This window comes from Polyodon spathula, chromosome 10 (genome assembly GCF_017654505.1).
Source record: "Polyodon spathula isolate WHYD16114869_AA chromosome 10, ASM1765450v1, whole genome shotgun sequence".
Taxonomy (NCBI): domain Eukaryota; kingdom Metazoa; phylum Chordata; class Actinopteri; order Acipenseriformes; family Polyodontidae; genus Polyodon; species Polyodon spathula.
This window is the reverse complement of record NC_054543.1, coordinates 18,590,947-18,735,125: the sequence shown is the minus strand read 5'-3', so window position 1 is coordinate 18,735,125 and position 144,179 is coordinate 18,590,947. Positions and strand designations below refer to the sequence as shown.

Here is a 144,179-nt window from a genome sequence, read left to right as displayed (position 1 = left end):
TCTGGAGTTGTATGACGGACCCAACAGCAAGTCTCCAATCCTCGGTCGATTCTGCGGGAGCAAGAAACCGGATCCGGTCATCACTTCGGGAAACAAAATGTTCCTCCGATTTTACTCTGATGCCTCGGTCCAAAGAAAAGGGTTCCAAGCAAAGCACAGCACAGGTATGTCTCTGTAACTGACCCCAGGGAAACTGTTTGTGGTATAGTGTACCTGTACACCAGGTGTTATGCCCGAACAAAAAATGCATCAACTCAAAACTTTTAAATCTGTTTCCTTTCAGAGTGTGGGGGTCGATTGAAGGCCGAGATTAGGACGAAGGACCTCTACTCTCATGCCCAGTTTGGGGATAACTTCTACCCAGGACAGTCCAACTGTGACTGGGTGATCGTGGCAGAAGATGGATATGGAGTGGAGCTGATTTTCCAGACTTTTGAAATTGAAGAGGAATCTGATTGCGGGTATGACTACATGGAAATCTATGATGGCTACGATAGCACAGCACCCAGGCTTGGCAGATTCTGTGGCTCAGGGGTAAGATTTTTCTATCTTGTATCAGTTATCATCGTGATTCAACAACAAGACTGCCCCTTGTGAGTCTTGATTCTTAAAGAACCAATCAGAAGACCACCCCTCGCACTGCTGGGTGTAGTTCTGCTAGTCCCATGAAGCCACACCAGACAAGTGCAATGCACTTCACTTAGTTCAATGCTCATACCCAATGTGAGTCCCATATTGTGTTCTGTCATAGCCAGTAGCATAGGAAAACTAATAGGGGGTAGTGAGTGGTGTGAATTAAAACGTTACTGAAGAGTTTACAACAAAGCATGTTGCTGTATATATCAATATAATATATTTTTCAACATGATCAACATAATTATGATGTTTACAGGTCGTTGGTAAGTGTTGGCCACTTATCTCTGTATGATGTTTGGTATAAAAATGACTCTTGTTATCTAATCATCACTAAATCTATAGGATCATCCAGCCTTTAATCAGAAACATTTGTAACTGTGATATTTGTATGCGATATCCTAAATTATGCAACTTTTTTTTAACATAAATATTATTTTGAGGGGTCCCTGAGTGGCTCACCTGATAAAAGCATGGTGAGTCATACAGCACAGGTCCAGGTGCAAACTCTGAAAAGCACATTGTATGTTTCAAATGATTTCTTTATAATGAAAATGGAAATTTGACCTCTTAAGAGACAAGTATCACAGAATTAAACATTATTTTAAGCTAAGATTCTTGGCTTAGACCATGGTCCCATTACACTAATAGTGCAGTTAATTTAAATGTATGACTACCTTAACCAAGTTGCACCCTTTATATCTGATTGTCCTACTGTAATTCAGCCCTTCCTGTTTCTGTCCTATAATCCAGCCTCTTTGGAACTCTATTTTAGATTTGTTATTTCTGAAACTTGATATACTCTTCATCCTGAATATTTACTTTTAGGTTTATGCACTAAATTACTGACAGTCCCCAAAGAGAAGTATGTTATAATGTCATACCTCACAAAAGAAGGGTTATTACTGGGGTTAAAAAGCATTGGCAGCCTTTGATGGATTAATTTTCATAACTATTGATAGTAATACACCAGTGTCCGTGGTAAAAAGTTTGAGGTCCATGGTAATTTATTTTAAAAAAGTATGATTTACAATCTCTGTTGTAAAAAGACACGATTTGTCTATGTACATATTGCAATTGCAATGCGAACAGGCTAGATTTGGCCTCTGCTTCTCCCCATAAACTGAAGCCATGTTATACAATCCGATTAAGCTTTAGTTATGTTCACGTTGTGCACTGTTTTCTTTTTCTTAACATTGAAAAAAACATGGCGTCGAAATTTTTTAAAAAATCGTTCAACCTAGCTTGGGAAAGAGAATATTTCATTTTTGAAAGACCCATAGATTATTTTATGGTGTGCGCAAGATGTGGCCAAGTAGTGAAACAACTCAAGTCAAGAGTAGCTCGTGACCATGCTAAAAAAATGGCGCAAAAAATATCTAAGACTTCAAACATGTCGAGTGTAGAGAAGGATAGATTCATCAAGGAGGCCAAAGCCAACAGAGGAAGCCAGGTAAAGTCAATGACCGACTTTGTTAACCGCAATCTCAAAGATGCACAGAATGATCTTTGCCTTGCCTACAAAAGCCAAACTGCCATTTACAGCAGGCGTCATTTTCAAAGAAATGCTGCTGAAAATGTATATATATATATATATATATATATATATATATATATATATATATATATATATATATATATATATATTGTATAATAAAGATTCTGCATAGTTCAGTAATTACAGGCATAACGATCACCACACGTGTGTTAATGGCCACCTTCAGTTGTGTCATAAAAGTGATCAGATATCCTCCTCGGTTCTTTTGTTCATTACCCCCCACATTTTTCATTTGAAATTTCCTGCTCTACCTCCAGCCAGAGAGCTCTCAGCTACATAAACTGTACCATTCAGAAAGCTTGTTATGTTTGCGCACATTGCAATGTTCATTTAAACATGAAGAATGTAGTCCTGATTTTCCTTTTCTCTTGCAGCCTCCAGAAGAAATCTACTCGGCGGGAGACTCTGTAATGATTCGCTTTCACTCAGATGACACAATCAATAAAAAAGGATTCAACGCCCGTTACACCAGTACCAAATTCCAGGATGCCTTGCATATGTGAAGAGCCAGTGAATTATCTCAGCCTTCATGGTAAAATGTAAGACTATTTAAAAAAGAATAAGACAAAAACATGTAAGATATTTTACTGTCAGTCTTTGGGAGTTGAACTTTAATCAAGAGTATTTTTCTGCAAATAAAAATTAAATATGCTATTCAAGCATGCCAGTATTCTAAGGACCAAATATTTTAGTAATTTACTATATCAAGCCATAGGACAGTAAAAGGTAGTTTAGCAGGGTTTCAGAACAAAGTGGATAGCTGAAAATGAAGCATCTTCTTTCATATCGTTCCAAGTGATAGGGGGTTCCTGTTAGAGGGCACATCCTGCAAACTGTGAGTTTTTAGGACACGTCGCTACTGAGTTTTTTTTATCAACTTTCAGAAATGCTACTAAATACAGGTAACTAATTTATGTAACTGCATACATGAACAAGCTACAGTGCACTGTAACTTCTGTGTAGTTTGAAGTGTAGCTCCATTTTCTGGCAAACCTTAGTCAGTTAAAATGTGAATCTTAAACATTATATATATATATATACACACACACAGACATACACAGGCATCTTGTGCAATAGCAATTGTAAAGTGCAGGACTCCTGCAATGTACTGTCTCATTATCAGATGGCATATTCATAGGTACTGTATAGATCTTTGTGATCTGTGACATTGCCAGTGTTATAGTCTGATTGTGCAGCAGCAGCCGCAGCAGTCTGTTGATGCAGTGACTACCACAGCACTGTGTTATTAGACAAGAAGTTTTCTGTTGAGGTTTCTTTTCCTTTGTTGGATAGTGAAGGGTTTCTTTGCTATGCTTTTGTAATGTGTGTGTTTTGTCTTAACCAAGAGAATCTGAAAATAGAAATGCAATTATTTTAGTGGGCCAGCTGTGACTTGTAACTACTGTATTTTCTATTTTAGCAATCATTGGAGTTCAGGCATGCTGTGTAAAAAAAAAAAAAAAAAAAACACTGTGACATACTGTTCAGAATCAGATGAGCTGCAGAGGGGTTCAACCTTCAAGAATAAGTGTCTTGGGTTGATTTGTAATACAATAACTGAGGCACCCCCAATAGTAATGGCATACCCTACACAAACGTTATACTGCCTGCACTTTGAACACTGTCATCAGTATTGGTTACCACACTAGAAAAAGGACATTGAGGATACAATTTGGTGTACAGTTTTTATTAGCTGAGCTATAGTGTATGTTTAGCTATACTGAGTGAAAAAAAAACAGACTGTACAGTATTTAGATTTATCAGATTTTTAAATGCGTAGGCTACAGTGGTATATTTTGAGTGACTATTATTTGACAATAAACTAGTAAAAATATTTCACAAACATTTTGACTAGAATCTACAAATCACTCAATAAGGTAAGTTTGTTTCCTAGTAGAAAATACTTTTTTTTTTTTTTCATAAGTACTGGTAAAAGTAGTTTTAAGTGAAACTTAACCCTTTCAGTCCTGAATTATTATTGTCATGCTGAACAATAAACTCCTTTATTAAGTATTCATAAGAACAGGACAAAAACATGTTCTTGCATATATTTAAACACTACCTCAGACTGGGACCTAGGAGTCCTGTGAGGTTCCAACGTGATTTTCATTGGCATATGTTAATATACGGCTCTAAGGCGGGACCTTGAAGTCCTGCCAGGGCTGAAAGGGTTAATATTAAATACTGCAAGTCTTTTTTGAATGGCCAAATTTCTGAAAATTTCAATTTCTGAAAAGTCTAAGTCGGCTGTTTGAAATTTCATGGTTTCTCTGTATATTTCCCTCACAAGTACATAATACTGTTTGGAACACCCAACACTCAATGAGACACCCAGTTACTGTTATTGTGGAAACTGTAGCTGGTACAGTACATGACCAGAAAACAACAACATTTGGTCTGCTTAGGACCAGGTTTGACCTGTGTGTCACTGTTTTTTAGTGCCTGAAAATAAACAAACTTGGAATTGGTCATCACCCCTGGTTCTCGATGTCATGGAGAACATCCCTCAATCAACTTCATTGAATGTTGTTTATGGCGCCATTCAGTATATCCATGTAGTGCATTCTAATATGATTTATTTTAAGAAAGAAACTAATGCTAAAGGTTAATAGTTTTACTTCCAGTTTTATTGAGTGCATGGTACACTTACTACATACATATATCCACAAAAATGCAACTTGAAATAAAATGTGTTGAGCATTATCTGAAGCTAGTTCCAGGTTAGTATTGCACCTCATGCAGAAGGTGCCGCTGTACTTGACATGACTGTACTGTTTCACAACCACTGTTGCTTGTCAAGAGTTTAACGTGACCAGGGTCTGGGTCAGAATTATTTTAATTGAAGTAACATAACTGATATAGTTTATTCCACAAACAATAACCAATCAAAGATACATGGGATTCCCAAATGTATACAAAGTAATCTTTGAATTCTACATGCATGTTGTTATAAACCTTTCCTTTCCATAAAATAACAGAAAATCTCACACACACACACAGACACACACACACATATATATGTGTGTGTGTGTGTGTGTGTGTGTGTGTGTATGCATGCACGGATATGATAAGTGCTAAAGCCTGAATACTTAGAATATGCATTTAGTTTAATATTATTGGCTGTCAGATACATTTGTTCACTGCTAGTTTTTATTCATTTTATTTGTTAATCATATTTACTCTTGTTTATTACTATAATTGTATGCTTTGTGGTTTTTTGGCTTTTTTTGTATGATTTGACTGCAAAACTCAGACCTCATACCGATTTTAGTTTTTATGTTATGCTACATTCTGGAGTTTTTATTAAACATTAAGACTGTAAAACCTCTGTACTCATTGCAGTGACTTGCAATGTTTTGGTCAAAATATGCTACATATGTTAGCATTAATATAATTTGTTTGGTTTTTTTTTTCTATTCCAGTATAACCCTATATATAGTACTAAACACAGGAAGCAAAACTAGAAAACAGGAGTATTAGAGCTGATATGGGTATTGGATGTTTTTCACTTTTTGTCATGTTTGATGGAAATGTTTTGTGGCAATAAATGAATAATCAAATAAAGTTTTAAAAAAACATGTTATTGTATAGTTCTTAATGTGTAGGGTTGTGGTTTATTTAATAACACGCCTTCCATGATTTTAGACAACAGACAGTTAATGCAAATATCTCTTTAGACAAAAAATAATAGTTAGACTATACGATAAAAACGTTAGACTGATCAGATCTATCTAAATACTGGGACCTTTCTTTCAGGGCAGGGTTGGAGGTCCTCTTTGTGAGCTGTATTCCCCGACTCGCCCTTCTGTATGAGGATACCTTGCAATTTGTATGCCTCTGTACAACCAACTTCACCGTCATAACCTGATACCTTATATGCATTCTCCTATAATTAGATACAGCTGTTGCTATTCTCTCATTGTTATAAATCTATCATTGTGATACATGTATCTCTGTTATCCTATAGCTTAGGTGTTTGGCTGTGCCCCAATGTACAATAACACTGAACCCTGTGTTCTATGACAAAGAACATGAACTTTTGATAATCCAGATTAATTACAGTCTTGGCAATATGGTAGTAGTCATTTTCTTTCAAGACGGAGATTGACTAGAGATTCAAGACTAATTTGTTACATGAAAAGAGTAGTAGTGAGTAGTAGTGTTTTCATAATTTGTCTGTTTTCAAACACAGGCAGTAAGGTCAGTTCAGTTTATGGGCAGATACGTTCCTTGCAGGAGGTAGAACCTAGGTTTATATCCACCACTTTATACATTCCCGTTCAGTGTACTGCAGGAGGTTCACACACTTAGACAACGCCTTAGATCCCAACTCACCTCACCGTCACACAGGGCCAGCACCAAGGAGGGGTCTTAGAGGGCCGTGCCCTGCCCCCAAGTTCAGATCCCACGTTGAGATAAAAAATCTATGACAAATTATTCATAAAAGTAGTTAAACTCAAAGTATAATATGTTTTATCTCTGGAAAATTTTCAAAGTTGTATATTTTTACAAATTAGTACCAGTCATACCCCCGACCCCTCAGCAACCTTTGTAGTGAACTTTGGTGACATTTTCCATAATGTGCCCACCCCCCAAAAAAACAACTTGGTGCCCCCCCGTAACACAAAACCCTGCCACCTGACCTTCCACCACATTACATTACCTATCTAACTAAATATCTGTGACAGAATAGATCCTGGGACCCCTCCTGTTTTCTCTCTACACCTCATCTCCTCCCATGGCTTTTTGTATCACTTCTATGATGATGATACCCAGTTCTTCCTCTCCTTTCCCACCACTGAATCAGACATTTCCTCCTGGATGCACTTGCATTATCTCAGACTCAACCTCTCCAAATCAGACCTTTTCTTCCCCCCTTGTCCTCCCCACTGCTGATCTCTATTCCACTTGAATCCACCACCCTATCTCCCTCCTCATTCACCAAGAACCTTGGTGTAACCCTTGACCCCTCCCTCTCCTCATCTTAGCATATCTCGACTGGCACGCTCCTGTCACTTCTTCCTCTGAAACATACGCAATATTTGCCACTTCCTCACCGATTACTCCACGCAGCTCCTAGTTCAGGCCCTAGTACTTTCTTACCTCAACTACTGCAACTCCTTCCTGGCCGGCCTTCCTGCCTCTGCTACCCGTCAACTTCAGCTCATCCAGTACTCTGCTGCTCGCCTTATCTTTTCCCTTCCTCGTTTCTCCCACGCTAAACCTCTGCTCCGCTCTCTGCACTGGCTCCCTATTGCTGCTCGCATCCAATTCAGTACTCTTGTACTCGCCTATCGCTGTCTTGACCTTTCTGCTCCTTTCTATCTCCAGAATATCATTTCTTCCTACACCTCTCTCGCTCCCTCTACCTCTGGTAGACTAGCTGTACCTCGTCTCCAGAGCCCTCTCCTTCTCCACCCTTGCCCATCAGTGGTGGAACTCCTTACCCATGAATATCAGGACTGCTCAGTCCCTCACCACCTTCCAGCTCCTCCTCAAGACACTCCTATTCAGTCAGCATTTATAAACCTCAACTCTTAACTATAATGGGCTATATGGCACAAAATTGTACTAGTTATTGCATCAGAGTGTACTTGTACTGAACTGCTCCATACCGTGTCGCATTCAACTACTGTGATAATTATCTTGTATCTGATTTTACTCTTATAGGTAACAGTACTCATGTTTTTTGTAGTTGCTCTTATTGGGAACTCATTCTCATCCATGAATCATATTACAAGCTCTTACTGGACTTCACTCATATAAGCAAATATTTACGATAGTTGTAACTGTTCTTAGTCAAACTTGCTCTTACTTAAATCTGATCTTATTGTACTTTCATAATTGCTCTTATCTGTATTATAATATTCTGTAATGTGATATTTTATAATGTGATAACTTGTAATGTGACATTTTGTAACAATTGTTAAGTCGCCCTGGATAAGGGTGTGTCTTAAGAAATAAATAAATAAATAAATAAATAATATATTGGTTAGAACACATGCATGGCTTTGGAAATGTATTCAAAATACAAGGGTGACAGTAAAATACTACTAATTCTAATACAGGCTAGGAGAATGAGTTTAAAAATACACCTTAAATGCAAATAACGACCTGCGCCAGTTATTTTGTTTTCCTTCTACCTGATTTCTGCTTGTGAACATAAACATCATTGCTGAACCTGTAACTTTGATAAGATACATTGATCTAGTTACCCTGGCAAAGGATCAGTGCTAGTTTCTGAAAGGGAGGAGTGTGTTTCAGACTCTCAGTTACTGGTAAAATACATTTTATATGCTCCTTTATAACTTCCTCATTTGTTTAATCAGTGTTATTAGTAAATACTATTGAAAACTAAAAAAAACAGTCTGTAAAGACCAGAGTTGCTTATCACTAATTCTGTTCAGTGTGATCCAAAAATAAAAATGGTGCATCCTGATCTCTTTTAAAACATAATGTATGCAATGAATAGTTTTAAGAACAGAAAGGTAAATTGTTCACAATAATATGAAGTGTTTGTTTACCTGGTAATTAATACAAGACTTGCTTAAGCCTGATTAATAACAAACAAAATGGCAGATTTTTGAAAAACCTTCAATTTCTGTATAAAATTATGTATTTGTATGTTATTCATACAAAATATGAGTTACATAATATGTTCATTGTATTATTGGACTTTTCATTTTATTTAACAAAGTAAAAGGCTAGTTTCACAAACCCTGATTCGCTCTAATCTAGTGTTAATTTGGATAAGTTGGTTCAAAATTAGTCGTAATCGGGATCTGTGAAACCGGCTGTAAATATTTTAAGGAACTGATAAAATTTCATTCTTGATGAAGAATGTATAATGTAATACAATGTTACCTGAAATATGCTAGCACAAGATTAAAAGAACTTGACACAATGCAGACAAATTTCTGTGCAACTCAATTAGCAAGCATTGTATTGTACACAGTGATCACATCCATAGGGGAATTACCTAGAAAACATTCCTGAAAATGGAACTCCCAGCATACAGTAAAATAAAAATGCTGCAAAATGAAACATCTATAAGGAAATGGTAGATTTATTTTTCTTTAAATGAGCACAACACATATTTGTATAAATATTTAGATGATTATGTAAGAAAATGCAAAAGTACTGGTAGAAATCATAATCTTTTAAAGATCATCAATAATTCCCACATTTCTTCATCAGAAATTGAACGTTAACCTTGCATTACCAAGTTAAATTACTGGAGTTATTTTTTCATAAGGGCTTCAATTAGAGACTGAACTTGAAAACATTGTGTTATTACATTGATAACAGATAAGATCTATACAATGTGTTAGTAGTCTGTACAAAATGAAAAACTAGCTAACTGGAGTGGAGTTTTGACTTAAACTTTCAGAACGAATGGCAAATATTTCACTACATATAAGTATAAAAATGTATATGGTTTTAACATATTCAATTACAGTTGCACATTATGTGCACAGACAAAGTGTATATACAATTCATGGAGGCACACTTGCAGTATGTTGTTGTTTTGATCCAATTATATATATATATATATATATATATATATATATATATATATATATATACACATATACACACACACACACCACACACCCCCCCCCCCCCCCCCCCCCCCAAGTTTCTACCAGCCTCTTTGCCGGAGAAACGGCCGTCGCAGTCAGTCCTGGATCCTGCCAGCAATGATGCACCACCTTGCCCTAGTTGAGTTTTGACACTGGAAACAGTTATAGAAAATAAACCCCAAGTCCAAATGTATAGGTGTACGTAGAAATAAGGATAATGGCCAACTTAAACTAATGTGCAATGAGAGTCATATTTCTCCCTACCAATAATAACACAAGTTTCTAGTACTGTGACAAAGTGATTGATAGTGTGCAGGTGCAGGTGATTAAAGAACAGACAAACAATTGTAATCCAGGTGAAATGGTTTGTTTTATTTATTTTTAAGTCCAGTGCCTTATGACAAAATAAACAGTAAATAACAATGGTTATAAGTAATACAGCAGCATGTATTATTTACATTTATAATCCCCCAAGCTGGTCCTGAAATAATAGTCCTGTTTGTATCCCCACATTAAACACAAAACACATACACAAGTCCGGTTAGGGTGTGAATTACTGGCCTCTGGCGACAACTTCGGAACATGTTAGCCATCTAGTGAATACACTCAAAAGTAGACAGTAAAAAAAACAACCACTTACTATTTATTTCACCAACAGTACAGGTCCTTCCAGGTCAAAATGACACAACCAAAATGAAGGAATAGATAACATTGCTTTGACCCCTATTTATACTGTCACTCATGACCCCTTGGTAAACAATTGCAGCTGCTTTTTATGATCTGCAGCTGCCACGTAATTTGCCCCCAGGTCAATGAGTTAGTGTACCGTCTCTTTTCCACATGACCAACTTCCTTTTAACCCTTGGAACAAAGTGGCAGGTCAAGTAGTCAGAGTATTCTGTTCCTGTTACTTAGCCCTCCCAGGTTGAGAGGGAGATTTAATCACCAAGAATCGCTGTCTTTCTGTCACAGGCATGTTTTGAGGTTTTGTTGTCCTTCCCTCAGATTTCAAGCTACCTTGCCTCATTAAACCACAATGCAATGCTCACTACAACTAGGGCTGCCAACTAGACCCCATAATTCTGGGAGACTTCAAGACAAGTCCCCTCCCCTCTTTAACCGCAAATGAATTGATTTTATTGAACGCGTGTGACTGTGAATTCCATGAACTGTCGCTAAAGGAAATGAATAGTTTTGCTAACGAACTACTAAAAGCACACAACTGGGGGAGGGAATGACTATCTCATGAGGATCATCTCCATCAGTCAGACCTCTGCAGCTCGCTGATTTGCTGGATTTGTTTGATTGGGGCGGGACTGTATGATATGAAATATGAAATAAATATAAGCTTAACCACAAAGTTAAACGAGAAAGAATACGGGAGAGTGTATCATTTTCTATGACAACAGAATTGCATTATTTGATATATATTGTTACCCTATAAAATTTCAAGCAATACAATTTTAATACAACCTGCATTTTTCTAGATAGAATTAACGCCACAATTAAACAATTCAACACATTTATTGAAGCTGCTCATGCAATTCACACCCACTTTACTTTAAAATTGATTCATTTGTGGTTTAGAGGTGAGTTTAAAAATCTGACCTGTCAAGTATCCTGTAACTATGGGGCCAGTTAGCAACCCTAACTACAACAGAGGTAAGGACAGGATATAACATCATGTTTGAGAATTTGTGTTGGAATAAACTACCTGCAATGTTTACTATAAATTTTAGCCATTTTGCACTCCCATTAAAAAAAAAAACACATGTTATAGCACACATGCACGTTCATTTTAAAACATGATTTCTGGTACTACTGTACTTAGGTTAGAAACACTCATTAGCATAGCCAAGGTGTGGCTTAGTGTGGCAGTTGCCCCGGTCGCCCAGTCAGGATTGGGTCATGCAATTGTTTCATTTTTGTTTTTGCCAGGTGGCTATTCTTATTGGCTGGATATAGGCTACCAACCCACCAAGCAGTTACCGTAAAATAAGAAAATACTGGTAACAGAATGAGCAGACTTCACAGCTATATTTGGACAACCCCCTACAAGACTGTGCTTTAACCTTGAAATGAACATATTGAAGTCACCTGGGCATCTCTGTTTTCAGAAGCCGTAGCAGCATGACACACCTAGACCAAGGATTATCCATTTTCGGTCACTTGGAAAATGTAGCTCTATCTGCTGCTGTGAGTTGAGCAGCCAAAATGTCTGATATACATATATAGAAAACACTGTCACTGATAGAGACTGATTTTATTGTTTTATCTGTATTTAGATTTGCCATTTACCTGTATAGGCCATTGTGGCAAAGCGGCTAGTGGAGGGGAACAGGTGTAGCAGTGATGCGATGCAGGAGTGACAGGCAGACAACAGTTTCCAATGAAAAGGTGCTTTTATTTATAATCCAGGTCTGGTGACCGTAAAATAATAAATCCCCGGCTATACACAACAATGTGTAAAGCGCGGGGATAGCAAAGCAGGGCACAGTCCCGAACAAAACGAACACACGGTCACCAGTCCTGGGTGAGTGCAGACGTGCTTGTGGTGGGTGAAGACACTGTATTTTGTGACGGTTCCGTGCAGTGGTGATCCGGATTGTGCTGACCCTGGTCGACAGCTCCGGATAGGTGAGTTAACTGTCTGGTGGTGCAAAACGCAGACAATTACAAAACAAACACAACACGCAATTCTCTGTAACAACGAGAGCTCCTCTCTTGCTCCTTCTCTCTCCGAACGTTTAAACAAACGAAGGAAAAGATCAGCGTTACCCTGGCCCGTATATGTAATCCCACATGATATCTAGGTAAACGGTTGCAGCTGCCTCTCGTTTACCTTTCAAATCAATACGGTCTTACAACTCTCACTTCCATCCAGGCTGACCCACTTCCCTGACCCGGAAACAAACTGTCAGGCCAGCCCTTCCAGATACTTCTCCTCTCGTTCTTTAGCGCCCTCACAGGTCGGGAGGAAGATTCATCATCAGAACTCATATTTCTGTCACAGCCATAAACAGTTTTTTAAAAATCCATTGGCATCCCTTTATGAATTGTCAATATTTTTAGCAGCCATTTTTGCAACCACTGTTTTTATTCTTACTTACGTTGTTCAGCATTGTCACGCGCCTCTAGTCTAATAAATAAAACTTAAGCATTATTTAAACCCATGATTATTATTTCCAATGTCAATGTTTTGAGAAAAAAAGTAGAGGATACAGTTTAGTTAAATAATAATCTATATTCACAACCAAGAAGAGATGCTACATGCATTTTGTTTTATAAACATTTAAAATTTAGGCATTGATATCTAGGCAGCACATAAAAGCTTGTCCAGAAATAGTGTTTGCATTATTAAAGACCTGAAACTGTTACAAGGTCATGTCATTTGAGATGCAATAATCTCGAATTTAATATCTAAACATTATAGTAAAGGAAATGTTTCATACAATTAAATAGAGACATGTGTGCACAACTGAAACATAAAAATAAGAAGACTATTAATAAAGTCCAAATATGTTGTGCACATGGCAATGCATTTGTTGAAAATAGTAAAGCATGCATTGAACAACCTCAATGAAACTACACTTACACAGCACTGTATAAAAAAAGTTTTTTTTTGTCAGTATTAATATTTTTGCCCCAGTGGCAAAAAAAATCTGGCTATGCCAGTGGAGACACTAGAATACAGTACAACACTCCATAATTAATACAATACAAAATAATTTGCACAAAATACTTTAAATCAGTACATAATTTCTCCACGTAGGGTACAAGAAAAAAGTGTCTGGTGAGAAACAAATACCCTGGAAGTACTTGACATTTTTCCATTTTCCACAATAGTTGAATAGACTACAACTAGCATTTTTCTAGACAAATAAGTACAGAATGAAATTCTGTGATATAAACTGACATTTTGAAGAAAAAATGTATAGAGCACAAAAACAAATGCAGAGGCCAAAGAAACTAATTTAATAACAATGATAACAATAATAAAAAACTTTATTTTGTATAGCACCCTTAAAAGCACTCATCTCAGAGCTTTTCACAATTAATAGTACAGCAATAAACAAACAGATTATGCATAAAAAGCACCAGGAAATTAAACAATCATAAAAACGCCTTTCTAAAAAAGTAAATCTTTAATTTTAAATACATTCAAAGAAGCTGAGTCCCTGATCTCTAGTAAAATAGAGTTCCATAATTTGGGGGCATAGCAACAGAAGACCCTGTTGCCCATAGAGCGCAGGTGAGCAGACGGGACACACAGCAGTCTGAGATCAGCAGAGCGGAGGTTGCAAGTGGGAGTGTAAAAAGATAACAGATGTGACAGATAAGTCGGAGCTAGCCCATGAAGAGCCTTATACGTCAGCATTAAAATTTTAAAATCAATTCTAAACCTGACAGTGCAAGGCCTCCAAGACAGGAGTGATGTGATCTCCTGAGTGGGACAGAGACAAAATTCTGTCTGCATAATCTTGAACAAATGTAATTTTAGTGAGGATGTATTAGACACCTCAGCAAGCAGGGCATTACAGTAATCGAAAAAAAAGCAACCTTGACTGTATTCAACACATGCGATTCAAAAGTTAACCCAGGATCGAAAATCACACCCAAATTTTTCATCTTAGATCTGAACTCAAGCATGGTTCCATCAACAGACAGGTTTATAGTACTGGTTTTACTTAGCTGGTGGGGAGTAACAAAAAAATTGTGACAATTCCAATTTCTGCAGGATGAGCAGAACCAGGACTTACTTAGCAACAGCACATCTGCCACTCCTTCAGATGCTTCTACTAATGCGTGGGTAAGTGTACTGTCTATCTTTATAACATGTCTGTCTGTGGTGGCATCCAGTACACAGTGAAGGAATCCCACAAGCAGGGTGTCCCAACACATACCAGCTGCATGCTGATCGAAGGGGAGAATTCTAGTGTGTGTTTGTTTGATCATTGGAATACCACAGTAAACACTTACATATCTTGGATTAAAGGTACAGAACCCATTAAATCAAAATGGCCGTTATTTTTTTTACATGACTACAAATATACAAGGTTCAATCCTAGAGTATCCTACTCATACAAAGACTATGAGAAAAAAACAGTGACAGAAATTGATTAAACAAATCTGTTAATTCTGTACAACAGCTAATCATAGCAAATTAATAAACTGAACGTCTCAGGCCCGCCCTCAGTAACCAAAATTGATTTGCAATGAGAGTCATATCTGTCCTCGAAAATAATGATACAGGTTCGCATATTCTGAGGTTTGGTGGTCTTTCTCTTTAGACTTCCAGCTACTCTACCAGATTATGCAACTACAAATGAGGTAAGAAAAAAAAAAAAAAAAAAAAAATATATATATATATATATATATATATATATATATATATATATATATATATATATATATATATATATAATAAAATAATGTCTCTCCATAGGTCTAAAAACAGAGAGGACTTACCATCCAGGTTTCAGTTTTTGTGGTGGAACAAATTACTTGCAGTTTTCACCATATTTTACGTATCAAATAGGCAAATATTGCTTTGTTTTGGGTGTAATAGTATAAACTGTAGATCAAGTGCATTGTATTTTCCAGGCACATCTAAAAAAAATGTGTTAAGTACAGTAAATAAAAGGTCAGCTTCCTGGTTGCTTTCTTAGTTGGTTCTAGTAGATGTTTTATAATTAGAAATTGATTTATTTTTCATTCTTTGTGTTTGAGTCTATCCTTAATGTCATCACTCTGAAAAACATTAAATTTGTTAGTAACAAAAATCCCTCATCACAACAGTAAATTCCAAATTAGTGCCAGGTCACCAACCTACATCGATTAAATGTAGATCTGTAAAAATGTGACATATCATGCTTTAAAATATCTTGGTATTCCAGACCTTCAAAACATACAAGCAATTTCACAACAGTCATCTACCCAAAATGGGTTTCTGAATTGGCTACTACCAAGATTTGTATTGTTTAGTTTGTTCACCTTTGCGTGAAATGGCTGCATATCCCCCATATCCTCCCCCCCCCCCTTGTGCAAAGCACACATGCCCCCAACAGCCACCTCCCCCCTCAGTCTCAAAGTCCCGGAAGAGGGGTCTGGAATAATCCATGGGGGTGGCCATGGTGGGAGGTCCTCCGCCTCCGCCTCCCCCCCCCTCCCCCCCCCCCAGTCGGCCCGAAGGACGCCAGGCGTCCTGATCTTCCTTAGGCTGTCGCCGACAGCCGCCCCAGGCGGCACAAGCCCAGCAGCAGCCTTCGTCTCGAAGCAGAGCCCTCGCGACCCGTTCGCGAAGCAGAGGAGAGACAGTTGCAACCCCAGCGAAGCGGAACCCTCGGCAGCCCTCGGGGATATAAAACCAAAACAGGCAGCCGCAGGTGATCGTTGAGCAACAAGAAGGCATCCTTGGCGGACCCTCGGGAGGTGACGGCGGCAGTGCAGGACCCTCGGTAGGCAACTGCAGGAGGAGACCCAGGAAACACACGGAGTTCCGCCGTCATATATACCAAAACACACGGCGTTCCGTCATATATATATATATATATATATATATAAATATATATAAATAAATAAATAAATCATAATACATAAATAACACGGGGCGGAGGGGGAGACCCCCTTCTAAAAATAAACAAACAATACATTTAAGCAGGGCTTAAACCACCATGCTACAGTCATATTAATCTACCTTTACATATTGCTGATAGCCCTAATATTGTATCTCTATTTCAGTCATCACATTGAGGTGAATTCTTAAAGTTCAGATGTTAAAAGTACCCCTGTTGGTTCTTTTGAGTTCTCAAGCATTTCTCTCCAAGTACAGCTGTTCCAGTGTGTAACCATTAACCTATCCCCACTACAACACTTGAATGTAGCTGCTCACTTTAGTGCCGCAACTTGATTATTTTTTCACATTGGGACAGCATACTGTGACAAGGTACACTCCGCCCCTGTGCATATTATGTTTTGTATTATTTAGTATTTGTATTATTATTTAAATTGTCATCCACCATTGTTTGTTATTGTTTTATGTTTTAGTGAATCTTGTGAGATTGCATGACTGTCGGCTAGTAATTATTTAATTTGCTGACAGATTTATTAAACTTATGCAAACTATGGACGAGGGGTAATAAGATCATTAATAGGCAGTTAATCTGTCAAGGCTGTAGTATAAAAGACCTACAGCTTCGGCTGCACAGAGAGTGTGTTCAGAAAGAAAGAAAGAAAGAAAGAAATGCTATTCGTGCTAGAAGCACTAGCACGATACTTGTTTGGGTCAGTGTTTTGTTTGTCTGTTTCTTTTGGCCATCGAGCGGTTCATTTTGAGTGTTGTGTTTTTGTTTAAATTTTTTTTTAATAAAAGAAGAGCGCATTTGGGTCTTGTCCCGTAGTACTTGCCTGTGTTGTGGTTTCGTTTCCTGGCCTGATGTCACCACCCAAGCTATCCTGTCACACACTCTTAAATGAGCATTAACCCGCAAGTGTTGTTAGTGAATATGACTCTCTGCCACTGGATATTGCAGATGTAGTTGTTTCTGGTGTTTCAGCTGTACTTAAAGAGGGGGTACTTTAAACTTCTGAGCTGGAAATGATGACTAACACAAAATACTTAAAGTGAGTCTAAATCAGAACAATATATAAAGGTATCTATGATGTCCTATCTGTACCAATAACTTGCTCAACAGCTTTCACCCATTAAAACTAACCTTGGCACATTAGGAAATAGTCTGCAATTTTCAGTCTTGCCTTAAATACAGGACAACTTGTCTCTTCTTTTCACAGGATGATGCATTAGTGATCGCTCTTTCAGTTGTTATACCAAGTTTTGTAGTTCTTCTCATCATAGCTATAGTGGTGTCGGTAACTCTATTGAAAAAGAGAAAAAGGGTAAGTAGTTTGCTTAGTCTTTTTGGGAAGTAGCACTACCCACACCTCACAATGGCCCAGGTTTTTGTTTCAACCAGTTGTTCAGTCTGATAATGAACATAGACTTTATCGCAATCACTGCAGTACACACAAAAACCTGGACAAGGCAGGGGGTAATTAGACATTCCTCTTGGGGGCTAGGCAGTGCCATAAATGCTCTGAGTGGCCTGGGTTTGAATCACTAGAAAGATTTGTGTAGTAAATTTAACATGAACAGAAGCCCACACCCTAAAGCAACAACAATGTCATATGTTGGGCTTCGTAGCCAGTTTTCACTATGGATCTATGTCAAAGATCTTCATATAGTTTATTAAAGAGAATTGATTTATTTCTATTAGTACATGAGTCATTTAAACTTCCTTTTTTGTTATGTAACCCAAATATTCATACTTTTTCTTATAGGGAAGAAGAGCTACCACACAAAGCAAGGTATAGATATAAGGTATAGAATAAACAAGAGACCACTTCTGAATTAGAATGCTGCCGTACACCAGATCATTTATAGACGCTGTTGGTGGTTCCTGAAGAAAGTGAAAATACATTGATTTGTTTTATGCTTCTTTAAAACAAAAATTAAAATGTCTCTCTCACACCCACACAAAATACAGTAAAAACTATCTATTCTAGTCCTTCTACAAACCGATACAACTTGATAGAGAAAGAGAAGATGTCATACCTTTTATTGGACTAACTAAACAATAATTAATCACATTTCATCTAGCAATGTATAATTTGACAAATTTTGTGGTTCAACCAAGTGTCTGTTGAAACCAATGGTGTCATACCCCCTACAATGTGGAATCTGTCTATTCGGGAATCCCACATGATTTGTAAGTCTGTCTAAAACCAACATAAATCTGACTGTGCAGTCCACTACAAAGTCAAGACATTTATAGTATTAATGCAAATATACTGCTGGCATGGTACAGTAAAATCCCTGTTAACCTAAATTAAGGTTTTACTGTAAAGACAAAGTATTGCTGAATAGTAGTCCATCACAATACATGAAGAATACTATTGTGTGATTACTCAGGTTATGGTACACACCAGTAATACCAAAACATTTTATTCTGTTACAGCCTGAAGTCAGCATTCATTCAAAAATTGTGGTAAGCTGCTAACTTTCAAAATCCAATGTACTGTACATCAAATTTCCATTAGATATTAAAAAGCTTAGATAGATAGATAGATAGATAGATAGATAGATAGATAGTCTGGTTAAGTAGCAGTATAACAATTCACCAGTATAGACTCTATCTAAAGGTTCGGTTAAATCAATGTAATATCAGCCCAATCAGTGCAAAACGACATAAGAATACAAGGTAATTAAAAAAAGTAAGATATAGAGTTTATTGAGAAATAAACCACGACAGGAGCTAGATGTTTTTTACGGCCTGTTTTTAAAGGGGCAGATATCGCTTACGTCACTGAAGAGCGCTCATTGTAATTAAAAGTCCCATTGCAACCTATTATTCTAAACGTCTAATTACATTAATATCAAGTTTTACCTGTTTGCTTAAATTTGATGATTTCTAATGTGTTTAGACGTGTAAGTTGGCTACTGCTAATCAAGTTGAGAATTTACTTTCTCTTACACTCCCTTCACAGTAACAAAGTGTTGATGATTATTACTGATACACAACAGGGTGTTCAACTAAGGTCCAATATCTGCACCCTTGGCGGTATTGTTTGACATGAGGCAAAGCCCAGTGCTTGTTAAACAGCCTACATGTGTGGTAGCGCACCATATTTGAAATCCCTGGAGTGTGTTATTGTGCTTATAAAATGTCCACCTTTACTAAAGTGAATTGGTTGCCAAGTTCCAAGTGGTTCTAAGAGCTCAAAGCAGTTCTGGTATAGTGATATTTTCACAGGTTGGAACACTTGTTAGCCAATTAGATTGGTCCTCTGTTTTTGCCATATTATAATCTACATTATTGTATTTAAATGTTCATTAGTTTCTCAATTCCATTTATCCTTCTCAGGAAACTGCACAGTTGATAAAGGATGATTAAGCGATAGATCCCATCGATGCGAGGCTCTACCGTGCGGTAGATGACCACAACTGGAGTTATGCGTCCCGAGCCGAAGGCGAGGGCGCTAACGAAAGTCAAGCTCATCTACCACACGGTAGAGCCCACATTGAGAGGGCTCTGTTGCTATTAGAAAACTATTTATTTCTTTATTTTCTCTTTAAAAAAAACTTTAAAACCTATATTTACTTTGAACTTCTGAATAGTCCCTAACATAATTAGAATAGAAAAACGACACACATAGAGAAATTATTATTAAAAATATTATTATTGCTAACATTTATTTATTGGGGTCATACTCTTTCTTATTATAATTTATCTGGACATGTACAATTGTTGAATAGTTCCTGTAGCATAGAGTCAGACTCGAAACTCGTTGTTGGAGGCGGGGCGTCATTCAAGCAGGCAGGGAGTGGATTGTCTGTTGCGGAAAGAACTGAAACAGGTTTGGCAGTTTGACTGGCTGGTTTTGAGGGAGGGTGTTTTTTGGATCCAGCCGATGACAGAAGTGTGGACCAGTCATGTCTTCCCTGTTCATTTGTGATGTTCAGTACCTGCGAATTGAGCCTACATTATGGTGTCCTGTCACAGACATGATTTTGCTTGTCTCTAGACAAACGTCAGAAAGTATGTTTCAGTAGCTTTTTATGTTATCAAATTAGAATGTTAAGGGGAAAAGCCGGTATGTGTGTGCGGATTGATTTAAAATATTTAATTCACAGTTAAGCACTTCACCTATTCTTATTTAAACCTGTCTCGCCAATTGAATTCAGTGTTGCCCTGAATGTGTGTCCCCTGAAAAAATTGCAATTAGTCTACCTTAAATGGGGAAAGGCAAAGATTTATCATCAATCAAATGAAGCATAGCACGTGCACGCTGAGCAGGTGCCTCAGTAGTGAGGACCATATGTTAGTATGCTGCTCCAAGACATCTGGAAAGATATCTGCTCCAAGGCATTGTGCCTCTTTTCCACTGTACAGTCGAGCCGCGTTGGGGCCGTACCGAGCCCTGACGGTGCGGTTAAGGGGAGCCTGGATTGCTTTTTACTGCAGTGCCGAGCCGTGCTACTGATGTCAAACGTAATGAAAGACAGTTGTTATTAATTATTATTAATTAACTCTGTTTGCCAAAAGATATGCAAACAAATGGTGTTAAAAAATAAATAGACCAACAGTATAGCTGTATCTTGTATCACTATATTTTGTAAATATATTTAAGAATTTCTTTATAATCCACACATTTTACTGATTATATTGACTTAATACAGTTCATTTTGTTCAATTGAAAGGGAAAAAAGAACGTTTTAAAAATATGATTTGCCAAAAATATCCCATTTAAGGATAGTTGTTTCTAGAGTTGTTTTTTGCTTAGGTGTTTAAAAAAAGAAGCTGCACTGGCGCAACGAGACCCCTAGTTGTATGGTACAGTTGTATTTTGTTTTACTATAATTTTGTAAATAGGTTTAGAATTGTTTTATTTTCTGCATTGTTTTTTCTTTATATTAATATAATAAAGGTCAAGGATGAGAAATTTGGCAGCCGATTTAGTTTGTCCTTTTGAGGACGAAGTTCACAACAGTTTGTTCTCTCCTCAGCTCGCAACCTCTGGTGCTAGTTCGGGAGGCCTGACTACCCAGAACCACCTCGTTGGCAGTGAGGATTCTTGCAATGGATAGACTATTGCAGTTAGATACCATTGTGAAGATCATTCATCTCAGGTAGAAACAAAATTGGGTCTCGGATTGGTTGGCAGCCAACCCAATATTAGGCACATACCCTTATAAAGTGGCCAGGTGGTGTATTTGCTAAGTTTACTCCAGTCTTTAATGAACTCCTTTTATGAAAGATAATTCCATGTAAATTTTACAAACTTGAGAAATAAATAACAAGTAATAAGTGCTCCAACTTAACGTCGTCTTTTAAGTCAGGAATTTTCAATAAAACTTGATGTGTAAATCTTTCATCATCTAGTCTATAACAAAATGTTTTTAATATGTTGAAGTAAACTATGTGATTCAATACGTATTATTATAGCAGACTCTGAGTATATACTACAACAGTGTTCATCCAGTTCTCAAATTTTTCCACCCATTCAGTCAGAGCAACCAGTAAGTCCATTCATGGTAAGCACTCTGATCTCTCATGAAGTAGATAGCAGCTTGTGCCGTACAGCAATCTATACAATATTCTGAAACATGAATTTTGGACTATGTATATGTAAACTGAATTCTGAACTATAAGGTTTTACCCAGTTTGTTCCATGAAGGCGTCATATCAGTCTTATTTTTGTTGTTTTTGTTTGGTTTGTATCGCACAGAACTGTGTGAAGGATAAGTAAATACTGGAAAAGAGGGAGATGCCCAGCTTTCACAGAATGGAAACATCTAATGCTAAATTTGTTACAGCTGATGCGGCTCTACCAGACAGATAAAGGACATTTAAATAGCTTCCTTAAAATGTGGGTCCGATTTTTAAATGAACTGTGATGGGGTGCCCGCCCGCCTACTATAATTTGTGTTGATATTATTTTTTACTGTTTTCATTATGATTTTCATTATGTTTCTTGTTTATTTTGGATTGGCAGGGAGGGGGTTAAATTCCTCCCTGCCAATAAATAAAGGTGAAATGTGGCTGGAGCCTTAAACCGGGCTAATTGTTAATTATTGATTAATGGGGCTCCAGCCACAGAATATAAAAGCCAGTAGGAATCTTTGTTTGGGTGGTCAGTTTTGGTTTTGGAGAGACAGTGAGTGTTGCTTGAACAAAAGATGTGTATATAGAGACAAAAGTACTTGTTTAATGTGATTTTATTTTTGTTCCAGTGTTTGTTTTGAGACTTTTGTGGTTTGTACCCTTTTGTTTTGGCCCTTGTTTTATTTTTGGTGTTTTTGGTTAATTAAAGAAATTTTTGTTTCGCTGCATTTTCCTGACTCTGAGGTCTTCCCTTGCGGCTATCCGTCACAAACTCAGATATAACAAATTGTAGCGAACCCGCTACCAATTAATTTGAATGTTATACAAGCGTCGTGAAGCAATTATGCAGTTCCCAACAGCAGTTCTTTTATTAGGTGCATTTCAGGATCACACACAACAACTGGACAGGCTTTTCTCAGCACTTCTCTATACACCAACAGTACACTCCTCATACACCTCCACCCAGAGTAAATCTGGCAGGCTCTCCTTAAATAACCCCCCAGTGCATAGGATCCTTTGTGCTGTACATGAGCATAGTCACGGGACAGTCCAAAGAGATTTCGTGGACTAGGTTACAAGCCCCTAGCACCTTCAGTTCCGCGCTGCATGCTGAGTACACTTTTTTGAACAGTCCTCTAACGCAATGCAGACACAGCACAGCGTTCCATGTGTGCCCGCCATTAGAATATATATATTACTGTCGGCTTACAACAGAGACTTTTAAAGAATGAAATGTATGGGTTGTTGGGTTTAGATTTATACATGTTTTGACTGTTAAGTTATATATTTTAGAATCCTTTGTATAATAAAAAGATTGTATGTAGTGTTATTTAAAAAGGTAATAAAATATTGAAATAAATTTGAAACCCCCAAACCACTGGAAAGACCTTTTGCTTTTGTTACACTGGGTGCTTGGGCACACTGTACAATTAATTTACTGGTTTGACCAAAACTCTGGTTAAGCATGCTGCTCCATATTGTTTTTTGTTTCCGTGGACTTTTAACATTAAATCATAACAGTTTTTTTTAAAGCTACAAAGATCCAATCAAATTTTTACAACTGATAAAGCAAGCTTGCTTTTATGCAACAGATTACCAAAACGTCAAGTCATTTTTCACCATGTAGCTAATAACTGCAAAGAGAATCAGTAGTGTGCAGTCACACTGGGTTCAGGTATAAACACACTCGTACACCAACTATACATCTGAGGAAAGAAAGGCAAAAGCAAAAAGGAATTCACAGCAAAAATGAAAGAAGCCTGTGCTTACAATATTACCAGGAATAGAGGCAGAGGGTTTAAAACAGCAGAGTGGCTGGAAAGGAAGTTAACGCAGAGTGTAACAAGGTAACTGTGTTTACAAGAGGAACCGGCAATAGCAGCCAAGTTATACAAATCAGCAGCTGTAATGTAAAGGAGGTAACGAAAAGGGTTATGGCAGTGTAGATTATGAGGTCCACTTTTCTGAGGAAAAAAAATATATATTGTGAGGGAGTATACATTCCAGATCAAACTTTGGCAGCTTTTGGGCACAGGTGTAAAGAATGCACACTACACCTGGGTAAAGGCCTGTGTGAATGTTTATTTGAGGAAATGTTTAAAATAAAAATAAAAACAAAGTAATAAAATGAGAAAGACAACATAAACCAACTGGAAACAAAGTGTGGATATAATGTAAAATGTTTGTAAGTAAAATCCAACGAGAGTTAACAAATGAACATAAAATGGTTATCGTGTTGATTAAGGATTACTCCAGTGTAGATTAATGGTTTGATATATTAACTTGACTTAATTGCTTAACTATGTAATTGTCTGAAAGTTAAAAGAGTTGTGAGGGTGAGAAGGTACGAAGGGGAACGTGAGGAGGAATTGTTGAGAGCGGGAGAGGAGTTCGCTGATTACAGAGAAAAAGAAAACTAAATAAAACTGCGTGTGTGGTGGAAAAACAGGAGTAGTCTGTTCCCGTTTTAGACAGGTTCGCTATCCAGTTTAGATAAACCCAAGAAAGGGGTTAGGCTTTTTTTGTTTTTGGTTCACATACACAGTGCATTTGTCTTGATTTCAAATAAAGCCACGCCATGGTGTGTTTTTTCTTCAAGTCCCGAAAAGTACTGTTTCCTTGGAATTATTGTTACGTACCACACACTACAAGGTCTTTATCCTGACAAGAATAAATATATATAGATATATATATATATATATTACTTAAAAAATGCAGTTCCCCAAATGTCCTAACAAAGGGCACAGTTTTTATCAATAAATTATTGCATTTAAACAATTTAAAGCATTGCATATTCTGTATTTTTAAGCATTGCATGTTCTGAAAATAGGTGATTCAGCAAACCCTGATTATGTAATGCAGTATGCTCATACTAAATAGAAAAGTGGTGTAAAGAAGGGTTGGGGGATAGACAATTGTGTGGAATTTAGGTCAGACATGAGGTGCCTGTTTCATATTTTCTATTTGACCTCTTTTTACTGTGGAAATGGAGGAAGTATCAGCTGCTGTGATGGACAGCACCAGCACTAGTGCTGAGAGAGAGAGAGCAGGATGCTCAAAGTTTTCTGTGTAGAATTGGGAATAGATCTTAAGATGGAATCGATGTGCAGTTGCTCACGAATGGGGCCATAGTTGAAAATTGTTCAATTTGCAAAAACAGAAAGATTGCTCTTGTTAGAACCCACAACTACTAGTTTTGAACCAAAAACCCTGAAAATAAAAGAGAATCTGCTTGTTTAAAATGTGTAACCTCACTGCTTGAAGCTGTAAACAGTGAGAAGAAGGAGGTTGGTGAGTTTGTCTGCACGATGTAGGTGTAGTCCCCTCCCAATTTGTGGTTATTGTTATTTTAATTATAAACGTTCCTTGGTCCCCTGAAAATAGACAGGACCAGCACGTGTTTGTGTGCTAGCTGCTTGCAAAAATGAGGGCTCAACTGCTTGCAGTTCTTGGGCATTTATATACACTTGCTGCCAAGTCCCTTCCACTGACCTTGTATTCCCCTCCCATTCCCAGACCGCTCCCCAGCACAGGCTGGAGCATCTGTAGTGACCATTTTTCCCTTCTGTGAGGAAGCAGAGGAAGATCCGAGGCGCAGATTGCCGGGGCAATCTTCCGGCATTGTCTGGACACTCGCATCACAGCCGTGTCGATCGCGGACCGGGTGCACCCTTGAGCGGCTTGAAGCGGGCGCATTCTCAGCAGCCCTAGTGAATGGATTCTCGAGGCTTGCTCGCCATCAGCCCCAACACCTTTGAAACACTCTGACCTTAGTAAGAACATCCTCTCTGTATTGGGGAGTGGTGGCTTTCCAACGACCAAATCCTGTCTTTCCGACAGTGAGGCAAGCATGCTTACAGATTCTGTAGTGACTTGAACTGTCTTTGGTATACAGTTTATGTCTAAGAACCCAAAAGACATTCCATAATACATATGAATTAGTCCTCTACAGCGCACTGTCTAAGAACAGACAATTGTTAATAACTGAGACATTCCATAATAGTACCTAATTTATCACTTCGGTGATAATCACTGTATTTACAGTATAATCGTAAATCTTGAAAAACTACTCACTTCTAAATCTTTTGTAGTCATTTTTGTATTACTTTAGTATAAATACATGTTAATTTGGATTCATATGTTGTTTTTTACTGACTTTATGTGAACGAAAAGACACACATTTGCCCGTTTTCCCATTGGAAATAGTGATATTTTGAAATATCACTGTCCTGGTCACAAAAGCAAAGTTTGTGGGGAATAATAGCCATTTTCTATACTTTTGAGGCATAAGCAATTAGGAAATAACACTTACTACCCAGGAACAAAAATTGTGTTACATAGTGTAATTAATTCATCTTCCCATTCAGAACGGAATCCAACATTCCAGTACCTAATTTAGCAAATTAGTTTTACCGTGTTAACTTAGTTTAGACGTGATGTACCAAACTAATAATATGTTATCAACCTCAGTTCAGCGAGTGGAAGCGACAGCGAGTGGAAGAAGTACAGGCGTGGAAAAGTACAGAGCAGTTTAGAAGCAGAAAGGAGAAATTGCATCTTGAATTGCTTTAATCAGAAAACAGAGGACATTGGGGAAACACAGCAGCAGCTCAAAGTCAAACAGCCGCGTGTGTTTTTCTGATAACAAACAAGCTGAAACTCAGCGTCTGATAACAACACAGCTGCCGTTCTGAGACACAGGGCGAGGGGAGGAGCCAACAGCACAGCAGAACCGCGCAGTTAAACGAGGCAGTCTTCCCAGCGACAGCGAGTGGAAGCGACAACGAGTGGGAGAAGTACAGGCGTGGAAAAGTACAGAGCAGTTTAGAAGCAGTTGGAAAGCAGGTTGACAGCTGCAGAAGAAACTAAACTCAAAAAAAAACCCTCAACATGGTCTTCAAGCCAAGTAATCTGTGACACCTGCTTGATGTGGGAAATCCGAGAAAACCCAGCGGAGCTAACCAGTTTTAAATAAACTTTAGCATAACTGAGGCAGAAGTGTTAAAGGGACTAGGAGCTCTTAAAATAAACAAATCCCCTGGGCCGGATGAGATCCTCCCAGTAGTACTCAAAGAAATGAAAGAAGTAATTTACAAACCGCTAACCAAGATCATGCAGCAGTCTCTTGACACAGGGGTGGTACCGACAGACTGGAAAATTGCAAACGTAATACCGATCCACAAAAAGGGAAACAAAACTGAACCAGGTAACTACAGACCAATAAGCCTGACTTCTATTATATGCAAACTTATGGAAACTATAATAAGATCCAAAATGGAAAATTACCTATATGGTAACAGGGTCCTGGGAGACAGTCAATATGGTTTTAGGAAAGGGAGATCGTGTCTAACTAACTTGCTTGATTTTTTTGAGGATGCAACATCGATAATGGATAATTGCAAAGCATATGACATGGTTTATTTAGATTTCCAGAAAGCTTTTGACAAAGTCCCGCACAAAAGATTAATTCTCAAACTGAACGCAGTTGGGATTCAAGGAAACACATGTACATGGATTAGGGAGTGGTTAACATGTAGAAAACAGAAAGTACTGATTAGAGGAAAAACCTCAGAATGGAGTGTGGTAACCAGCGGTGTACCACAGGGATCAGTATTAGGTCCTCTGCTATTCCTAATCTACATTAATGATTTAGATTCTGGTATAGTAAGCAAACTTGTTAAATTTGCAGACGACACAAAAGTAGGAGGAGTGGCAAACACTGTTGCAGCAGCAAAGGTCATTCAAAATGATCTAGACAAGATTCAGAACTGGGCAGACACATGGCAAATGACATTTAATAGAGAAAAGTGTAAGGTACTGCATGCAGGAAATAAAAATGTACATTATAAATATCATATGGGAGATACTGAAATTGGAGAAGGAATCTATGAAAAAGACCTAGGAGTTTTTGTTGACTCAGAAATGTCTTCATCTAGACAATGTGGGGAAGCTATAAAAAAGGCTAACAAGATGCTTGGATACATTGTGAAAAGTGTTGAATTTAAATCAAGGGAAGTAATGTTAAAACTGTACAATGCACTAGTAAGAATTGTGAATATTGTGTGCAGTTCTGGTCACCTCGCTATAAAAAAGATATTGCTGCTCTAGAAAGAGTGCAAAGAAGAGCGACCAGAATTATTCCGGGCTTAAAAGGCATGTCATATGCAGACAGGCTAAAAGAATTGAATCTGTTCAGTCTTGAACAAAGAAGACTACGTGGCGACCTAATTCAAGCATTCAAAATTCTAAAAGGTATTGACAGTGTCGACCCAAGGGACTTTTTCAGCCTGAAAAAAGAAACAAGGACCAGGGGTCACAAATGGAGATTAGACAAAGGGGCATTCAGAACAGAAAATAGGAGGCACTTTTTTACACAGAGAATTGTTAGGGTCTGGAATCAACTCCCCAGTAATGTTGTTGAAGCTGACACCCTGGGATCCTTCAAGAAGCTGCTTGATGAGATTTTGGGATCAATAAGCTACTAACAACCAAACAAGCAAGATGGGCCGAATGGCCTCCTCTCGTTTGTAAACTTTCTTATGTTCTTATATATGCAAATTAACACAGAAATGGGGCAATGATGAAATTCTATGCATTTACGAGGCAACTTCTTTTGAGTTGCACATTTCAAACAAACATAATACATTTCTTACACATTCTAAAACAGGAAGTTATATTCTATTTCTAGAACAGTTTCCACTTGATAGCATTTGCTTCAGTTACTTTCTCGAGTCATAAAGTATTTAATATTAGACGTTGAATATTTATCGATTTCCATATACAGACGTCAATCTGTGTCGCTGAATACTGCAGCTTTCCTGATCCGCAGTTCCAATGTAGATGGTACTCTGCCGTACACATTGTATTGCGTAGGCTCGCAATAACCAATAGTTCCTTTTCAAACAGAGATCAGCTTGTCGATCTTCAAGGCTTGCAACATTATCTTTGTTGTTGGCAGTTTTCCCACTGGGAATAGTCCCGTTGATCAGACGTAACTCAGTTCAGCTAATGCGTTGCAATTGAAAAGTTATATAGTTTGTAAGTGCTCTTGTGGCGATTCTCTCAGAATCTTCCAAAAATATAACTGACGGATTTGCTTCAGTTCGTTTCGTGCAGATACGTGGAAACAAAACCTGCTTTCCAATTAATGCAGTATCCCGCTTACTGATCCAGTCTCTCGTACGACAGACGGCAGGGCCCTTCCTCAGAAGATGATTCTAGCCATTATTCAGAACATTGGTTCTTCCTTGCCTTCTGTGAAATCGAGCACGTATGCTCCCATGACTCTGCAACTTTGTTCAGAGCAGTGTAGCATCCACTTCGTTCCTCCGAACTCCAAGCCAACTCCTTTGTGTCAGCGCATTTGGTCAGCACACATGCATGCGCCACAGCAGAACTCACACTTCGAAAGTCAGCGGGTTTCGTGATTCTCACTTCAACCCTGTGATTGGTTAGTCTGGTTATGTGAAGTGTCTTTCATTGGTTGTTCTCGTACCGACGCATCCCCTTGTGCTCCATTGGTCCGCTATTTCGCCCCCTTTAGGCTGGATTTACGACAAGGACTGTTTCTCGTCTTGGTGTCAAGGTACTCAGAATTGTCTGGAAGTTGCCCTCAGCAAAACACTACTGGCGCAGAAATGACTCATTCAGTGATACATAGAGATAAAACTATTGTCCAGCAGTTTATGACTAAAAACATTCTTTGTCAGTGGGGGAGTTGGAGACCAGAAACCAAGAAGACACAGAGAATGGTTTAAGACTCCCCGCTGTATATTCCAGGTCTGCTATTTTCATGCACAGTATAATATGATGACTCCCCTTCTGACGCTACAGTTCAATTTGATCCGCAGGAACACTGTGGACTGAGATGGTACGAAGTTGCTTTTCTGTTGATGTATGGAGAGCCCGAACTTCATCACATGATCTATGACCTGTTTGGTGTGCACCTCGGCGCATGCTTTGGAATGTGTGCAAACTAGCCAATTGTCCAGATAGTTCAAAATCCGAACACCCCGCAGCCTGAGTGGAACCAGTGTTTCATCCATACACTTGGATAATGTGCAGGGCACCAGCGAGAGGCCAAATGGCAGCATGCAGAATTCGTATGCGTTGCCTTGAAAGGCGAAGCGTAGATATTTTCTGTGCGCGGGACAAATCGGGACATGGAAGTAGGCGTCTTGCAGGTCGATCGATGTGAACCAGTCGCCTGGCTGGACGGACTGGAGGATGCGCTGTGCACTCAATATGTTGAACTCCCTTTGTGTGAGGAACATGTTGAGGATTCTGAAGACCAGAATAGGTCGGAAACCGGCATCCCCCTTGGGCACCAGGAAGTACCTGAAGTTTGGCCTTGTTTGGCCTGTGGTGGAGGGCAGCCTTCAGGCTCAGCTGCCCCGGCAGGCTGGGAAGGCCACCTAGGGTGCTGGCAATAGGCAGGAAGATGCAGAAACTTTGAAGCGACCTCTGTGGCCTTGTGGGACCACTCAAGGCTCACATCCACAGTCGCTACGAATGTCCGTCCCAGTGTTATGGGGGCATCCAGCAACGCAGCCTTCTCTATCTCCACATCTCCACCGCCTTGGTTTGGGTCAGCCAAAAATGTCAGCAAGTGACCATCAGGTCAGTCATCGCTCCAGTCACTGCATGAAGCTCCACCGCGTCTGTCTCCGTTGCCTGCTCCTGCAGTCTTGCTGCTAGCTGTGACTAGTAGAGCACCAAGATGGACATGGCATTTGCCACTCTCACCGACAACGCCGCTGAAGCATATGCTTTCTTTAGCATTGTATCGTTCGTCCTGCATGGCTTGGATGGGCAAGTAGGGTCTTTTTCCCCTCTGGTGAAGGTGGACCCTTGCATCAGAACAGTGACCGTGTCCCCGATGGGAGGGAACGTGCCCAGGCCAGCTTCTTGGGCTCCGGCAGTGTGCAGCAGGGACTCCACTGTTCTGGAGCCAGAGGGAGCTGACGCCATGTGGTTCCATGAAGAGCGAACCAGCTCCAAAAAGTCCCCATAAAGAGGAAGGTTATGTTGTGGGTGCCCTTTTTGTTTTAAAAACCAATTCCCCTTTCCCTCCTGTTCCGCAGGCCAGGGAACATCTGTGGCAGCAGCTGCGCACTGCATCAGGGCCCGGAACTGCTCCCTCTAAGATGTATGCGGGAGGGACGGTATGGAGCCCCCCACTGTGGCCTGCCCGACGGAAATGGCGGTCAGACATGTCCAGTCTTGAAGCCTTGAATGATAGCTTGCCAGTGCATGGGGGTCTAGGTGGAACCGGAGACGGAGAACGGGAGTGGTGAAGCTGGAGCTGCCCAGTAGCAGGGGGCAGTCTCCACTGAGCCTGTAACAAGGTCTCCAGCATGGTCTGCTGGGCACACGGCCTGAGCCAGCTCTTCAAAGCACTGCTCCGCAGAGCTCTGGCGTTTCTCCAGACGATGCAGAAGGGGAGTGCCTGCGTCTATGAGGGGAAGGGAAGCGGTACCTCCACGGCGATCGTCTACCTCCTGGTTAGCACCCTCTCAAGCATTGCCGCCTCTGCGGTGTCCACTGCGATTCCGCAGAGAGGCGCCTAAGCCTCCACAATAGTGTTGGTGTAGGGGAGAGTGAACCAGTGGTATGGGGAAGCTCCCAAGCCACTATAGTAGGTGGGGTTCCAGAGGCCCTTTGAGAAGGACCCTGAACCACAGATCGCATCCTTCCCTGCCTGAGGAATGGGAATCCGCTGAGGAGAGGGCTGTTCTTCTGCGCTTGGTTCTTCTAGAGAACTGTTGACAGGGGGCGCGTCCAAGTCTCCTACCAGCACCCTGTCTGGACCTAGACAAGGAAGAAGGAGGTTCTTCCCCCGCCTCAAGGACGTCATTGGCCACGGAGATAGGAGGAGCGCGAGTGCGCGTCAAGGAGGAGGCAGTATCACCATCGGACACGGCTGCCCTGCAGCAGAATGTCAACAAGGGGGTTTATTACAGCCGTCTGCGGTACAATGGTAAGGCCGATTGGCGAGACTTTGTAAAGCAGTTTGAAAAAGATCACGGGAGAGAGAATATGCGGTGTGGGGGGAACATGTTGCCAGGGGCGAGCCGGCAGTCAGTGAAAGCAGGCCGCTATGATGGTAGATCGCTGTGGGAGGCGTACCACGTCAAATTCAGGATGGCAGCGCTTACTAATGACTGGGGGCTTATGGAGAAAGCAGGACAGTTGGCGGCTGCATTAGAGGGAGAAGCGCTGCAGGTTCTGCTGGACTTGGGCCCAGACGAGGTGGCCCAATACGAGGTGCTAACCGCAGCTCTCGAGCGCCGTTTTGGGAGAGTGGAGCCCGCAGTCGGGTTGCGCCTGCAGCTGGCCAACCGCACTAGAGCGCCCGGAGAGAAACTGGGTGTACTGGCTGCTGATGTCCAGTACCTGGCCCGGAGGGGGTACCCAGCGTTCCCGCCTGCCACCCAGGATGACCTGGCTGTCGAGGCCTTAGTTCGCGGACTGACCCTGACCGCTCTACGTCAGCAGGTCCGGTTTGCTGCCCCAACCTCCCTAGAGCTAACCGTGGCTCATGCCGAACGAGTTGAGGCAATGCTCGAGGAGGGGGAGCGGGACCATGCCCCTGGGAGCGAGAGTGGTCAGCAGAAGAGGCGGCCTGACCACACACCACCTCGAGCTCGCATGGCCCAACAGAAGAAGAGGAGGCCCCATACCGCACCATTGACCCCACCTGGCCCCCGGAGCTTACCACCCTCATCAGGGCGGCGATCACCCAGCCGGCTCGGACTCCTGAGAGTTGTGCTGGGGCTGTGGACAGCCTGGCCACTTATGGCGCCACTGCCCAGCAGCAGCTGATGCACCACCACGCCTGACACAGTAACCGCAGGGAAACGCCAAGGGGCCCGCATAGACGGGACGACGCATGCCCCTAGTCCAGTCCCCTTAATCGCGGACCACCCAGCTGCAGCAGCCGCCACCAGTACTAACCCGTGTAGCTGACAGAGCAGGGCGTCACCCCCCATGGAAACAGGCGACCACAGACAGTGCCAGCCAGCTATAGAGGTAGGAAGGACCACTGCCGGGGACTTCTGCCATGTCCCCGTCTGCATTGAGGGGGTCCCGTGCACTGCTCTCGTGGACACTGGCTCCATGGTGACTCTCATCCGGCCGATGTTCTCCCTGCAGGAGTCCGGCTGGAGCCCACCACCGTGCAGTTGCGCACTGTGACTGGAGAGCTAGCCCCCATGCAAGGAAAGGGCAACCTTGCTATTGAAGTGGCTGGACGAACCGTGCACCACCCCGTCTGGGTAGCAGCTGTACAGGACTCCTGCGTACTGGGCCTGGACTTCCTGCACTACACCGGCAGACAGCTAAACCTCCGGACCGGGACACTGCCCATACAGGGGAGCCCGGCTTTAGCTTTAGCCTCACCCCTTGGACCGCTGGGTCGGAGTCGGGACCCCTTCGCACAACAGTTTCGGGATCTGCCGAGGACACAACGGACCGCTGCAGTTAGACGGGAGACCTCAGCACACCCCCAGGCTCCATCATACGCCAGTCTCATCGAGGACAATACAGCGTCTCGACGCCCACCCTCAGGCCGCAACGCTCGCCAGCGTGTACAGCCGCCCTCCTGCAGTTCTGCCGTAGCCCAGGGGAATGCAGCCCTCCCCCAGGCAACCCCGCCACCCTGCCTGGCGCCGCCAACCGCTACCCAAGGGCTGCAGGAGGATACCGCCATGCCATGCCCTACTGTCAGGAGTAATTCAGCGTAGCAATCTCCCCTCCGCCACCAGTCTCCACTGAAGACCCAGCTCTCAGCGCAGTGCACGCAGTCTGGCTCAGGAGCTGCGAAGGGCTTTGCGCGGAAGAGCGTCGCCAGCTGTGGGAACTGGTGTACGAGTGTCGCCACAGTTTCGCTACCGCCTCGGATGACGTGTGGCGGACACACCTGGTGCAGCACTGGATCGAGACGGGAGCCGCCCGCCCAATTAAGCAGCGCCCTCGTCGCCAACCACTCGCCCTCCAGGAAGCCACAGAGCAGGTACTGGAGGAGATGAAGGCGGCGGGGATCATTGAGCCGTCCAACAGCCCCTGGACCTCACCGGTAGTCATGGTGCGGAAGAAGGATGGCAAGTGGCATTTCTGTGTCGATTACCGGCGAGTGAACGATGTGACAGAGAAGGACTCCTGCCCCCTTCCCCGCATCGACGAGTCCCTTGACTTGGTGGCCGGCTCTAGATGGTTCTCTTCGCTGGACCTCCGCAACAGTTACTGGCAGGTTGCGCTGGATCCCTCTGCACGGCCGAAGACTGCTTTCTCCACTGGACGGGGTTTGTGGCAGTTTACTGTGATGCCGTTCGGACTTTGCAACGCCCCCGCAACGTTTGAACGGCTCATGGAAAAGGTGCTGGCCGGAGTACCCCCATCGGAGTGCCTGGTCTACCTGGATGACCTGCTGGTCCACGGAGGGACCTTCCAGGACGCCCTGGCCTCCCTGCGTGAGGTGATCCGGCGAGTGAGGAGAGTGGGGCTAAAACTGCACTCTGAAAAGTGCCAGCTGATGCGCTAGGAGGTCTCATTCCTCGGGCACCGAGTGGGAGCAGAGGGGATCCAGACAGAGGTGGACAAGATCACTGCAGTGAGGGACTGGCCTATTCCCATCAACCCCCGGCAGGTTAGAAGCTTCTAGGGCTTGCATCCTACTACCGCAGATTTGTGCAGGGCTTTGCCATCATCGCTGCCCCCCTGCACCGCCTCCTGAGGAAAGACGAGCCTTTTGAGTGGAACCCGGCATGCCAGGAGGCGTTCGCCTCCCTGCAACATGCGCTGTGCCAGTCCCCGGTGCTGGCTCCCCCGGATGTCCGTTCTCCCTTCCTGCTGGAGACAGATGCAAGCAACGAGGGGATCGGGGCTGTCTTATCCCAGCCGGGTCCGGAAGGGAAGCATGTGGTGACGTATTTTAGCCGGTCGCTCAGCAAGGCGGAGCGCTGGTATTGCGTCACCCAACGGGAGCTGTTTGCGGTGGTGGAGGGGGTCCGCCACTTCCGCCACTATCTCTGCGGGCTCCCTTTCACCATTCGCACGGACCACGCTGCCCTGCAGTGGCTACTGACGTTCCGGGAGCCGGAGAGACAGGTCGCCCGTTGGATCGAGCAGCTCCAGGCTTTTCAGTACCGGATCCAACACCGGGCTGGTGAGAAGCACGCCAATGCGGACGCACTGTCCCATCGTCCCTGTGCCCGGGAGGGATGCGCCCATTGCAGCAGAAAGGAGGAGCGGGAAGCAGAGCTGTCCCACCGGGGGGAAGAGCAATGCTGGATGGCAGTATCGGCTGAGAGGGTGGATTGGAGAGCCCATCAGGACAGAGACCTGGACCTCCGCCCCATACTACAATGGCTAGAGGAGCAGCGAAGGCCCCCTTGGGAAGAGGTGGCCCCTTTTTCCACAGCCACTCGGGGGCTGTGGGCTCAGTGGAGCGGGTTGGCCTTGCGTGACAGAGTCCTTCAGCGGCAGTGGAAGGTGCCCGCCACGGGAGAGGTGAGGTGGCAGGTGGTTATCCCCGGGGCGATGCGTCAGGAGGTGCTAGAGGCCCATCATGGGACCCCAAGCACTGGTCATTTTGGAGTGACAAAGACCCTGCGACGGCTCCGCCAGTCATTCTACTGGGGGCAGTGCAGGCGAGACGTGGAGGACCACTGCCGGCGCTGTGACATCTGCACTGCCCGGAAAGGACCCCAGGGCCGGTCACACGCCCCACTCCAGCAGTACCAGGTCGGGGGTCCTATGGAGAGGGTTGCCGTAGACGTACTAGGCCCCTTTCCACGCTCTGAGAGGGGGAAACGGTTCGTTCGGGCCTCGATTACTTCACTAAGTGGCCAGAGGCGTATGCTTTGCCAGACCAGGAGGCGGAGACGGTCGCTGAAGCACTGCTGGAGGGGTTCTTCAGCCAGTTTGGGGTCCCTCAAGAGTTACATTCCGACCAAGGGCGCAACTTTGAGTCCCGGGTCTTTGCCGGGATGTGCCAGCGCCTGGGCATCAAGAAGATGCGGACCACCCCTCTGCACCCTCAGAGCGACGGACTGGTGGAGAGGTTCAACCGCACGCTGGCTGTGCAGCTGGCTGTCACCACCGCCACCCACAAGCGGGACTGGGACACCCACCTGCCTGTTGTGCTGTTGGCCTGACGCTCTGCTGTCCAGGATTCCACCGCATGCACCCCTGCCCTGCTGATGCTGGGGAGTGAGCTGCGCACTCCTGCAGAGCTAGCTTTTGGTCATCCCCCAGATGCGTAACGACCCTGGCGATGGCAGCATCCTGGAAGTTGTGTTTGTCTTGTTTGTTACGTCCTGTTAAGGTTTTATGTATTGTGAGGGTACGGCACGCCGTTAGTGTGTGTCTGCGTGAGTGTGTGTGTGTGCGCGTTCTGTGTAACACAGGGGCCATTGTTTAACCTTGAAAACAATTAAATTATTTTTAAAATATTTACTTGGGGGGGAGGAGGGGGGGCTAAGAATGAAAAATGTCAAAGAACAAAAATGCCATTTAATATGAAAATTGTCAAAATAAAGGGGCAGCCAGAAGGTAAGAATTTACCAGGTAATGTGGTTTCATCTGCAGCGGTTTTCAAACTAGGGTACGCTAGAAAAAAATTGAAATGTCGGACAACGCATGTTATTTAGTGCCAGTTTCCAATCTATTACAAACTTCTGTCATGTAATCAACGTTTAATCGCTAACCCCAGACAGGTGCTGTGACAGCTTTCAGTAAACACGTGGCTAATTTACATATTAAATAAGTACGTTTGAAATAAGGCCTGTTTAGATGTCATATAAACAGTTGAGCGGTTACTGCAGTCTGTCTTTGGGATAAAAAAAAAATACATATTTAAAAAAAAAAAAAAAACTGAAAGCCAAGTCTTTATTCCATTTTATTTCCTGTGTGCGTTCGTGCCTGCAAATCGATATATATTTTTTCAATGACCCGATTAAAGTTTAATATTATGTTAAGTACTTTTGGTTAATTTCAAAATACAGATTGTATTGCCAATCAGAAACCGAAGTATTGCCATGCGGACTAATTTTAAAAGCCGTTACGTCTGGTGTGACTATAAGAGTTTTTAGCTTTCAAACTAGTGAAAAAAATATGGATTATTGGCACAATACTAGTATATTACTAGCGACCAAGACGAAATACCGTCAGATTGAAAACGCCAAAAATGCCTTGCGACTGAAGCTCTCTTAAATTCCCCTGCCATCATCAGTGATTTGTCTGGTAACAGGGACATCCATCCCACTGATACTAGGTAAGCGTTTTATTATTTTTTGCATGAGTACTGTAGATTTCAGTCACCAAGAATTTAAAAATGCCAGTAATATTTTTGTAATGAGGTCAGCAGTAGAGCTGCGTTAACTTTTCTTTGCCTGCATTTCTGTAATTTTATTCTCAATTAAAATACATGATTACCATTTGCTATCACGGAATAGTCCGTCATTTCATAGTGATAGAGGCTAGCACGGAGGCTTCGTTGATTTGAATTAGTAATTACAATAAAATGATGTTTCCAACAACAAGAAACCTGTTTTGAGGGACTATTTTTATCCAAAAGTAAATATAATATATTTTTTCGTTAATACTGTAACGTTTATAATTGTCTCCATCGCACACTCCAAGGCTTGTGAGTTTAATTGTATCATGTTATTGTACAGACCTTTTTTTTGTTTTCATTTTATTATGACTATCTCGGGTGGGGGAGATGGGGTGGACTACATTTTTTGGAAAGGGGTGTGCAGCTTAAAAAGACTGAAAACCCCTATTCTAAAATTATTTGGTACAATGAATATTCTGTACTCAGTGACGCACCAGCATCACTGTGACACATTTCCCAATATTCTCCCCAAAGTGATAGTGAGTATTGTAGAGACACCGTGGTTGTATCTCTAGCTTTACAGTTTTTTATTTTTTGTTTTTCAGAAACAAAAGGTCAGTAAACTTTGTTGGCTTATTTAAAACAAACAAAAATAAGAAATCTTGGTTGGTTCTGATTCAAACATAATGACCCCCTCACTGAAGAAAATGTCCCTATGTTACTATTGCACTGCTGAGTTCTTAAAAATGAGTTTCCTGGAGAGCATTCCTGGGCATTCAGGTAGTTGTGCACAGTCTAGTCTTTCCAGGTGGAGGCACAGCGCTATTATGAACAATTGAAGATTAAACCAAATAGGATAAATAACCAGGTGGACCGCAAGACCTGCTACCACTGAACTCAGGAAACATATTGAACACACAAGACCTGCTACCAGTCAACTCGGGGAAACATCTTCTAGAACCCCTGGTATATTCAGGGTTCTCCCTAGGAACTCTGTACAGCCGGGCAGCAGAACATTATCACCGGGAGCACTTTTAACGGGAAAAATAAACTTGCTTTACCTTAAATCTATAATATGACAAATAATTTGAATAATGTGTTGTCTTTCTTTGACTATCTGGTTGCGCTTTATTATGTTCTACCTTTTTCTTTTTCATTACTGGTTTTTTTTATTATGGTAAATTACCGTGCTTATTTAGGCACTTTACATTTTGGCTGAGGAAAGATAACGTGGGGTTATTGGAGTTTAAAAAAAAAAAAAGGGTAACCTTTTCACTTTCCATTATTGAGCTTATTGCTTAATTTAAATTGTTTTCAGGACATGTTGTTAATGCATGTCTATTTTAGTTTTACGCTGTTCTACATTATTTGAATGCAACTGTTCATTTTAACCTTTTTTTTTAACACGGCAGTACTGGCACACATTTGGTCAACATCATAACTGTTGCATGAAACCGGAGTGTAATAATCCAGCATCTCTGCACTTAAGCATTTGTATGTCAGCTAACAAGTGTTCAGCTGATATCCCATTATGCCTTTCTTCTTAAAGGCATACAGTCTCTGTATATGATCCCCCAATGTCTCTCACAAGCACCTGGGTACATATTGTTACGATATCACAACAAAATAAATACATATTTTTATTTTGGTGCACATGTATAGTTATTATCTACTATATGTCACCAAATTGACAATAATAATACCTGAAAAAATCTTTAATATTTTTTTAATAAAGTATCTGGCGCAAATATAATATTAGGCGGTGGATTGTGCCAATCGATGAATTATTTTGACCCCCTGCGTTCATTATCACTATTTTTGATTTGAAAATAATTGGTTTATTTTTTTAGCAGTCATTTTTAATGTTTTAGCTTAACACAAAACCCGCCCCTTCAACTCTCTGATTGATTAAATGTTGTGTGAAGATGTAACACAGCTGTCATGTGGTTCCAAGATTTTGTGTTTTTTTTTTTTTTCACACTGCAACGGTCTGCTAGAAGTGAAATCAATCCTTATTGTTAAAGGCACAGTAGCATCTGCAAGATGGGCAGATTGGTTTTTTTCAGCCAGACGGCCTGCCCGGCTTGACAAGACGTGGGGCGATCCCTGATATTCAGTGGTTGTGCTGAAGAACATGTTCAATTGAATAGCTCGGGTGGGGGTTACATAAGGTTTTAGAAGACCAAAAACAAACCTTGTCAGGGAAAAGAAAAATAAAAATGGATCAGAACATAAGTTCAAAGCTGAAATTAAGAAATGCAGTAAGTAAAGCACAGATGCATAGGAAAAACAAATGTTAGAAATTTAAATAAAATGCAAAGGTGTAGAGACCCAAAAATTGTGGTGTTTGCAAAAAAGCCAAAGGAAACAGAGTATGGTCTATGAGAAAGAGGAACAAAAAAAGCAAATGGAATATGAGAGAGACTTGAGCAAAATGTTAATTTTCAAGAACGGATAAAAAAAATGTTTATGCATCGAGGGAAACTTATGAAAGTAAACTACTACAAGAGGAAGCTTTCAGAGGATTGAGACAAAAATCTCAAGTTGGCAGAAGTGCGTGCAAGTTTGGCAGCACAATTATAAGGAAGTGAAGGTAGAGTTGGATAATTTATTACTGAGAATTAACAGCATTCCAACACAATAAGTACTGATGCATTGAGAGAAGTGTATATGGATTTAGTGCCCAACATGGGTGTCGGTGCATGTAAGGCATCTTAGGTAGTCAGGACAGTGACACAAAAGTACAGACTCCCTGGTGAAACCTTTATTAAATATATGCCTTTAGCAGCAATGCAGGTGTCATTACTACATGCACAGGAAACCATGTTAAAATAAAATGATGTCGCCCTTTGTACAAGTGGTACAACTAAATTTGGACAGAAATATGGAACTGCAGGGGTCTTTTAAAAAGACGGAACCCGTATGCATTTACGACTCGGAGCACAAGCTTCAGGCAAAGCAGAATGCACATTTAACACAATCTGAAAAATGGTGCAAGACAGTTCCGAGCCAAGAAGTTGATTTAGACCAGGGGTTCCCAATCCTGGTCCTGGAGGGCAGGTGTCCCTCCTGGCGCTTGTTCCAACTGTACTCTAAATGACTTAATTGGACCAATCAAGTACTTACTAGAAGCTTAATTGTTCCATTTAAGCAATTTAGTATACAGTTGGAACAAAAATTAGGAGGAACAGTGGCCCTCCAGGAACATTGGGAGAGATATTTTCATTAAGCTGGGTCCACACCTGAGCTTTCAGTTGCGCAACACAATCGCAAAATCGCGCAACTCAGTTTTGTGCAATTACTGTGTCCACATTCAGATGTCAACAAGTTTAATTGTTTTTGATACCGGTGGAGACGGCTTTTTGTCTTTTGTTCTGTATCTACATATTGAATTGGTGTGTGTTTTTTTTTTTGTTGTTTTTTGGGGGGGGGGTTGCAACTGGGGTAATGCTGGGTTTTCTTTGGTTCCGTGTATCAAGTTTCAATTTATTTATTTATTTATTTATTTATTTATTTATTTTTTAAACAACTTTTTTCTTAACTGTTGTAATGGGTTCAGTTATTACCGAGGAAAAGCTGACTTATTTTCACAACTGTTTTTATTTTCAGTTACATATTCCCTAACAAAAAAGCAAAGCCTAAAAGCTGTACAAAACCGTGGTTGAGACGTTGCCAGAAAAATGGGGCATATCAAGCCCTTGCACAGGAGATGAGACTTGAAGACGAATTCAACCTATTACTGAACTTGGCCTCCTTTAAAAGAAGATACCTTCTTCAGAGCTGCCTTACCGGCAGAAGAGAGACCACGACAGGTGACACCTACACAAGTTTAGGATATCTGTACAGAATCTCAAAACAAGCCCTGTTATTATCCCCGGTGTGTGTGTGTTGCAATATACCATGTGCTGAAGGACAACTACTTGCAGGTAAGCACAAAAAACTTTTGTTGTTATTATTTGATCATTATATTGTGTAAAAAAACACTAAAATAACTTGTATAAACTTTGTAATCAACAAACACTCTATAATGTTATTGATTGTATTGAATAAACCTTCCAGACAGATTTATGAAAAAGTAATTTCTAGTCTGACACAAACCTCTTCTTTCAACGCAACAGCATAGAAATAGCTGTAATGTCAACTAAAGATTCGTTACACGGCTCAAGTCACCCCATTTTTCTCACGCACCCCAACTATTTACAGAAGGACACAATTTTTTTTTTTAATACTATTGCGCTACAAATAAAATTCTAAATACTGGAGTTAAACATTAACAAAACAGTAATAAATGTTGACTAGTGAGTCATATAGGCTATATAAACTAGCAACCCACCAAGTCATTGAGCCACCCATCTACTAGTTTGATAATGGTGAATTTGTAGTGACACGTACGTGTCATTTGTACTGGGTGATATAGGGTGGAAATATTAAGGCTGGAAACCTACAGGTGTTTGAGGACCAACAAATTGCGCCTCATATAAAACACTTTGTATTTTATATTTTGCCCGTTTTCTCATATGTTCTGTAGGTAGGCTACGAAGCTCCCCTGCAACACTGGGCATCCAATTGCAAGGTTTACTAAGTCGGCAGTATCTCTCTTCTCGACTATTTGCTTGGGTTTCTTGGGTGGCGAGATGGTTGGTACCATAACGTCTTCCCCTTCGCAATGCTGTGAAACATCACCAGTGTAGTGATCCTAAAAAAATGTAAACATACATCAACACCAGTAAATTTTGTTGCCAAGTATGTAGTAGTATATGTATGTAAACTTAGGATTTTCAGTACACTTACAGTTTTGCGTTTCTGGAGGTTTTGCTAATATTTATAACATTTTAAAAGCATATTTTTTTGTTTCTTGTGTTCACAGACACCGAACTCTAAAGAGAAATGGATGGATGTCAAACAATTTGAGGATAGGAGGAATTTTCCTCGATGCATCGGAGCAATGGGTGGCAAGCACATTGTTCTTCAGGCTCCCATGAGATCAGGGTCCACATACGACAAATACAAGCATACCTATAGCATCGTGCTACTCGCTGTTGTAGAATCATGCTACAGATTTCTGTACATAGATCATCACAAAAGCAGCATGGGCCCGACATAATTCAACCAAGAGATGCAGTCTATCCAGTTGTACATGCCAAAACAATCTGTGGATACAGGACACTGATTCAATGACTGTCACCCCAGCACCTTGGGGAAAGGAGGAAATCACAGGCATGACCACTGCTACAGCAAGGAAGCAACATGTCAACAATCAACGCTTGTGAAATTCTGGATGAACTTATGGATTATTTTACTTCTGAGGGGGCTGTTTCTTGGCAGTAGAGAATGATATAAAAACCCTAGGCCAACATGTATTCAGGCACAGATTCATTATTTTCGTATCAATTTCTTCTAAGCAGTTTCCCAACCCTGGTCCTGGGGATCGCAGTATGTGTCTCCTGGTTTTCGATCCAACTCAGATCTCAATTATTTAATTGAACTACTATATATATATATATATATATATATATATATATATATATACATATATACACCGTGAAAAAGTATTTGCCCCCTGTCTGATTTTCTGTATTTTTGCATATTTTTTTACACTGAATGTTATCAGATCTTCAACCAAAATCTAATATTAGATAAAAGGGCCCCTAGTGAACAAATAACACAAAATTGATACTTATTTAATTTATTTTTTAAAGAAAGTTATGCAACACCCAATGCCCCTGTGTGAAAAAGTAATCTCCCCCTTAGACTTAATAACTGGTTATGCCACCTTTATCAGCAATAACTGCAACCAAACGCTTCCTGTAGTTATTGATCAGTCTCTCGCAGCGCTGTGGAGGAATTTTGGTTTACTCCTTCATGCAGAACTGCTTCAACTCAGTGACATTTGTTTGTTTTCAAGCATAAACTGCAAGTTTCTGGTCCTGCCACAACATCTCAATGGGGTTTAGGTCTGGACTGACTAGGCCATTCCAAAACTTTAAATTCCTTGTTCTTCAATCATGCTGATGTAGACTTGCTTATGTGTTTTGGATCATTGTTTTGCTGCATGACCGAGCTGCGCTTAAGCTTCAGCTCACGGACGGATGTCCTGACAGTCTCCTGCATCATGACATTCATGGTTCCTTCAATGATGACAAGTCGTCCATGTCTTGATGCAGCAAAGCATCCCCAAATCATGACACTACCACCACCATGCTTGACCGTTGGTATGAGGTTCTTACTGTGGAATGTAATGTTTGGTTTTCGCCAGACATAACGGGGCCCATGTTGGCCAAAAAGTTCTACTTTTGACTCCTCTGTCCATAGAACATTGTTCCAGAACTCTTGAGGTTCATCCAGATGCTTTTTGGCAAACTTGAGATGAGCATTCATGTTCTTCTTAGTGAGCAGTGGTTTCCACCTTGCTACTCTGCCATGAATCCCATTTTTGCCCAGTGTCTATATGATATTAATTACTCGTAAGCATTTATCATTTAATGCTCTTATTTGCTCCTGTTGTCTTTAACCTTTTTATGAATGAACTATTGTTAATTACTGTCTAAGCGTTAATCGTTTATTGTTTTTAAATTGTTTTTATTTGTGATTCTTGCATTAATACTGCGTTTGAACAGCTGTTTGTGTTTTTTGTGAGCCTTCTACTGGCCTAGTTTAATTTTTAAAAAAGGGCATTGCAGCAATGAATAAATCTAATTGAAATTTAAACAATGTTTCCACCAACATCGTTATTAAACCCGCTACTTTGTAAATAGGCTTATAGCAGTAGTTTAGTGATGGAGTGACAATATCAAATATTTAGTTTAATACGTATCTGTAGATCAAATTTAGAACAATTTAGTAACACATTTTTGTGTATTTGTGCCGTCTTTGTGTAGAAAGGATAGTTACCAAAAGCACGGTTTTCATGCAGGCAAGTGCTGTTTGATTGATTGCTGCTTGAGAACGCTTCTGACTCCCAAATCAGTTAAGTGGCTGTTGTTATTCTCTCATATCTGGCATGTAATGATAACAATTTGTTATATAGACTTAAATAAAATAAGAAATCGGGTTATACAGTACGAACATATTTCATTTGAAATGGGTGAGTATTTGGGGGGTGAATATGTCAAACAGGTGGTGGGCAGTGCGTGAATGAGCCCCACAGCATTGGAAGTTCACACAGAATAATACTCACCAGGTTGGAGTCTGTTCTTTTGCAAGAGATCGAATCACGAAACATACAGTTTTTAAACCTCTGGGGAAGCGCCGCTTCTGGTTTCCTCGATTTTCTTTGCTTCCCTTGTGTAAACAGTGCGGAGAGAATGCAGCTTTACATGTTCAGCAGTCACACATGGCTCAATTAAACTGGGTTGCTCCACTATCTCCTGCACTGGTGTCCCGTAAAGGTATTTTGCAATATGATTTGTCACTAATTTTCCATAAACCTCTCTCTCTTGTAATAACTCTGCCAAATGCTTAAGGACCTCCTCTCCCCAGTTTAATTTTATTGCTGACATTTTTTATTGTCCTGCTTTTTATGGTGGTGGCATCAGGATTATAACAGCCAATCGGAGTTCGCAGATTGCTGTGTGATCGCCCAAGTCGCTCACAGTTGCTTGGAAAGTAGAGCACTGTGCTACTTCAAGCAATTGGTTGCAGGGACATCCACATATAAGTGATTAGTTTGCATGCAACTGATTGCTTAGGTGTGAACCCGTCTTTAAAATGAACAATCTTTTCGTCGATCGAGCTAGCATGGAAAAGAAGTTCAATTTATTTCTCAATACAGATCAAAGATTCTGCCTGACATTGTAGATGGCTTTACTGAGTATAGTGAAACTGAGTAGGCAAAACATTCCTTTGTGAATTAGTTTTTCTGTGGTTTGCATCTGATAGATGGTTTGGCTCACCAAGCAAATGTGACATTGTCTGTATGGGAGGAAATGAATTTTAGAGAAGACAAGGTTGGCTGTCATTCTTTGCCAAGTATACACAAAGACAAAGGTGAGAGTGGTAAGGTTAGATTAATTAGGACAGTGTGCAAAGCTGTGCAGGAAAGAGGATGTGAAAAATTTGGGAAGCCTGTTCATTTTAGGACATTTTTGGTTGGCATGTATTTCACAATGCAGCTGGGGTTTACTTTTTGTACTCTGATCTATTGGAATCTTCTGAACTTCAACAGGAAAATAAAATGATTGCTGAAGTCTTTGCAGGCTTTTTGGCTGGGTGTAGGGCCAGAGATTGTATCAAAATGTATCACTGAGCCTCTGGAGAATTAGATCCAAGAAATAATGCCTTGAAAATGAATGAAAGGTACCAAAACATTATTTCTAAGTTGGGGGAGTGGAAAAATTATGGCACACATGGCAAGGCCTGCTTACTTGAAGATGTAGAAGTGCATTGTGGACCAGTATTTGAGAAGCTAATTGAAAAGTCACGTGCTGATATTAATGAACTCACTGTGGAACTAATCCTTACCTGTCTTGTAAAGGTGTGCTGTAGAATGCTAGCTGGCCATTTAGTGCATGGTAGGTATGACCAGAAGTTAGGGGAGTTGTTGAAAAATTGGAGTCTGTTCCTAAAACCAATGTAAGCTGTGAAAGATTTCGGAGTGTTTGAAAAGTTACTCGGAGCAAAGACAAGAGCAACAGGCATTGCACTTGAAGGGATGGTGATGTTCAAAGAGAATCGGTTCTGGAAGTGGATAGCTGATTTGGATTCTCAAATGAAATCTGAGGTGTTAATAGTGACTAGAACATCTGAAAATTAGAGAGCTGTATTCTGTAATAGGATGAAGTGTGGAGTCTGCCAGATTGCAGAAGATGAAAGACAAAAGGGATAATAACAATGAGAAAGAGCAAAAGAAAATAAAACATGGCTATCAAAAAGCAGCTGGCTATTGATCTGGGAAAATATAGTGGTCTCTAGGAAACCACAATGGAAGTTGATGAGCAGATAGAGCAATTATATGAGGATTACAAATCTGCAGCAGTAATTGCTCAGCTCAGATTTAGAAGATAATATATTTGCATTTGGCATGAAAAATGTGAATGGGGCTTTCAACCAAAGGAGGCATAAAGCTTAATGTAGATGAACTTGTGCAGAATTTGAAAAGCAGATTCCAAAACACAACAAAGGTGCCTGAAAAGTAAAAAATGAAATGAATTACAGTTCTGAGCTTTTAGCTCAAGAAAAGAATCTTTTTATATATATATATAGTTTTTTTGCTAGAGACTGTGAATTATCAAGTAAAAGTCAGGAAAGATGGCTGAAAGAAAATTGGTTTGAAAGAATTGGGAACTCCAGAGCTAACTAGACCAGAGCAGCTAGGAAAGCGAGTAAGGCATGTAATTGATTAATCTGAACGCAAAGCTTGATATAAAGGCACAGTTGTTGGAATAAGGGAAGAAAACGGTGCTCCCACCTTTCAGGTGATGGATGCTGGTTGGTGTGGTGGTTTGATTTGTGGAAAGATGTTCAAGAGAATTGCATGGAGTTAATTTCCATAAATGCTGAGAACATTTTAGGAAAGAATGTAGAACGCATGTTTAGAAGTAGTGGGTATGGTGCTGAATGTTAGTGGCCAGGCAGAGTCCTTCGGTATAAAGACAGTGAGAACTTGTTTGTTATAGAGTATGAGGAGGAAGAAAACGATGCAGGAGTGTTTGAATATCTGCTATTGGATGATTGCATTTTAGATGTCTAAACATTTAGTGTAATATTAGATATTAGTGGTCGTGTTTGGTTGGTGATTTACTTTGTATGGTTGCAGAAATAAAGTACAGCTATGGCCAAAAAAATTTGCATCATGTCATTGATACATGCTTAATAATGTAACGTTAACATTGCATTACATACTGCTTTGTAGTTTTCCATATACCTAACATAAAAAAAAAAAAAGAAAGGCAAGCACGTCATTCTGAAATGACTCGCTTAAACAGTCCCTGACTTCCTGAAAATGTTGTGTAGTGATTTTTATATAGATTGTATATATTATCAAGGCTCGAAGTTAACATATATTTGGTAGCATTTTGCTACCCCAAACACTTCATTTGCTACAAGTAGTGACGGGCGGTGTGTATAAAGGACAGGGACTTAATCAAGAGATGCACAATAGAATGCATCAACCGGTTGCTTAAGTGACAATTCACTTTCTGAATTACCTGCATATGGGACAATTCTAGCCCACATTGTTTTGCGCTATATCTCTATCAATCGCAATGTACCAGCCATTGAAGGTGAAGATTTGAGCTACGACCTTCTAGTGAATCAGGCAGGATACCATGATATTACCATTAACATACAATATATTGTCATTTTAGTCAAGGTTTTTAATATTCTTGAATGTGTGTTGTTTTTTTTTTTGTATTTGTGTAACTACTAACTACTTTAAGTATGCACATGTAAAAAAAAAAAAAATAATAAAATCAATTTTGTAATCTTCAATGTATTGAAATATATTAATTAATATATTACATCATATTTCTCAATATATTAAAATATTTTCATTCTGTAAAGGAATACATAAATCAGCATGATGTTAGGCATCATGTAAATAAATGGAAAACAAATTTGGATTCTTGATAAAAGCTACTAAATGCATTTTATTCCTTAATCAGGCACATGTTCTTTTTTAAAAACTTGTATTATAGAATCTGGATCAAATGTGGGAATCAAATTACCCATTATATTGTGTGTGGGTGTACGATTCTGTTTCCAGGTTTTATCCTCCCTTTTAAAGCAAGTTACAGATGTTAATAAATAATAATTGACAACAGGCCAGTTTACATATGTGATTATTTCACATGAATGGACAATACACATGAAACTTGGCAGCGAAAGCTTGTGAAAATGTCCCAAAAAACAGTCTCAGTATTTTACTGTGAAAGTCTCCATTTCTTGTGATATTCCAGGAAATGCTTGTGAAATCAACACCCACTTACACATGTAAGCACAAGTTTCTCATGAAAATGTTAGTTCGTTCAAATAAGCTATTCGTTCGTTCCTAAGCTGCTATAAAAGTCACATGGGAATATGTACGTTACCATGGTCCAAACATGGCAGCTGGGAAATTAATGTTTTGTTTGCAGTATCTCCTTATCAGATTGATTTTGCAGATAAGCCTACTTTTTTCTGTTTTCCCTAGAAATTTTCATAATGATAATCATAATGCTAAAACGTCAAAATGTCTTTATTGTAAAGTATTACTAAGTACTATGTTTAAATGTGTATAACTATACTCCAGTGCAATTTCTCCTTGTTACTTATGTCTCAGCAAAACGCATGTCCGTCTAAACACTTACGTCTGTTGTAGCGATGAAGAGACTTGGGTGTTGAAGAGAATATGGTTAGGCAGTTTGCCACAATGCACAACACGTACATTGTTTAACCCACTCAAAATAAAATGTGTGGCATTTTCGCAACTTATTTCTTGGGAATCAACAATACTATTCAATACTGCAATTCTTTATTAAGCAGAAGCAGTCATAGAAGCACAGTGCAAATAAGGATGCTATATTGGTATAAAGAGATACAAAATAAACTAATGAAACAAAAATGTAATAGAAAATAAAACCAATGGTTTACAAAAATAGAGATAGCAGTGCATCTCTAATAGCAGGAACCTCTTCATATTGCTGTTGTGCAATTCTTGCTGACGGTTGAGGTAGCTGTTCCTCCACTTGCCTGAACACCTCCTTACGGTCCTGGCACAGATTGTGCAGGATACAGCAGGCAGTAATAATTTGGGGAACAAGCTGGTGGTTCACTTCAGTACGCTTCAGTAGTATTCACCCCCTCCCTTTCAACAAAGTATTAAAAAAGCAGGCATGATCCATCAGCAAATCAGATCTTTAATAAACATTTACATCAAACTGTTTTCTGCTCATGTCAACAGTATTTTGGGGACTTTCACGGCTAATTGGGTCGTCAGCATGGCTAATTTAAATCTGACCCTCCCTCTCCTTCATTTGCATAGCGTTCGGGGGAAATGTAGGCGAGTACAAAGGGAAATGAGACTTTACATGTAAACGCAAAAAGACACCATGTCCATGTTTATTTAACAAGAAACAAATGTCTCAAAGTCAAACACTCATGTAACGTGGCCTAATGACACAAACATGCACAAATAACATTCATGCAGCTTCAGTCATGAGTCGAACTCTTCAAAAATGCATGGTTTGCTCTCTACATGTAGGGCATAGCCACTGACCATTCGGTCTTTTCTTTATCTCCACACATGAATACTGTTACCCTCAACTTCGCAGGTACCACTTTTACATGAGATCATGTTCCCAAAGCTTAGCCGCTTGCACCAGCAAACTGGACTGCCAGACACTTCCAGGTTTGAGTTAACCTTGGAAAGAACTACAGTTAAAATGTATATTTGTATGTGGGCACTGGGAATTCAAAATTAGTTTACATGCAGGATGTGCCAGGACTCTATTTGAATGATTAATCAGCAATCGAGTCCTGGCACAGCTGTATATAAAATCACAGATCCCACACGCAGGGTTGGGTGTTTAGTGTGGAGAGAGAGCCAGGAGAAAGAAAGCTAAAATATATAACAATTATATATATAGGAATTGCTACTTGTGCTGTTTGTTTTTGTATAAGTGTTCCCTTTCAATTTGAATTGAATGCTTTTGGGATATGCCTGCTAAAGGTCAGGTATTTACTGAGCATTTTATGGCAAAGCTGCTGATAAGCCCCTCCTGAGAGTTATGTCCTCAGTCCTGCCTACCGAGGGAATAAGTAGTCACTCTGAAGAGATCACTTTCTCTTTTGCTTCTCACATTCTGGTAGGTAGGTATGCTAACCTCTCCAGTTGCTGTGATTGAGTCTGTATGAAAGAGCTCCCACTATGAGTTTTCTGATAGTTCCCCAGCAATTTATTGCTGAAAGTCAGCTTGCCACTTCCCCAGAATCAGCTTCTGAAGTCAGCGATACACTGTGCAATTGTGCTCTATTTAAAATAAATAAATAAATAAAAATCTTTCTTTTCAACAGCCTACATCTCTTGGCAACTGTTGTCTGCTTCTAACCCTACAGTGTTGCTGTTTTGTGTGTCTTTTTTCCAATGCTATTTACAACTATAAAAAAAGAAGAGAGAGATACGTGATTCCTCTGCCGGGACCTGGCTCTGCTGGATTAACTTGGCTCACCCACTCAGTGTGTGCAGCCCAAAAAAATAAATTAAAAAAAATAAAAATAAATCCTACCCCTTCAGCTTCTGCTGTGTATGTGAGTGTTTTCTTCACTACTTTGCAACTTTAAAAACAAATAAACGTGTTTCCTCCACTGGGCCTAGTTCTACTAGCGCCACTGTCAAATAGACTTCACGGATACATCCACCCACCCACATCAGTGTGTCGGGTCTTGATTTAAAAAAAAAAAAAAAAGTCTTCTTACTGTCTGAAGGCTGTGCTCCACTCTGCTGTAAACTACGCACTACTCTGGGTATGTGACTGCATGTGGTCCAGACCAAACTGTTTGTAGGCAGTGCTCCACAGGCTGCCTGATTGTGTGACTGCATGCGGTCCAGACTAGGCACCCAGCCCAGTACCCTCAGTGCTTGCACTGGTGCCCTCAGAGCCCTCGCTGCCGTTGATGCTTTGGTCCCCTCGGTGCCCCAGACCTCAGTGCCTCTGTGCTTCAGCACCCGAGGTGCTTGGTGCACTCGATACTTCAGGGCCTCCGTGCATCGGTGCTTAGCCCCGGCACATTGAGATGTCAGAATACCACCCTTGTACGTCCTATGTAAGGATGTTTCCCACACAGGACAAACACCTCTACTGTGTTAGGTGCCTGGGTATGCAGCACGCCTCTTCCACCTGAGGGGACGAGACATTCTGCACAATCTGTGCAGCATCACAGCCACGGACACTGAGCAGGAGGTGCACAGAGTTCACTGGTGTGGCTTCCTTAGCCAGCTCTGCAGCATTGGGAGCCCTGCCCACTCCCCCCCCTCCTCCATCTGCCTTCAAGCCCTTCACAGAGCATACCCTGTGTGCAGGCTCCAGCCCATTGAGCTCGCAGCCGCTCAAAGTCTCCTTCAAGGAGCAGTGAACGGGCGAGACGCTCGAAACAGGCAAAAGACATTTCAGAACTGAAGAGCCAGATGGCTCAGGTTTTGGAGTAATTGGTCAGGCAGCAGACTCTTCCCCCTGCTCATGCCCCAGCTCCACCTCTGGCACCTGCTCCAGAACCGACCCTGCCCTCACCGGTGGTTGCCGTGGACGTCTCAGAGCAAGATGTGGTGATGAGCAAGGAGGAGCACGATGCAATATCAATCGCAGCTTTCTGGGATGGTGACTGCTTCCCAAAGGAAGAGACAGAGGTCCAAGAACTGACAAAGGAGATGGCCACCACCTCTGAGGTTACCTGAGACTAGTGCTACCTCTCCAAGCTCAGTTCGGGGGCTTATGGAGCGAGCCTCCAAGTTCCTCCAGGTTCCCTGGAAGGCAGCGCCTAAAAAACGCCACTCTGCTTTCAGAATGGCTGGTACAAGGGACATCTTCATGGAAGGTTATGGGGTACTATTCAGCACAGACATTTGCAGTTATTTTCTGTGTGCACGATTCATCCTGTACTGTAGACAGAAGCTGTTGGGTGCTGCTGCGGGCACCAAAATAAAATACAGCAAATTAACATGCCTTTATTTCTGATTATTATTATTATTATTATTATTATTATTATTATTATTATTATTATTATTATTATTATTAATAATAATAATAAAAACAGTTTCCTATGTGAGACAATTTCTGCAAATTTCTGCAAGTGCAGAATTGTGAATTCTGTAATCATTTCTGTGATTGCAGAATTGGGGAATCCTGGAAAGGTTAGTGATTAAACCTGTTCGTTTATGATTAAAAAATAATGTAGTTTTGGATGTAAAGGTGTACGAAAAATAAAATAAAGTAGGTGAGTAGAAAACTTTCTCATTTCGTACTGTTTCATACATGCTAACATTCTGACAAATGTAGTTCAATATTGAACACTTGATTTGGTATGTTTGATGTTTATAAATAACGGTTCAATTAATGTTTGGGGAGGTGGGCCCACAATAAGGTCTTGCAGTGGGGCCAATCTTCCTTTTCCTCCGCCACTGGGTGATGATGACAGACTCATCCAACTCGGGTTGAAGTGTGGTTTGGGCAGGCAGAGGAGTCCGCGAGTCCTGCACATAAATGCTCCAGAGGAGACATGACCTTGTCCGTATGGACAACATGTCTGTAGTACCGTATGTCAACCACTGGGGTTGCACCGCATAGCCTTTCTGCTATTGACCTGGGCAAAAAGGAACCTGCTATCTAATCTGGGCTGTTCATCTCCCTGGAATGATGAATTGGGTGGTGGACCTTCTCTCGAGGGAGGGTCCTCACCGGTCAGAATGGCCACTCCACCTTGAGGTGGTACAGTGCATTTGGCAACGTTTCAGGAAGGCCAGAATTGCCTTTGCCAGTCAGAGACGACTCATTGGCCACTCTCCACCGCTGCGGCGGTCCATGCATTCCCACCAATACTGCTGCTCCTGGCCTTCCTAGAAAAGGTCCAGAGAGAGAAAACGACAGTTTTCCTTTTGGCCCCCAGATGGCCCAGGAGAATCTGGTTTTCAAACCTTTTTCAACTGCTAGAAGACCAGCCCTGGGAGATCCCGCTACGCATGAATCTCCTCAGTCAGGCAACTGTGGGTCTGGCCACTGAACAGGACCGTCTGACCGCCTTATCACTCTCAGACGCAGTTGTCAGTGTACTGCAGAATGGTAGCGCCCCCTCCACAAGGTCGTTGTATGGCTAAAAGTGGAGGTACTTTCAAAATTGGTGTGTAGTCAGAGGTCATCACCCCATTTATTGCCTTATAGCAATCATTTTACAGGTTTTCACCTCTGCTACACAGGTTAGTGAACTACAGGCTCTGTCTGTGTACAATGCCTGTATGTGTATTTGGGATGATGGAAACAGGGTATTGTTACACACGAACCTCGCTTTCCTCCCTAAGGTGGTTACAGCTTTCCAATCGGAAAATTCCCAGGAGGATCGGAGATTGAATTCCCTCTGCCCAGTTCGGGCATTGAGAGGTTGTGTGTATAGGATGAGAGCGCTGCGTCAGTCTGACCAGCTCTTCGTCTGTCATGGTGAAAGGACCCTGGGTGAAGCCCTCTCAAAGCAGTGACTGTCCCACTGGATTGTGGACACAGTCTCATCTCCATATACAAATGCCGGTCTACCTCCACCTGGGAGAGTAGCCGCATACTCTATTAGAGGAGTGGCTAAATAATGGGTCCTCTTTAGAGGAGCTTCATTGACTGATATTAGTACTGCGACTAACTGGGCTACTCTGCATACATTCACCATGTTCAGCTGACTTAACGTGGCAGATTCCTCTATGCCTTCATTAGGCACAAGGGTCCTTGAGGTTGCAGGCTCACACCGCAAACATTAGTTTGGCAGTAGCAAGATGTCAGTCGTCTGCTGCCTCTGCTCACACTCCATCGAGACGGCTTTGATATACTTTCCCAAAAGTATTTTTGGTCGTCTTCAAATAGAAAGGGAACGTTAGGCTACTGATGTAACCCTGGTTCCCTGAAAAAGAAGACAACCAACTAACCTTGCAAGGTCGCATCACTCGCATTCGCGGGTAATATATAAAAGAGAAAGTGATCTCTGTGGAGTGACTACTTATTCCCTCAGTAGGCAGGACCAAGGATGTCACTCCCAGAAGGAGCCTATCGGCAGCTCTGACATAAAATGCTCAGTAAACCTGACCTGTGGCAGGCATATCCCAAAAGTATTGTTATTGGTCATCTTCTCTTTCAGGGAACCGGGGTTACATCCATAACCTAACGTTTTGTTTTGTTTAAATATTTGCTTTGTAATAAATCTGCGCACCAGCGCATGTACTCACAATACTGTGTTCCTGCATTTTCTGGTCTAATGTCACCAATAAGCCATACCTTTCAAAAGGATCCATATGTAGATTCACCAGTCCTTCTCGATATTTGAATGGGTCCTTGATCCATAATTAATACATGTTTGTTGGTTTTCTTTCATCCAGGACAAAGTTGAACCATTCATAGGTATCATGCTATGTATTTTTTTTGCATGTTGTGTGAGGCATTACAATCCAAAAAGAAAAATAACAAACCATATTCACAATACGACACTCTGAATGCCAACTGAAAGTATTCACCCTATGTGAAACATCTTTTGACCAACCTACCCTCCTCCTGTTTGCAACTTTCCATTCCCAAAGCTTTCTGGTGCAGGCAACTCCCTTCTTGTTCAACCCGTACTGAGAGCAAGCCAAGACTTTGAAAAGCAGGGCAGCAACATGACTACAGGCTAAGCCTAGTTTGAAAAATGAATTATGAAGATAATGATGCTCTGTATAATGTACAGTAGGTGTATAGTAAACATTACACAGAAAAAAAAAAAAAAAGTTTGTACATGCATTTTGCCCCTGTCTCTGGCTTGGCAGTACATGCATCACAGTAGCAATTTCTGACATACTGAATTTTGCATTTCTGTCAGAAAATGCATCCCCATACTATTATGCAGGGTTGAGGGTACAATGTTTACATGGAAATAGTATAATTAATTTATTTGGAATGATGCCTTTACTCAAGCCCCACCCCCACCCCCACAATAATGAAGCATTTAAAAAATGTATTCAGCCCATCTTGCTCGTTTGGTTGTTAGTAGCTTATTGGTCCCAGAATCTCATCAAGCAGCTTCTTGAAGGATCCAGGGTGTCAGCTTCAACAACATTACTGGGGAGTTGATTCCTCTCATTCTCTGTGTAAAAAAGTTCTCTGAAGAATGCCCTTTTATCTAATCTCCATTTGTGACCCCTGGTCCTTGTTTCTTTTTTCAGGTCGAAAAAGTCCCTTGGGTCGACATTGTCAATACTTTTAGGTGAATGCTTGAATTTGCCGTGTAGTTTCTTTGTTCAAGACTGAATAGATTCAACTTTTAGCCTGTCTGCATATGACATGCCTTTTAAACCTGGAATAATTCTGATCGCTCTTCTTTGCACTCTTTCTACAGCAGCAATATCTTGTTTATAGCGAGGTGACCAGAACTGAATACAATATTCAAGATGAGGTCTTACTAATGCATTGTACAGTTTTAACATTTTTTCATAGATTTAAATTCAACACTTTTCATATGTATCAAGCATCTTGTTCCCTTTTTTATAGCTTCCCCACATTGTCTAGATGAAGACATTTCTGAGTCAACAAAAACTGCTAGGTCTTTTTTATTTCAATTTCAGTATCTCCCATATGATATTTATAATGCACATTTTTATTTCCTGCGTGCAGTACCTTACACTTTTCTCTATTATATGTCATTTGCCATGTGTCTGCCCAGTTCTGAATCTTGTCTAGATCATTTTGAATGACCTTTGCTACTGCAACAGTGTTTGCCGCTCCTCCTATTTTTGTGTCATCTGCGGATTTAACAGGTTTGCTTACTATACCAAAATCTAAATCATTAATGTAGATTAGAAATAGCAGAGGACCTAATACTGATCCCTGTGGTACTCCACTGGTTACCACACTCCATTCTGAGGTTTCTGCTCTAATCAGTACTTTCTGTTTTCTACATGTTAACCACTCCCTAATCCATGTACATGTGTTTCCTTGAATCCCTACTGCTTTCAGTTTGAGAATTAATCTTTTATGCGGGACTTTGTCAAAAGCTTTCTGGAAATCTAAATAAACCATGTCATATGCTTTGCAATTATCCATTATCGATGTTGCATCCTCAAAAACATCAAGCAAGTTAGTTAGACACGATCTCCCTTTCCTAAAACCATGTTGACTGTCTCGCAGGATACTGTTACCATATAGGTAATTTTTCATCTTGGATCTGATTATAGTTTCCATAAGTTTGCATATAGTAGAAGTCAGGCTTATTGGTCTGTAGTTACCTGGTTCAGTTTTGTTTCCCTTTTTGTGGATTGGTATTACGTTTGTAATTTTCCAGACTGTCAGTACAACCCCTATGTCAGAGTGTTGCATGATCTTGGTTAGCGGTTTGTAAATAACTTCTTTCATTTCTTTGAGTACTATTGGGAGGATCTCATCTGGCCCAGGGGATTTGTTTATTTCAAGAGCTCCTAGTCCCTTTAACACTTCTGCCTCGGTTATGCTAAATTTATTTAAACTGGATAGGAACTGGATGACGTGGGGCATGTTGTCCGTATCCTCCTTTGTAAAAACTTGTGAAAAGTAATCATTTAATTTATTTGCATTTATGTTTTTAAGAGCTGAAGCAGGAACAGAAGATAGTTGCTAAGAAACTCTTGTAAACCATTAAAGATTAACAGAAACACTTGAAATACCACAATGACTAATTAACACAGTTAAAAATATATAATATGTTTTGTAGACGTCTTTCATATATTCACACAAACACGTTAAAATAGTATATGTATCTATAAAGATGAATAGATCTAAGGAATGTTTAAACATGTTCCCAGAAGAATTTATGTTACTTTCCATGATGTATGTTGTCAGTGGCAACTGGCAAGGCCACAGGAATATTGCCTCTTGGAAAGCAATGATGAGAATCTACCCCTACACTTTTGAAACAGAAGGTGCTCATCAAGAACAGTCTTCGACCCAGACTTGCATTATAATTCTGGAATATATTGCCATCTTTGTTTTGCTTTCCTTTTCTAAAATATATGTTGCATCTCACCGGTATAATACACTTTTAATTCAAAACAACAACAGTAGCATAAAAAAGTATTTTAATAATTAATTGTTCAATATTCCACAAACATATTCTGATATGTTTTTTGATAATCAAAATAGACAATAAGCGTTTATTTAAAACAACCAGTAATAAAATGTGTGTTGTTATTTCATAGGCAAGGGCTTGGACACATTATCCACAAAGGAAGGACCAAGGCCAATTCAATATAACAATCATGAATAGTTTGTTACACAAAGCTAAATATTTCTAAATTCATACATACTGCATCCTCTGAATGAAATTGAGAACATTGTACATGCATTTTGGGGTTGTGTTAGGCAACACATTCATGAATACATTTCTGATATTTAAAAAGTAAACCACACAGTGATACCTAGCTTCTGCATTTTGATAAATTTTCGTTATTCTTTGATAAAAAAAAAGAAAAAAAAAGTGAATCCTTAAATACTGGAAAGAATTGTCCAATGATCACGTAGCGGAAACAGCTGAAGAGGCTCTACTAGACAGATAAAGTGAAATTAGATAACATCCTTAAAATGTGGGGCCCATTTTTAAATGAATTATAAAAAATTGTATTATCATACTATTCACTATTGATGTAATAATTATCATTAAAGGTTAGTGTTGTGGGTTTAAGATTTATACAGGTATGAATGTTAAAGTTATATATTTGATTAATATTTTGTATAGTATGGTTGCATTCATACTACTTAATATGTCATAGAAAATTCACTGGATAGACTTTTGGTTTTATTATCAAGCTGCACATTAAATTGGTTTGACCAAAACTAGGGTTCGACGTGATGCGTCATGTGTTCCATGTGATTTAGTTTCCATGACTATCATAACAGTATTTCAAGGCTACAAAGACCCAATCAGAATTAATGACTAATAGAGCAAGCTCGCTCTGATTGGGACACATTTTTCACCCTATAGCCAATAACCTACTGATAAGAATGAGTAGTAAGCAGTCACACTCGGTTCAGCTTGTAAACATAGCTGCGCACCTACTAAACATCTGAGGGAAGAAGAAAAAAAATACAAAGAAAATACAGTATTCACGGCGAAAACAAAATAACCCTGTGCCTAAAATAATACCAGGAATAGGGACCGGGGGGAGAAAACAGCAGAGTGGCTGGAAGGGAGGTAACGCAGAGAGATAACAAGGTAATCCTGTTTAGAAGAGGAACCGATTGTAGTACGAGCAGCCGAAATTAATACAAATCAGCTGCTAGTAAGGGAGGCAAAGAAAGGGTACTTTAACATAGGATTATGAGCTAATTTTTCTGGAATTTTATATTATATTATAATATAGATATATATATATATATATATATATATATATATATATATATATATATATATATATATATATATATAAAATAATATATATATAAATATAATAAATGTATATATATATATATATAAATGTTATATAGTTTTGTAGTCAGAATATAAGATTGACGTGGTATTTGTTTATCTAACGTAGATTAAATTTGCTAATGCCATCTTGATAGATGTGATAAGGTAGCCTATATTATGTATCGTCGTCATTAGCTTTGGGTTCAGAAGGGCCATTTTGAATGGCAGTCGTTTACAATTAGAATATGTTATGATAAAGCTAGTGCGCCATACATTAATGCCTTGGTAGAATAACAGTTAACTGACATTTCTCATGTTTATTAGCACAGCCAGCATTTGGACTTGTTAAATACACAACAGCCTAATGTTAGTTTGCTGACAGTATAGAAAAAGAGGAGAAAAAACTGCTGAGGTTGTAGAAATATATCCTTGTGCAGATCAGCTCAGGTCAAACTGAAACAGCCAGTGACATCTACATTATTATCCTCTTCGCAGGACCGCCATTGATTGATAATCTTGTTAGCTTTTTTTCTTTAAATGAATTTGATCAAACGTCCTAACAAAGGGTACATTTAATTTGTCAATAAACTATTGCATTTTGACAGTGTGTTCTGAAAAAAAAGTGATTCAGCAAATCCTATGTGATTATGTAATGCAGTGTGCCCATACTAATTAGAAAGGCGGTGTAAAGAAGGGCTTGGGGATAGACAATTGTGTGGACTTTAGGTTGGACAGGAGGTACCTGTTTCATATTTCTATTTGATCTCCTTTTACTGTGGAAATAGAGTATCAGCTGCTATGATGGGCAGCACCAGTGCTGCTGAGAGAGAGAGAGCAGGATGCTCAAAGTTTCTGGCAGAGAATTGGGAATAGATCAGGGCTTCTCAAACTCAGTCCAGGGGACCCCCTGTGGCTGCTGGTTTTCATTCCAACAGAGTTCTCAATTTCTTAACTAGACCCTTAATTGAACTAATAATGTGCTTAATTAGACCTTTTTACTTGTTTTCAAGTCTTGAACAGTTGCATAGTTCAAGTTAGCTGTAACATTTGATAAGTAACTTCAAGTAATTGGCAAGAAGCAAGTTGGTGAGTTGTCTGCACAATGTAAGGTTTTAAAAGGCCAATAACAAACCTTGCACAAGGAAAAGGAAGAAAATAGATCAGAACTATCTAAAGCAAATGCTGAAATTAAGGAACCCACTAAGTATACAAAGTAACAAACAAAAGCAAATGTTAGAAATGTAAATAAAAGGCAAAGGCATAGAAACCAAAAAATTGTGTCTTGCAAAAAAGCTGAAGCAAACAGAGTGATCCTTGAGAAAGAGGAACAAAAAATGGAATGTGAGAAAAAAATTGAGGAGCAAGCAGTTAATTATCAAGAACAGACTAAAAAAAATGATGTACGACAAGAAAAAGGAAACTATGAAAGTAAGCCACTACAAGAGGAAGCTTTCAGAGGCTCAAGAAGGAAATCCAAAGTTGGCAAAGAAGGTCAGATAGTTAAATGGTATAAAAGCACAGTTAATGGAATGAGCGAAGAAAACAAGGGCCACCCACCTTTCAGATAATGTATGATGAATGTCAGTTGGTGTGGTGGTTTGATTTGTGGAAAGATTTTCAAGAGAATTGCTTTTAGTTAATTTCCATAAGTGCGGAGGACATTTTAGGAGAGAAAGTAGAACTTGTATTTATAAGCAGTGAGAGTGGTACTAAATGTCGGTGCCCAGGCTTGATTTACTTTAATACTATTTAAGGTGCTGAAAATAAAGAAACATTTTTTTTTTTGCTTTTTTTTAATTTTTATTTATTTATTTATTTTTATTGTTAGTAAGTATTTTTGTGTATGGGTTAAGGAATAATATAGGATGAATTTTTAGTTATTTTAATTTTTAGTTATTTTATTCTGTAATGGAGGGTCCTTAACCCTCTCATGCATGAATCATGAATGTATCAAGCAACATTTTTTTCAAATATATTTTATTTCCCTTTAGGTAATAGGATTTTTAGTATTTTTAGATTAATAGTAAAATAGGATTTTTTTTTTTTTTTTAAATGACAAAATTAAAGAAGTGTCCATTTTAGTGGAAAGCATGCATTATGGAAATAAATTATTACTCCATGCTCTTGGCACAGCTAATTGTAGCTCCATTTAGTGCAATGTACCTTTATATGCTCTGTTTTAATATTTACATGTAAACTGAATTTTGTGGATGTTAGTGCTTGTTGTGAAAGTTTGCAAAGCAACCTGGACACAATGGCTCCTGGCACTTCATGCAGATATACTTTGTTTTCGTGTGCAAGTAGCTTCATGGCACTTGTTGGCATTTTTTTTCAATAGTTAACCTGGCCAGTGACCTCCCACGCTGATCCTGATTGCAGGGGGTGCCTTTGCTACTGCCCTTTGATCAGTGCTCGGGCTATGGATGCCTTGAACTGTAGTTGGCCCTTGTCACTAAATCCTGACATTCTGTACAGTAACCATGTATTTACACAGATTCCATCAAGTGAAAGAAAACTCTAATGTACCAATGCCTATTTCTATGTCTCTGTGGATACATTGCCTCACACTGATCTGTAAGATCCCCCCCCCACATGTGTGTTGTACAGCTTGACAACAAATGGTTGAGGGAACAGGATAATTTCCTATTTTTCTTGCTCCACCTCAGAGCAGAATCCTTTGGTTCCGTGCCTGCACAGCATGATGCAACATGTATCGCAGAACTGTCCAGCCATCGTATAATGATGATGTTGGCACTATTAGTAACAACTAATACTGAACCTCTACCTTCTTCCTTTAGTTGTTTCTCACTCTTCAGCTTAGATTGTCCTCCCATGTGCCTGTTGCATAGATACCCTGGTCATGTTGGTGTTACTAGAGCTTTGTCCCTGCAAGTCTGGCAGCCAGTCGCAGTCATTGTCACTGTTACTGTTACTTGGAAGGTCTGATGGAAGGTGATCCACAATCGAGAAAACACATTTTATTGGTGTGTGTTCTAATAACTGGAGTTGCTAGCAACTATAAAGGCTTCCAAGAAAACATAGTTCAATCATCACAAATAATCACTAATACAGCTTCACTAATAATACGTTTCCTATAATTAGTTAATGGGCTATTTAAGTTGTATCGTGTACAGAGCATAATCTTACACTGAAGTTTAAGTGCATTAATCTGTGTTAGATATAGATGAAGAGCTATAGGCCAATTTTTGGGTTTTAAATCTTAGCAGCGGTCATATGTCATGAGTAATGACTTTTTTTTTATAGAGCATGTATGACTTCCTATATGTGTTCCATATGAGCCATGATTCTATGTGTGATCCCTCAAGCGCAAGGAGCCAGTTTTAGCTTGACCTTTTGGAGAGGTCAGAGGTCACGGGTGATGACATTTTTCCTATATGTGTTCCATTATAACTATGACCCCATCGGCACGCCCTAGGAGTTAAAATTGAAATGTTAATTCCAATATGACTGCCAATCAATGTGACCAGTCTGCTTTCGATTTTAGTGGTTGCATACATGCAACATTGTTCTTGTTATGGGTCATAAAAGTCGTTGTTCAATTATCAGTATGGCCGCAAAAGCATTTGATCAAAACACGCCATTTTGAAATCGACAGTACTTCACATTACCCTCTACTATCTTACTCAGTTTCACGTCTCTAGTGTATTCTAGTATGGATTTATACTTTAATATATGTAAATATAGCACTCGTGTGAAATTGTTATTTTGCTCACTGCATCCATGTTTTTTAACGAAAAAGCAGGGATTTTACAAAACTTAGAAACGACATTGTCCTGAGCAAAAGTAACAATTTGGGTACCGATCAACATTGCAGTTTCAGACAAGAAGAGCTTTGAATATTTTGCGCAAATCCAGTGCGGCAAGCAAACCAACCGTCCAATTGATTTTCTTTCAACATTTTCTTTTTATAGGCCATTCGTGCTCTATGTGCTGACATTGTCAGATCTCCATCTTAAGTCGTTTTTGTCGACAAGAGTTTTGAAAATTGTTCAATATTTTCACAAGATGTAACCTAGTGGCCAAACTGTGGATTTTTTCCACATGGGGACGCCAGTCTGGTTGTCCACACATAGGCATTTACTTACGTATGCATTTTCATGACTCTGCGACAAACTTTTGGTGGAAAAATAACTAGTTGCCAGCAACGATAAAGGCTTCCAAGAAAACATGGTTCAGTCATCACAAATAATCCCTAATACAGCTCTCTACGTTTCCTATAATTAGTTAATGGGCTAATTAATTAGTATCGTGTACAGAGCATAATCTTACGCTGAAGTTTAAGTCAGCTGAAGACATTTTTCATAGAGCACATATGTCTTTATACTTGTTCCATTATAAGTACAACCCCATCGGCACGCCCTAGGAGTTAAAAATTTAAACGTTGATTCCAATATGGCCACCAAACCATGTGACCAGTCTGCTTTCGATTTTAGTGGTTATTACTTTATTATGGGCCACACAACTGTGCCAACATTGAAGAGCATACAGGCAACAGTGTTCTTGTTATGGGTCATAAAAGTTGTTTTTCAATTATCAATATAGCCGCCAAACCATGTGAACAAAACACGCCATTTTAAAATCGACAGTACTTCACATTACCCTCTACTACCATACTGTGGATTTAAACTTTAATATATGTAAATATAGCACTCGTGAAATTGTTATTTTGCTCGCTGCATCTATATTTTTTAACAAAAAAGCGGGGATTTTACAAAACTTAGAAATGACATTGTCCTGAGCAAACGTGACAGTTTTGGTGCCGATCAACATTGCGGTTTCAGACAAGATCTTTGAATATTTTACTCAAATCCAACACAGTAGGCAAACCAACCGTCCAATTGATTTTGTTTCAATGTTTTTTTTTTATAGGTAGTGCACTATCTGCAGACATTGTCAGATCTCTATCTTAAGTCGTTTTTGTCAACGAGTTTTGAAAATTGTCCAATATTTTCACGAGATCTAGCCTTTTTCCACTCTGGGACGCCAGTCTGGTTGTCCACACATAGGCATCTACTTACGTATGCGTTTTCAAGACTCTGCGACAAACTTTTGGTGGAATAATAATAATAATAAACACAGCAACAACAATAATAGTATTATAATAATAATAATAATAATAATAATAATAATAATAATAATAATAATAATAGTAATAAAAAATATATGTAACTGAATGTTCACACGTGTGCTTATTTGACTACATCAATAAACACATCAACTGTGTCTGTTCAGGCGGGTTAATTATCAAATATAAGTTAAAAGTAGATGAAAATCAATATTCTGCTCAAGAAATGTTGAAATTAAACTTAATTGCAGTAATATCAGAGATACAACTGTAATATATAGGCCTGTGATCTGATATTACTAAGATATTTGGCAGTATCAGTAAAAACAGAACGTTACTAATGGTTCATGTGCATGACGTCCACTGAAGTGGACATTTGGTTTTATGACTATCATGAAAAAAATCCAAGAGTATCCAAGCATTCTTTTATACCAAATTATTCCCTGAACATAATTTTTATTGAATATAGTTTTTTTTTTTTTTTTTTAAACCTGCAGTGGTCTCTTCTTGTAAAATATATTTATTTACTGATATGCTCAACGTCGCAGAACTTTTCTGTGCCATGCCACTTTAGTTTTCATGGAGTTGTAATTTTGTTTCTTTACCAGCAGACTGCAACCTTACTAAGATAGGTAGATGCATTTGAGGTTTTAAAACTATGATTCTGTAGGAGGAAGAAACTTCAATGTAGCTGTCCACTTCAGGGACCTATATGCATGAGAGGGGTAAGTGATTAATGGAATAGCAGTACAATTGATTGTTGCATCAGAACCAACTGTGACCCTGTTTTGATGGTACCCTGTACAATGCTTAAAATGCATTGTTTAGTCATTCTTTTGCGTTTTTGGTAATATTTCAGTGCAATTTAAATTTCCTTGTTGCTTCAATACAGTATTTTATTCATCAACTATTAATTTTGGCAATGTCCAATGTCACCTGACAGTTTCATTGTTCTTTGGGCTTGACGGGAGCTAACAACACAGCTTACAATAATAACCCTTTTTTTATGCAAATGTCATTTATTCAGAATGCTTCCCATTTGGCAGATTCAGAACCTTTACACAAATAACCGAGTGATGTACAGAAAGTGAAGTGGCAATTTTGAAAAAGATATGAGCGTAATAAATCAATTTATTGCAGCTTTTTAATCCTGCATGGGCAGTGCTGCTTAGTTCAGTGATTCTTTTCTTTTTTTACAATACCGTTTTTTTAAGTTGGTATCTTCTAAAGTTAGCTTTTGCAATTTACAATGTGCTGTAATTATGCCTAAACATCTAAATAATTTTCCAACTAGGTCAACAAAAGTTTTTGGCTATGGCTATATGTGATACTGTGCTTTGGAAGTCAGTATATGTTCTACAGTTAATTTGTGATTGTATAATTAACAGATGGTGACTGGTATTGTTTTAATCTCATGTAACAGCAGCAACTTTTTGGTAAATTTTCAAGTAACTCGCTGTAAAGGACATTATTAAGCAATTTTCACAAAGTCCCTGAAATCAAAATTGTTTAATTGTTTAATACATGGGCTTTATAGTTTAAAGAGGGAAGAAAGGAAGTACTTGTTGGCTGAGATGTTAGGAGAAGGAACTGGGAAGATAAAGGCTTTTATTGAAAGATGATACAGCACTTTGATGCATTACAGACAGAATGGATTGATAATATTCAGAATCAGAGAAAATTCTTCTGTCCCCTTCGTTAACTCCATTATCAGTTGGATTCTGAAACAAACAAAATTCTAGTCTAATCAAGACTCAAAAGGCATTAACAATTTATGAATATCTTTCCGGAAACTGAAAGGCATGGATATACTGCAGTTGCCCTGAACTTGAGATCCTGTATAGTGGTGGTTGCAAGCTCTGTGATGCTTTAAAGAAGCCACTCAATATTTAACTGTGCAGTATACATATCTAGATCCTTCTTTCTTGTAAAGACTATAATAACCTATTTTGAACGCCTCAGTGCACTGAGGAATTACAGTACGGTATTACAGGGCTACACAGTACTGTGTTAAAAGGAATCCTCCTACGCTCAGCTTAAAATGCCGCAAAAATTACCCGTGGACTCTTTCTTTTAAAGAACTTCCCCATAATCTCAGCCTGGTTTGTGGAACTGTCAAGATCAAGCAGATTACCAGAATGCTCTTGTTATCTTTGGAAATTATCTGAGAAAGTTTGCTGTGTTTGGTCCTATTTTTATTCAGTACGGGTGCATGCAGACGCAACTTGTAGATGTGCTTGTAGGAATCAAAGATGACTTGGAGTCATTGCTTCTGTCTCACAATCCATGAGAAGCAAATGCTTTCAAATTAAATTATCTTATCACGAGTGGGCTGTAATAAGCAAATTCCATGATATTCTCTCTAATAGATTCCAGAGAGAATGTTAAATAGTGAATCTGGTGGCCCATTTGTCTCAATGGCAATAGTGTTGTCTTTAAACACAGACGTCCTGTTATATTGTAGAGAACAATTCAGGAAGTGTAGAGATCCCCAGAGAGGTTGAAGGTTTAAGGTGCAGTGCCAGTAAGCAGGCTGCCTTGTTCAGAAGAGGAGCCGACTGAGTGGAAAACACCTTCCAATAAATAGAGGACTGCAGCCTTCAGGGACCAGTTCACAGAGAACAAGGCATGCAAGTCAGAAACAGGTTTGAGACAAGAAATGTGATGGAATGTTTTAAACCGTTTATTTAGTCCCTGTAACAACACAGTTATAACGAAGGCTTTGATTATGGGTGGGAGTCTTAAAATAAATAAAATAAAATGATCCAAAAAAAGTACCTGAAGAAACAAAGGCATGGGAAGTGAAAAGTTATGATATTAACAGAGTGCTGCTACTGTAGAATATTGATGTATTTAACTGTTTGATAGGGTCTGACAATCTTTCATGAACAATTTATCATGAACAATTCATCCCGAGCAGCTCATCACCAGGTACAATTCATCACAGAGTGTACATTATCATATCATAGCTATTTAAAACGCTACAGGTGAAAATGACCAGTTACGGCGTTTGTAGGTAGTTTGAAATTTCGGCACTTCTAGTGTTAAAATAAAGGTTTGAAAATCAAACTTATTTTTGTTTTGTTTTTTTGCTTGTTTGTTAGTTGGGTGGTGACGAACTAGTAAAAGTTAGTACATTATGGGTTTTATTTTTGTAATATGTAAGTGAATACGTACTGTATCTGTTATTTATGATTTTATTATAGCTCTGTTTGTAGCATATCTGGGTATCCTTCAGTGCAATTGTAGATTTTTTTGCTGCAGTCACAGCAGACTGACACCTGATATCTTGCCAACTTTTACTGTGGGACTGAATATGATGTAAACAAAATGTTGAATTCCCAACAGAAAAATAGTTGTTTTATCTGCAAGTCTGGGGAAACTGACTGCAAACAATGCAGAACATGACATTTGTTTCGCCGTTGTAATGAAGCCATTTTGTCTTAATTTTTTTTTCATAAATTCTTTCTTCTATCATTATGGATTTCAGTACTTTCCTTTTGGCTTATTGGTGCAGTCCCTTATGGAACAAACATATTTTAGTATATGTTAGAAAAATATGCTCCTTATATTTTCCATATATAGAAAATGGCCCCTTTTTATATATTTAAAATACATGCAATATATTTTAAATGTATTCTAGTCTGTAATCCATATTTATTTTATGTGGATTACAGACTAATGAAAATATATGGTGCACCATATTTTCAACATATAAAATAAATATATGGATTATAGACAAATATATTTATTTTTCCCCGGGTAAAAATATATCCATTTTTATATATATCCCTAAATATAAGGAATCATGACTTTTCTACCATATAGTATAAAAATATGTTTTTTCTATAAGGGGTTGGTTGGTTAGTTGTAGAAACACAAATTGTAAAGATTTTCCAACAGCACTTTGGTTCGTACTGTAGTCTCCAATTATGACTGTATAACAAATATGACATGTGGCGGAAAGTTCGGATCAGTTCAATTACACTGTTATTGAGGTGGGAGGAGGGGGGAAGGGGGGGAGGGGGGAAGGGGGGGGGAGGCGGCGGCGTGATTAGGGTTAGCACATTGGCCCATTTTCATGAATAAAGTTTTTATTGGAGGGGAAAAAATTATGTATTAAATACAAAACTGAAATATCATAATTGGCAACAATTACAGCTGTGAGTCTGTTGGGATAGGTCTCTACCAACTTTGCACACCTAGATTTGGCAATATTTGACCATTCTTCTTTACAAAACTGTTAAAGCTCTGCCAAGTTCCTTGGGGAGCGTTGATGGATAGCAATCTTAAAGTCATGCCGGAAATTTTAAATTGGATTTAGGTTCGAGCTTTGACTGGGCCACTCAAGGACATTTGCCTTTTTCTGCCTTAGCCACTACAGTGTAGCTTTGGCTGTGTGCTTTGGGTCATTGTCATGCTGAAAGGTGAACTACCGTCCCAGTTTCAGCTTTCTTGCAGAGGGCAGCAGGTTTTCCTCAAGGACTTCTTATACTTTGCTCCATTCCCTTCAACATGATGCTGCCACCACCGCTTCATAGTAGGGATGATGTTCTTTGGGTGATGTGCTGTGTTGGGTTTGCACCAAACAGAACGCTTTGCATTTAGGCCAAAAAGTTCCATTTTAGTTTTGTCAGACCACAAAACTTTTTGCCACATGGTTACAGAATCTGTGTTTTTCAGCATACTTCAAACGGGATACAAGGTGGGCTTTCTTGAGTAATGGCTTCCTTTTTGCCACCCTACCATACAGGCCAGATTTGTGGAGTACTTGGGATATTGTTGTCACATGCACACTTTGACCAGTCTCTGCCATAAAAGCCTATAGCTCTTGCAAAGTTGCCATTGGCCTCTTGGTAGCCTCTCTGATCAATCTCCTCCTTGTTCGGTCAGCCAGTTTGGAGGGACGGCCTGATCTAGGCAGGGTCTTGGTGGTGCCTTACACCTTCCACTTCTTAATAATCATCTTGACCGTGCTCCAAGGGATATTCAAGGCCTTTGATATTTTTTTATACCCATTCCATGATCTGTGCCTTTCAGCAACTTTGTCCCAGTGTTTTCGAAAGCACCTTAGTGCTCATGTGAGTCCCTTGCTTGCTCAAGGGTCTTTTTCATGCTCAGTCTTTGCTGTGAAATGCATTACCCAGGAGAGGAACTACAGGAACTGCTGAATTTATCCTATTTACTACAATTTAACACCGATGGAGGCCACTTAACTTGGCGTGTGATTTTAAAGGTGACACCTGAGCTAATTTAGGATTGCTGTTATAAGGGGGGTGGACACTTCTCCAACCAAGCTATTTCAGTTTTTATTTTTAATAAATTTTCTACAGATTTCTAGAATATTTTTCACTTGGAGGTTGTGGGGTAGGATGTGTAGGAGGTTTGGGGTTGAGGATGTTAGAGAAATGGGGAAGGGTGTAGGGGGGGGGGGCGGGGGTAGAAATGTATGCATTCTAATTCCAGGATATAAGGCAACTAAAAGGTGAGCATTTTGAAATGGGGGGTATACTTTCTATAGCACTGTATATAAAAAAAAAAAAAAAAACGGATCAGTACAGCAGCTCGAGATCTCTATTTTACAAGTTGGACAGGCAAAAGGTATAAAAACACAAGATTATGCGACTTCTGTTATGTGGAATGTAATAGATGAGAACCATAATGTTCTGCGTGTGTGTGTGATATATGGTGAGAATGGTTATAGAATAGAATATATATATATATATATATATATATATATATATATATATATATATATATATATATATATATATATATATATATACACAACCCACTTTATTACCCTGCTTCGACTTTACGACATCGATACAGCATTTACGAAACGGCGAGACCTGAGCCATCCATCATGTGCGCATGCTCGGTGTCCGAACTGCAGTACCTGTCGTGGTCGCCCTGACTTAGTCTAGCACTTTTTTTTTTTTTTGCCGTTAACAATGACTGATAAGAGCGATGGACTCAAAACGAAACCTGAGCTGTGAACTCTGTCACATGATGAGGGGCTTAACTTCAGGCGATCGTATTTCCTGTAAGGATTACCACATACACACACTGAATACGTCATTGGAAAGCCCTGAGTCTGTACTTTTAAACAAGCCAGGTAGGTATGTGAGTAATATGCACGTAATCACTGGACTGAGTGTAAATAGTTAAATAAATATTTGCATGAGCACAATATTAAGGGTCATTTTTGTAAAACTATAATATCTGGCTGAAGAGTCAGGAACGTAACCCCAATTTATAACATTGTTCCTATGGGAAAATGTGCTTCGAATTACATCGCGACTTTCAGGAACCAATTGTGTCGCAAGTGCGAGGACTGCCTATATATATATATATATATATGTGTGTGTGTGTGTGTATATATATACAGTACTGTGCAAAAGTTTTAGGCAGGTGTGAAAAAATGCTGTAAAGTAAGAATGCTTTCAAAAATAGACATGCTAATAGTTTATATTTATCAATTAACAAAATGCAAAGTGAGTGAACAGAAGAAAAATCTACATCAAATCAATATTTGGTGTGATCACCCTTTGCCTTCAAAACAGCATCAATTCTTCTAGGTACACTTGCACAGAGTTTTTGAAGGAACTCGGAAGGTAGGTTGCCCCAAACATCTTGGAGAACTAACCACAGTTCTTCTGTAGATTTAGGCAGCCTCGGTTGCTTCCCTCTCTTCATGTAATCCCAGACGGACTCGATGATGTTGAGATCAGGGCTCTGTGGGGGCCATACCATCACTTCCAGGACTCCTTGTTCTTCTTTACGCTGAAGATAGTTCTTAATGACTCTTGCTGTATGTTTGGGGTCGTTGTCATGCTGCAGAATACATTTGGGGCCAATCAGATGCTTCCCTGATGGTATTGCATGATGGATAAGTATCTGCCTGTACTTCTCAGCATTGAGGAGACCATTAATTCTGACCAAATCGCCAACTCCATTTGCAGAAATGCAACCCTAAACTTGCAAGGAACCTCCACCATGCTTCACTGTTGCCTGCAGACACTCATTCTTGTACCGTTCTCCAGCCCTTCGGCGAACAAACTGCCTTCTGCTACAGCCATATATTTGACTCGTCAGTCCAGAATACCTGCTGCCATTTTTCTGCACCCCAGTTCCTGTGTTTTCGTGCATAGTTGAGTCGCTTGGCCTTGTTTCCACGTCGGAGGTATGGCTTTTTGGCCGCAAGTCTTCCATGAAAGGCTGCGGGGTATTTAAGAGGTGCAGTCAGTCTGCACGGGATGGCTGAGTAGAAGGAAGCAGGAGGTGTACCCTGCTGCCGAGCCGTCACTAAAGGGTAACTCTGTGTTTTTAACCGGTAAACAGCTTAGCTGTCTGGCTTATTTAGACAACGTTCCTGAAAAGTGTAGTCAGTGCTCCAAAGGAATTTAAGTGTTTATTTTGTTTGTTTATTTTTGTTTATTAAAAAATAGCACATCCGCGCTCTAAACTCCATTTCTGTGTGCATTTTTAAAGGGTCAGCAGACGACCATCAGTGGAGGCTGTGTGTGTGTGTAATTATTTATATATATATATATATATATATATATATATATATCTATATATATATATATATATATATATATATATATATATATATAGCTGCAACTCGCAGTCGTTCGTTGCCCCTTTGAGAGGACCCAGGACATGGAAATGGAATTTTGTAGCTCTTACGCGCACTTTTTAATAACACAGAATTAAAAATAAACAAACACAAACAAAACCTAACTCAGTTTTAGAGCTCTGACTATACATTTAACAGGTCCCCGACTACTAACACACGCAGGACAGCTAAGTCAACAACGGACAAGCCCTGGTCAGAAAACGTATTTAGCACCAAGCAAATCACAGGTTTAACACAGTACTGTACTTTACTTCTGACTGCACGAAACAGAGCATTCCTTCTGCTTTATACTACTCAAAAGCCCCTAACAAAACTGGATGTACCCTTTTAAACCCCGCACCTGGCACTAATTCACACAATAGTTCCCAGGTGCAGGTGATAATTAAAGAATAAATTAAACAATTAAACACAAGTGTATTCGCACATGTTTTTGTAACCCCCTTCCCTGCCGTATTACTATATATATCTATATATATATATATATTATATATATATGATATATATATATATATATATATATATATTAGTCCTGTGGTGCTTCCATAAGTACAGGCCTACGATGCTTAATCAGAGTAGTCAGGCCTGTGGTGCTTCATAACTACAGGCTAAACTGCTATCTCTGCCATGTTTAGTATACTTCTCCACTAGAAATCATTTCATTAACAATGGACTAATCACAAAAACAGCAGTGGTTATGCATTTGGGCAATCAATTTAATTGGGCACACAAAATATATAATTGTTTGAAAAAATATTGATGAATTACCACCCGCAGAAATTTTCCCACCGACGTGATTATTTTAATATCATTGCTGTGCTGTTCAGTAAAAGCTTTTGCAATGGAATGCGAGGGGTAATTAACTGAAATTTAGCTTTCTGCGTGGTACTGCAGGAGTACCGGCTTAAAAACTTTTATCAGCTGTGGGTGCCACCGAATTGTACTTGCATCGACTGCATGTGATCATCAATTGGTCAACTCAGACGGAACACAGAACTCGGTTTGAAAAAAACCCATAAAAAAAAGTTTTATTCCCAGGTTTAACAGTTCATTTTGAAACTAACAAGCGCAAATTATAGTTTTCTGTATTGTGCACAATTTATTTACATGTTGTTTGCCAAGAATACAAATTTGTCGACCTGCTGTGGATCCAAGGCGGCGCACTGTTTGTTTACATCCTGACTACCAGCGAATCATTTTCAAAATTGATTCGCTGGTAGTCAGGATGGGGATAACAAATCTGATGCTAGTTAACTTACGCAGGAGAAGAACACTTCCACTGCTTGTCTTTGGCAGAAATACTAAAAATAGCAAGGCATTCGATGCCATTTCCTTGAAAACTTAAATAATGTTATTAACTACAGTGCCTATAGAAAGTATACACCCCTTTTTAAAATGTTCTTGTTTTTGCCTTATAGCCTGGAATTAAAATTCATTAAAATAGTTTTTTGTTTCATTGAGCTACACATCCTACCCCACAACTTCCAAGTGAAAAAAATATTCTAGAAATTTGTAGAAAATTAGTTAAAAATAAAAATTGAAATAGCTTTGTTGGGTAAGTGTCCACCCCGCTTTGTAATAGCAATACTAAATTAGCTCAGGTGTAACCAATCACCCTCAAAATCATAAAGACCAAGTTACGTGTCCTCCACTGGTGATAAATTGTAGTGATTTGCATGGTTTCAGTTTAAATTCAGCAGTTCCTGTAGGTTCCCTCTGCTCGGTAGTGCATTTCAAAGCAAAGACTCAACCATGAGCACCAAGGCTCTTTCAGAAGAACTCCAGGACAAAGTTGTTGAAAGGCACAGATCGGGATGGATATAAAAAAAATATCAAAGGCCTTGAATATCCCTTGGAGCACAGTCAAGATGATTATTAAGAAGTGGAAGGTGTATGGCACCACCAAGGCCCTGCCTAGATCAGGCCGTCCCTCCAAACTCGATGACCGAGCAAGAAGGAGACTGATCAGAGAGGCTACCAAGAGGTCATTGGCAACTTTGAAAGAGCTACAGACTTTTATGGCCAAGACTGGTCAAAGTGTGCATGTGACAACAATATCCCAAGCACTTCACAAATCTGGCCTGACCACCTTGAATCCCATTTGAAGTATGCAGAACAACTCGGGAGATTCTGTAGCCATGTGGCAAAAAGTTTAGTGGTCTGACGAAACTAAAATGGAACTTTTTGGCCTAAATTCAATGCGTTATGTTTGGCACAAACCTAACACAGCGCATCACCCAAAGAACACCATCCCTACTGTGAAGCATGGTGGTGGCAGCATCATATTATGGGGATGTTTCTCATCAGCAGGGACTGGGGCACTTGTCAGATTAGAAGGGAAAATGAATAGAGCAAAGTACAGAGAAGTCCTTGAGGAAAACCTGCTGCCCTCTGCAAAGAAGCTGAAACTGGGACGGACGTTCACCTTTCAGCATGACAACAATCCAAAGCACACAGCAAAGCTACACTGTAGTGGATAAGGAACAAAAAGGTAAATGTCCTTGAGTGGCCCAGTCAGAGCACAGAGTCCAAGTCCAATTGAAAATTTGTGGCATGACTTGAAGATTGCTGTCCATCAATGCTCCCCAAGGTACTTGACAGAGCTTGAACAGTTTTGTAAAGAATGGTCAAATATTGCCAATCTAGGTGTGCAATGTTGGTAGAGACCTATCCCAACAGACTCACAGCTGTAATTGCTGCAAAAGGTGCTTCCACCAAGTATTAACTCAGAGGGGTGGAGACTTATCCAATCATGATCTTTCAGTTTTTTATTTTTGATATATAATCTTTTTCTCAATAAAAACTTTTTTCCTCTTAACAGTGTGGATTATGGTGTGTAGATAAGTGGAAAAAATCCTTATTTAAATGCATGAAACTCTGAGGCACTGACAACACAATTTAAAAAAAAGTTCAAGGTGTGTAGACTTTTTATAGGCACTGTATGTGCATTACAAAAATGTAATTATTTAATCAATTACCCAGTATTTATCTCAATGTATGTAATGAGGAATGGAATAGATTTTTGGATTTAATCGTAGCAGCCCTATTATGCATAATTTAATTTTATATTTAGGCATCTCGGTCAGGGGGGCTAGCATGTAGCTTCAGCTGCTGCTGAGAATTAACCCTTTTACCCTCTGGCCTTACCAATAATATAGACCACACAGTTTGTGGTGGAGTTGTCACATTTGGTATACAACTATATTCTATAATTTGCTCAAACAAGTTCCATTTCATTTATCATAAGAGACACTAAAATATAATGGCATACGGTCGGTAAAACATGTTTTTAATTTTAGAGCAGGTAAAAATTTAAGCACGAAAAGTGTTGTGTTACTCACGATATCCATGCTTCTATACAAATAGTAAGTAGATCTAGCTTAAATGTTTGTTAGTTACAGATCACTGTAGTTTGCTATCATTGCAAAGTAGTGAAGTCAGCCAGACTTGGTCGTGAGGGATTGACAATTTAGAACTGTCACAATAAATAATTTTTATGGTACACAAGTATGTGACACTCATAGAAATATATATTTAGTGACAAATTCTTGCTTCTGGTTGCACTCTATGACTGTATAGTATAGTCTTCCACACACTACCAGGTGTTTTTAAATAACAGACACTGACAACAGTATTACAGTTACCCTCCGTGGGTTGTATTTATTTTAGAAAAACAAAATCAAATAAACAAACAAAACCTAACCCTTTCTTGGGTCCTAAACTAAACACTTATTTTTCCCACCAAACTAAACAAGGGCACGCTAATTCTGCTTACCCTGAAACAAACTATCCATTCAGTTTTAAAGTCCTCTGTTACCTCAGTGTTTGGTCTCTTCTCTTTCTTCTCCCTTCCCCCTACCATCTCAACTTTAACAGCTTTAACTGCTAGACAATTAGATAATTAAACAATTAAGACCAATTGATGATCACTCCTGACATAGGTATGCTCCCCAGGGTCTTAAAGCCTTCATTTATCCTTTCTAACAGAATACCTTATTTTCAACAAAACATAACATAAACCCAAGTCTGTGATTTAACCTAATACATCAATTCTTGGGAACCCATTTACATTAATTTATTAACTGTAATTTACTTTTAAACACATTAAATTATTTCACTGTTTGTTTACTACCCAGTTAGTTTATGTTGTCTTCACATTTTATTATTTTAGTTTTCTTTGAAACCATCACCACAACCGTTACCCAGATGGAGTGTGCATTCATTACAGCCACAGCCCCACGGCTGACCAATTTTGTTCTGGAATGTACACTCCATCACCCCTAATAAATATTGAGAGAATTTATATATATCTATATATAGTATATTCTGGTTGATCTTCCAGTTGCAGGAGGAATGTGGCAGAGAGAAAGCCAGTCAGCTCACTTCTGGTTGATGGTTCCAGAATATCCCATAAATTCTCAATTGGGTTCAGATCTGGTGACTGAGAAGGCCATGACATATGGATAACATCAGTGTCATGCTCATCAAACCATTGGGCGACCACATGTGCTCTGTGGATGGGGGCATTGTCATCCTGGAAGACCCACTCGTCCTTGCCTTCTTCCCTTAATGATATATATAATATAGATATATATATATATATATGATATATATATATATCTATTAGCTCAGAGCCAGCTGCATATGTATTATATACATATGTGTAAATATTTCGTGTGCAGGGCCAACATGTTAAAATGTATTAATAAATAGATGTTAGAGATGCAGTACTAGCATTAAATTTGTGTGATGAGGCTGAGATCTACCGCTTGTAGATTAACCTATTTTGATAAACTGTATATATCGGTATGTTTTAGTAATTGACTTTAGTATGGTTATCTTTATAAATATTGTTTGCAGTATTACTAGTATCGTTCCACTGTCTCGCCTAATAGTTTATTTTACTGAAGTTCTAGTTATTGACCTTGATAATTCCTTTATAGCTGGGAATCTTTACTAATATTTCTATATGTGAAAACTATTTGAAATATAGCATCTAGCTAGAAAAAATAACAACTTTCCAATTTTTACAACAGGCTTTCTTATTAAAAAAATAAATAAAAATACTTTTTTGTTTTAGAAAATCCCCATGGAGTTTCTTCAGCAGCAAAGGGGAGAAGGTACAGCCGCGTGCAATTCAGCTGGGGGTAAGTTTACAAAAAACACTATGAATAATAATAGTACACAGTGGTGTCAGCAGAATTCCTCACTCACAACCTGTCAAGATAGAATCTTAATAAATTATATGCATAAATAATGAGATGTCTGTCAGTCTCACTCACTTTTTCAACTCAGTTTTTAGTGTCTGCACCAAAATGCTTTTTTTCGTGAGAAATCAGATAATGTTACTAGTTTTAAACAACAAAGGCATACATTATGTAATTGTGCAAAAAATGTACAGTATTCATTTTGATGAAACAGCCTTCATAAATCTGCCTCTATTGCACGGTTCTTCAATAGGTGGCCCGCGAGAGCCTTTCTTTTGGCCCGTCAAGCGTCAGCTGTCCATTACAAAAGCTGAAATTGCTGATACGCAAGATTATAAGATTGCCACTATATACAGTGTATCTGCTTCCCCTAACAAGCTTTTTTGGCAGCCTAATACAGGAACAAGTCAGCTGATTGGCCAAACTTTAATTCTGATGAGCTGTCATTTTGGCATGCGTCTCAAATCTCCGCCCATTTGCTTAGTTTTAGTGCCTCATTGGTTGAGCAATGAGAGAAGGCTTGTGCAATATGAACAGCGGTAGTTATTTTACTGCAGCAAAACTATCTGAATATTTTTACAAACATCGCTGGACATTAATTCGAAGCCAGAAATCCACGTCTGTATCTTAAAATGGCAATCGATGTGTGGGATTAACATATACAACAACAACAACAACAAAGTGATGCTTCAGATTTGGGAAGTGAGTCAGAATTGGGGGATACAGCTGCAAGTAACACACATCACTGAAATGCTTCACATTTTCCAGACACTGGCCAAACTAGCAAAGTAAATATTACATATAGTGATCAATATTTTGTTTTGTTGTGATCCTATTTTCTGTTATGAGGATAGTAATAAACGAAAACCAAAATGGTTTTTTTTTTCTTTGTACAACACCCCCTTTTCCACATATTTTGAAGATTTTATTTTTCACTTTCATGCGCAGCTTAAAACAAAAGGAAACTCCAGTAATGCTATTACTTTATGAAAATGTGTCATTTGCCACTTTGTAGTTTCTTCACAATAAACAATGTCAGGGATAAAATAAAAATGAAAAAGAAAAAGCGATGTCTAGTTATGTACTGTTTCTGCCTGAAATACAATGATACACTTTCACATGTGTAAGTTTGACATCCTCTGCATTTCATTTACATTTAAACACATTGGAGCTAGAATATGCATATTTGGACACCGTGGTACACTTTTAATCAGACGCCTAATGCTTATACAACATAAGTGCTTTCGTTAGTTAACTTGAATGCTTCCTGTGCAGTAATTGTCAGAGCATTTTCTAGTTTTAATAATAACACCGTGTAACACTTTTTTTTTTTTTTTTGTTCCTGGGTAGTAAGTGTTATTTCCTAATTGCTTATGCCTCAAAAGTACAGAAAATGTCTGTTATTCCCCACAAACTTTGCTTTTGTGACCAGGACAGGTAAATTTCAAAATATCACTATTTCCAGTGAGAAAACGGGCGCTTTTGTGTCTTTTCGTTCACATAAAGAAAAAAACAACATATGAATCCAAAACTACAAAAGATTTAGAAGTGAGTAGTTTTTCGAGATTTACGATTATACTGTAAATTTACATTATGAACAAGAACTCCTCTTGTTCGTAATGTTTTTGACATCTGGACAGGCTGTCCAAACCAGAAGTTACTGTAGTTGTGTTATGAGTGTGTTATCATTTTCTATCATTCTGTGGTTGTAGGCCTGGTTACCTACAATTTCATGACATTGACTTCTGTTATGTGGTGGTCATACTATTGCCTGGGGATGTAAAATATGGTTTTCTTTGTTTTCCAGGTTTTCAAGAACAGATCAACAGTGATAGAGCTCTTCTGTGTTTAAAAGAAAATTGTCAAGGTACCTTTCCATCCATGTGTCTAAAAATGACATGTAAAATAAACATGTCTAATCAAGCCCTTCTACATAAGCATTCTGTATAAATGGGCATGATCTTTTGGGTCCCGATCAAATCCCTATTGAAGTGAATGGTGTGATTCTCTCTACAATCTGGAGCTTTTGGAATCCTGCATGATTTGTTTGTCAAGTCAATGTAAATGTGACTGCAGTTCTGGTACAGTCATGTGATTTGTTATATTCTTTTTAGTTTTATAACTTAGTATTTAAGAAAAACAAAAGCAAGACATTGCTTATCCCACCGGTGCCATTCTGAATTGTGAAGTTGTTGAAAAGCAAATAAAATGGCTAAACGATCACACAGTGAGCTATCTTTCGAAAGAAAATGTGCACTAATCAGAGAAGCTGAAAGTTTACCAAAACCAACATAAAAAGAGCTAGGTTAACAATTCAAAATCGCAAGGCAAATTGTTTCGGACATTGTGAAAAGAAAATATGCCTACTTAAAGCAACTTGAAGAAAACCTGAATGCCAGCAGAAAACGCCTAAAGCCAGCATGCAGGTTTGAACAAGTGAACATTTTTCTATGGGAATGGTTTAACCAGGCTTGTGCAAAAAAAAATGCCACTTTTGGGGCCAGTACTTCAGGCTAAAGTACTCGAATTTGCAAACCATCTGAATATTGAAGATTTCAAGGTTTCCAATGGATGGCTAGAGAGTTGGCGATCACAGTATGCTGTGAAATTCAGCAAGCTTTCCAGTGATTCGTTCAAAGTAAATTTAGAGAGTGTGTCTGAATTCAAAGCAAAACTGGCTGAATGGTGTGCTGGTTATGACATTAGTGATATTTTTAATTGTGATGAAACTTGCCTTTGGTTCAGTTTGTTGCCTGATAGAAGAAAGATTGACTAGTGTAAGGGAGGCAAAGGAAAGGCTAACTGTATTGTTCTGTTGCAGCACTGGAGAGAAGTTAAAGCCACTTGTTATAGGAAAAGCTGCAAAGCCTCTGTGTTTTAGACACATTGATCCACCAACACTACCTGTCACCTGGACAGGCAATAACAAAGCCTGGGTGACAACTGTACTTTTTGTGACTGGCTCAAGGAGCTGAACAAAACGATGCACACAAAGAAACATAACATTTTACTTCTGCTTGACAGTCCAACCTCTCATTGCACTGAGGAACTTAGCAATGTGTAAATGCTGCTTCTGCCTCCAAACACTACCAGCTTTTTACAACCTTTGGAGCAGGGCATTATTCAGAATGTGAAGTTGCTTTACCGTATGCATCTGATGAGCAACTTGGTAGCAAAGATTAACAACAGTTCATCTGCAACTGAGCTGTCAAAGTCCATCACAGTTCTGGAAGCTATCTGCTGGATTGAACAAGCATGGTCCCCGGTGAAGGAGTCCACCATCACAAAGTGCTTTGCCAAAGCTGGATGGGGACAGACAGTGAGATGATAATCAAAACCGAAGCTTCAGGGAGTAATGAAAATGAGACTTGGCTGCAACAGCTTATTGAGCATGTTGGAGTTCAGATCTCAACTGCAGAGTACGTGAACTTTGACAGTTTTCCAACAGAGGAAACCTATGGGAATGACTGGGAACAGCAGCTTTTGGCTCAACACCTGAATCCGGCCACCATCAATCTAAAGTCCAATCAGATGTTGAAGAATAAATTTTAACTCCCCCATCACTTCGTGAGGCACTGAATACGCTTGAGGGTCATAAGAAGATGCTGCAGCATGTTAATGGATTGACTGAACTCATTGAAAAAACATTGTGACCACAAAACTTAAAGCTGCAGACAACAATCTTTTGACTTAAAGTACTGTTTTTTAAATTGTTTTTAAATGAAAGGTATTTTAGTGCTGAATGTCATGTTAAAAACCAATCCCTCCAAAAATATGTTGATTTGCCAATTTGAAGCTGGAGAGCTGTGTTTACAAAGCTGAAAGCCGCTAGGACGATTAGACTTCAAGACGAGCAGTTGAATTGCCCCTTAATAATTTTGCTTGAATTGGTGTGTTTAGAGAGAGTAGCGTTCCTGGAGCAGGGCCTGCCGTTGCAGAGGGATTAGTGCACAGCCAAACTCAGCAACCTTCTATTTAATTAGTTTAACAGTGTTAGCTGAAGTATCACCCCAGGTGATACCATTATTGGTAGCTCGGTGGTGGTGCCTGGTTTGACCAGCATGGTTTTTGTTTTTGCAGCAAAACTAAAAGACTGGACACCTATACCTGCATATTGACTCCAATCCCTCTGTCTCTGTCACTCCTTCACAGCTGACACCTACACTCCTTTTACAGATCCATATTCATATTTTTTTTATATTGAAATGCAAGATGCATGCATATTGGATACAAATTGTTGATGTGTTGTTATGTTTAAAGTTTTGCTGAGGAATTGGGGGTTTTTTATTTATTTTTTTAATAAATGTAGTCGTCTCCAATTTTTTTACCCCGGTTTTCTCCCCAATTTAGCGTGCCCAATTGTTATCTGTATCCTCAGCCCACTGCTAACAACCACCCCCTGTCAACTTGGGGAACAGAGGCTGGAGCATGCGTCCTCCGAAACGTGCTCCTGCCAATCTATCATGTTTCGCATTATGGATCCACAGTGAGGCCACCAGACCTATAGTGCCGGAGGACAACACAGATCTGGAGGCTCCACTGCAGAACAACAGGCACCCTATCAGCCACAGGGGTCGCTGATGCGCAGTGAGCCGTGGATTCCCCTGCTGACCTAAGCCCTCCTTACCCAGGCAGCACTCGGCCAATTGTGTGCCACCCCCTGGGCACTCCCGGTCACAGTCAGCTGTGACATAGCCTGGACTCGAACCTGCGATCTCCAGGCTATAGGGCTCGTCCACATGGAGCGCCTTTACTGGATGCGCCACTCGGGAGCTCCTGAGGAATTGTTTTAATAACATTCCAAATATTCAATTTCCTTTTGTTTTGATTTAACAAAGTGTTATTGAAGCACATTTATCCTTTTAAATTAAAATATTTGTACAGTCTACAGTACACTATTAAAGCATTCAGATGGTGTTGTCATTTTACCTTTTTTAAGTTATATTATTAACCCTTAGCGATCCATTTATTCAACGACTGTCGGGCGTGTCAGGTCCAATTTATTTTCACACGCGTTGTTAATCTGCAGTGATTGCTAGATTACCATTTCTAGTAATCGGGTAAGGTGTTAAATGACTGAGTACCATGCTGTTAATAGACTAAATTAGTTCTCCTTTCAGTACGCGCTGATGAAGACAACATGTTGGCGTACCTGTTTTTACCTTGTTTTAATGAAAGTATGAATAATTGATACACTTTTAGGATGTAGACTTTTATTTAGCGGGAGTTGCTGTGTTTTCTCTTTGGCGGTGGCAACATCTAAGAAGTGTTTCCTATTTCCTAAGGTCAATGCTCATGACTCCACCATCAGAAAAACACTGGGCAAAAATGGGTTTCATGGCAGAGCAGCAAGGCGGAAACCACTGCTCACTAAGAAGAACATGAATGCTTATCTCAAGTTTGCCAAAAAGCACATGGATGATCCTCAAGAGTTCTGGAACAATGTTCTATGGACAGATGAGTCAAAAGTAGAACTTTCTGCCCAACATGGGCCCTGTTATGTCTGGTGAAAACCAAACACTACATTCCACAGTAAGAACCTCATGTCAGCAGTCAAGCATGGTGGTGGTAGTGTCATGATTTGGGGATGCTTTGAGGCATCAGGACCTGGATGACTTGCATTCATTGAAGGAACCATGAATTCTGCTCTGTATCAGAGAATTCTACAGGAGAATGTCAGGCCATCCGTCCTTGAGCTGAAGGTGAAGCGCAGATGGGTCGTGCAGCAAGACAATGATCCGAAACACACAAGCAAGTCTACATTAGAAAGGCTGAAGACCAAGAAACTTAAAGTTTTGGAATGGTCTAGTCAAAGTCCAGACCCAAACCCCATTGAGATGTTGTGGCAGGACCTGAAACAAGCAGTTTATGCTCAAAAACCCACAAATGTCACTGAGTTGAAGCAGTTCTGCGTGAAGGAGTGGGCCAAAATTCCTCCATGGCACTGTGCGAGACTGATCAATATTTACAGGAAGCGTTTGGTTGCAGTTATTGCTGCTAAAGGTGGCGTAACCAATTATTGAGTCAGACGGGGCAGATACTTTTTCATGGTACTGTACACACACTGATGCTCAAAAGAAACTCAGTACTTGGGTCTGATGAATTTAATCAAATATTTTAAACCGAGATACCAAACAAAATGTGAACAAAAGTACAGATTGAAGAATCATAAATTTTTAGTATGAAACATGACACACTGTCAAAATGAAAACATTGCAAAGTTAGTATCGGGTATGACCTCCCTGAGCTTTAACACAATCCTGGCAACGTTGATGCATAGACTTGATCATCCTCTGGATTGACTGCTGTGGGATGTTCTGCAGCTCTTCCTGTGCAGCTGCAGCCAGCTGGCGACGGTTGCCTGGTCGCAGTTGCCACACTGGTTGGCTTGAACAACGCAACACTCAGCATAATGGTCCTGGTCTGTTGTGGTGAACTTCTGCCTTCTAGGACGTGGCCTGTCCCTCACAGAGCCAGTTTACTGGTTTCTCTCTCTGGATTAGTCTGCTGATTGTTGAAGCAGAACATCTCATTCTCCAGGCAACTTCTCTCATAGACAGGCCGATAGCATTCAGGCGATCTTCATTACTCAAGCGGGATGTGGTCGTATCTTTCACTGTTCTTACGTTAATTAAAATCATATCTTCTCGAATGGCTATTCATACAGATTAACCAGCTCATTTTGACAATTTTAACACAACTCAAATAACAAACACTGAGCACCTGGCATTTCTATAAAATCGCATGACTTGAGCTCAGTATTTTGTTATCCCAAAGAAAAATACTACTCAAACAATCAACAAACCTATCTGTTCACTATTTAAAATGCAAATAACATTATGTATGTGTCCAGTGAGCTGTTGATGTAAAACTTAGACTATTGCGTTTTTTGTGTGTGTGTGTGTCTATATATATATATATATATATATATATATATATATATATATATATATATATATATATATATATATATATATATATATATATATATATTTATTGTAAGGTGACACTGGTTTTGTGTTGGGAAATATTTTTAAGAAAAATAAACTGAAATATCTTGCTTGTATAAGTATTCAACCCCCACACATTAATATTTGGTAGAGCCACCTTTCGCTGCAATAACAGCTTTAAGTCTTTTGGGGTAAGTATGTACCAGCTTTGCACACAGTGTCGGAGTGATTTTGGCCCATTCTTCTTGGCAGATTTGCTCCAGGTTGTTCAGGTTGGTTGGACGACGCTTGTGGACCGCAATTTTCAAATAGTGCCACAGATTCTCAATGGGATTGAGATCAGGACTTTGACTGGGCCACTGTAGGACATTCACCTTTTTGTTCTTGAGCCACTCCAATGTTGCTTTGGCCTTGTGCTTGGGGTCATTGTCCTGCTGAAAGGTGAATTTCCTCCCAAGCTTCAGTTTTTTAGCGGACTGAAGCAGATTCTCTTGCAGTATTTTCCTGTATTTTGCTCCATCCATTCTTCCTTCAATTGTAACAAGATGCCCAGTCCCTGCTGATGAGAAGCATCCCCACAGCATGATGCTGCCACCACCATACTTCACTGTAGGGATGGTTTGTCTTGAGGCATGGGCAGTGTTAGGTTTGCACCACACATAGCGCTTTGAGTTTTGGCCAAAAAGCTCTATCTTGGTCTCATCTGACCACTAAACCTTTTCCCACATCGCAGCTGGGTCACTCTCATGCTTTCTTGCAAACTCCAGACATGCTTTCAGATGGTACTTTTTGAGTAACGGCTTCTTTCTTGCCACCCTCCCATACAGGCCAGTGTTATGCAGAGCTCTTGATATGGTTGACTGGTGCACCATTACTCCACTCCCAGCCACTGAACTCTGTAGCTCCTTCAAAGTGATTGTTGGCCTCTCTGTGGCTTCTCTCACACGTCTCCTCCTTGTTTGAGCGCAGAGTTTTGAGGGACGGCTTTTTCTTGGCAGTGCCTGGGTGGTGTGATGCAGCTTCCACTTCCTGATTATTGATCCAACTGTGCTCACTGGGATATCCAAACACTTGGATATTTTGTGCCCTTTCCCTGATCTATGCATTTGTATTACTTTATCTCTAACTTCTGTAGAATGCTCTTTGGTCTTCATTTTCCTTCAGATTCACAGCCTTACCAATGATCCTTCAACAGTGGGCTTTTTGTCTCGAAAATGTGACAGCAACTTTAATGGTTCACAGGTGGAGGTCAATGGTAAGGTAATTGTGTCCTCGTTAGGGCAATTTCTTTCATCAGTGTAAACTGGGAGCTTCCATAGCACAGGGGTTGAATACTTATGCAAGCAAGATATTTCAGTTTTTTATTTTTATCTACCTACAGTGCCTATAGGAAGTCTACACCCCCTTGAACTTTTTTTTCACATTTTGTTGTGTCAGTGCCTCAGAGTTTTATGCCTTTAAATGAGGATTTTTTTTTTCCATGTATTTGCACAGCATACTCTACATTGTTAAGGGGAAAAAAGTTATATATTAAAAATACAAAACTGAAAGATCATAATTGGATAAGTCTCCATCCCCCTGAGTTAATACTTGGTGGATGCACCTTTGGCAGCAATTACAGCTGTGAGTCTGATGGGATAAGTCTCTACCAACTTTGCACACCTAGATTTGGCAACATTTGACCATTCTTTACTAAAACTGTTCAAGCTCTGTCAAGTTCCTTGGGGAGCGTTGATGGACAGCAATCTTCAAGTCATGCCACAAGTTTTCAATAGGATTTAGGTCGGGGCTCTGGCTGGGCCACTCAAGCACATTTTCCTTTTTGTTCCTTAGCCACTACAGTGTAGCTTTGCTGTGTGCTTTGGGTTGTTGTCATGCAGATAGGTGAACTTCCGTCCCAGTTTCAGCTTTCTTGCAGAGGGCGGCAGGTTTTCCTCAAGGACTTCTCTGTACTTTGCTCCATTCATTTTCCCTTCTATCCTGACAAGTGTCCCAGCCCCTGCCGATGAGAAACATCCCCATAACATGATGCTGCCACCACCATGCTTCACAGTAGGGATGGTGTTCTTTGGGTGATGCGCTGTGTTGGGTTTGCGCCAAACATAACGCTTTACATTTAGGCCAAAAAGTTCTATTTTAGTTTTGTCAGACCACAAAACTTCTCCTGAGTGTTTTTTTGCATACTTCAAACGGGATTCAAGGTGGGCTTTCTTGAGTAATGGCTTCATTCTTGCCACCCTACCATAGAGGCCGGGTTTGTGGAGTGCTTGGGTGATAGGTGATGTGATAGTTGTCACATGCACACTTTGACCAGTCTTGGCCATAAAAGCCTATAGCTCTTGCAAAGTTGCCTTTGGCCTCTTGGTAGCCTGTCTGATCAGTCTCCTTCTTGTTCGTTCATCCAGTTTGGAGGGACAGCCTGATCTAGGCAGGGTCTTGGTGGTGCCATACACCTTGCACTTCTTAATAATCATCTTGACCGTGCTCCAAGGGATATTCAAGGCCTTTGATATTTTTTTATACCCATCCCCCTATCTGTGTCTTTCATCATCTTTGTCCTGGAGTTCTTTTGAAAGCGCCTTGGTGCTCATGGTTGAGTCTTTGCTTCGAAATGCACTACCCAGTAGAGGGAACCTACAGGAACTGTTGAATTTATCATGAAATCCTGTGAATCACTACAGTTTAACACTGATGGAGGCCACTTAACTTGGTGTGTGATTTTGAAAGTGATTCATTACACCTGAGCTAATTTAGGATTGCTGTTACAAGGGGGGTGGACACTTCTCCAACCAAGCTATTTAAGTTTTTATTTTTAGTTAATTTTCTATAAATTTCTAGAATATTTTTTCACTTGGAAGTTGTGGGGTAGGATGTGTAGATAAATGAAAAAAAAACAAAAACAACAATTTTAATGCATTTTACTTCCAGGTTATAAGGCAACAAAAGGTGAACATTTTGAAAGGGGGTGTAGACTTTCTATAGGCACTAAACATATACACACCCACCCCTTGTTATATCGCCCCTCGCTATACTGTGAATTTGGATACATCGCAGTCCTGGAGTTGGCTCCCCATTTTTACTGTCTAACTGTGTATGCCTCAGCTGCAATATACATAGTCACTTACAATTACTGTTCATTTTATTTTGTACTGCACATAAGAAACAACAATATACAAAACAATTAGAAACAAAGCATTAATATCATACTGTTATCATATACACATGTATTGCACAATAACAAAAAGCAACTTAAATATCACAAACTACACGAAAAGCATGTTGCGTAGAGGATTTATACTGGACCCTGATGCACCCGATACAATGAGGGAGTGGTTGTACAGTATTTGTTAGCCTATTTGTTTTTCTATGGGTTTCTTGCTGTATTGCAGTCCTTGATATATAGCAGATTTATATTGGACCCGACACCCGCTATATATCCAGTGGGTGGTGTGTGTGATATATATGGCAGGATTAGTCATACTTTCACTCCAACTACATAACCACTCTGCTACATACATTCATATCTTAACCCTTTCAACAGACTAGGCTCCTACATTTACCCTAATCAAATGACAATACATTGTCTCAATATCAGTTGAACAATTTTGCTATTCCTGTAATGTCTGTGAGTGTGTATTATAAGTTTAAAAAGTGATATCTGAAACAAAAACACATTGGAAATGTGAAAAATGCCAAGTTATCAAAAATGCCCAGCCATTTATAGTAGAGATAGCAACACAAGCCAAGTTTCAAGAAACCATTGGGGTAACCTTACCCAGCACAAAGCAAATAGGCACAACTGTAAAACCGGTGTTTTCCATGTGTTTGATCCGCATTTATTGTGCCTTAAAAGCACAAGCCAAGTTAGTAGAAACAATTGGGGCAACCTTGGCCCCCACCATTTTTACAGGTGTGCCCATTCGCTTGGTGCTGGGCAAGGTTGCCCAAATTGTTTCTTCTAACTTATTTTGTGTTTTTGATACCTCTACTTTTAAATGGCTGGGCACTTTTGATAACTTGCCGTTTTTTCACATTTCCAATGTGTTTTTGTTTTAGATACTATATACATATTGAAAAAAATTCTGATAATATGTATAATATTTTAAGAATAGTGTGTTTCTTAGGTTCATTTAACAACAATAACAAAAAAAACAGGAACCTGTTATGTTTTTTTTTTTTTTTTTACATAATTAATTTTCCCCAAAATGATATGGTTTAAAAAAATAACAATAATAATTAAGGAATAGATGAACGTCGCCCACGTGTACAGTGCTAATGCGAAATGGCTACAGGAAAGCAAATGCAAGTTGTGCTTACAATTGAAAAAAAGTTGGAAATACTTTCACTTCTGGAAAAGGTAATTACCAGCGATAAAATAGTACAGTATTTTAGAGAGTCCTGTGACTGATATTAAGTCTGCCTCAGAGATTTAAAAGTTTACAGTGGGATTTTTGAGATCCGTTGTTGCTCAAGAGGAGTACTCGAGCATTACAATTTCTGAGTACTCGAATCAAACGCCACTCTCCTCTACATACTGTACTAGTGTACATAAACCTCCCAAACAGTGCCACAAGACCTATTTGAAATGCCAAACTAACACGCACTCAAGTATTATATTAAGTAATTAATATAATGTTTGCCTTCTTGTGCAGTTAATTGTATATGATCAAGTATTACTAAATAACGTATTCAAATTGAAAGAGTTGCCTGGGCTACCTGTTTGAAGTGTGTCTCAGAGGTCATTTACTTTAGTGCAGTGATTCCAACATACAACTACTTCCAAACATGCCTTCCTTTGTTTCGAGATGCCATTTTAACGAACTTACCTCGCCGTGGAATTAATACCATACCATGCCCACTACAGGCATAAACACACACAGTGCAGTAATGAAGTGCCAGATTGGCTGAGAATAAAACACGCCCCAGTGTCAATCTTTCTGTTACACCAATTAGAAAAGCTACTTGGAGGTAATTGCAAACATTTTATGATATCTGCCCTTACTGAGGCACTAGAGCAGTCTGATACACGACGGACTACTGATGATAAAATACTAAAATTAATGCATTAAAAAAATATACATTTGGTGACATTTGTCACATGACCGGTTGTATGTTTAACATATTAAAGGTTTTACCACTTCTTGAGAGTAAACATTTAAAATTCTCTCCTATCCCTACAGTTAAGAACATTTTAAAGAAAAAAAAAAGATTTATTTATTTATTTATTTTGAATAACACCAAGAAAAAAGTTAACATTCTGAAGGACTTTTTTTGAGAATAACAGTTAACTTTTTTTCTTCAGTCCAAAGTTCAGAGAAAGGTTGAATTTAAGAAGATTTAAGAATATGGCCCTTGGTCAGCAGAAAGGATAACACGGTGTGTAGATTCACTGGCTGCATTAATACGGCCTGAAGTTATTGCTTCTTTTCCACTGTCTTTTTCAAACAGCCACTTAAGGAACATATACAAACTGTCACATAACATGTCTGCAGCTTGATTGCTTGGTATGTGGCTTGAAGGAATCTGGGATGGCTTAAACCCTTTTAACTCTTTGTAGATCAGCTTTTATAATCTGAGCTGCATGATAGAGTGTACAAGTAGTTCCACACCTGCAAAATCCATGTACAGGCTCTCATTCAACTTTTGTTTCAAATTATCAAATACATCTATGGTGTGATTTAGTGTGATGACACTGCTAACAATTAGTGTCTTATTGCTATTGTGGGCTTACAGAAATAAAATTTGGTTACCATAATAATTTAAGCCGCTTTTTTATCTTATCACTGCAGTAGTTACCAGCCGCACCAACCAGTTCCTTATATTGCCTAAGCAATGCAGCTAATGCAAAGGGATGGCCCTTCACAAGCTCAAAGTGAATATATTTTACTAGCTTCTCAAATGACTCGCCTTTTGACAAATAAAGCTGTCGTGCATATTTACGTTGTATATCTAGGATTTATATCACAACTGTGTCCTCGCCAATTACTATTAAAGAAAATACCCATTATAGCTCATAATGTAATTATTTAACCATAATAAACACAATACCTCAATAAGAACTAGCGGTTCTGGCATAATTATCCCTAGATTCATGATGAAAAAAGATTAACAATTAATATTCTGTATGTGTAAGTATTTCAAATCAGTCATAAATGTGTATTTGTTATAAAAAAAAAAAAAAAGAAACCTAATAATACAAATTATTACATTTATTCATATTCTCAAAGGAAGAATAAAGGTTAGGCTTCAACATGTATAAAGAAGAAATTCAAGGAAAAGTAATGCATTGCTAAATGTTCATAATTGAATACTTGATGTGTTTTCTGGTCATAGAGTTCTGCATTAGTGAAGCAGTCTTTAATAGTTCATCTCGCATTGTTCGGTTCAGTCACACATTACGTATACATGCGCTAGCTTCCAAGTGGCTAAGTACACATGTACAATGTTCCAGCATCTAGTTGAATAGACGCACGTTACGTATTGTGACAATATCAATATCTTGGCTTTAGTTCAGTTACTTGTAAACACGCAATATAAGTTTGATACTTATTCTGTTGGTGTAATGTTTAAAACAAAGTCTTCTTAACACGGTTGTCCTCTCCGTAGAAGTTAGTTGTGCAGCTGCGCAGTGCGGTATCTCCGTGAAGTCTGTAGGGAAAAGCTTTCGTCTTTCCGAGATGTTTTGAAGAAAGTTAATCCAAAGCAAGAGCGAATCCAGAGAGCCACATTGTTTTGAGTTTAAATAACACAATGTGTAGGCATTCCCTTGTACTGTAAACAAGTCCTTGTCGGTCCTTCCATTGGTTCACAGTATTTGATAGACAGTTGCGCATGTCACATAAAAAGGGTGTGTTAGAAACAGAATGTATCCACCTATCTTGTTATCAAAGGAGTTTACATTTATCATTTAAACCTCCTATTCAATATAATATATGTATTTAGTTACATTCATTAGAGAAGCATACACATTTCAGTGCCATTCTCGATGCAAAAATATGATTACAAGCATATAAAACATCATAATACAATCAAAGGATTTAAAACACAATAAACACTTCATGTTTATTGGGAAACTTACTTAAAATAACTATTAAACTTATGTCTACAAGTTATGTAATTGAAAATGATTCTTAAAACATTTTAACTAACTTTTAACACAATAATGGTACAATTGCATCGTCATTGTATCTTGGCTTGGTAAGTTTTATGACACCTTAGGAGATTAGACAGTTGGATAGCATCTTGGAAGGCGAGCTTCAAAGAGTTAACACTACGTTTGGCCTGTGCCTTGGTCTAATCAACAAGATTTGAAGTAGATATGGTTAAGATTGTTCTGGAATCTGTATTAACAACCCAATCACCACAGCATGTCACCCAGACAATAGTCTGAATTAAATATCTGGGAAATGCTTATATTAAAATGAATTTAACCATGAATTTCCTTGACAAAACACCTCTTCCAATCAAGATCTGATGTTAAACAGCAGGTACCACAAGGGCCCAAAAACAGTTTCCGCTATTTTAGTGGCCTTGTTATTTACCAGTCGTTCAAGTAATATTTTATTTGTACATGTTTTAAAGCAATTTTCATGCCAAAAGATCCCTGTGGATTCATCAAGGTCAGTAGTAATCCTGACTGAAAGTTCATCTTTTCGGATCTTCATAGATTCGCAAAATTTCTTTACACCTTCTGACTTAACATGTCTTAAGTGTTCATTGAAGTTGGACTGACATGGCACACCTGGACCAATGTGTGGTGAAACTCGGCCACTTTCTGGCTAGAAGAAGCTTCAAGGACTATCTTCCATAGTTTAGTGTTGCCTTCCCTTTTAGCTCGCAGGAACACAATCCATCTAGAGTACAGGTGACACCCTGCTGCACACAGCAGTCTCAGAATGCAAATACAACATTCCATAACTGGTGATTCCCAGAATACAGAAATTATTTTCTGTGCACATATCTATCAATTTCATTTTGAAAAAAAAAAAAAACAATTTAATACAATGTCATTGCTTGTAAGCAATGCAATAGAAAGCTTAAAACTGATATTTAAAAAACATTTTCAAGAAGAAAACAGAAAATACAATTACAAACAAAACAATATATGATTTATATATTTGGGGGGGGGGGTTACTTGTGCCCCAGACTAATAAGGCTATCCCTTATGAGAAATAATGAACGTGTTCACAAGCGTCATTCAGTCATTTCCTGTGAGGGAAGTCACAGCCACTACAACTACAAATATCTCATAAACCATTTCAACTGGGAATTGCATTGTTTGTGTAATGGGAACTCCTCAGGCAAAATATAATATCACCCTTCAGTTTGACCTGAGAAGTAAGATGGCAGCCATATAGGGGTCATCTTACTTAATCTAATGAAATTGTGTCCGACTTTCTATATATGTCGCACGTTGTTGCATGTATCTAGATAACTCACTTATTAATTTGTTAATATTCTTTAGCACTAGTATAAGTATCTGAGACTATCAGACTGTGAGGATATATGGAGGTATCTGTCTGTTTGTCATACTTGCATAACTACTTATAACAGCTGGTGGTCCCAAGTGCTTTTTTAACCGAAAATGCTTTCAATAGTGTTGTGACGAATTTTAGGTTGTTTTTTTGAAAAATGCAGTTATTGCAGAAAACTGACAACCTATTTATCACCATATTGGTATGAGTAGTCATACCAATAGCCTGTTTTTACAGGACATGTGCATGTTGAGACATGATTAAATTATGCAACTTCATACAAAACGGTTGAATGGCTTTTTAGAAATTCATCCAAGTCTTTGAAGTTTACCCTTTGATCTGCAGTGGTAGCTCTGGCCCTACCTGTCGCGAGACTGTCACAGTGCTGGAACACAAATATGTGTCAAGGTTGCAATCTGGTTTTTCTGGCCAGCTTTGAATCAGCTGCACTTCATTTATCCTGCCACCAGGTGGCAAAACAGAATCTACATTAAACAAACCAGGGATTGCTGTGGATTTAGACTAAGCTTTAAAGGCAATCATGACATTTGTCGGAACACAGCTAAGATGCACATGGTTCGAAGTTGTGCTTTGATGTCAAGGAACTGGTTTACATGCCATTTGTAAACAGCAAAGAAGAGGTGCAGTGCCTTGAAAAGACATTCACAGACTTTGGAATTGATAACTTTCAGAAGAAAATGATTGGTCTGTGTGCTGATGGTGCAGCAGTTAATATGGGGCAGGGGAAAGACTGGCAACCTTGCTAAGGAACATTTAATTATATCATTTAGCCTGTTAAACCTGGAGTGGAATGTCCCTCCAGAACTGTGACTGGAGACCCCTGCAATAGTCTACAACAGCTTAGGGAACTCCAGGAGTTTGGTGAAGCCATGGAGGAGAAGGTCAGAAAACCAGAGAAGTACGTGAGACTCGGTGCCCACCATTTTTGTGAGAATCCAGAAGCTGAACGATGACAAGACATTTGCAACAAACAGGTTGGCAGTCTTAAAGATGAGAAGGGAGATTTCCTTTCAAAAGTGCAGTAACTTGATTGACATATATTTGACCCCGAGAGAGCTGGGGAGAAATTCCAAACCTCTGAGACCTTCTGTGAAGCCATTTGGAAAGCGGTCATTGTCTGAAAATAACTGATACTCAGTGGTGTGACCAAGAGACAAAGGGCCTGCTATGAAGCTGGCATTATCACGGCTTTATTAATAAATACATTACTGTTAAAGTGATTGCAGCTAACAAAATAATTCCACACATTTGCCTGTTGTGTGCTTCCATGTCCTGTCCTGAAAGAAACACATGTTGTTGTAAACATGCATTTTTATTTTACAATGTGATATCTGGCACTACACATGGTTACAGAAACTTCTGTTTGATTTCAATGGAGATAGTGTTGAACTTGTTTGGCCATTTCACCTGGAGGAATGCATTGTCCCCACCCCTTCAGTAGCTCATTTCCTGTCACTAAGAAACCGGCTGCTTCGCCTGTTATGATTTTCAGACAACATGCTTTGAACCAGAGGATGCTGCTGAGGTGAAATGACCCAGGAAGTGCACGTGTAACATTCATTGTGAAAAAGGCAAAGAAAATTGAAAATTTTTTGAACCTAAAACAGTAACATATCATGTTTTGTAGCTAATGGAATTGCAAAATGGGTAAGCTTTATGGATTTTTTTTAGCTACAATTACTTTAAAGGTATGAGTGTACAGCAAGGTACTTTTTGTACAAATGCACATTTATTTTAATTTTAATAATGTTTAATATTACACAAAAATTGCACTTAAATTTGATTTTAACAAATCTATGTTCTGTAATAAAATAAATATCCCAAAGCTTTGAAACACAGTCAATGTCAGCTAAATATATTGTTTATTGGGTTCATTTTCCCATCTCAAACTGATTAATAAATAATAATTGCATGACATTTAATTCATATGTAACATGCTTTTGCTTTAGTCTTTTTATCACATTTATGGTTGAACTGATTTTAAATTTAAACTAATGCATTTCAGTTATTTAATAAACCTTATGATATTGCTTATGAAAATGTATTTTATTTTAGAAAGTAGTCAATGTGAGGAAAATCTTGGATTTAGACACTGTTACACAGTACTCAGCAGGTAATCCAAATTATACCTTTCTATGAAAATACAAATCAGTGTTCAATTGTAAAAGAACAGTTGCTTATATTATACTGCATTCCCCCAGAATGCACATATGTGCAACACTGCAATCCATTGAAATAAATAAAAATTCCTGTTTGAGATTCTGTACAAAGAGTAGCATAAAGAGGGCATGGTTGATCATCCTCGCGTACAGTACCTTGAGGGTCATGAAAGAGGACTTCTACGTTGTGCTTTATCTGATGAGCATTTTGCACAACTCCTAACCAGCACATTGTTTGTGTTTTTTGTCATAACAGTTGGTGGTGCTATTGAGGATACTGGAGATGGAAGCTCTCAGAAATGCAAAGCAACACTGGAATTGCACAAGGAAGTTCTGGTTCTTCAAAAAGAAAAACTACTGTTAGAAAATGAAAAGCTTCAACTACAAATTGAAAAACTAAAACTGCGAAAGGAAAAAATATGCAGTTAATTTATTGGATTGGTAGTTTTTGGTTCAAGTTAAGCCAAATATATAGCCATATATTAAATTAACTACCATTGCATTTACGTTTTTAGCCTGCAGCACAAAATGGTATAGAAATGATACAGTATATATTGTTTTAGCTTTAAGAAATAATTCAGAAAAAACAATCCCAAAACTAAAAACGAAAATGTGTCTTTATATTTAGGTATTATTTAACTGTATAAATACATCCATACTATTTTTGTTCTGTCTTTTTAATTTTATATATTTGCCATGTACTTGATTTTATATACATTATTCTTATGTTTTATAATGTTATGTTTTCTTTTACATTTTACTATGTTTGCTGTTAACTTTGATTGTTTTATTGTTTACCCAGTATATACACATTATACTGTTTTCCTTGTGTTCTGTTGTTAAAATAAAAATATAATGCACCTATCTATTTTTTTACAAAGACATTTTTTGGAATAATGGAAATCAGAAAGAACCTTTAGATTTTAGGGGAACCAAACACTCAACTTTAATAGATGCAGTTGAAGGCTGCAATACCATTCTAGTCCTCTGGTATCTAATTCCCTATTTACTACAGTATTATCTCTGCTAGACAGAGCACTTGTGCCTTCACTACATAACCAATATCATTTAAATATTAGAAGTGTTCATGTAAAAATGATGTATCTACATTTGTTATATAAAAATATGCACACAATAACAGATTAGAACCAGATATATAAAAAGCAAGACACAGTTGTGTATATATATATATATATAGAGAGAGAGAGAGAGAGAGAGAGAGAGAGAGAGACACACACACAGTTGTAGTCAAAAGTTTACATATCCTAATGTCGTTTATAAATGAAATGGTAGCCATATTAGTCCAGAGATGATAGACAAAGAGAAAGAGATGTGATACCTTTTATTGGACTAACTAAATAAAAGCTTGTGAATATTATTTAGTTAGTCCAATAAAAGGTAACACATCTCCTTCTCTTTGTCTATCATATCCCAATAGAAATTTATAATTTCTAGAACTTTCTCAAAAACAGATTTTATGGGGTAAAAAAACCTTTTGAAATAAAATAATTGTAGACATCTATTTCTTGTGACTTTTTACTCATCCACAAAAGTAAAAAAAAAATAATCGTATAATTAGTTGCTTTGGAGAAATTTCTAGAAATTATACATTTCCATTAGGGTAGTAAACTTTTGACTAGAACTATACATATAAATATCATACACGTCTAGTTAGTTAACAATTCAACACAACAACTACCTGTTATATAAACGCATGATAACATCACAGTGCAGATACAACCCGATCGTCCCACAAAGCTATATTATTCCATCAGAGCCTACTTACTACTCTAACCTTTGCTAAATATACACACATTGACATCTTAAGTGATATTGAGGGTCGAGACTTTACCACCGCCCGAGAGACCACCTCTTGGGGAGGAGTCGCTGACGTCCTGTTGCACTGCTTCAGCCGGTCGCCAAGGAACCCCTTGTGCCCCTCACGTGCTTTGCTGTCCTGAGGGATAAATGCTTACGGCCGACAGCTCTCCCTGGTATCTCGGCTCTCAGATAGCTTATAGCTAATTTGTTTAATACTTTATTTTTCTCAGCAAAACATGACTGCTCGATCATTTAATCAATTAATCCCTATGGGCGGTCCCAATAAAACAATTCTGCTGTCCATATACGTGTAGGGCAGGGGGGCTAGTGAGCACAGTACAAGGGGATCATTTCAATATTTGGTCAGGACCTAAAAGCATTGCCGAATTATACAGAATGCCGGTATGTAGAGTGGTTGGATTGGACAGGTAGGTTTATTGTAGATTAAGAACACACCCAGTTTTTTTTTTTTTTTCCTAAAACATTACGTATTGCTTTGTGTCTTGTAAGCCGCTTGGCTCCTCCTACCTATGGACTGGGGAGATTTAGAGAAAGAATGAACAGCTGAGTGTGAACAAAACCTCTGTATAATTTGACAAGGTGATTCTGTATTACAGAGAGATCGACTGAGGACTTTGTGAAACAAAAACATGTAGAATACCTTGCAGTCGAGGTCACAGACCAAAAGGGTTAACATTTGAGCATTTTTGCAAGTTAATAACAGTTATTATCGCTGATGTATTTTGAATAATGGCGTCCCCGGCAGAACAGGAGCTTACTTTGGCAGAAACTGAGAGCAGCAAGGAAAAAGACCAAACGTTTGGCATTCTCAGATTGCAAGAAGAAAAATCGAACCACGATAAGACTGCCAGTAAGCAGGCGGGGGATGGGAGGTGGCAGGCACCCATATTCGCATTAGCCAGGAAAGCCTCAGAGACGCTGTCAGGAAGCATCCACGTCCTACCGAAAGCAGTTGAGCAGAATAAAACGTCTCCTCATTTTTCCGAGGACTGGGTATATAAGGGTAAATTTAAATGCATTATTTGTGTATCACAATATCAACGTGTTTTTTGTTGTAGTTGTCAGTTTACAGCTTTTGGTTAAGAAGATAGATCAGCTCTCCTAAACCACAGCAGTTGATAATTTAAAATCGTTTTCACATCATATCAGTGATTTTTAAAAAGGGATTTTTCAGTATAACTGTGATATAATTCAGGTTACGTACTACTGTATAGTTCATTTGAATGGAACGTGTATTTGGTGCTTAAATGAAGCATAGTTTACATTTATGAACAATAGGTTTTGCTCTACTTGTGCGAGTTAATGGTAACCCCAGCTGAATTTGCAAGAGTAACTATTATTTCATTGTAGCAGTAACATGCAAACACTTGTTTTCTCTTGCTTTGCGCGTGGCTCATGTATTTTAAATTGGAACCAACGCTAGAACCCCACCCCTGTTTAACAGGGTTGTCACAGAGTCTTTAGCTAATTGCAACCAACCTTTTTATGGGCTACCAGCAGAGAGTAGTAAAGCCTTGACCTATGGAGCTCAGTGTAATATGGGTGTGGCTAAAGTGGAACTGGTGTGTTCTTGCTTTGTCAGCTGCTGAGTGACAGGCATCAGTACTCAGGCAATTCTGTTCACTTTGATGTCTGCAGCTCTCTGTTAATTATTACAGGTTACATTTGCAAGCAGTCCAATAAATTGTAACAGGTTAATTAAACCTTAATTCATTGTTATCAAGTGATTGCATTACCCCAGTGGTGGAAGTGAGATCCCTATTGCATAGTAGTTTGATCAGTTCTTGGTTTTTTGTAGGAGTTTAATAAGACACACCTGGGCTTGTTATCTCCAAACTGTAGCTAAGCAAGCTCGTGGTTAAAATCTGGAATGGATGAAACTGCTATGCAGTAGGAGTTTCATTTCCATCTCTGTTACCATCACCAGGGCTGCTCATCATAGGAGCTCAATGGACATTGTTATGTGAGCCCAAAGCCCTTTTTCTTTAACTTTTTTTTTCATTTGAGTTGTATTACTAAAAGTTTCTTAAATATCCTTTCTCATGTTTGCGTGAGGGAATGGTGCCTAACATGTAAGAGGTGATCCCGGGCACTATTGAATTGCAAAAAAAGTCTTTTTTTTTTTTTTTTTTTAGTATATTTGAAGTGCTTATTTAAATTAGCAGCAATGTAAAGTGAATGATTTAACTCTGAATAAATGTGAGTGAAAGAGCTTAAAAACAGCCCTACCCTTGTTTAAGAAATTCTATTGTATCGTGTTTAGCCACATTTAAAACTTAGACCAGACTTTTTAGTGTGTATAGAGATAAACGTGCTTTATGAACATGCAACTAAAAATAATCGCAGGATTTAATCAACCATTTTTACTACTTCTGTCTGAAGTCTGTAGTGTCATCTAGGGTCAGTTGCAATGAACTTTACCTGTCAGATCCATTCAAGTTCGCGCAGGTTATAGCAGTGGTCTAAAACATGCAACGGGGATGACACTAAAGAGATGGATTTATTATTTACCAAACAACTCGTATACAGAAAGGCAGACCCATTAGAAAGCGAGTGCCTAAAGCAGTAACCTCTTCCTTTTTTTCAGCTATTAGAGATCCCATGGCAGTAGAACGAGCAAACTTGTTGAACATGGCAAAACTCAGCATAAAGGGACTGATTGAATCTGCTCTGAGTTTTGGTCGCACCCTGGACTCGGATTACCCCCCTCTCCAGCAGTTCTTTGTTGTAATGGAGCACTGTCTTAAACACGGTCTTAAAGGTAACATCTCACTACATTTACCGCAGATTAAATGTGTTAATTATTCTTTTAAAATGTCATCCCATTCCCTAAATTACCACTAATACTATTTTTAGTTACGTTCATCTCATTCAGCTAGAAAATAAACTTGTACACTGCCTAGAAAACCTGCATTGCATTGTGCCACCACTGGGGAATGTCATGCATAATAATACCATCTGTTTCCATTCCCAGTGAAGAAGTCTTTCCTGGGCTATAGTAAATCTCTTTGGGGACCCCTGGAGCTGGTTGAGAAGCTTTGTCCAGAAGGTGGAGAGATAGCTGCCAGTGTCCGTGACCTGCCTGGGCTCAAGTAAGTTTCACAAGTGTATCAGCAGCAAGGGACCTTCCTGTGAGGATTCTTTATACATGAAAACAGGCTTAAGAGAAGCTTCTGCAGCTCACTGAAGAATGCTGGTGAATTGGCTGCTTTCCTCCACACCACTGATAAGTTCCCAAGGGGGGATAGCCTGGGCAGAGGTGCTCCACATATGACCACACTGCTGAAATAAAGGTTTAGGTGGCTAGTGGTGTATTGGATTAATGCCCTAGTTATTCCCTTTTGGGGGCCTTCTTTTTATATTAATGGAAAATTATTAAAAATAATGTAATTTGCTTAAAATTACACAATTTATTGCAATGCAACTCTTTCCATATACAATTAAAAATTTCATACTTGTTTTTGCATTTAGACCGTAGAGATGTGGATTTGTTTTGCTTTATTTAATCAATATAAATTATGAGATATATGTTTTTTAACAGTGGACAGCTGTGGAGTTATCTGCAAACCTGCAGACTTTTCCCTCAGTACTTTTATATATTTTTCAACCAGCTTTTCAGGTTAAAAAAAAAAAAAAAATCACTGCCACAATCTCTGGCCGTATCAGTGATACAGATGAACACATACGTTTAGTTTCCATGCAGTTTAGAAACTCCAGTTTCTCTCTCCATTGTCATGAGAATGTGACGTAGCGCAGAGATATTCCTTGTGCTATGGGGAGTGCACAGCCAAAACATACAGCTAAAAAGGGTAGGAAAATTGCCTTTTCCATTAGGCTGCACTTGCAGTTCTTCAAAATAATCTGTAAACCCAGTTTAAGAAATCTGCACGATATCAGTAGTTGTATAAGGCCACATTGGAACACTGACAGAAGCATTGAACTATACTGTATACCCTAATAATTATTGGCCCTTTGAATTTGCAAGTAGGATTTCTGTCCCTGAAAGAAAACTACAGGTAAACCCAGATTGCTCAAAGTACCAAAATAGCGTGACAAAAAGGAGATATATAGTTTTGCATGTAAACCAAGCCATTGTGTCTTTGTAGTTCATACAGAGATATTAATCAATGATTCCCTCAGTAGTTGCATTACAGATGGTGTCTGGTGAGCTTTGACAGTTTCAGTGCAATGTACTTTTTTTTTTTTTTTTTTGTTTATAATGGTACCCTGTTGAATCTACTACCACCTCTAAATGTCTATAGCAGCTACTATTGCAGACTACAGATACTAGAATGTAAGGGCTGTGATGCATTTTTAGCCTTTGTTTTAAAGAGGTGTAATGTAATTCTCAGCTCACCAGCATTTCCCCTGATGTAAATATTTTGAGTCACAAAAACTAATCTTATATAGCAAGTTTAGGTTCCTCAGAAACAAAGGCACTTTGTGGGGCTCTGAAGTTGGCCTATAAACCTGAGGGACACGTGTTTGACTGGTGTATGTTGGTTTCCATGCAGGACTCCCCTGGGTCGTGCTCGGGCGTGGCTCAGGTTGGCTCTGATGCAGAAGAAACTGGCAGATTACCTGCGCTGCTTAATTACCAGGAAGGACCTTGTGAGGTACAGCACTTAACATATTAGAGTCTGGACTTGCAGTGAGCACATTATCTGAACTTGATTAGGGACAAGCCATCTGGATCCCCTAATTCGGTGTCCAGTACAGTATATTTAGTATCTTCTTTACCAGTTTTTATTGAAAAAAAAAAACTAAAAACATAGTGCTACAGTGTTTTGTCAGCGTATTTCAAATGACCCAGATCTGTGATAGAGACATGTGTTCTGTATGGTTTATTTGAAATTTTTATTGAATTTTTTTTTTTTTTTACTAGGGAATTATTTTAAACCTCTGCATCTCAAGTTCTGAGTAAGATACAGTGTACGTTTGTTACAAAATGTTAGAATGATTTTTAAATGTTGACATTTTCTTGCAAAAAAAAAAAAGGTAGAAACACAGTGCCGGCAAAGATCTGTATTTGCTAAGCTTGCTACTATAAAGTGTAGTGGAGACGTCTAGGTGAAGCATTGTGACCTGACGCACACTCACACACTTAACTATTTGCCTGAATAATTAGTAAGCATGACAATGAAAGATCAACACAGAAAAAAAAACAACATAGAAAATAATACACAATGCAAATTATGAGATATTAAACTAGAAGGAAATAAAATATTAGGACAATGTAGATGATAAAGTATCCCTAAGGAGAACTACCCATTGGATAAACAGTTTTTTGTTTTTTTTTAAATAAGAGTATTGCCAAAGTCTACATGCTTAATTTTATTAGAAGTTTGGTTAGATGTTGGTCGCTCCACAAACAGTTAGTAAATTAAACAGTGGGAACTTATTCAATCACCACACCTGCTGGAATCGTTACTCAGCACTGTAATTAATTCTCAAATCAGAAACAACAATCGATAATTCTAGAGAACAGGAGGAAATTAAATCTAACCAAAATGCAGATGATATACATTGTCCATTTTAAACTCTGGATATTAAACATTTTGGAACCATAAAAAAATGTAATTGAGAAACATCTCTTCTTCCGTTAACCTTGTACAGTATGCTTGACCTGAATAAACAAGCACTGTGATTCCAGAGGGTAGGGTTTGTACAGTTAGTGTCAAGGTAAGTGGTTGGGAGCGAGTTCTTCATGGTGTTCAATGTTGAGAGTTTGCCTGCTATGGTTTGTACATTATATTGACGTGTTACAGAGCTACCCCAGTACTTGATATTTGAAATCATGTTTGTTTTGCAGTGATTTTTATGAGTATTATGCAGTAATGGTAGAGGAGGAAGGAGCGGTTATCGTTGGGCTGTTAGTAGGACTGAACATGATTGATGCGAACCTATGTGTGAAAGGAGAGGATCTGGATTCACAAGTAAGGCTGTTACTGGACTCTGTGGTCAAAACTCTGTTCCTCTTTCTTATTTCATTTGCCTTTCTCCATAAACCAAACATTTTAAAACAGCGTTAAACAGGCTGGCCCTTCAGCAGTATTGTTAACCTAAATATAGTCATGTGAGTCAGATCATTCACATTAGGTGAGGGCCCATTGTTTCACCCTCCACCAGACCAGACCACAGGTTTTAAAATATGTTGCAGTCAATGGAAAGTATAAAACAGGATGAATATATATATATATATATATATATATATATATATATATATATATATTAATATATATATGATATAGCGGATATATATATTATATATATATAGATATATAATATAATATATATTATATAATATATTACTGTTTTAAACAAATATTTTTTTTACTGTTAAAGTTTTATTCACTAGTGGGGTTTTTTATGATATACACAGTATTGCAACTAGTGGAGAGTCTTATTTTTCCAATTCATTTCTGACAGGTTGGAGTTATTGACTTTTCCATTTACCTCAAGAATGACATTGATGATTATAGAAGTGAAGAAAGGTAACGCACAATATTGTAACATTCAAAGTGTAGTAAATTTGTGTGTCTGAAGTTCAATAATTTGTTTTGCATCTCTGCTGTGACAGCATCTATGCAGATCTAAGCAATGGTAAAACAACTGAAGACAATAGAATAATTTATTTGATTTATTTATTTATTTATTTTTTGATTTTTTTTATAAGGGTTGTATGAAATGAGGTGAAAAAGATTGGGCAAAATCAGTTGCAAATAAATAAATCATATGTCCTCATCCAGAAAGGAAACACAAATAAAAATTGGTGCAAATGTAAAAAGTAAAGCTTGCAGTGTGTGCAAGCATCAGGTTTTTAATGCTGTGGACTCTGTTACAGAAATGGACAAATTGCTGCAATGCTGGACCAGAAGAACTATGTAGAAGAACTGAATCGACAATTGAAGTAAATTTCAGTGTATATGAATTATTGTTTCCGGTCTTAAAATGGGAGAAAGCATGAAAGAAATCTGGCTTCATTGGTTCAGGGGAACAAATGAAATGTGCAAGTCGGAGACAAAGCAAACACCTTCTTGTAAAGGATTGTTTAAGTGAACTATCTCAAGAATCCTCCATTTAGTTTCCAAAGAATCCCAAAGAACAAACAGATAACAAAGTACGGGTGAAATGGATTGTTTTATTTGTTAAATCCCATGGTCTGATGACCAGCCAGTAAATAATAAAGCTTTTGCAATACACACCAAGTAGCACAGTAGTGCTGTGTTGATCCGGTTTTGTGCTGGCCCTTAGCGACAGCTCCAGATTCGTGTTTAGCTGTCAAGTGATACAAACAAGACAGTTAGTAATAACACAAAAAACAAACACTCACGAATACTTTCACAGTGCTTTCTCTGAGTCTCTCATGGTCCTTCCAGTTCCTTAATACAAACCAACCGAAGGAAAAGATTTACAATTCTCCGGCCCCTTTATGCTAGCATGCGTGACCCCTTGGTAAGCGATTGCAGCTGTGTCTATTGCTTGCAGCTGCTACCTCATTTACCATCTGGGTCAATACGTTCCTGCAAATGAGTCTCGCCTTCTTCCAGACTGACCGACTTCCCGACCCAGGAAATGAACTGTCAGGCCAGCCTGTCCAGAGACTTCCCCTTTCTCTATTTAGCGCCATCACAGGTCGGGAGGGAGATTTCCAACCATAACTCATTGTGACGCATAGTTACACAGATGTGTCAGTGTCTTCAGAAACAGCCTCACATGTACAGTAGTGTGTGCTTTATTTGTTATTCGTTGTTAACACCTTGATGATTTCATCTAGTTTCTTTGGTTTCTCACGCTCTTTGAATCAAAATAATTGAATATATTGGTATTTACCCAGTCTTGTCATCTTGGGCCCTGTTTATACAGGTGTCAAATTTTCTACAAATATTCTATTCTTTAAAAATGTTTATCAATTTATAAATCTGTTCAATGTTAACTTTGTGTTCTGTTGACTTATTATTTAGTTCTACAGTACATAGCCTGCAAGGCAGAGTTGATTCCATGGAGAGGTCAAACGCTAAACTGATAGAGGAGGTACTGTCTCTCTTTTCAATACATGCTGTATAAAATAAGGTCAGCAAACTAAATGATAAAAGCACAGGCAAAAACCAGTGATTCTGTTTTCTTTTCAGCTGGCAATAGCAAAGAACAATATCATTAAACTACAGGAAGAAAATCATCAGCTAAGAAATGAGAACACCATCATTTTGATGAAAGCACACCAACAGCTAGAGGTACAGCGTAATGTTAAATGCATTAATCCTTTCTGAAGGCAAAAATATGTTGATAAAATGAGTTGTTTTTTGTGGGGTTGTCACCTTTAAGCACCAGAGAATTAAGTGAATGTATTACGTTTGCTGCTATCCTTAGCAGTTTAAGGCTAGGTTATTGAATTTAAAGTATTCACAGATATTACTGTTTTTACAATAGCTTTTTTAAAATTAGATTTCTGCCCGTTTATTGCAAGTCTCAGACCATCGCGTTCTTGGTCAGTTTCAGAAGTCTCTTCGCATGAAGAAAGACTTTTGCCGTATCAGTTATTGAAATTAAATCCAAGTGAATTTCTAATAAATTTGCATATCCTTTTAATCCTTAACATTTTTTTTTTTTAATAAACAAAGTAAATTTGGGGTGTCTCACATGGACGTCATCACACCAGGTGAAAAGAGTACATTCTCATGTGCTAACCTAGGCAGAGGAGGATATAGTGCGGGTGCCTATACTATTAGAAAAATATAGAAAACAAAATACATGTGTGAAACTTGACTTCTCAGATCTGTAAATGATATGTAAGCACTTTATGTAACAATCTTAAGGCTTCAGTGAGTTCAGCCTGCATTTTGTTTGAATGTAGGTGACGAAGGGTGACATCAATAGTGAGCTGGACACATACAAGCAGTCAAGAGAAGGGCTGGATGAGATGTACAATGAAACACGCAGACAGCTGCGGGAGGAGTGTCAGCTCAGACAGGTGAGTGTGCCACGCCCTGGAGAAAATGACCCCGCCCCCGTGAGACAAAGCACCAATGAAATGAACGTTCCTTCGGTCATACAACTGAAAGTGAGACCTTGCCGTGACAATCATTAGTGCAAACTGGAGGGACAGAACAAAGTCCCAATTTAAAGTGCAGAAATAATGAAAACATGTGAATTGTAGAACATTCTCTACATTTGTCTGTGACCTGTTCTAGCCTCTGAAGGTAAACATCTTGCCTTGGCTTATGCAGGTGAGACTTGTTTTTTTGGAGGTATGCCTGCTCTCAAACTGTCTCTACAGGAAGTTGAGAATGAGCTTGTGGTGCAGGTGAGCATGAAGCATGAGATGGAACTGGCCATGAAGCTTCTTGAAAAGGATATCCATGAAAAACAGGACACCCTGATTGGTTTGCGGCATCAGCTGGACGAAGTCAAAGCCATTAACATAGAGATGTACCAAAGAATGCAGGTATAACAGTCATTTTACAGATAGGAACCTTCAATGTATTCCCATCCCAAGGCAACACAAACCGGCAGGGCTGGCTGTATTCTTTAAAATCAGTAGACAAGTGATGTCTCAGCTGACTGGAGGATTGGAAATGTGGAAGGGAAATTAAATATCCATGTAAAGTGGAAAATTGTAGACTAAGGGGTCAATTGGAGAATAATTAATAAAGTGTTATGAGACTGTGTGACCAAGTGGTGCAGTGTGCGTTATTGAAGTGATGCGGTGCACAAATAAAGACAAACAAATTATTTCAATATCCACACAATGCTTTATTTGGGGGAGGGTTTGAAATCCAGGTCGTTTGTGACCACAAATAATATTCCTGGGCAATACACAGCAGTTCAACAACAGCAGGTGTTGAACGGGTTAGTGATGGCCTTAAGCAACAGCTCCGTATTGTTTTAGCCTTCAAATAAATAACAAATCGTACAATTAGACTTGACAAAGCAAACAAACACTAAACACTCAGTTATTTTTTATTTGGTCCTTCAGTGTTTCTCTTAACCATAAACAAAGGAACAGATCACCTAGCCACGTCCCCTTTTGTACAGTCAGTCACACCCCCTTGGTTTGCGAGTGCAACCGTTTTTCCTCCAATATGCGGTTGCCACATCGCTTTCCTTCTGGAGCGATGATTTGGTGTACTGTGGCTCCGCCCCCTTTCTAGATGGCCGACTTCCATCTAACTCTTGGATTGAATTATCTGACTATCCAGTCCGGGGCACTCTGTTCCCTTTACGCAGCAACCTCACAGGTCGGGAGGGAGATTTATAACCAAGATTCATTCTTCGTCACAGACCGCCAACGTGGATTCAGAAAATGTTGATGCTGCCTGACTAACATCAAAGAAACAGTAGCCAGTATTTAACCTTTTAGAAACATTAGTGCATAACAAAAAGTATAATTTATTTTATTGTCAAAATATTATTAATTGGTCAAACAAGACAAGCAACACAAGCATGATAACTTGTGGTTCTAATTTGAGTGTAGGCAGACTTGGGACAGAGGGTAGGGGTACTTCTTTACACAGAGAGTGGTGAGGATATGGAATGGGTTACCGAGCAATGTTATTGGGGTCCATTAAGAGCCATCTAAACAAAGTTCTTCTGAGATCAATTGGCTGTTAGAAGCCTGATTAGATCACTTTTCTTTTGTTCCCAGGTGGCTGCAGACCATAGGAAAATATAAGTTTAAAGGTATAGTTTGTTTCGAAGTGGGTTACCGCGGGCAACTATGTCCAACTCCCAGTCATTCTACGTTAATTTGTATTCATATTTCTTTTCTTCTGTTTGTGTATTTAGCGTTCTGATGATGGTTTGAAGCAGAAGAATGACATAATAAGCAGGCTTGAGGAGAAGACCAATCAGATAACTGCAACCATGAAGCAGTTGGAACAAAGGTACCGTATCTGTTCATACTCTTTCTATTAATATGAGATATTGTTTATATTGATATCTACAAAGTTATTGTCACACCAGTAACCTCTTTATAACCGTTTGGGATACATTCTCAAAGATCTTTACTCCAACTTCACAAGAAACAATGCAACCAATATAGCTACCAAACCAGAAATAAACTAGTCAGACATTTCATTTAGGGGCTTGTGGGTAGTCTTCAGTTGTTTCAGTAGTTTTAGATTGCAATTGGTGTTTTATTCTCAGAAAACACTGAGCTAAGCTTTGGAATCTTGTCCTCCCTTTGCAAAAATGAAATTGAACTTCATACTGTATCTTGTTAAACATAACCAAGAGAACTTGGTCATTCCATGTCAAGTCATGCCACCCACCAACTCAGATCTTCTTTACACTCTTACTAAATCTAGGATTGTTTAGTCAAGAAATAAATTCCTGAATAGTAATGTCAAAATTACTGGGACACCCCTGCTGGTTTGTGCTACTGTGGGTGGGTTATTTGTTTACCCAACTCAGACCGCTTACTAATAAACAACTTGGAATCCCTAACATTGAACCAAGGTTGGATGTTTATTGCCTGATAACCCTGATTCAACCCTTGTTTACTACATTTCTTGCTGTTGCTGAATCGATAACCCCCTCTACAACAATAGGCACATGATTTAAGTAAATGGGGGAAACATTTGGGTTGACGGTACACTTGTGGGAAGTGTTGCTTATTAAAATCCATTGCCTGTCACTGTAGAAGGGATAACCATCTATTCGGCAATACTAAGAATTTTAAACGAGGGTCTGACTGGGGATAACGAGGCAATAAACACCTAAATTAAAAACATACATAAATAAACATGAAGTAATTAACAGAAATGAACAATAACAGAGCATCTGCACAGGCATAATGTGGTGTGAATGACATATTGATTTAATGGTTTGTAAACATTTAATAAACTAGCAGTGAAGTTATTACTGAAGTGAAACTTAGTCACATGACCTCAGTAGTGAGCCATATTGGATCATAGATCAATGTGAAGGATGCCACGCATTTAGAATGCAGTTTTTGTAACCATGCAAATATCAAACTACAACCTCTGAGAATTTGGCTGCACAAGCGTTGTAAAATTACTAAAACAACAAAGGTTCATTCGTCTTGTAGAATGCCCATAGTCAACCTTGACCTAGATAATCATAGAATGCAGCAACTGTGTACAACAATCACACGTGCACCAATGCGGCAGGACAAGGACCACAGATCTACTAGAACATAAATTCTCTAATGCCTAGATAGGTGACGGTGCACAGTAGTCTCATCATTTCATTTTCGTGTTGGAAACCTGCCGATCTCAAGTATGTCAGTAACATTGAACTAGTACAATCTGTAACCTGAAAAATTGACGGTCAAACGCTATTTTACCAAAAAAGGGATTGCATCAGCTTTAAATTAAATTTAAACAGCAGGTAGCGTCAATATTACATTCTCTTGTGTTTTTGTTTTCACTGTCCCCTTGTCTAAACAGGCCTAAAATTAAATTTAAACTTCCAACAAAGGTATTGGCGCAAATCACTGCCTTATTAAAATTTTATATTTCATCGTTGTGTTTTTGTTTGGTTTTCACTGGATCCCCCTAAATTGGTTGTTGTTACACAACCTCAACATAAGGTAGTAGACCAATTATTCTGGTGTAATTTTATCTGTGCATTCATTAGGTTACAAAGGGATTTTTTAAATTTAAAAACAATCTATATATTATATAATATATATCTATATAATACATATGTAGTTTATTATAATTTTGTGTTACATAACAACATATCAGGGCTTTCACAATGTGCCACATAAAATAAACATCTATACTCTCAAAATCAGCGTGGAATCCTGTAGTTCATAACTTTTTATGTTCTTTATATATAATTCAGACGACACGCTTTGAGGTTGTTTAAATCAAATGAATAGAAACCCACAATCTAAATTCCACCGTCCTTTTAAATAATTAAATAGGTTCCTCTGACATTTTACATTTTTGCACAAAGAGAAATGCATTAACAAAAGTGACATGCACTGCTAGATGCTTCATTCTTCTAAACCATTTAGATTTCTCAGTAGCAGTATTTATATCCACAGCTGTTATAAATTCTGTGTCAAGTTCTATTATGCTGCAGAGTTAAAAACCGCTTGATCAAAGATGCCATTTTGTGTTTTGCCACCAGGGATATTTTTGTTCACACATTTATTTATTTATTTATTTTATTTATGTATTTATTGTAAGTGCAAACCTTGACCTTTCAAATTTAAAAGCTAATTTTCAATGGTAAAAGTAGAGTAGGATTACTTCTGGAGTAAACTTGCTACTAGATAGTTCTAGTTAATGATACCATCTTCTAGGACAGGCAGTATTAGTGATAGGTATTAACACTGTGATGACCAGTATCCCCAGCATATGCATCAGGTACTGGATACTGGTAATCATATCACTTTGTATGAGGTGTGTCCTGACAAGCAACGGGAATGATAAAGAATGCCCAGTTGGTTAAAACACAGGAAGTGTATTTTGGGTGGGATTCAGTTTGTGTGCTGTATTGTGCCATGTAGTAGATTCCATTGTATTTTTGTTTAAAATGCTTATTGAGCATTACAGAGCATACTTCTGTTTATTGAAATAATCCCTCTGTGGTAAATGTTTGTTTGTTTGTTTGTTTGTTTTCTCACTCTGTTCTTGTCAGATGGTAGCCCTGTTGACTTGTTATGCCATTCATAGCCCTGTCATATTTCTGTCAACATGTACCCTCTTCTTCTTTTGTCTGTTTATGACATTATCTTTTTGTAATATTTTACTAATAAGTTGCTTAACAATCTTGCTTTAGTAACATGGTAATTTGCTGATATTGACATCCTCTTTCCCTTTTTTTTCTTTTTCTGTTGTCCTTTTTTACTTCCATTTTTTATTTCACACATTTTTGCATTCTATACCTCCGACACCTTTGTGCTTCCCTGCTTCTCTCTTCCCTGCAACGTTGCACAGTGACAATGATTTATTGAGTCAGACCAGATCGCTTGCAATGTCTTTCGTGAAATGCGCCAGCTGTGACGATGAACATCAGTACAAGCTTGTTAAAGATATCTCATTCTGAGCAGTTCATGTCCGGCTCACATAGACTGTACATTGTTCACAGTAGTCAAAAAGACCCTATTCACAAAGCTTTATTCTGTTGCTATGACTTCGATACATTTTGATATTCATGAAACCGTTTCAGACTGTTGTTATTTTCTTTAACGAGCTTAGAAATGCATGAAAAACTTCCACTTACTCCGTCTTTACTTTACACGAGAAAATATGAGATTTGTGAATAGTGACCAGTATATCAAGAGGTGCCTTTTTTTTTTTTTTTCTTTTTTTCAGATGAAATGTTTTAAAGATTTGTATATAATGGGGAAAATGTGTCCTAAGTATTATAATAATGAAACACATATAAAGTAAAAGTAGTAGGGTAGCCAATATTTAGATGAAGATATATCTGTGTATCTGTCTACTTTTAGTAATGGAACAATAAAATTAGATGTTTCAATACTTTTTGTCTCTGGTGTTATTCAGACCAGCTTTGCTGACTTTATATGGATCATTGTCGAGTTGCTTGTGACAATGAACCCCTCCACCCGAATACCCAGCCCACTCCCAGCTTCTCCCCTACAGTTTTTTTTGTGTTTTATTTACAGAAGTTTCTATTTGTTTTATTTTGCTTGTCCCCCCCCCCCCCCCCCCCCCCCCCCCCCCCCCCCCCCCCCCCACACTCCGTAGTTCTAGCCTCAGTTTTACCCAAAGTTGATTTGAATTACACCAGATTACAGCGAGCAGAGCGGGAACGCTGCACGTCCGAAGATGGAGCCAGGAAATTCAAACAGGAATTTGTCAATAAGGCTGACAGCCTGCAAAAGCAGATTTCCCAAAGAGAGAAGCAGTTGTAAGTACAATGTTGAAGCAAAAAAAGCACGTTCATTTTGAATCTTTATTTATGATGACATTTTGTTTGTGGTATTTAAGGCTTGTATGGAGATTATTCTTGGTTTTTTCTAGACTTTTTTTTTTTTTTTTTTTTTTTTTTTTTTCTTCCATGCTTTTGTCAGCTTTCTGTAGGTCAGTTCACCCAGGAAACTTGTTTACATTATGGGTGGCCAAAGTTGGCCCTTCAAGTCCCGGTCTTTTGTTCCAAAACTGTTCTAAATTGTTTAATTGAATCAGTTAAACGTCCATCCAGACCCTGAAGTAATTAGTTATATTGTTTGTATATCTGTTAAACCTGGAGTGGAGTGGTCCTCCAGGACTATAATTGGTTTATATCCACAAAGATGAGACTACCTGACAAGAAGCTGTCAAAGTTCTGGAACCAACATGAAACAACCTAATCATAAATGTGGTTTCTGTCACATGATTAAAATAACCATGTTGATGCAGCAACATCAGCTGCACAACTTGCAACAAATAAATAAAAGGATTTCTTGTATTTCTATTTTATATACAAAAGACAAACTTGGTCTCTCTTTAGCACTGTACTGATTAGAAGTATTGCTATGTAGAGTATCAGAATGTGATCTAGAAGACAGGGCAGCTAATCTTAAACTGCAACACTATATCTTCTACAGTCTACACAATCCCTTTCCTTCACTATACTGCCAGATTGGTTTGCAGCTTACAGTCCTTTGACTGTAGCCTTCTCTCAGATATAAAAATTGCATGAACACTTTCAATGACCATGTCTCTGATGTGAAATCTGTTTTTGAATGTGTTTCTTCATACGTGGAGTAGTATTATTTTTAGTCTGGCTCAGTAACCATTCTTATGGGACTTCCTGTCGGGGTGACGCCTTCATTCAGACGGGTCAGTAAAAGTGTGCCTTTGTTCTCCTGTTCCAGAACTCAGCTGGAAACCGATTTAAAAATAGAAAAGGAATGGAGGCAGACATTGCAGAATGATCTTCAGAGGGAAAGAGAAACTACATCACAACTCGCCACAGAGGCACGACAGATCAATGGGCTTAAAAAGGTAGCTGTACCCTATTTTTAATACACCTGTCATTTGAAAGACTGCTATTCACCGAGTAGTGATGTTTGAGAGCTAGACCCTACTGCTTAGCATTGTGAGTCATAATATAATAATGTAAAACTTTTTACAGGAGTTTTGCAGATTACAAGATGAAAATTGTCAGCTCAAGAGAATATGTGAAGATCAAGAACAAGCTCTCCAGGAGTTGGGCTACAAGCTCAGCGAGTAAAGTATATTTTATCCTATTTGAATATTCTACTCTGCTACAGCAGTATTATTCAAATAACATAACCTTTAAATACATATCTTGCATTAAAGGTCAGATGTCTACATATTAATGTTGATACTGTTAGAAATCACTGAATATCTTGCTGTTTTCTAATATTTTAGGTCAAAAATGAAAATTGAAGATATAAAGGAAGCAAACAAGGCACTGCAGGTTTGTAGTGTGCTTTTCCTAGTGTCTCATTTATTTATTTTAATCCATTCCATGCATTTACCTTTCTGATACAGCCAATGAACAAAATCCCCCAAAATAGCGTTCAATATTTTAGTTTGGACCCTGTACCACCATGCTGTTTGCACCATTGTTGTGTGTGTGTTTTTTTTTTTACAAGCAACAAACAACACAATTGCATGTAAGAGCTTTAATTGAACCTTCTGTTATTGTTTTTTTTTTTTTAGAGAAAAAATAGCATATTACTTCTGGCCCTATTCACAAAGCATGTGAATGAATCTTTAGAGTGGAGGCACTTTGGGTTGAATATTCTGTAACCCTAATAACCCATACCCAAATCAGTGATAATCTTAAAATATCGTCTTACCAGGTGTTTTGTAACGGATCACGTGTGTATTTCTAAAGCCAGTTGTCCATTTGGCCCTGCTGTTTATTCTTTTTAGAAAATTAAACTACAGAGAAGGTTAGACACCCAGCTGACGGGACCAGTAACTGACGCCTATAAGGTGTTATATGGGCACCATGTGTGTTTTAATTATTGAACGTCAAACCCAGCCATATTAAGCATGCTCATTGGGACACAAAACACCCTTTTAAATTGGACAGGAGATTGAAAATGAGAAGGAGAAACTGACAGTACACAGTATTTCCTTTTACGAGGATACAGCAAACTACACAAACTTCCTTAATTTATTCAAGATACAAATGACTTGCTCTTATTAATTAGAAGAATTAAACAAGCATTGTTCTCTAGGTTATAATGGAATTATATAATGGTGGAATTATAGAACCACCAAACAAACAAAGACAAGCCTGCACCAACAGAAGATCTCATGAGTGCATTAAAACATTCTGGAATTAGACAGTATTATAGTTATGATTTATGATACTGTAATACAGCACTCAACTTTTTGAATAATGTAATGATTTTGAGCTGACTCGTTCTTCTTTGAAACCATCATTAAAATCTGTTTATTGTGCAAAATATTGGTAGTAAAGACAGACTTTGCAGCTTCATGCGATGATATTCAATGTATTTGTTGTTTATTTGAAGCCTGTTAAGTGTAGCTGGGGTAGATACATCTAAGTTTGCAGTGAGCAGACAAGCTGGGTGTTGATCAGTCTAATTAGGAATACAGCAAATCAGAAACATGCAGGGAGTCTTACTGTTAAGGAGAGACATGAAAGAAAATGTTGCATTTGTAATTCTGAAGTAACTTTTTTTAGATTTTACTTGAAAGATATAATTTAACAATTACATTTAAAGAGTGTGCTACATTTGAAAGTTGATCTGTGTTCCTTCCTATCACTTTCCTATTTTGTACCTGTATATATCAGATCTATCTGCCTGACAATTAACAGGTTTCACAATTATTTGAACCCAAGTCAGCTTAAAGCATATATTTCATTTCGAAGATATGTCATTTATTCAGGTAATTTTAAGCACTCCTTTTAACCCTGGTTATAAAACTCTCCTTGCTATCTCTATTATTACACTATGTAACACAATTTTTGTTCCTGGGTAGTAAGTGTTATTTCCTAATTGCTTATGCCTCAGAAGTATAGAACATGGCTATTATTCCCCACAAACTTTGCCTTTGTGACCAGAACAGTGATATTTCAAAATATCACTATTTCCAATGGGAAAACGTGCAAATGTGTGTCTTTTTGTTCACATAAAGTCAGAAAAAAAACAACATATGAAGTAAATACAGTATAATTGTAAATCTCAAAAAACTACTCACTTCTAAATCTTTTGTAGTCATCTTTGTATTACTTTAGTATAAATACATGTTAATTTGGATTCATATGTTGTTTTTTTCTGACTTTATGTGAACGAAAAGACACACATTTGCCCGTTTTCCCATTGGAAATAGTGATATTTTGAAATATCACTGTCCTGGTCACAAAAGCAAAGTTTGTGGGCAATAATAGCCATTTTCTATACTTTTGAGGCATAAGCAATTAGGAAATAACACTTACTACCCAGGAACAAAAAAATATTTTTTTTGTTACACAGTGTTATCGATCTGTATGTGTAATGTATTTCTAAAATCTAAATAAATAATAAATATTTTTTGTCTCTTAAAGGGGGGTCAAGTGTGGCTAAAAGACAAAGATGCTACGCACTGTAAACTTTGTGAAAAGGAGTTCTCAATCTCCAGGAGAAAAGTAAGTTTGATATTTAAAGGGGTATTCTAGTAAAAATGTGCAGTGCTGTATTGGCTTTTCAGGAGTAGAATAATAATGTGCTATTTATAGCACATAATTATCTGGGCCGTGCCTCAGTGCCGATTAGTAAAGCTCTTACATCCCTGTAAGTTTTCTAGATGTGGGTTTTTCTGTGTGTTTGTTTGTGTTTTACTGAATCATAAAACGTTTTCCTGTATGTAAACGTAAGCAAATATTATGGTAAGGTCAAAGCCATGGTAGTCATTATAATCTGATTAGCTAATGACAGAAAGCTGGTGGGAAATTTTACTATCCAAGAAAAGTGCAAAATACAAGAAAATAAAGTAATGCTTTCTTTAGCCTAGTGAGGCACCCTATGGGTTATTTTCTTCTAAAGCAGGTTTGCTGTAAAGTGTTTTGTTCAATGCTGCACGTGAATCTACATCGTGATTGTAAGCTGTTCTGTTGTTTCTTTCAGCATCACTGTAGAAACTGTGGGGAGATCTTCTGTAACACCTGTTCAGACAACGAGCTTCCTCTCCCAGCCTCACCAAAACCAGTGCGGGTGTGTGACACCTGCCATGCGATGCTCTTACAGTGCTGCTCCTCCAACTCTGCTTGACAACTAGGTCTTCTTATGCTGTACATGGTACACTACTAACACAGCCTTCGTGCCAATTTACAAGTATTTTCAAAAGCATTTTTTTTTTTTTTTTACTTTTAACTTTTACTTTTTATTTTTTAAAGGTACTGTTCATAGTGGCTCAGTGACAAAAATAACAGGGCAACTCTGGTCTTTGATGGCAAATCTACCGGTTAAACCGGTATAATCATTATTACCTGCTTCAGGATCTGGGTGGTGGTTTACTTGGTTTAATTAAACAATTAAAAGCATGGTTGTTACAAAGACCTGGCCCTAAGTAAAATCTAAAATATGGTGGTGCAATTTTTATTATAAAGTATATCTATGGCGTCAACAAACTTTTTTGATTTAATTCGGGTCCAGGTCTTTATTACAACCTTGTTTTAAATTAAATGGTCCAATTAAACCTCTGTCTAGTTATATATGAAGGCATTGACTGGTGCTTTTTATTGTTCTTTATGTATGGAATCAATACCTGTAGTACACCAATTAATAGGAACAAAGTTTGTGTTCCCCCTGTATTAATGGATTACAGTATAATTCATATAGTAAGTACTAGCTTGATCCTTGCACTACTGACATTAGGATGATTCAGAATTGTGTTTGTTGTATACGTGTAACATCAATGACTTTGTTATGGGGAAAAGGAGGGGTGAGAATACAGCAGTGTTTCGAATTTGCTGATTGAGAAACAGCAACTATGTTCTGAGTGACTGACTTGTTAGCACACAATGTGTTATGTTTTAATAACCAAGTTACGCTAAGCCAGTTTCATCAGTACATTCTGGTCACACTAACCCTGTTGGGCTACATTTCAAACTTTATTGTGCTAATGTGCCTAAAATCAGTATATTTTTTATTGAAATGTTACAATTTTTATGGTCTTTGTATACATTTGGATAATTTGAAACACCTGTAAATGGATTTTTCTATTCTCGAAAATGCTGGAATGCATTTAACTTGAAAATGTGGTCCAATGCAGTATTTTGTGTTTGTTCTAATATTTCCACCAATAATCTTTATTGAATAATACCAATTTATAATTGATTCCAGTACAGAAATAACAAGATCTTTATAGCACATACGAAACTAATATTATATGTATCAATAAGTTAACAGGTGTATTTTATATTAACTTTCTGAATTATGTTTGTGTTTAATATATAAAAGGTGTACAGAAATGGATGTACACAAGGTTTAAAATGATAATTATATGATAAATTGTGGATTTTATATTTCATAGGATTTTTAGTTGTGTAATCTTAAATACTTGGTATAATTATGGTACACAAAACTTTATTTGGTAAAGCATTTTATTTATGACAAGCATGTAAATGCTTTTTTTTTTTTTTTTTTTTTTTTTTTTTACTGATTTAGTATGCATATTACTCAAATACTATGTCTGAATATTTTTACAAACAATGTAAAGGCTTCATGATTTCTCTTAACACAGCATCATTTCCACTTTACAGATTAATAATTTGTATCCACGATGCTGTGTTTTTTTGTGTAAACTGTTTTTGTATCCTGCAGGTTTTGCATTAATGTGAATCAGTGCACCAACTAATTTATGACAAATTCTTACTATAGCCACGTATTGTCTATTCTGCATAATTGCTGAGCTGGTTTATATCATTAAAATAATGTATTAATTAATGATATAGTTAAGTTTGTTACTTTTAGGCATGTACGTGCTGTATCCTTTTCAGGGCACCAGATGAGAAAAGGACACCCAGATAGTATGATTTTTAAACATAGCAAATTTTATAACCTGTTGCTTTCAAAGGTTATAAAGGTGGACTTTTAAGAATGAAGTACTGTTACAGTTCAGTACTTAGTAACTCCACTGTAAGCTTATTGAAGTAACTAAACTGTTTCGAGTCGCAGAACAAAACTAATGGCCAGTTTTGGAAATAACGCAACAGCAATCTTAAAAGAATCTCCTCATTTAAAAGTCAATAATTACACTTTTTGAAATAGTTAAATGTATATTATATATTTAAGTTTTATCATCATCAATTGTAAGAAAACACATACAATATTGATGTGAACAAACAATATTTATATTTATGGTATTAGGAGAGTAAAGAGAAAAAAAAGCAAAAACCCACTTACACTTCTGTGTATAAAATTTTAATAAGAATCAAAAATGTGCAATAACAGATTTAAATATGCAATTACTCAGATAACCTTTCTAAAGTTTAAGACACAAAAACAACCTAAGCACAATTCATACGAACTTATGAAAAACATTTTGAAATACAAAAAACAAATCCCCACTCCCTCGAATAGTCCCCCTCCTGAAAATGGACAGGGGTCCATTCCTCTTTTTAAAACGTCCCTCGCAGCCCACTTCCCCCTCCCTTTCCCATGCCTCCAGAACTGCTGCAGTATCCACCTCTACCACGACCTGTAAAGCAACACAAAAACCACATGAAACACGTCAGTTACTCACTTTGCACATCAGCACGAGGGTCGCAGCGATGAGCCGGGTTTAAATAATAACTTTGGCTTTCCAATTTTGGGAGAAAATGAGAAAAAAATAATTGCAGATTCCAAAAAAAAATATATATATATAGACACACACACACACATCACGTTGGGAACACATCTGCTTCTACCAAAACCTGTTTCATTGGAGTTGAATGTGCATCATACTGCTCTGCACAGCTTCATTCTGAACTGCAAACTGTTTTTAAGCAGGGTTTCACTGTAATGTGCATTGCTCTTTAGCATAGGATGCTGATATTACGTAGTTCAAATTATTGAAAAAACACAACTTAAGTATTTAACCTTCAAAAGGCAAGATTGTATTACAATCACAACTCTCAAAACTACCGAATACATTTTAGTAAGGTTAGTGCTTCCATGTTATAGTTCTTAGAGAGATCTCTGATATTTGTATTCAGAATGGTGCTAACAGTTAACTGTTACAATTCATTTTTCCTTTTTCATAGAGAATATTGAGTCTTGACCATCCCAAGAACTAAGCTCTTGCTTATCTAAATGCACCACATTTTAGGAAGAAAACACTGACGACTTTTTTTTTTTTTTTTTAGACTAAAACTAAGAAATGGGAGACCATATTTTGCCCTCAGTATGGTGAAGCCCTTTAATAGATTTGGCCAATTTAATGTATTACTAAAATTAGACTTGCATTGGAAATATACATTAGTTACCCATTTTAGAACCAGCACTGGATGTTGAATTCAGAAACAGCTCAATGTAGCGATGCTCTAAAGTAAAGGAAAAAAAACACATTTTAATTTAAATCTAAATATAAGAAAATTATACATTAAAATCGACTATACCATGAACACACTACTACTAACAGAATACAGTAGTCAAATGTATATAAAACCAGGATATGCAACTGTGACGAGAACATGGCATTTATATTGTTAAAGCTGTAGTATTAGTAGAAGTGTATAAACCATGAATTCACTCAATGCTACAATACCAGCTAACGTGACAGAATGAATGTTAAAAATATTAGTACAAAATCAACAGTTTATCAGAATATACCCAAAATTAAGCAGTGGCAGACAAGACATAGGCTTTTTTTGGAGTTAAATTAATTCAAATTCTAATCAATCTGAAACAGTTGGACGATTTAGCATGACGCCAACTTAAGAAAGCCCATCTCAGAGCTAGATGTAGAAAATAACCACAGCAAGTCTGATGTAGACATGTTCATAACTGAGGACATTGTTTGTGCTGAGCTTGGGATAGAGACACTTTCCTGGTGTTTCTAATGGCTGTGTGGATTTACAGTAAGCACAGATTTAAAAACATCCCTTCGGATTTCATTCCAGGATTTAATAAGGAATTTTTATTGAATTTCACTTCAGAGTGTTTAAAAGTATTCCTTTATGTGTATTAGATAAAAGGTAACAAAATGCGGTTTAACAATGCAATTGGAACTCTCAACATAAAATATCATTCATTACTTCAGAATACATACGCATGTGATTTTTGTCTTTAGACATGGCGGATACAGCATCTTCATGTGTTGCAAATTCCACATCTGCCTCTCCAGTGGATTTGCCATTGGGTCCAACATCAACATGCAGTCTTACAGGATTTAATGGAGAGAAAAACTACAACAGAATGTATAGATATATTAGAACCAAGACACTTCACTACATCAAGCACAAATAAATTATTTGTAAACAGCGTGATGCAAAATGCAACTCCTAGGTTTGAAGCTTGGTGATATAATTTCTCTAGCATTTTCAAGCAATCATTCCATTTGGGTCTTGCTAATGAGCTGATAAGTAACCTTCCATTACACAGTCTAATGTTAATGATTCTTGGGATAAATTAAGCCATCATTATTTGGAGTACTAGTTCCATCAAAACTGATATGTTGTTCTGCACTTTCTAAACCATGGTTATGTGCTAAACGTATAAAAAGTACAAGGGTTAAAGCTAGTTTGTTTAGATATGCCAAACAACTTGGTACACCCATTGCTTGGGAAGCCTTTCATACTCATAGAATTCCCTTACTACATTTAACAACGTGTACCTTTTCCAATTGCATTACATGTTAATGTTGCACTTGGACAAGTCTGACTGTGAAATTAGAGAATGAATTGGCTTTAAAAGGTAGTGTCCAGAATAATAGGCAAACAGCAGCATGCACCCCTGCAAACAAACAGGTGTCCATAAATCTAAGCGAGACGTGTGCACATCACGAAGGAGCTGGGATGGTATTTTAATTTCGTCACCTTGAGCTTTCATGAGTTTTTGTTGTGTGCTAGAGTAAAATACCTTTCCTTGGAGCTTGATTTTTTCAAATAAATCATACCAGCTGTACATTCTGCTGGTACACTGCAGCTGTCTATCTTGCACCACCTTGACTGGCGTCTTCTAACAAGATTGCTTGTTTACAAAAAAACACTGGTTGCAAATTCATATTTCGTACTTTTGACGATATACCACACACTGTGACTTCCTGCACTTACTAGAAGGTAAACAATAACATTTGTTTTTAAGAATTGAATTTATTCAGGTGTGATACACTGTAAAGTTACACATTACAATTAGTGCATTAGGCACATGAGAGCAAGATTGTCCAAACAAACATTGCTCAATATTTCTCCTGTAATCCTGATATTACTGGTCTCTTTTTGATCTCAACATAAAATGCTGAATTATCTATTTCTTCAATTAATTCCATTGGCACCCGCAGGAATATATTGGCAGGGATGGTAACAGATTCAGATTCCCTACAATAACTGTGTCCTACTTAAGTTGTTATTATTATTTTATTTTTAATGACCTTTGATTTAGGTTAATTTACCTATAACATATACATTTTACTAGGGCTTCTGCCAGTTATCTATTTGCCACCCTCTTATATGTCCAGCATTTCTCTCTAAACTGCTAAAGGAGAGAACCACCTTGAATACTATGTTTTGATAAAAAAAAAAAAATATACACAAATAAAACTAAGCATCTAAATGCCTATAATATTGTACATAAGACAGACATTGTGTAACAGTGAAGGAGGTAGTTAACCACCCAGCTGCTTATCCTGCGATTTCCACGTGGAGCGCAAGAGAGTCCAAATTGGTCACTCCCGTGAGAATAGCGTGCAGGTGCTTATATGTGCATCTGCAAAGTTTAACATGTCTTTTTAACATGCTTCAGTTAATAAACAAACAGACAATATAGTAAAGCTGTCTGCAGTTTTGACTTTCACTAGCAGATGGCAGTTAGTCCCTAAGAAATGTGTTTGATGGACCGGGCCATCTATAAATATACAGCTGTGAGTGAAAAAGTGGGGTCTGTGTATCTACAGAGAATAAAACTAGGACTTTTTTTTTTTGTTGTTGTTGTTGTTGATGATGTTACAAGTTGTAAGGAAGCCTTGTAAGGATTAGTACCTGTCAAAACGACATTATTTATTTATTTATTGTACCTACACTTCACAGATAATAATACATATAAAAGAGCGCTATACACCCGTACCTGAAAACAAGGGAGATACTGTACATGATGTGATTGAAAATTTGCAATGCAATTTTTCTGAGGTATATGTAGTAGATAATGTTATTATAATGCATGCCAATTCAAAAGGGCATAATAATATGAGCATGCTATAGACCGCCAAATTCAGACGCCGAGCAAAATAATCTGTTGTACAATATTACAAATGTGTGTAACAAAGGAGAAGCCATATTAATGGGGGATTTCAACTTCCTCCATATAAAATGGGAAAACCTGGTGGGTAGCATGATGGACTAAATTGAAATTGTGGAAATGACAAATGACTGCTTCCTAACGCAATCTGTCAAGGCAAAGACTAGAGGGGAGGCATGCCTTGATTTCTTTTCAAATAACGAAGACAGAATAACTAAAACAGAGGTCAGAGAACCACTGGAAAACTCAGACCATAACATGGTCTCATTTGAAGTGATTTTTAAAACCAAAAAGCAATGACTAAAACTAAGGTTTACAATTTTAGAAAGGCAAAATATGAAGGTATGAAACAGAAACTAACAGAAGTAGATTGGAGAAAAATAGAGAAAACATCCACAGAAAAAGGATAGCTGTTTTTTAAAAATGTAGTACTAGAGGTGCAAAACAATTACATCCCAAAAGTAGACAAATCTAAAACAAAACTGCCAAAATGGATCAATTAAAAAAAAATATTAAGCAAAAAAAGGTACTTTACGGAGCATTTAAAAAGGGACCAAAAACAAAGTACATAGAAAGAGTACTCGAAACTAAAAACTCAAGTCAAAAAGGAAGATAGAAAGGCCAAAAGAGAGCTAGAAACAAACATTGCTAAGGGGGATAAAACCAATTCCAAAAAGTTTTTCCAATATTACAACAGACAGAGAACATTGAAAGAGGAGTTTAAATGTCTAAGAGATACAAATGGCAAAAGCATAGACAGACAAAGAAAAATAAATAGCAAATACATTATTACTTTTCACAAGTTTTTACAAAGGAAGATATGGTCAACCTGTTCCTATCCAGTTTTTTTTTTTTTTTCTTTTTTACAAACCACTAACCAAGATCATGCAACAGTCTCTTGACACTGGGGTTGTACAGACGGACTGGAGAATGGGAAATGTAATACCGATCCACAAAAAAGTGAAACAAAACCGAACCAGGTAACTACAGACCAATAAGCCTGACTTCTATTATATGTAAATTTAAGGAAACTACGATATAAAGATCTAAAATGGAAAATTACCTATATGGGGAGATCGTGTCTAACTAACCAGCTTGATTTTTTTTTTAGGATGCAACATCGACAGTGGATACTTGCAAAGTGTATGACATGGTTTATTTAGATTTCCAGAAAGCTTTTGACAAAGTCCCTCTATTCTCAAACTGACCGCAGAAAGGATTCAAGGAAATGCATGTACATGGATTAGGGAGTGGTTAACATGTAGAAAACACAAAGTACTGATTAGAGGGGAAACCTCAAAATCCGGAGCGAGGTAACCAGCGGAGTACCACAGGAATCATTATTAGGTCCTCTGCTATATCTAATCTACACTAATGACTTAGATTCTGGTATAGTAAGCAACCTTGTTAAATTTGCAGACGACACAAAAATAGGAGGAGTGGCAAACACTGTTGCAGCAGAAAAGGTCATTCAAAATGATCTAGACAAGGTTCAGAACTGGACAGACACATGCAAAATGACAATTAATTGAGAAAAGTGTAAGGTACGGCACGCAGGCAATAAAAACGTGCATTATAGATATCATATGGGAGATACAAAATTGAAGAAGGAATCTATGAAATGTCTTAATCTAACAATGTGGGGAAGCTATAAAAAAGGCGGCCAACAAGTTGCTCAGATATAATGTGAAAAGTGTTAGTAAGACCTCATCTTGAATATTGTGTTCAGTTCTGGTCACCTCGCTACAAAAAGGATACTGCTGCTCTAGAAAGAGTGCAAAGAAGAGCGATCAGAATTATTCCAGGTTTAAAAGGCATGTCATATGCAGACAGGCTAAACGAATTGAATCTATTCAGTATTGAACAAAAAAGACTATGCAGTGACCTGATTTAAGCATTCAAAATTCTAAAAGGTATTGACAATGTCGACGACCCAAGGGACTTTTTCGACCTGAAAAAAGAAACAAGGACCAGGGGTCACAAATGGAGATTAGACAAAGGGGCATTCAGAACAGAAAATAGGAGGCGCTTTTTTAAGAGAATTGTGAGGGTCTGAAATCAACTCCCCAGTAATGTTGTTGAAGCTAACACCCCGAGATCCTTCAAGAAGCTGCTTGATGAGATTCTGGGATCAATAAGCTACTAACAACCAAACGAGCAAGATGGCCCAAATGGCCTCCTCTCGTTTGTAAACTTTCTTATGTTCTTACTGTAAAAAAATATGTTACATACTTATATAATGCTATAAGAGAAAATAATTGGTCACATGTCATGAGAACATGTGTCAAGGAATGAATAAAGCTTTTTTCAGTTAGCAAGTGTGGATGGCGCACTGCAAAGGCTGATAGAAAAGTCTGTATTGTAAAGCCTGTTCTGACTTAATATTATGTTGTGACAACTTTCTTCTTCTTTTTTTTTTTAAGCCCTAAGTGTGAAGCTTTAATGTACACTTATATTTGTTTGTAGGGTTACATAACTTTATTTTTTATACAGAGATAGAGAGCATGTAGCATGTTTTACCAAATATGCAGAATGAACGCTTTTGAAATAAAGCGAGTTGAAGTAACGGTAATAGGTCAAAGGTGTGTTTATTTAATAAGAATGCAGTTCAAACACATTTTTTGTAGGTTTGGTGCTCATAACACTATTGTACTTATAGATTCGGTACCAAATGAATGTATAATTTACTTACATGAGCAATGTCTCTGTCTGTGGCTCGAAAAGGAAGCCCTCTCATGTGCACAAAGTGACCAGTGTGAATACCAGAACTGGCATCTCCTCCTCCACCATAACGATGACCAACACCTGACAAACAGACACATATTTAGACATAAGGAACGGTGGGCTTTGCATTCCTAATGGGAAACAACCAGCATATTCAAAGTAAACAGACTGCAATGTGGTTCTGCAGTACATATCAGCTCACAGTACAGTAAAACCTGTCTAATCCAGTCTTTCTACATACCTACAACTGGCATCATTTTTGGGTCCCTATTGAAATAAATGGTGCGATACGATCCAGAACCTGTCTATTCTGGAATCCAGCATGCTTTTTAAGTCTCTTCTGCCTAAAATCAATGCAATCTGACTGCAATTCTTAGCCGGTTTTATCAGAATTTGAGTTCTCTAGATATATAGCTCACTAATGTATAAACATGCTAATTACGGGCAGTTGCAACTCATCCCTCATAATAAAACACCCCCTTAAGAACAGGGGCTAACATAATCTTGAAGTGCTTGGTCTTTATCATCTGGAAACCAAAAAGTCCACATATCAAATTAGGTCACAGGTACTGTGTAACATTATGAGCTGTTAAGATGATTATGGCCACAGGAAGCAATATACATTTGAAACTGCAATTTTTGTCAGTTTAGATGATGAGGGATGAGGCTGTTTCTGATAATACAATTCATAAGCACCATGAAATACACACAAACAGCCAGTGTAAAATAATAATGTTAGATATTTTTTAACAAAATTATCATTGATGTTTGTTTAGTACAATATTTTATGTTTTAGCCTTCTGTGCTCACTGTCAGGAAGTAGACCTTGTGTGTTCACCAGTTTAAGAATGCTTCAGTTACCCATAGTGCTGACTGCACAGAGAATATAGCATGTCACATTTTCAACTTCAATTTGGTTAATAGATAAAATAGAAAAAAATACCTCTGCTTCTTTCAGTCCTCATTCTGTCATCGAACATGCCATTGCCAAAGCAGAAATTACTGTAGCCATTGAAGTTGTCAAGTCCACCATAACCTAAAAAGGTATCTTAGTTTTACCAAATAATCTTTCAAATCAAGTCTTATGTACCTTTCAAACCTCTGTGTAGAGGTCATGTCAACAGCTGCATTATCACAGACACAAACAGAGGTTTATTTGATACACAGGCCAAGATCTGGTAATACTTAGCAAGCCAGAAACGACATAAGGTAATGTTGAATTAATTTACAATCCATGTAGTGTAAAAAACATATATTAGATTCTGCTGTGAAGACGTGCCTAAGCAATCGCCCCATCCTAATTTTAGACAGTCACATTTCCCATGCTATAATAATTCTGCATAAAGCTTTTCATAATCAGCATTCTGTCTTTAACATGGCTTTGTCTTCTATTGTTCTGACTGACAGCTGCACTGTGGTGCAGAGGAATGGAAGTCCAGTGAGTGGCCTCATTTTTCTGTAGTATTTGACAGAACTGCATTATGTAACACGGACAGGAAATATTTTTTCGCTCCCGTAAGATAATGCTCACCCCTAACCTTTGGCTGGACTCTACACTGGGGTGTTCACATAGGAGAATCCAGTATTTATTTTTTCATCTGAAAATCTGACAGCCAGGTAGACTCAAATCAAAAGTCTGTCTCTTAGATTTGTGAGCGATTTCACATATACAATGTATATTATTCTAGGTATACAAAACATAACTCATGATTTCCAGCTAAGTTGTCGTGGGTGGTCATTATCAGCTTTTTAGCCAAATAGAAGGGGAATGGATGTAGTAACCATTAGAAAATGTTAAAATCTGTCACATACCACCACTGTATCCTCCACCAGCTCGCATCTGATCTAACACTCCTCCTCCTCTCCCAGGTCCAGGGCTGAAAATCGCTCCGCGTCCTGCCAGAGGCCTGTCATAGGGCCCAGGCCTCTGTGCCAGCATCCTCCGGGGCAGCTCGGAATAGACCTGGATTTCATTCCGGCTGCTCTTGAAGATTTCAATGTACCTATGTGTAAGTTGACAGGCCAGGATTTAAGTTAATTTAGTTTTTTTTTTTTTTTTTTTGTTAAAAGAACCATTGGGAAAAAAATACTGAGACTCAACATGTTTGACAAAGAAGTTTATTCTAAAACGATGTGGACCGTCATAAATTTTAAATATGAATTCATTAGCCCACAACTGTTTTTGAAAATCTAAGAAACTAGCTTAATTGAAAAGTTAATCTGGAAATCAGATAGACATTCTCAATTTGTGTTTAACATTTTTATTTCACTTAAGTATTGTTGCTCATTCTGTGACAACACATGACACCCAGTACACTTTTTTTATTTTGTGTGTCCAACTATTTTACCCAGATTTTCACACCAATTTAGAATGTCCAATAATTTTTTCCTCAACACAGCTCTGGAGAACTGAAGGTTCAGTGGGCGTCCTCCAATCCCACGACCAAGCAATTTTTCTCTTACACCCAGGAACTCAAGAGTTACCAGCCTGTGGAAGACAAAGGCCAGCCCTGCAGGTGTCCGCCTGAGCTCACTGGGCACCTGGCTAGCAGGGTGTGCTGTAGCACGATGAAGAGAAACAGTCCTGCCGGTTTTGCCTCCCTAACCCACAGGAGCGCCAGAGCCAATGGGACGCTGCCTTCAGAATCCCCAGCGAAGACCGGCCATTTCGCACAGCCAGGATGCAAACCTGCGCTCCACTGACTGTATGACTCACCCTGCACACCAAGAGGCTGTTCTTTTACCAGGTGAGCCACTCGGGGACACCCAGTGGTCCAGCTGTTTTGGTGAAACTTGTTATGTGGGGTGATTTTTGCTGGAAAATTCCAAATATTCAATTAACTTCACTTGAAGTGAGATCATGTAAAGAAACTAAGATGTGGAGAACAAGAAAAACATACTTTGCAACAATTAGATGTAATACGATATATTAAATATTTCCGTCCGTACTATTTTCCCCCTACAATCATGAAAATATTTTATATATATATATATATATATATATATATATATATATATATATATATATATATATATATATATTATATATATATATATATACACATACACACACACACACACACAAATAAAAGTGTTCAATGATGCGCTTAAACCAATACCTTTTGTTGTGGCCTGTTCACACCAGATCTACCTGACTGGTAATTTATTTTCCTATTACATTGGGCTACATTTTTGTAATGAAGTGAACGTCCTCCATTACTGAAAACACGGATTGATTTTTAAAATATCAATCCGTGTTTTAAGTCTAAAAACAATGCATCATTTAAAGCAAAATGTTCTTACCTGTCGGAGGAGACAGGAGTTTGTGGAGATGGGGGGGAGAGAATGTTGCAGTATATATAGTATATGCAATAGAAGCGTCATTTAAATTGATCCAGTGTTGGATGACTCCTGTGCATCCAGGATTCTCTATTAACAAATTTGTGGGGAGACACTGCTGCAGTTCTTGCTGCCTTTCTAAAGGTAAGTGCTGAAAATGAACTTTTCCCTCTTGGTGCATTTGTAGAAAGTACTGTTCTGAGGTCTCCTCTTCTTCCTTGACTGCCTGGATAAACAAACTTTGTTCAGTGGGAGTCTATTCGGGTTAAACATTTCTTAAGCAGGTTAATGCCTCGATTTTTGCTGATCTGGCATACTGATCTCATATGTGACTGTTCCCATTTTCCAGGTAAAGTAAAAGCCATTTCGCTAGGAGTTTGCTCTCTGATGTAGGCAGCAACAGCAATACCTGGTCTCCTGGCTGAAAAGTACAGTTTCGGGTAGACCGATCATTCTGAGCGGCCTGGGCTTTCTCTACATGCTCATGGGCCAAATACACATTCGGTCCAGCTGATCTCCAATCTTCACTTTTTTTTTTTTTTTTTTGGTCGCTCGCCTTCCCAGGTCTCTTTTAATACATCGAGAGGGCCTCTCACCTGACGTTCATACAGCAGTTTGAATGGCGAGAACCCCGTTGATGCTTGGGGCACCTTTTTTTTTAATGTAGTAGTCACCAATTGATTTTACCCCATTTTACTCCCAATTTGAAATGTCCAATTGTATTTTAGGCTCAGCTCACTGCTACCACCCCTGTGCTGACTGGGGAGCGGCGAAGACGAACAAACGCTGTCCTCTGAAAAGAGTGCTGTCAGTACTTGGCTTCTTTTCACTCTGCAGGCCCGCCATGCAGCCAACCCAGAGTTACAGCGTTGGAGGACAATAGCTCTGGGCAGCTTACAGGTAAGCCAGCAGGTGCCCGGCCAGTCTACAGGGGTCGCTGGTGCGTGGTGAGCCGAGGACACTCTGGCCAACCTAAGCGAACAGCAAGTAAGGTATCCACTTGTCCCAGACTTTACCTGTTTCGGAGATAGCATGTTCTTTAACGTTTGGTTAAACCGCTCGATTAAGCCATCGGTCTGCAGGTAGTAAGGGATGGTCCATATACCCTTAATCCCCTATATATATCTTCACTCCCTCAGTGGAAAAGCTTCTGGAAATTTCGTAGCATAATCACAAATAACTACAATATATTTGTTCCCTGCTTGAATGCATGCTAGTGGTCCTACCATATCAACTGCTCTCAAATGGAACATCAAAAACTGGCAATATCAATGGGGAACGAGCTACTCTCTTCCCTCTTGACTTCTGACACTGAGGGCGGCATCCTCGGCAGTCACAAGGTTGTGCTCCTTAACCCATACCCTCATATCTGGGTTAAGCATCTGTAAAAACTGCTCCAGTACCATGGTTTCCGCAAGTTTATTCACGGCGCAGAACTCCAATTTCATCCATTTAGCTAACACGTCCTTAAGGTGCACATACAGCGTTTCCCCCAGCAGAACCTCCAAGGCTCTGAAGCGCTGGCGGTAAGTTTCAGGATTAATCGCATCTTTCTTCAAAATCACTTCATTGACATAGTCTGTGGTGTTATAAATGTCCATCACAACATAGGTGTACGTGCTTTCCCAGTTAACCCTGGAAGTAGACGGATTGCCAAGTCCTGTTTTGGCCACTTATAAGCAGATGTGTCTCGCAAAGGTAGTTAAATAATGTTCAGTATCATCCATGTCCTCTAGCTTAATTAGCTTTGACTCCGGCCCACTGAATCCGTTTCCTTTGGTTAACTCCCAGAGCTTTCAGCATACTCCACCTCTGTCTGCAACTGGGTGATTTCATGTTACATTACTGAGTTTATGATCTTGTCTGACAGAATCTCTCTCTCTCTCTCTCTCTCTCTCTCTCTCTCCAGCTTCTGGAAATCCACGTAATCCCAGAACATCCCCGTCTGCTCTGTCAGGGCGAACACACTTACCCAAGATGATCCAGTCACTAGAGGTACTGCTGGTGAACTTATGGCTGCTGCCACTGGGCCCACTGCTCTTGTTCTGTCCTCCAATCCTTCCAGTCTTTCATCTCTGCTTCACTTTGGTCCCATCTCTTTGGCTATGATATGGTTGTTTTCTCCTGGTCATTACTCGTCTCCACAGCCACTGTAATCCCACTGCTCAAACCAATTCTGAGTGACCGGTGCACAAGATGTTACAGTGTAAAGAGTAAGCGATGACACAGGTGACTTATGTTTTATTGACAGATCAACAGGAACAGGCAAGAATAGTGCAGGGTGAGCTCACTTTCACCAAAATAAATGACTCTGGCGAATGACTATGTATATGTATATGTATATGTATGGCGATATGACTATATATATATATATATATATATATATATATATATATATATATATATATATATATATATATTATATATATATACATACACACACACACACTGAACAAAAATATAAACGCAACATGTAAAGTGTTGGTCCCATGTTTCATGAGCTGAAATAAAAGATCCCAGAAATGGTCCATATGCACAAAAAGCTTATTTCTCTCAAATTGTGTGCACAAATTTGTTTACATCACTGTTAGTGAGCATTTCTCCTTTGCCAAGATAATCCATCCACCTGACAGGTGTGGCATATCAATAAGCTGAGTAAACAGCATGATCATTACACAGGTGCAACTTCTGCTGGGGACAATAAAAGGCCACTCTAAAATGCGCAGTTTTGTCACACAATACAATGCCACAGATGTCTCAAGTTTTGAGGGAGCGTGCAACTGGCATGCTGACTGCAGGAATGTCCACCAGAGCTGTTGCCTGAATGTTTATTTCTCTACCACAAGCCGCCTCCAATGTCGTTTTAGAGAATTTGGCAGTACGTCCAACCGGCCTCACAACCGCAGACCATGTGTAACCACACCAGCCCAGGACCTCCACATCCGGCGTCTTCACCTGCGGGATCGTCTGAGACCAGCCACTCGGACAGCTGATGAAACTGTGGGTTTGCACAACTTGTAGAATTTCTGAACAAACTGTCAGAAACCGTCTCAGGGAACCTCATCTGCGTGCTCGTCGCCCTCACCGGAGTCTTGACCTGACTGCAGTTCGGCGTCATAACCCACTTCAGTGGGCAAATGCTCACCTTCGATGGCCACTGGCACGCTGGAGAAGTGTGCTCTTCACGGATGAATCCCGGTTTCACCCGTACCAGCCAGATGGCAGACAGCGTGTATGGTGTCGTGTGGGCGAGTGGTTTGCTGATGTCAACGTTGTGAACAGAGTGCCCCATGGTAGCGGTGGGGTTATGGCATGGGCAGGCATAAGCTATGGACAACGAACACAATTGCATTTTATCGATAGCAATTTGAATGCACAGAGATACCGTGACGACAGCCTGAGGCCCACTGTCATGCCATTCATCCACCGCCATCACCTCAAGTTTCAGCATGACAATGCACAGCCCCATGTCGCAAGGATCTGTACACAATTCCTGGAAGCTGAAAATGTCCCAGTTTTTCCATGGCCTGCATACTCACCAGACATCACCCACTGAGCATGTTTGGGATGCTCTGGATCGACGTGTACGACAGCGTGTTCCAGTTCCCGCCAATATACAGTAACTTCGCACAGCCATTGAAGAGGAGTGGGACAACATTCCACAGGCCACAATCAACAGCCTGATCAACTCTATGTGAAGGAGATGTATCGCGCTGCATGAGGTAAATGGTGGTCACACCAGATACTGACTGGTTTTTTGATCCACGCCCCTACCTTTTTTTTTTTTTTTTAAGGTATCTGTGACCAACAGGAGCATATCTGTATTCCCAGTCATGTAAAATCCATAGATTAGGGCCTAATGAATTTATTTCAATTGACTGATTTCCTTATATGAACTGTAACTCCGTAAAATCTTTGAAATTGTTGCATGTTGCATTTATATTTTTGTTCAGTGTATAACATAAAAATAATTTTTATATATATATATATATATATATATATATATATATATATATATATATATATATATATATATATATATATATATATATATGTAATAATAGCTGGCAACTACAACAGGTAGTTATCGCACCCCAGTCCCTTTCTGCTGTAATAGTATACACCTCGCTCCTTTTTTTTTTGTATTGTCATTCGCCAAAGTCATTTATTTTGGTGAAAGTGAGCTCACCCTGTACTATTCCTGTTGATCTGTTAATAAAACATCAGCCATCTGGTTTAAACTCTTGTGTCATCGCGTCCTCAATGCACTGCATCTTGTGCACCAGTCGCTCACAATTTCCCAAAGCAAAACTGTGTCAAACTTTGAGGGGGTAAACAGACGTGTTGTCTAATTCTGTTACAGGTTAAATTATGGTTTGTCAGTCATTTAAATAATCAAATGTATTAAAATAAATATATATCTAACACATCTAAATGCACTATACTGACTTTGTTTTTCTTAGGATCACGTGCGCCAAGTTAAAAAAGTTGGCGAAAATTTAAAAAATCCAAAAAGTAGTAAGTATAAAGGTTGCTACACACCAGATGTGACGTGGCAAGCGAAACTGTGCAGCGATGCAACAAAATGAATAGAACCTATACGTTTGATAAGTATCTTTCACACCACAGGCGATGCGACAGGCGAGGCAGGAGTGGCACCAGGGCGGCACTGGAGCAATGCAAAATAAATAGGATTGAATCCTATTTTTTGCGATTTGACACGTGTTAACTAGGGCATTGAGCAATCAGAGAACAGCTTCAATCCACGTGATCCAGCATGGTAATAATAATACTTGCCGTTGAAAAAATACCCAGTTTTTATGACAAAGGTCATCACAATTATAAAGATACAGATTTGAAAGACAATATATGGGAGTCTATTTCAAAAAAATTGGTATGTATGATTTATTGCCATATGTGTTGAAATAACATCAGACAAGACACACAATTACTACATCATGTTGACGAATATGTACCAGTCTTGATCATAGTTTTGTCAATATCAATTTTGAACAGTTGTACAGATTTGGCAGTTTTCAAACCTGTCGCATCGCCTCTGTGTCGCTTCTGGTGTGTATGGTCATGTCACTGCAAGTGTATCTTATCAGCAATTAAAAAATCGCATTACATGTATGGCGACTATTGCAATATGAACTGGCCCAAACTAGCCTGGGCCCAAACCGGCGATCTCCAGGCTATAGGGCGTATCCTGCACTCCATGCAGAGTGCCTTTACTTGATGTGTCACTCGGGAGCCCCTACACTATCAACTTTTATTTGCTGATGAACATCTATATATTTTTTCCAAAGCACTTGTGGTTTTGCATTAACAAAATAAATATAATAGACACTATTCTTAAAGCCCTCAGAACTGTCTTACAAACCTTGAGTACTTAACACCAATCAAAGCGCACATCATTGCACACACTTAAGAGTAACAGCAGTGGTGTGTAGGATATGTAATTTTTAAAGACTTGAGCTACAATCGCAGGAATACACAGTGATAAAAACACTTGCATAAGTTCATACTTAGTCCAAAAAACTTGTTTTATATTTGATTAATTTATATTTGTTGCTGGCAAAATTTTAATTTGTGATCCATTTTTGAGGTTGTGAAAGCATGTGCTCCTAAAACAAATTGGTCACACTGTTAATCTCTGCACAATTTGGAGTTTTCCAATTAAAATGCACCCCAATAACGACTTTCATAAGATTTGTCATGATATGTCACGGAAAGACCTTGATGCAGACATTTATTTGTGGTAGATAAACAAACCTGAGGTTGTAAGAAAAAAACAAAAAAAAGTTAAAAATGATGGCCTCATTTAACTTCCTCAAAATTCTAGTGTAACAAACTGAAAGTAATCCCAATAAATTATGTTAAATACTTTTTTACTGTGCATGTTAATAAAAAAAAAAAACATTTCAGTACAAGCGGTGGGGTTGGGGGTGGGGGGGTTTTCGAGCTCCCTCCTCCACCCGGTATTAATTATACCATTAATTACCAGCCCAGTATTTCCATCCCCACCTGTGCCCTATCCTTTCCTTGTGTTTCCCCAGTGCTTTTTCTGCTATCTCCTTTGAAGCAAACTGCACGAAGGCTTCCCCTGTGCTTCTCCCCTGGTAGTCCACCGGCAATGTTATCCCATTTGGCACGATTTTCAACCCTTTAACCCAAGGACAAATAACCCCGTCAATATGAAATGTTAAAAGCCGTGACATTCCCATCTTTAGAAACACTTTAAGCAGGCTACTACATTTCCCAAACCCCACTAATACTTCTACACATCTCAAATCAGTTTCCACTACTGCATGCGCATCCAAGGTTACTAAAAACCACTGGCCTTCAAAGTGCTAGAGAAACCCCTGCAGTGTTTGCAAGTAACAGTTGCTTAGCTGTATCCTGTGTTGTCCATTTAGCAGCAATATCTTTTCCCCAATTGTTCTAATATTTGTATTCACATTTCTAAGGTGAATCAACTAGGGAATTATATTTTTTTTCAACTTTTTCTTGTAAAGTGTTTCTTGTAAACACTGCAGAGTGTTCAGAAACACTTTAAATCATATCAGTTTATTGCTATATATTTTTTCTGAACATTAAACTCACCAACGGGGAAAATATTTAACTTAATATACATCACAAATTATACTAAAATAGTCTTCAACAATTCCAATTGTTTTTTTTTTTCTTTTTATAAAACTGAACACTCTTGAATGGACCAATTAATATGCGTAAATTAAAACTGTCATTAGCCAAAAGTCTGACACTCCCCAACTAGAGTTACATGCCTTCCATTTCAGTACGGAGTGCAGAAAGTACATTTCAATTTGGTTACATCAGTGAACGCTTTGACATCAATAAACAACTTGTTCAAAAGTCCAGCTGTTTAGAGAACATTTTGAAAGGGCAGGTACCTGAAAAGAACTGAACAATCTCCTCCTTGCTGCAGCCAAAGGGGAGCCCTCGGAGCCGCACCAGACACCCACTACAACTGTCATAATCATTCGGACCGCATCGCTGCAACACCCAGTCCAGCTCACTGCTGTTTGACTTAAAGACTGAAGACAAAAAAAAACACTTTTGCCTTTTTTAGCATTCCATATGAATGTGTTCCATATTAAAGCTTTTTGTTGTACAAAGGTACTGTAGATACTGTAAGCAAATGCTTTGGAAATTAAGATTACAAATACTAACAGTATCTTCTGCACCATTATATCACAAAAGGGTGTGGCTGTAAACATAGCCAACTTCCTGCAAAGCAAAACAAGAGGTAAAACAATTTGGCATTGAAATGGTACATTTTTACTCAACAACACAGATAACAACTGAGAGAATTAACCTACAGCAGTGTCCCAAAGGTCATTTATCTGTTTATTAGCCCTGATATCAATCCGGTCATGTCGATGTTATCAACTTGCTTATCAGGTGCGTGGACAACCAGTTCATTGTTGCCACTTATTTTACAGAAAAAAAATATTTGGAATATAAAAATAAAATAAAAAGACATAGCACACACAGCATATACAGTATACTACTATAAATATGTGGTCCTTCTATACATGTCATTTTTAAGTTTGACTGTCCAAGTTTATAAGTAACGATTTCTATAAATTTGGAATTGTACAGTTTTATGACTGCAACTCCATTTTTACCTCCACATTTAACTTACCCTCAATATATCTATGACCCATGTATTTGCGATCCTTTGCTAGTGCACTTTTGAAGTCTTCTGCTGTCTCCAGTTCAATAAAAGCTTCTCCACTTGGCCGTCCTTCTTTAGAAAAAGTAAACCTCACTCCATTTATCCCACCCACAATACTGCAATCTGTAGAGAAAGACATTATACATTGTTTTTTCAATACTGATCAAGAAATAAAACTACAGGAATGGGATGCATCAAATAAACATTTACCATGTGTGTATGTTATGATTACACAACAATGTACGATTTACTGGAATTACTTTGTTAGCTCTACAGTATGTACTTTAAAGGGCAACAAGGACCAACGGGTCCTACTCAGATGAGTCAGATGTACATACTTGAGAAAAATCCTGCAACCTCTTCCTGTGTGCAAGACCAAGGCAAGCCACGGATGCGCACCACAAACCCTTCATCGTGCAAAGGCATTTCTTCTGCTTCTTCAATGCAACTGTTAAAAGTATAAATCAATTATAAAATGTAATTCAGTGTTCTGTAACAGAGAATACAAATCCATGCTAAGACCACCATGTAATCTCATACCTTACATGTTATCCAGGGTGAATACGGGTTATAAAGTCTGTTTACAAACTAACCTACAGAAGACGTGTAGCGTTTAAAAAAAAAAAAGAAATGGAGCACTGGTTTAAAAAACACGCACTTTTCTTCTGCTGCATGCTAAAACTTCACCAGGCAATGGCAAAAGCAGTGGAGAGTGCTCTCTCACAGTGATGAACTGCTGTTAGGTCTCCTGAAAGCAACTTATTTTAAAGCAACACCAGTGTGAATGATGATGCAGTAAAATGTGTGTGTTTAAAAGTGCCTTTTTTGCCCCCTAAAATTTTGGAATCTCTCCCCGGACAATTGGCTGCAGCATAGGGTGTCAATTCCCCCAGCACACAAATATGAAATTCAAGCCCTGGAGTTGGTGACGTTTTTTTCAGTAACATGGCATGAAAGGAAATGCTACATGGAGCACACGTGTAAAACAGACTTTAGCTGCTTTTTCAAACACATAATGATTCTACAATACTTGTGGGAAAATTAATTATTTAGTAAAAGCCGGAGGAAGTGAATTTGAGGCTTCAGGCAGCAGTGCTGTAACAACAGTTCCGCCTCCTCCGGCTTTTCCCATGAACCAGCTGGTTTTCATGTATCTTCGTACTAAACATGCACACTGTGACTACCATTTAAAAGATACAGTTCGTATACTATGACCCTATCTTGGTTTCTATGATTGACCTATCAGTGTATAACTGACAAGTCTTGTAGAATCCAGTCACTTCAGTGTAGCACCTAATGACTTAGTGCGGTGGGGGTAAGCAAATGTAAAATTATACCAGATGCACAAAAGTTTTTAGATGAGTAAAACTTTGTAATGTGCTTTTTTATATAACGCTAAAGTAACAGAAATTTAGCCACAAGAATGCTCTTGACAAAAACTACAAACAACTGAAATAATTTACACACTTCTATAGAAAGTAGTTCTAAGGCATTCACCCAAACTCGATAAAATATGCAAGTGCGCTTTTGTTTTTGATAATAAATGTATTACCGTAATGATAATGTAATACGACACCGCACCACTGTATATGAAAATAACGTACTTCAACGTACTACAATTCGGCCTAAATAAAATTCACCATTATCCGTGTGTGCAAAATATTCCAGTAGAAATCATCACTTTCGGTAAAAGCACAATAACACAACGACCAATTTACAGTAAGCTTTTTTTTTAAATACAGCATCTTAAAATTAAAAGCAAATGGTTAGTTCCTCACCTTCTCCTAGCACAAGACACACGGTAGAAGCGAGATCGTTAACGCTTACTCTCGCGAGAGGTTGTGCTGCTGAATGTTTGGGTCATCAGTCAGTGAAGCTCAGACGACCATGTTGGGTTTGGGTACAACCAGCATATGAGCATAACAGGACAGAGCAGCACAAATGAATATCCACTAGAAAGTCTCCTGAGGATATCAGATGATATTTAATGGTTAGGGTTTGGGTCAGAGTATGTTGATTTCGTACAGTTGCCGAGCTCTGGAAGTAAAAGGTTGGAGTGCCTGGCAAATGCCCTAGAATTATATGATGCCCTCAGGACACATTCTAGCGGGTATTCCTTTACGCTGGCTTCTGGTTGTGTCGCATTCTTTTTACATTCGAACTGACCGAAGGTGAGCTTGCGTATTGAAGTGAAAAAGTAAGGCTTAATTTCCCCAATGTCCCTCACTTTCACAGCTGCGCTTGCTCATTAACGTGAAATCGAAAGTATTTCCCGGTGACTTTGGGATGGAACTGCATGATAGTCTCGCGTTTTGATTGGCCCTTGTCTGTCACAGAAATTTGGCGTCGACACGAGTGGGATGGTTGGAGTCACTGGGCGCAACCTGCGTGACCGCAGCCGGATCTGACAACAGAGGTCAGCATCCTCCGGACTCACTGTCTGCGCATATCATGCAGATTCTAGAGGACCCGTCTTCACAATAATGGAAGAGCGCCACCAGTGCAAGAGGGCCGTAGAGAACAACATGCAGGGTTAGTGATCGTGGTAGCGCCACCTAGAATGGGGGTGTGAATAACACAGAAAAAGAGCTTGCATAAATAACAACTATTGTATTGTAGCTACCCAACCAATTGAAGGGGACCTCGTTGGACTTTTGTGTTGTCTTGGTTGTTTGTCCTGTCTGTGTGTTCTATGCTTTGGTGTTTTGTGTATTGTTAGGGTCTGGGCGACACCCTGTGAGAGACAATTAGCAACATCGACTGACAGAGCAGCATAACGCAAAACGTTAAGTTATTACCATAACCCTGTTTCCCTGAAAGAGAATGACAACCATTACCGAATGGGAAGAGCCCAGGGAAGGCCCTCCCACCTCCTGCTGAAGAGGGACGTCCTCACAGTAGCACATCGCCATTTTCTTTCGAAAACAGAGTTCAGCTGGGGACACGACCTCGAAGGATAATGGTTGCCATTCTCTCTCAGGGAAACAGGGCTATGGTAATAACCTAATGTTCCCTTTCAATGGAATGACAACCATTACCGAATGGGAAGCTGTACCAAAGCTGTCATGGCTCCAGATTACCGACAGTACAGCCTCCTGGCAATAGCGTCAGAGCCCTCATGACGCCCAAGGGTGTGCTGCCTGCAACACCCTAGAGCCCAGAAAGGGTCTCTGCCGGTTTGCAACATCAAGGAGGTAAAAACGCGCAAATGTCTGACTACCTGTCCATGTAGCAGCATTGCATAGCTCATCTAAGGAGGCGCCATAAAGGAAAGCTAGAACGTTCTGCACGGCTTGGATGGGCAGGTGGGGTCTTTGTCCCCTCTGGTGAAGGTAGATCCCTGCACCAGTATTGTGACCGTGTCCCTGATGGTGGGGAATGTGCCTAAGCACACTTCATGGGCTTCTGCAGTGTGTAGCAGGGCCTCTGCTGTTCTGGAGTCTGAGGGGGCAGAGGTTGGGTTTGTCCAGGAGGAGAGAACCAGCTAGAGGAAATTCTGGCACAATGGGATGGCATGTTGTGGGTACCCTTTCTTCTGCAGGAAGCAGTTCTCCTTTTCCACCTGTTCTGCCAGCCAGGGAACGTCTGGTTCCTGGTTTGTATATTAGGCGAAGTATATTATTTTTCTCTTATTTATTTAAAACGTATTACAACCAAAAACGCATCTTGATTTATTGATAAGCATAGGTTTCATAATTTTGGAATTATGTATCACTGTTTTTGTCGAGCCAAAAATAAAATACGTCTGTGCACTTGCATTTTGTGCTTTGCTACGTTTTTTGCTACCGTGTTTGAAACTGTACAGCGCTTTGAGATGCTTTGCATTTAGGCGCCATATAAAGTAAAAATTAGTTATTATTATTATTATTATTATTATTATTATTATTATTATTATTATTATTATTATTATTGCTGCAATAATGTATGAAGTTACAGGTATATTTTAAATGACTAAACTGCCTGCTGGTGCATTCACAGAATAATGTACTTGATCTTATTTCCATGTGATTTTGTGTGTGTGTGTGTTGTGTGTTTGTGTGTGTGTGTCTATATATATATATATATATATATATATATATATATATATATATATATATATATATATATATATATATAAACCGAATGTAATCGTCAGTTGCAGTTTCTATCGTCGTGCTTTTTTTCATACGCATACGTTTTAGCACATTTTTATTTTTATTTTTTTGGATGGAAGCATAGCTACTTACAGTTTCCATAATAAATTCAGACCGAAGCAGCCGCCGTCATTCAGTTTGCCTACATCAATTTTGAAATTGATGAACATAATAATAAATGGACGGCAAAGTGCAAGCATTGTAACACAACGGTGACAGAAGTGCGGGTAACTTATTTTTCAAGGTAAGCCATTTTTTTTTGCATGTGTATAGCTGTTCTATCTAGCGAAACCGTTTACAGTTAGTGACAGGCTCGTGGTTTTATGAATAAACGGCAGTTATTATTACAACCAGGATCTGTGTGTTATGTTATATAAATCAAAGATCAAGATACACAAGGTGTTTAAAAAAAATCGTGTAAAAATGTTGTACTATTACAAAGGAGCTACCATCACACTTTAAATATCGGCCAACTCCTCCCCCCTGCCCACCGCCCCTCCTTCCGCCCCCCTTTCAACACGTCTCATGGACTCATAAGAACATAAGAACATAAGAAAGTTTACAAACGAGAGGAGGCCATTCGGCCCATCTTGCTCGTTTGGTTGTTAGTAGCTTATTGATCCCAAAATCTCATCAAGCAGCTTCTTGAAGGATCCCAGGGTGTCAGCTTCAACAACATTACTGGGGAGTTGATTCCAGACCCTCACAATTCTCTGTGTAAAAAAGTGTCTCCTATTTTCTGTTCTGAATGCCCCTTTTTCTAAACTCCATTTGTGACCCCTGGTCCTTGTTTCTTTTTTCAGGCTGAAAAAGTCCCTTGGGTCGACACTGTCAATACCTTTTAGAATTTTGAATGCTTGAATTAGGTCGCCACGTAGTCTTCTTTGTTCAAGACTGAACAGATTCAATTCTTTTAGCCTGTCTGCATATGACATGCCTTTTAAGCCCGGAATAATTCTGGTCGCTCTTCTTTGCACTCTTTCTAGAGCAGCAATATCTTTTTTATAGCGAGGTAACCAGAACTGAACACAATATTCAAGATGAGGTCTTACAAGTGCATTGTACAGTTTTAACATTACTTCCCTTGATTTAAATTCAACACTTTTCACAATGTATCCGAGCATCTTGTTAGCCTTTTTTATAGCTTCCCCACATTGTCTAGATGAAGACATTTCTGAGTCAACAAAAACTCCTAGGTCTTTTTCATAGATTCCTTCTCCAATTTCAATATCTCCCATATGATATTTATAATGTACATTTTTATTTCCTGCGTGCAGTACCTTACACTTTTCTCTATTAAATGTCATTTGCCATGTGTCTGCCCAGTTCTGAATCTTGTCTAGATCATTTTGAATGACCTTTGCTGCTGCAACAGTGTTTGCCACTCCTCCTACTTTTGTGTCGTCTGCAAATTTAACAAGTTTGCTTACTATACCAGAATCTAAATCATTAATGTAGATTAGGAATAGCAGAGGACCTAATACTGATCCCTGTGGTACACCGCTGGTTACCACACTCCATTCTGAGGTTTTTCCTCTAATCAGTACTTTCTGTTTTCTACATGTTAACCACTCCCTAATCCATGTACATGTGTTTCCTTGAATCCCAACTGCGTTCAGTTTGAGAATTAATCTTTTGTGCGGGACTTTGTCAAAAGCTTTCTGGAAATCTAAATAAACCATGTCATATGCTTTGCAATTATCCATTATCGATGTTGCATCCTCAAAAAAATCAAGCAAGTTAGTTAGGCACGATCTCCCTTTCCTAAAACCATGTTGACTGTCTCCCAGTACCCTGTTACCATATAGGTAATTTTCCATTTTGGATCTTATTATAGTTTCCATAAGTTTGCATATAATAGAAGTCAGGCTTACTGGTCTGTAGTTACCTGGTTCAGTTTTGTTTCCCTTTTTGTGGATCGGTATTACGTTTGCAATTTTCCAGTCTGTCGGTACCACCCCTGTGTCAAGAGACTGCTGCATGATCTTGGTTAGCGGTTTGTAAATTACTTCTTTCATTTCTTTGAGTACTACTGGGAGGATCTCATCCGGCCCAGGGGATTTGTTTATTTTAAGAGCTCCTAGTCCCTTTAACACTTCTGCCTCAGTTATGCTAAAGTTATTTAAAACTGGATAGGAACTGGATGACATGTGGGGCATGTTGTCAGTATCTTCCTTTGTAAAAACTTGTGAAAAGTAATCATTTAACATATTTGCTATTTTTTTTTCTTCCTCTACGATTTTGCCATTTGTATCTCTTAAACATTTAATCTCCTCTTTGAATGTTCTCTTGCTGTTGTAATATTGGAAAAACATTTTGGAATTGGTTTTAGCTCCCTTAGCAATGTTCATTTCTATTTCTCTCTTGGCCTTTCTAACTTCCTTTTTGACTTGCGTTTGCAGTTCCGTGTACTCTTTCTGCGTACTTTCTTTTTGGTCCTTTTTTAATGCTCTGTAAAGTGCCTTTTTTCGCTGAATATTTTTTTTAATTGATCTATTAAACCATTTTGGCAATTTAGTTTTACATTTAGATTTGTCTACTTTAGGGATGTAATTGTTTTGCGCCTCTAGTACTACATTTTTGAAGAACAACCATCCTTCTTCTGTGGGTGTTTTCTCTATTTTACTCCAATCTACTTCTGTTAGTCTCTGTTTCATGCCTTCATAGTTTGCTTTTCTAAAATTGTAAACCTTAACTTTAGTCTTTACTTTTGGGGATTTAAAAAACACTTCAAATGAGACCATGTTATGGTCTGAGTTTGCCAGTGGTTCTCTGACCTCTGTTTTAGTTATTCTATCTTCGTTATTTGAAAAGACTAAATCAAGGCATGCCTCCCCTCTAGTGGGTGCCTTCACTCGATAAATTTACATCTCAGTGGCAGCTTATACTTAATTCTATATCATGCTTATTGCTTATAATAATAATAATAATAATAATAATAATAATAATAATAATAATCAGATGATTTGCTGAGTTCATTTTATTTCTTTCTAAAAGTTTGATGTGAAAGATGAATTTTAGAAGTGCATATGCATATGTGTGCAATACAAAATGAGAAGAATTGTGAGGCCTATGAGTCATTGAATATTACTTATTTCTATTACTTGTTTCTATGTAGATTGCAAGTAGATGAAAACCAAACATTTACATTATATATATATATATATATATATATATATATATATATATATATATATATATATATATATATATATGGTCTTGGTTGGTCTTGGTCTCAGTCTCGGTCTCGGTAAGTTTGGTCTCGGTCTTGGTCTTGGTCTCGGTACGTTTGGTCTTGGTCTTGGTCTTGGTCTTGGTCTGTTTGGTCTTGGTCTTGGTCTTGGTCTTGGTCTTGGTCTTGGTCTTGGTCTTGGTCTTGGTCTTGGTCTCGGTACGTTTGGTCTTGGTCTTGGTCTTGGTCTCGGTATGTTTGGTCTTGGTCTTGGTCTTGGTCTCGGTACGTTTGGTCTTGGTCTTGGTCTCGGTACGTTTGGTCTTGGTCTTGGTCTCGGTCTTGGTACGTTTGGTATCAGTCTTGGTCTTGGTCTCGGTACGTTTGGTGTCGGTCTTGGTCTTGGTCTCGGTATGTTTTGGTCTTGACTACATCGCTGCACAACAGCTCCCAACACTGTATGGAAAACTACACAAGGCCTTGTGTAATGAAAGAGATTAAAGGCCGCTTTCCAATCTCAGAAAGAGGGGTCGAAACCAGCTCTAGTCAGTATACTGACGCGAGAATTAGGCAGGAGCACTCTCAATAACGCTAGAAAGCGTGATTCTACCGTGGATGAATTAAACTTGACGGTATTAAACCAACAAATCAGGCAAATTCAGACAAAGAAAGCACGAAGCAATCTGTGACCTGTCTCAGTGAAGTGAAAGAGAAAATGGCGATATGCTACTGCGAGGACGTCCTTCAGCAGGAGGTGGGATGGACTTCCCCCTCACAGCAGGGCCCTGATAGGGCAACTTTTTTATATATGCTCAGTGATTGGCAATCAGAGAGGGCTCTTCCCATTCAGTAATGGTTGTCATTCCATTGAAAGGGAACTGAGGTTACCTAACCTGCGGTGTGACTGATAAGAGAGAGTGTGAAAGGGGGAGATTGGTTGTCTGTGTTATATGGAGACAGTGTAAGGAACAGGGAAGTACCGTTTACATAACGACCGGGGAGTTTGTTATTTTGGAGGCATGGTCCTGGCCCAAACAGGGACTCGGGACAGTAGTGATTAATTGCAAATTTTATATCCTGCACACTATTACAGTGCTCATTCTCAGGGTTCTGGGCCGCTCTGGTTTTCAGATAATGTCACAAATTCTGGGCAGCTTTGCTTTTCCAAATTCAGCACAGTTTTTGGGATATTCGGCTCAGCTGACAGCCAAGTTTCTAAGTCATGCATGCTCTGTTTACAGCAAAAAAAAAATAAATACACGAGAACTGGATCGTGAATTCATTTAAGAGTAACCCTTAGTACATGAATCAAAGTTATACAGAAATAAAACATAAATGTTTTTAAAAAAACGTATTTCTTTATTACAATGAAGAAACTACATTGCACTGAACTAGGTACATGAAAACGCATCAAAGCAGTCATTTTTCTTTATTAATGGTTAATATTGAAACACATTTTTCAGAAGGAACACGGTATTCCAAAAAAAGAGGACATCTTATTTTCTTATGTAATGCACATCAATATATTGTCATTTCAGGTTCTTTTGAGGAGATACCCATACAAAAAGGACTATAGTATAGTATAGTACTTTATTGTAATACTACAGTACAGAATAGTAGTACTATAGTACTTTGTAGTAATACTATAGTACAGTACTATAATATACTATACTTTTTTGGTAATACTGGGGTGTTACTCATAAGGGTTTTGATTCCCCCCCCTGGTTAGGAAACAGAGAAACATATGTTTTGTGTTCTATCTGTACTTTAATGCACTTCTTGTTAAGCGTTACCTGCAAACAGTTATCTTCTTCTACCTCATATAAAAATCTATCACACAAACACTCTCAAAGGTGGTTCTAACAAGTATTGACTTAGGGGGGTGAATACTTATCTAATCAAGACATTTCAGATTTTTTTTTATTTTTCATTAACTTGTTTCAGAATAAAACTTTTGACAATAACTTTTTGCTTTGTTAAACAGGTGCAGACACAGGTGGATGTCAAAGTAACAAAAGCGTAATATTTGAGTGTATTGG

At 38.8% G+C, this 144,179-nt stretch overlaps 3 protein-coding genes and 2 long non-coding RNA genes across 11 annotated transcripts in view; 4 read left to right on the top strand and 1 right to left on the bottom strand.

The window, feature by feature from the left end:
* Nucleotides 1-7,437, top strand: part of LOC121322027 (tolloid-like protein 2) — a 134,984-nt gene extending 127,547 nt beyond the window's left edge. Inside the window, exons 19-22 of one of the 3 annotated variants that reach the window (XM_041261463.1) lie at nt 1-164; nt 284-534; nt 2,566-2,730; nt 5,948-7,437. The exon at nt 1-164 is cut by the window's left edge and continues 50 nt beyond it. In XM_041261463.1, coding sequence (XP_041117397.1) covers nt 1-164; nt 284-534; nt 2,566-2,694 — 544 coding nt within the window. In that variant the 3' untranslated portion in view covers nt 2,695-2,730; nt 5,948-7,437. Of the gene's footprint in view, nt 165-283; nt 535-2,565; nt 5,640-5,947 lie in introns of those variants that run through there. The other 2 variants (XM_041261465.1, XM_041261462.1) reach the window with 2 other exon arrangements.
* A 29,535-nt stretch (nt 7,438-36,972) lies between these two features.
* Nucleotides 36,973-42,784, top strand: LOC121322480. Its single transcript, XR_005951038.1, has 3 exons — nt 36,973-37,209; nt 40,882-41,198; nt 42,140-42,784. It is a non-coding gene; the product is annotated as an uncharacterized LOC121322480 (long non-coding RNA).
* Nucleotides 42,785-57,923: 15,139 nt separating this feature from the next.
* Nucleotides 57,924-94,570, top strand: LOC121322478. Its single transcript, XR_005951037.1, has 4 exons — nt 57,924-58,149; nt 76,150-76,216; nt 78,084-78,143; nt 94,137-94,570. It is a non-coding gene; the product is annotated as an uncharacterized LOC121322478 (long non-coding RNA).
* Nucleotides 94,571-95,849: 1,279 nt separating this feature from the next.
* Nucleotides 95,850-115,213, top strand: LOC121321420 (RUN and FYVE domain-containing protein 2-like). 5 transcript variants are annotated; one of them, XM_041260359.1, is made up of 18 exons: nt 95,850-96,129; nt 98,310-98,483; nt 98,697-98,814; nt 100,237-100,338; nt 101,535-101,658; nt 102,152-102,216; nt 102,567-102,632; nt 103,687-103,756; nt 103,855-103,956; nt 104,577-104,693; nt 105,000-105,167; nt 106,508-106,605; nt 110,453-110,572; nt 111,522-111,651; nt 111,782-111,876; nt 112,042-112,090; nt 114,200-114,280; nt 114,759-115,213. In XM_041260359.1, exons 2-18 carry the CDS (start codon nt 98,324-98,326, stop codon nt 114,900-114,902), a joined length of 1,809 nt encoding a protein of 602 aa, XP_041116293.1. In that variant the 5' UTR covers nt 95,850-96,129; nt 98,310-98,323; the 3' UTR covers nt 114,903-115,213. The 5 variants fall into 5 exon arrangements, with proteins under 5 accessions (XP_041116293.1, XP_041116294.1, XP_041116295.1 ...); XM_041260358.1 differs by lacking the exon at nt 95,850-96,129 and adding an exon at nt 96,172-96,725 and having other exon boundaries at nt 105,027-105,167; XM_041260357.1 differs by lacking the exon at nt 95,850-96,129 and adding an exon at nt 96,175-96,725.
* A 1,818-nt stretch (nt 115,214-117,031) lies between these two features.
* Nucleotides 117,032-137,077, bottom strand: hnrnph3 (heterogeneous nuclear ribonucleoprotein H3 (2H9)). The gene is made up of 11 exons (XM_041261231.1): nt 136,614-137,077; nt 135,174-135,283; nt 134,803-134,958; nt 134,048-134,191; nt 133,161-133,299; nt 125,607-125,797; nt 124,738-124,830; nt 123,763-123,875; nt 118,888-119,023; nt 118,103-118,159; nt 117,032-117,333 (listed from the first exon to the last, which is right to left on the bottom strand). The coding sequence occupies exons 2-11, from the start codon at nt 135,259-135,261 to the stop codon at nt 117,254-117,256; spliced, it is 1,197 nt and encodes a 398-aa protein (XP_041117165.1). The 5' UTR covers nt 135,262-135,283; nt 136,614-137,077; the 3' UTR covers nt 117,032-117,253.
* Nucleotides 137,078-144,179: the final 7,102 nt, after the last annotated feature.

Bases quoted from the DNA above. Each gene is read 5' to 3' on its own strand.
- hnrnph3 (XM_041261231.1), bottom strand. From the start codon at position 135,261: ATGCCTTTGCACGATGAAGGGTTTGTGGTGCGCATCCGTGGCTTGCCT. The intron at 119,024-123,762 runs GTAAGTAAATTA...ATTCTGTTGTAG, and splicing joins CAGACAGAGACATTGCTCAT to TTTTTCTCTCCATTAAATCC. The intron at 118,160-118,887 runs GTATGTATTCTG...CCTTTACTTTAG, and splicing joins TAAAGACAAAAATCACATGC to AGCATCGCTACATTGAGCTG.
- LOC121321420 (XM_041260357.1), top strand. From the start codon at position 96,452: ATGGCGTCCCCGGCAGAACAGGAGCTTACTTTGGCAGAAACTGAGAGC. The intron at 96,726-98,309 runs GTAAATTTAAAT...CCTTTTTTTCAG, and splicing joins CGAGGACTGGGTATATAAGG to CTATTAGAGATCCCATGGCA. The intron at 101,659-102,151 runs GTAAGGCTGTTA...CATTTCTGACAG, and splicing joins GAGAGGATCTGGATTCACAA to GTTGGAGTTATTGACTTTTC.